General features: G+C 39.2%; 1 protein-coding gene across 5 annotated transcripts; it reads left to right on the forward strand.

Moving 5' to 3' along the window:
- Positions 1-10,040: 10,040 nt before the first annotated feature.
- On the forward strand, positions 10,041-103,748 carry GALNT1 (polypeptide N-acetylgalactosaminyltransferase 1). 5 transcript variants are annotated; one of them, XM_064660079.1, is made up of 13 exons: positions 10,041-10,173; positions 34,256-34,452; positions 52,835-53,064; positions 59,198-59,372; positions 74,260-74,426; positions 80,283-80,490; positions 81,965-82,135; positions 83,521-83,638; positions 91,297-91,477; positions 98,736-98,875; positions 99,736-99,834; positions 100,587-100,721; positions 102,103-103,748. In XM_064660079.1, the coding sequence occupies exons 3-13, from the start codon at positions 52,926-52,928 to the stop codon at positions 102,247-102,249; spliced, it is 1,680 nt and encodes a 559-aa protein (XP_064516149.1). In that variant the 5' UTR covers positions 10,041-10,173; positions 34,256-34,452; positions 52,835-52,925; the 3' UTR covers positions 102,250-103,748. The 5 variants fall into 5 exon arrangements, with proteins under 5 accessions (XP_064516149.1, XP_064516137.1, XP_064516155.1 ...); XM_064660067.1 differs by having other exon boundaries at positions 34,256-34,430; XM_064660074.1 differs by having other exon boundaries at positions 10,080-10,173; positions 34,261-34,430.
- Positions 103,749-144,179: the final 40,431 nt, after the last annotated feature.

A 144,179-nucleotide genomic window follows, 5' to 3' on the forward strand; every position in this document is an offset into this window, starting at 1 on the left:
TTCAGACAACAGACACCAGTTACTAATTTGCCACTGGGTGATGTTTAACAATCTGAGAGTAATGAAAGGAATTTTCAGGGAGAATAATTTACTGTGTTCTGGGCTATGCATGTGCTAAGGATGATGTCATACCCTGAAAGGATATCTATGCAGACCATAAATAGTCTTTCAGCTGCAGAGATTTAACACTTATTTTGCAAGATGAGAGTGTATTTTCAAATAAAATGCTTTTCTCTTTCTCTAAAGAAGGATATTTCAAACTATAAAACAAGTTTTATTGTTAAAACTGTGCTAAACAGTGATATGCTATAATGAAAAGTGAGATGCACGTAACAAAATAGAAGCATGAAATGAAGACCGGGAATGGAAGGGGAGGTGAGACCTTGAATCCTTTTGGTACTATGTCATTGACTTGCTTTGCAGCCTGAAGCAAGACCCCAGTTTGCCTCCCAAGAAGCAGGGACGGAGGTCACAGGATTGCAGCCTGCATTACAGGGTCACCTGTAGTTCAGTTAGGATTCAGTGTGGTGTCTCCTAGCCTTGGTGCAAGTGTAGCTGTCTGTCTAAAAAAAATGGGACTCAGACAGTTTCATCCCCAAAAGCTTTGAGAACCTCAGGTTAAAAATGTGGTGGATATACATGCTTGCTCACCTAAAACTTGCACTAGCCAGTGCCAGTGCTCCCAATATTTAATAAAACTCAGATCTTGTATAGATTCAGATGAATAGCAAAAAAGCAAGACTTTGATTAGATGCAAAAGTGCAATATTTTAAAAATTATAATATTGTGCTTACTCCTGACTGATGATTAGCCCCAGCATTAGTATAGGACAACTGGAATGCAGTTAATAACCCTGAGCAGGTACTATTTTACCTTCCATGGCCACAGCCCATGCTGCATCTTTCTGTTACTTCATTGGACTGACAAGTATGACAAAGGCTGTCATACTTTGAAATGGTTCAAAAAGGAAATAATATTCCTGCACTGTCTTTGACTTTCTTCCATTGTCTCTCTCCCATAGCAAGCTTCAAGATCCCACTGGGACTTGTGGTATTTGGCCATTGTATTAAGCACTTTATCTAAGCTCTCCTCTCTGGAAATACCTACTTACTAAACTGTACTCATGCACATCTGCTGCTCACTTATTATACTGGAATGCTCGTAGACTTTTCGCTTTTGCATTATGGGAAACCATCTCAGAAATGGCACTCCGGAGAGTTAAAACTTTTTCTGGAACAGACAGGAGGAAAAGAACGGTATGAAAATAGATTCATATAGAATTAAATAAATTAATGCTGCTCTGCTGGTTCTAGACTATATGCTGAATCTTTTTCTCATTTCTGAAGTGTTTAGGTCATTCCTTGCATGGTCTCCATGTTTGTTACATTTGAGGAAATGATCTTTCTGTACTGTCCATGTGTGCTAGGATTTCTGGTACATGATTATAACATATAATAGTATATAATTATTTAATATATAATTGCTGAAAATAACGTGGCTTGTGTTTAATTTAACATAATATTTGACTGGGGCTGGAAGAAGGAGAGGGAGGTTTCTGTGGCTTGTTTGTGTAATAGGGATGAAAACATAGTCTTTCCCCTGGATCCACAAGATTATTCTCGAGGTAGAACTATTTGCATTACGTAAAGGAAGAGTTAAAGAATGCAGGCAAGCCACAAGGTGGGAAGGAGAAGTAGATCAGGCAGACCTTCCTTATTGTGTCTGTGCCAAGCAGTGCTGCTATGGCTGTGGCAGCTGCTGTAGCTCTAGGCCTAAAACAGCAGCTGCCAAGTACTGCCTTGAGGTGCTGGATTTTTTTTTTCTCTAATCCCTCCATCCTGGGCTTGTGCTCAGCCATAGTGCACTCTGTTCCTATATAGGATTTAGGAAGTGGGTAGTAAGCATTAAAACAGCTCCAGGTGGAGGGATTTTCATCCACCTTGTCTAAAATCAGTGCAAGGAAGGAAGGAAGGCAGCGAATATACTAAGATCAAAGATCATTGGTACACAGCAAGACAGAAGGAATGCCCTTATCACTTAAGTGTATCCTGAGTCAAATATTTTATACTAGTATATACTTTGAGATTGTGGGGTAGAAGGATTTAATGATAAGAATGGAGCTGTAAAAATTTAGACATCTTCCTAATTCTTGAAAATTGTTTAAAAAAGAAGTCTGAGTGATGGATTATTCCTTGGTTTTACAGAAAAGTGTCTTTGTACTTTGGATAAATTATTTGAGCTCCACACACTTGTCCTCCACTGTTTCCAGAAATCAAACTCCTAGGGAAGGTACGTGAATTCCCATGGTCTGGGCAGACCATAAGAGAGAAACTGAATTAAGACACAGAGGTGATTCTTGCCTTTTGCTTTTGCCAGCAGCTTGCATGTCTACAAAGCTCACCTGCAGCAATCACATATTGTTGGTACATTTCAGTTAGATGTGTACTTAAGGAGAGAACTAGCTAAGAATCATCTTCAGCATTATTGCCCCTGCAGACTCCTGCAAGTTGTAAAAACAAGTGAACTGCAAATTACCTTTGTATTGAAAAGAGAAATGAAACCTAAGTTCATCTGGAAGCTGGGGAGGTGACACCATGTGTTTATAGTGGCCTGTGTAATCTTTTTCTGGGTACTCATTTTGAGAGGTGTCAGAGACAGGATGTGGAGTTAGACCTTTGGTCTGACCCAAACCATACACTGGTGCAGGTGTAGCTCATTTGCAATGTCATTTTGGTAAATGGTAAATATAATTAAATAATTTAGTTGCAGGGGGTGTTGATCATTTTAAAAACCTAACAGGACAAGCAGGGAATCTAGGTTAGGGGTGGAGTGCTTTGACTGAAAATAACGTGCAGGAATGCTACTCAATACACACTTTAGGAACATTTTCCTAATGGGAAAACCTACAAAATAAATCTTAAGGGCTTGTTCTACCTGAAAAGTGAGTGGTAAGTAGTGTATTTTTATCACATTAGTCCACTTCCTTCACCTGCTAGTAATTTCTTCTCATGCTTGTAAACAAAAAATAAAAGCCAAAAAAAAAGAAGAAATGTTCTTGCTTTCTTGTACTGCTTGTGCTTCACAAGCCATATATATAAGAAATAGTGTCTTCCTAACACACCTGTTTATTAAGTTTCAATCATTGCCTCCACTAGAAACCTACTGAAGGCAAATGGACTATCCAGTTGTCACTGAAGGCATGATTTAATGATGTAGTATCTCTACACTGATGAATTCACCCTTTTTAATGTGCTTAATCTATGGTGCGTGAAGCAGATGGTACCTCTGCTTTGCAGACCTGTCTGTGGAAAGCCCATTTCTTCTCCTTTTCTCTTCTGCACGTGATAAACAGAGCTTATTTATTAAAGAAGCCATCAAGGTACAAAGTTGAAGCCTCAGGAGCCACTTTTACAGTGCCTTTTCAGAAGGTACCTCCTCCTTCAAGCAGTTGTTTTCCAAGTGGCCTCCAGCACCCCCTACATAATTGCCTTGTTTCACATTTGGAAAAAAATAATATTGCTGGCCCGCTGTGTGAGCAGTGACGGTAAATAGTGAAGGATAGATGGAAGCAGTTGGGTGAGAAATCTGTGACAGGCTTTTGTGTGAAAACATTTAGTATCTGCTCTCACTTTAATCATTTATTATTTTTAAGTCAGTGACAAAAACATCCTGCTGAAATAGGAACACTGGGATCCCATCTGCGGGGAGAATGGGTGGTGTTAGACAGATCTTACTATCGTGTCGACGCGACAGTATATCAGGCAAAGATACTAGTTGCTAGTTTTACTGTTGTTTTTTAAGACTGCCCATGAAAAGTTCCTTTAGCTGGGCTTATGAACTTTCAAGTGGCTGATTAAAATTATATCTTGTCTTTGTTTATCCATATCATAAAGTTATTCCAGAAAAAATAAAATAGAGACTTCATCTTTTAGAAGTTTGCTATACCTTTATGTTGCCCTCAGGCCACTTCTATTTTTCTTCGGAGAAAGTGGATTCAGATTTCTTCCAGAATAGGACCACTTAGTAAAGGCTGGAGCTGTTTGTGATAAATCTTCAGCCCTTTCAGTCACATGTATATTTGAATGAAATGTAATAATTATTTTTCTTTTGTCTTTTAAACATCCACATTTTGTAACTGTGGATTAAGTATATTGAAACATATCATTGCTGTGGCAAAATTGTCCTAATAACACAGGACTCGCCTTTTTTCCTGTTACAGAACTTAGAAATAAGTATCAAAACAAGGTATGACATATGAATAGCAACAGGCTGTGTAAGAGTGAAGAATATGTTCCAGGTTTAATGTAGATGGAAATGGAAGCACTTTTATACCTGCCAAAACCTTTTAACAACATTTTGAAAACTAGTGTTTACATTCTTTGAAATGTTTATATCTAGAAGCAGCCTCCTACTTTGGCAAACTTGTTTTAAATCCTCTTGGACCTCTGACAACCAAACTGACAAATATACTGATATCCCCCGATGTTGTCTAAAAGCTTGTTTTCACAGAATCACAGAACCACAGAAGGGGTATGGTTGGAAGGGACCACAGTGGGGCATCTCATCCAACCTCCCTTCTCAAGCAGGGTCATCCTAGAGCAAGTCGCACAGGTTTGCATCCAAACGGTTCTCGAGTATCTCCAGTAGGGGAGACACCACAACCTCTCTGGGCCACCTGTTCAATAGGAGAGTTAGCAAAACTAAACATTTAAGGACTGTAATTTGAGAAACTATCCCCCAATGAGGAATTAACATTGTTATCCTCTGGTGGTTTCTTCCAGTAGGCCCAATAGAAAAAGTATAGTATCAATCAAGATGAATTTTAGGAATATTGAAAAAAAAAAATTTCAAGGGTCACCAACAGCATACTCTTTTACCAAATGCTTTGCTTAATGATTCACAGTCTCCTGCAACTCCTGACCATTCTGTGGTAGAATATTACAGCATAGATGTCAGTAGCACCGTGTGGCTGCTATTCAGCTTGCACGTGGTGCCAAATGATTTAACAGCTATTAGGCTGTCAAACCAACATGATATCTTTAGGACTAGGCTTACCCAGTCCAGTTTTGCCAGTCCAGTCTCACTGTTTTCGTGTCCTTAATTTTCTCCTCAGACACAGGATAGCATCCTAGTTCTGGTCCAATACAGGGGAAGAAGTGGTGTGAAGGAGACCTGTTCTCCCTCTAGTCCTTTCCAGCAAAACAGACAAGGGCTGAGTGCTTATGGGCTCGGGGAACATTCATGGGAAGTGAAAGTGCCTTGCACTCCTCACCTTGGGAGATGAGGTGGTGTCCTTACCCTCCCTCTGGGTATCAGCACAGATCCCAGCTGTCCCCTTCTCCTACCCTTACAAGTCAAGTGAGATCAGATCAGCTGGGACGTGAGATTGGGTTCATGAAAGACAGACACGTTCTTGTGGTGCTCTCTCTTTTTACCATTTGCCCCAAAGGGTGTTTTTGTTATTATCAAGAAAAAAATCTACTCAGTACAGCCACAGTTCTCTTGGAGCAAATCAATTATTTGCGTGAGGAGTACAGAGATTACCTGCTTCTGTTGTTTGGTTTTGAGCAAAGGAGCTTTTCCCATCTTTATTCACTGCATGTCATGGGAACAAATGGAGGACATAAAGCACTTCATTCTTGCCCAGGCTCAAGGGGAAAGAAAAAAAAAAAAGGAGGTTGCATTTAATAGACAGAAGTCTGAGACCCTGGAGTAGAAGCTGTGTATGACTGCCTCTCAGGTGACGCTCCAGTTCAGGAAAATTGGTGAAAGGACATCTGTTGGCAAATTGCTTTTTTGGGTTATTTAGAGCAGCAAGTTGAAAAACACAGGAGATGAGGATATGTGGGATCCCAACTGACCATAAGAAATCAAATTGCACTCTTTAAAAGAAAACTGATTACCAGACATATTAAGCTTTAATCTTATTTGCAGTTAGTAGCCCCAAAGAGAATGCTTTGTTGGAGACCTTCCAAGAACAGCTATTGCAGACAGCTTGTAAAGCAACGACGATGCGATGGAAATAATGCAAATACAGTTCAACATTTGCTATAATAAAGTTAGTTTATGACACCCTTTGTAACAACCTCAACAATAAATGCCAATTTCCTCATTGGCAATTAGCTCTGGTGAGACAAACACTTCCCCAAAGTTGACATGAAGACAGTATTTACATATTTCTTTCTTTTTACAAAACGGACTGTATCTGGCACATGTGTACTTTTTATTTCTAAGATTTCTAAGCATCATTTAAATACTGAATGAGTGCAAATGACCTCCACTAATGTACTGCTTCTGTGCACTCGATTCAAATGGGATGCTGCTTCAGATGCAGCAAGCTGCCAAACCCTGACACAGTGACCTGCTTCAGCTGGGGAACACTTTAATTCCAGTTCTGTGAGGATTCCTTGGCAAGGCTGCTCCTGGCTGTTGTCCTCATGACACTAAGCCATGCTGCTGACGTGAATTATGGTTAAACATATCTTACCTGTGGGATCTGGTCACTGATGCTTCTGTTTACCTTGCAGGTAGCCTGAACTTCATTTCCTCATCTGCCCAGAGCCTGGTAGCTGTGGCATTTGTGTTGGTCAACCTCAGTTCACCTCTCTGCAGCTGTAGGTGGGCTGCAGATGTAAGATGGAGACTTATGCAGGTAACTGTGCCCATTAATGCCTGGTACAGTACAAATTACACAGGAGGTTCTCCTCTACATTTGCCTTAAACCTGGTATTTTTGGGGGTTCTAGGAACATCAGAGGAGTGGCACAGCTTGGGCAAACATGTAACCAAAGAAAGAAAAATACTTTTTTTTTTTTTTTCTTTCTCCCCTCCAGGCAACTCTACAGTGTGTATGTTAGAGGAATTTGAGAGTCTTGTGAAATCAGAAGGCTACCATGGACTATAATTACAAACTATCACATGGATTTTTAAAATGTATTTATTTGTTTTCATGACTTGGAGACGTACATATTTTAAAAGATCCCTCCAATAGTAGTTTTACAAAGTTGACTTAGTAGTGTTGCACAATCCATAAACCAGAATCCCAGTACACTTCTCTTAATACAAATACCACAAACTTAGTCCTTATAGACTACATTTTTGAAAGTTGACTTACTCCAAAATTACATCTTTTTATTTACACGGTTTAGTAAATTCATACCACTTCTTAAAGTGTCTTTGGCTGTATCTAGACATCTCACATTGACTTTTTCTTTTCATGAAATTGATAATGTTTGTGCTAAGTGAATTTCCTGGACTTGGTTGCAGTGTAATAAAATAGATAATCAAGGTGTTATAAAGGCATTCCACCAGAGGGATTTGGGATATATCCTACAGCATCATCAGTCATAACAGAAAAAGTGTTAAGCTGCTTGTATACAACAAATCTCAAACTTTTTAGTGTAAATTGGAAATGCACATTTTTTTTTCCACAGGAAAGCCTGATACTTCTTGTATTATCTACCTGTGTATAAGCACAGACATATTCAGCCCCCAGCCTATAAATGCTAAATGAAGGCAGCTCTACAGCTTTTGTGTGCCTTATGTCTCACAGGGAAGTAACCTGTCATAGTACACGCTCCCTGATGAATGTATCAGCTGAGCAATACAGCAAAGCTCAAACATTTAAGTTGTTTAAGCACACAAGGTATCTCATTCAGCTCACTGAAGGTGAACATATGTGGGAGCCATGTGCTGGGCTAAGAATGCCTCCTTGTGCTACTGTTTATGCATTGGCTACCTTGGTATTTTCACAGGAATGTTTACTCTGTCACCTGACTACAACTTTAAGCATTTTTCAAAATGTTTTTTATTCAAACTATTTCTGTCAATATTAGTCAAATCCTCTTTTAGTCTAATCCTCAGGTCACCCTGGCTAGATGTCTCCTCAGGAATCCATCCTGCACTTTTGACTCTTCCTCAGTGAGGGGAGAACAGGCAGATGGAGTTCAAGTGCAACCACTGTGCTGCTGCCTGGCACTCTCCTGCTTAAAGAGGCTGGGCCTGAAACAGCTTCAAAATATAAATCAAAATATATGGAGAAAGAGGGTCCTGTATGCTACCTAGCAAACTAAGTACTCATCCTCAACAGATCTGGATATGAGGATTCTGGTTTTGTCTGAAGAAAAAGTATCGCAAGTGAATGGTTCGAAAACCTAAGAGCCTTTAAAAAGGCCTAGGTTACTTTTGAAGGAGGCAAGAGCAAATAGCACCTGCATATGTGGCAAACAGAATAAAAAACTCAGTCTCAGAGTTAGAAAAAATAAAAATACCATAGAACTAGTGGCGCTGTGTGGTGGGTAAAGGGCTATTACTAGTTAGCATCGGAACAAAAAGATCTTTAAAGAGAGAAATAAATGGAAGCAGCAGCAAAATTCGGCACAAAATTATGAGGCATCAGTCTGACACGTGTTTGGCACTCACCTAACTTTGTCTGCACATTTTTTTTCCTTTCCCTGTTTAAATTCTATTTTGAATATAGGGTTCCTGCCAAGGAGCTTGTTAAAAATGTTTATAATGAGCACAGCGTGGTTTTTGGGTTCTGTAAACAAATACCTCTTTAAAGTTGTACATCACTTCAGAGACTTAAGATTCACTCGTCAAGGAAACCCAGTGTTTTCTTCACTGAAACTTTGCTAGTTAGACTTTTCTAAAGAGGGCATACCAACTTTGATCTATAAGCTGTAAAAAGCTGAATTTAAGAGTAGGAAGATGATAAAACACTTTCTAGAATTCGAGTGTCAAAAATATTCTTGAGGGGGGTGTATGTGTTTTTGTGCGGTTTTGTGCGTGATAAGTAATTTTCTAGTTATATTGAATAATCTTAGTCCACAAACATGGTTCTAGGGCAGATGTCTTAACATTTTGATGCTGCCTTGCCCAGGGGCCACTGCTAAGAGGCTTGTTGCAGCCTAACGAGGCGCTGCAACATTCTTTCGGCCATGGGTCCCAACATCGCTGCAACATATTGTCAAATAGGGAGATTGTGGCGCACCACGTTGACGGTACCCCAGCTATGCCAAAGCTACCCGTGGCCCAGCAAGGAGCTGGGAGCTGCCGCTGACCCCCATCTCAAGGCGTAGGAAGGACAACTCAGTACCACGCGGTTCTTGCAAGTCCTCACAGCCCAGACCTACTTTCAAGGCGCACGTAGCCGCGGGTGCAGCAGGTGCCAGCACAGCAGGAATGACACAGGAAAACACCACACCTGCTCACCAGCTACAGACCCGAGACACCACGGGGAGCCGCAACCCCGGGCGGCGGCCACGCACCCACAGCCCACAGGGCCGTGCACGAAGCACCGCACACCCTGCTCAGTCAGGGGCCCCCGGGGCGACACGTGTTGGACCAGAACCGGCCCCAGCGAGCAGCGCTCCCCGCACGGCGACAGGCGGGACCGAGGGTACTGCCGCCCGCCGGCTTTGCTACACCAGGGCGGTGGGCGGCAGTCCCCGACCTCGCCAGGTACCGGCACCCCCGCGACAGCGACCCCCACCCCACCTCGGCGACCCCCGCACATCCGGGGCAGCGGCGGGGCGGAGCGGGGCCGAGCGGGGCGGTCACCGCCCCTTCCCTGGTCCCGCCTCCCCGCGCCGCCGCCGCCGCTGCCGCCGGTGATGGAGACGCGGCGCTGAGCGGGTCGGGCGGCAGCGGTGGTGCGCGGGAGAGCGGGCGGGGGCGCCGCCGTCGGCGGCAGCAGCGGGAGCGGCGGAGCGCGGGGCATGCGGGGCGGGCGCCGCCGGGGGGCTGCAGCTGCGGGCTCCGAGGCGCCGAGGGAGGCGGCGGCAGCGGCTCCTCCGCGGGGCTCCGTGTGACCGCGCCGCTGCGCCCGGAGCGCGGCTCCCGGCAGCCGCAGGAAGAGGGGGGCCGAGGCGGCGGCGGCGCGGCGCTGCTTCCCCGGCCGAGGGGCGAGGCGGCGAGCGGAGGCGCCGGCTCCCCGTGGCCGTAGCGGCCGCCGCCGGCAGCGCAGCGGCAGCGGCGGCCGCGCCTCAACTTGGTGCGAGGCAGCGGCCGCCGCGACGAGCGGGCGGAGCGCGGCTGGTCCCCGTCCCCGCCGCCGCCCGGAGGATTTACCCCGCTGGACTCTGTTCCTCGGGCGCCCGGTGACAGGCGGGGTCGGCGGAGCCCTTCGCCTCTCCCCGACGCCCGCCCTGCAGCGACGGAGAGGAGGGCCGAGGTGAGTGTGGGCTCCGGGCGCCTCGGGTTCCGCTTCCCCCCGCGCTGGGGCTCGGGGGAAGGGAAGCGCCAAGTTTAGGCAGCGCCGGGCTTCTTCCCTCTCGGTGAGTCCGCGGGGGAGCCGCCGCCTGGGCCGATCGCGCTTCCTCCGAGCGGAGTGGCCCCGCCGGTGCTGCCCCGGGGGCAGTCGCCGGGGAGGACGGGCACACACAGCCCGCGGCTGCCTTCCGGCGGCTCCCCGAGGTGCTCCATGGTCGGGGGAGCTGGGGACGTCCTGTTGCTGCGTCCAGGGGTCGGGAGCTGCTGTGTGTCAGCAGCCTCCGGCAGCGTGCCTCTGTGTGTGTGTGTATGTGTGTGTGTGTGTGTGTGTGTGTGTTTGTGCAGGGGGGGACTACCAGGGCAGCATCCCCGACTCTACCTCTGCACCGCTGTCATATCAAGTTCGTTCAGTTAATGTTTATTATGTAACGTGTGACTAATATTTTAGACTTTCTCTTATCTGCTGGAATCCGGATCAGCCTTATTTTATTTCCTTTTAATTCATAAAGCTGAAGAAGGTCGGGGAAGCTAAGACTCTCATTCCAAGTGGTTGCCTACAGGAACTTAGTTTTCATGTGACTTTACCCGTGTTAACAGAGGGTTACTACCTCCTCCCACTTCAAGAAAGCAGAAGTGTGTGTCATCTGCCTTCTCCACCTCCACTCCCCTTTTATTATTAAGTCCGGGCAAGTTTCTTTAGGTCCTACTTGGTTTCAGCAAACTCTAGAACCTGCTACTTTGTAAACTTACTGGGTGAGATACTGAAATAGAAACTGATTTTTGTGCAGCAGCTGCTCAGAGAAATAACTTTTATGGCGATGAACAGGAGTGAAACAGTCTCTTCTGTTTATATAAATGATGTTGGCACTACATGAACTGTAAATGAACATAACCAACAGCTGTGCAAACCAAAACTATGTAACTAACCATGTATTATTATACACTGCTGATCTCAACTTTGCTTCTTTGCAAAGGCATTCAAGATCATGCTACTCTGAACACTTGGAACACCACAGAAGTTGTTTTTCTTGTAAATACAAAGGATTGCTTATATTGGGAGAGCACTTTACTTTCTAGTGCCAGCTTCATCATTTTCTGTGACTTGGAATTTTGTCTCTGTCCTCCTGTGATGCTAGCCTGTTTTTTGAGTGGTATTACTAGCACTCTGAATTTGATTTTGCTGCATTTTATCAGCCATTCATGTGAAACATGAATGCACATCAGGGGCAAATATTGTCAAATAGGGAGATTGTGGCAGCATGGTCATCTTAAGAAAAATGATACAAATGGTACCTGGCAAGGACACCACACACAAGTCCTTGAGATCAAGGTGATAATGACAACACATGGACTATTACTGGATACTGTCTGTCTGTTCAGAACTGTAAGCTGCATGAATGAATATACCTTATTCCTCATATACCTTGTTCCTGTAGGAATAGGGCTATTCAAAGACACTAATTAAAGTCATGGAAATGCTTTAAAATTACCATGTGACAGTCATTGCATAGCCTAGTGGTGAGGTGGTACTGTTACACTTTTATACAAAGATTTATTCCTCCCCCCTCATCATCTCATATTGGATTTTTTCAAATAAGTTCAGGAATAAGCTATACAGAAAAAGAATGGAGGTAGTTTAGAATAAATTTCAATGCCAAATTGCTGCTTTAGTGAATAGTACCCTGCTGTCTTTGTTGCACGTGTCAATAAGCTATATGTTAGCTATAAACTTGTTAAATATTTTTCTTTTTTTCTGCCACAGAAAGAGCATAATATTTGGGCTGAGAAGAAAATGTAGCTCAAGGGACACTCATCCAAAAATAGGGTACTTCCAAATACTTAAATCCTTTCAATGCAATTGACATTATGTTTAGTTCAAGAGGCAAGAGATTATTGACAGATTTTGCCTTTTATATTTGTAGTGATTTTTTTAATTTTTATTTTAGGGTGCATAAGTGTCAGATTATCCACCTAGCAGAGAAGTTTGCTTCACAGGACCAAAATGGTATGGTCTTTGGCTCTGCAGTCTTACCCAGCCTGTGTCTTTAAGTGGCTTCTATGTGGAAGTGCAGGAAACACCTCTAGATGCAAGTTGACCTGTATTGGGAACTGTCAATACTTGTAAGGAAAAGGAATAACCTACAAATTTAAATAGAACTATTTGTTGTGTGTGTGTGTGTAAGATGCATTAAAATACCTTTTAGCAGTTATTGTGGTGCTTTTTAAAATGGTGCTGTTTCATACCTAATCAATCACTTTATCAAGAATTTTGAAGCTCTTTTATCTATCTTAAATTATAATCAAAATCTGGAAGTATGTAGTGCTGTCCTTCAGGCCAAGTTATAGTGCATGTTTTTCATTCCAGCGTTACTCTTCAGGATCTTGATTTTTAAAGTTTGTTTGGAAGGTAGTGTTTTTGGTGCCCCCCTCCTCCCTTGCATGGTCAGCATGGTGCTTTTAGTATTGCAATTGTGACACTGGGGTTTATCTGGAATTCATCTGGATGAATAGCTCATGACAGATAGAAGTGTTAAAGGAGGCAAATGTTGAATGTTTCTTTTATGGTATGGGTCTTGCACCAGAGCTTAATAAAACTAGGCTTGGATCCTTAAATGGGATGTTCCTCATCTCAGTCCATTTTTTTGTCTTCCTTTGAATATTGACAGATTGTTTATAATAAAGATGCACTAGAGATAACTTTGAATATTTCATTATGCATTGTATCAAAATAGCATACCTCTGAACTCTATACTTCCCCCTTTCACTGAGCAGCATCCTTATTTCTGAGGATTAAGTTATTTCCCTTCTGCTTACATTGTTTAGTCTTTTTGTAACTGTGGTTTTTCATATTTTGCTTTGTGAATCTTTGATTTCTAATTCTTCACCTAATCTTACACTACAGCAGCCTTTTTCAGGTAACAATAAAGAATGAAGCATTAGTTTTATTAGAAGATACCACAGTTTTGCTAATGCTTGCCACTGCTGCTTTTGAATCTTGATATTCTTAATTTTCTACTGCAATGTTCTCATGTTGAGCAGAGATCTTTCCTGAGTTCCACAGGGATGCTTGTAATCCTCTTGTTTATACTAGGCCTACTTAATTTGGTAGGTTGCTGACTATACTAATAATTATTTAAGTTGCAGTGACACTTCTTCTGCATTTATTAACATGGAATTTTGTCTGCCACTGTATTATCTGTACATCATGGTTGATTAGCTTCCAATTGATTACATTTTTGGTCTTATATACTTGACTAACCAATATAAGTATTAAGTTTTCTACTTTCTTTTTCAGCTCATTAGTTAATACCTTTAAATGTTGCTTACTTTATGGATCCTTGAAGCATCCTGTTGTTAACCTTTTGCCGTGTTGAAGTTTGATTATGTATTCATAGTCCAAGCTTCCTGTTTCTTAGGTAGGAATAAAATATTTAAAGCAAAATGTAACTGGAATCTGCAAAATATATCTGCAGTGTTGAAATCATGGCTTTTACTCAACTGTTAGCATCAGGTCTATTCTTGACAGAGGTATTCTAAATTTAGCATTCCAAAATAAAGTGTTTTAACTGTATGCTTGTCACAAAAGCGCTTTGACACCATCTTCCACTGACTCTGGCAAAGCATTTTTTCCCATTTATGGCCTTTCTAGCGAGCTTAATCCATTATGTGAAATCAACCCATTGTAAAAATCAATGGAATTGATATACTTTTAGCTAATGTATTAAAGAGCTGGCTAACTGCTCTATTATTCACTTTCTGATTGCTTAAATACGGTTTTGCACTATGAAATATGAAGGTTCTTAAGCGGCATTTACTTTCGGCTAAATTGGAATCTTGTGACTTTGAGCACTGCATAAATATCTCACGCATGTGCTGTTGTAGTAACTCCCAACTCATTGAGGCATTCTTACCATTGGGTTCACATAAAGGTCTTTTTATAATCCACGAGAGAGAATTAACTTGAATTCTGAAGACCTGGACTATTCACATTACTGGATAATGGTTTGTAGTTTCTTGTAGGAGATAAGATTTTGATTCCTTGTGTCTTTGTTTGAAGGGCCAATGGAACTGTGCAGTCAACGTTGAAAGATGTGTCTAGTCGATAACCTCAGTTGTCACTGAAAGCAAATGTGCTTGGAGACCTGGTTAGTTAAGAAAAGGTACCCTTGGCAAGATAGTCTCCCAAGATTGTCCCTTGATAGAATTTACCACCCTTGCTCTTGTGATCGAGTGTTTTATTTTCAATTATTAAAAAAAACCCACATAACTTTTTTTTTCCCTTCACTTCTTCTGCCTTTAAGTAGTAGGTAATTGTGGTATGGAACTTGATTTGGAAATAGCTTCAAAACTTTTTTTTTTGCCGAGGTATTTGGTTTTGGCACTAGAGTAGTCAGTTTTGTTTCTTTGGAATTAAAAAGTTATCCTCAACAATCAGAGCTTTGTAATGGTGCCTTTTCACTGGAATCTGTGTTTAATGACCACAGCAACTCTCATTGATAGTTTCAGCTCATGTGTTTTTCCTTTTTTATCAGATGTTTTCCAGCATTTAAAAGAAATATACAGGTAGGGATATTGAACAGTGGGTTGTGTTGCTATTCTGTGTAGTCTGATGGTCCTCAAGACATTTCTTTTTGTTTTCCTATGAGAAGTTACTGCTAGTGAAGAACAGTATAAAGCAGCAGCAATTTGCTGCTGTGGAAGTTCAACTCTGGGACCAGCTGATGTACAGCTGCTGTGAAATTCATTCCTAATTAAGGAGGGAAGTGTTTTCATAATTTTTTTTTCCTGGTGCCATGCCGGTATCAAGTTTCAGAAACTTATACTCTGTTAGAAAACTTATCCAAAAGATAAGCCAGTTCAGTGTTTTGTTGTCTAGCTGAAAGAGCATTAGCATCCTTTGTAGGCAGAATGTATGAACTGCTCTTTTATTCTATAATTCTCATATTGCTTTGTAAGACTTTGTCCTGTAAATTGTAAGCCAGTGTAATATCGTGAATGTTTTGGTAAGTCTACTTTGTTTTCAGTAGTACTAGTATTGGTTAAGCTGTACAAGTGTTAGAATCTCTAGGAATTATATTTTTGGTGGAATTTCTTACGGTAGGCAAACTCTTAGCATTTTTTGTAGAAATAGTATTTCTTTGAAATGGGATGCAGTACCATTTTCATGTTGAATACCAATATATCTTCGTATAAGGGAGTTCCTGTTGTGTAAATGAAGTCATACAACAAACTTTGTCATCCTGGTTAAGTGGAACAATTGAGTCAGGATGATATTCAACATCCAAGTTGCTTGTGAAAACTTGTTAAAGGCAAGCAAGAGGGTATGACATGTTCCTTGACTTTTTATTTTTATAGTGCATTAGAATAGACTCCAGAGTTTCAGCTGGTGCTTCCTGTCAGCAACAGGAATGATGATAATAACACAGTGCATAAATATCTCACAGTAAGTAGTTCTACAGGAGGCAGGAATACTAGCCTCATTTTGTAGGCTCAACATGACAACATTTATAGGTTGGACTTGATGATCTCAGAGGTCTTTTCCAACCTAGCTGATCCTGTGATTCTATGACAAAGGCCAACAGAACCTGAAGAACTTGAATCCCAATCTGTTTTCTTTTCCGTAGCCACAGGTCATTGTTATCTTACTTTTTTTCATACCTTTTAAGCTTGTGCTCTGTATACTAGCAATGCTTTAGTGCAAATTGTGGATGATAATTAGAATTATGCTGAAAATTAAAAGGAAATTGATAATGCCAGATTATTCTAGGGAGAGGGAAACAAATTTTGGGGTTTGGGGCTTTTTTTTTGTTGTTGTTGTTGTCATTTGCGAGGAACAAACCAGGGGATGTAAGGAACAAACCAGGGGATAGGAATACTGGTAACAGGTTGGAATCACTTGTCACTGTGTCGAGAGAGATTTGGGAGTGCTCATTACATATCTGAATTAAGTAGCTGACTGAAAAGCAGAATGAGAAATTGAAAAAATGACTATGGACGTCTTTAAAGAGAAAAAGATATTTAGTGCTGGTCTTAATCAGATGTCTCCACTACAGTGTTTTCAAATGAGTTTAACTACTGTGGCCAGGATGAGCAAGGACTAAGATCAAGCATAAAGATGTCTCTCACCTCAATTAAAAGTGGATAAAAAACAGATGTAATTTCATGTGATCAGTTCTTAACTTTGCTAGGTGATAAATTTTTTTAAAACAAAAAACCCAAACCAAATGTACATCTGAATCTTCAGATGGTCCAAATGCATATTAGTTGTAGGGGAAAAAATAGGACTGATCAGAGTTGTGTTTTCACTCGGTGACATTTATCAGTTTGATTACCATCATGAATAATTTAGCATTAAGAACAGCCCAGGCTCTTATGTGCATATCCTGTTCATTATGTTTCTGCATTAAATACATTCAAGAGAACATTCACTGATGGGGCATTTTTAAAGTATCTTTAAGGACTCATTTAAGTTAAAATTAAACTAATGGATTTATTTAATTTTCAGTTCATTATGTACTCAAGGTAATTGGGATTGATACACTTTTCAAACACAGAAGCTGAATCCTAATTCTAGATGCAAAAATCAGCTATAACTATTATTTCCAGACAATACTTCTGTAAGGAATTACTTCAGTTTCTGCTGATTAGAGTACTACCTTGAAGGTGCATTTGGTGAGTTTGCCATAAGGAAGTTAAGGATGCATTTTCACAGAACTTTTTTTTTTAAGACAAGTTTGTGGTTTTAAACTCTATTGTCTGTACTGTCATGTGAATGAAATAAATGTCTGCTGTCTTTATCTTTGAAAAATGGTTAAAGACAGCATACCAGAGCAGTCCTGTTTCAAAGAGATAACAGGTCTATTTAGAATAGCTAAGAAAACCCCTACCCCTGCTAGCAGTGTGTAACTTCGTTCATCCCTTTTCCAACATGCTCTTGCAATTTTTTCTTCAGTACTCTCTGTTCAGAAGTTTAAGAAATATAGGTACTTAAATTAGTAACAGTTTAGTAAACCTGTTTTGTTTTCAGTCTTCAAATTCTGGAGCTAGTGCGGACATGTACACACAGCACACAACAAATCCTAAGCTTCCTAAAGCGCACCAGAGGTACTATGATTTAAATACATTTATTTTAAATTTATATTTCAAGAAAAATAAAACTTGCCTCATAAGGCTCTCTGCCTGCAAGAATGGTTATAAAATTGAAGTATTTTTTTATGCTGACATTCCTAAATATTTGATTTTGTGGTTTATTTTTGTGAAATGAAAGTCTCAGAAGTGGCACGAAAAATACAAAGTTGTTCAGTAACTTTAGGGAGTAGAAAAGGACAGTACCACTTCCAGGAGCCTTAATATATGTCAAAAATTATACACTCTTTGTACCTTCTTACAATCTTTGAAAGGCATTCAGGTTCTTACCATGATCTGCTCCTTGCTCCAGTGCTGTTTGTGTATAGAAAGGGTTTGCTTGAGACTTAACTTTAATGTAATTATCTGTCCTCTTTAAAGAACAGCCTGGTAACCATTTGGAAATGTGGTCTGAGATAGCTGTGGGGAAAAAACTCCAAGCTACTCAGTACTCCCTTTGCTTCAACTTCTACTGTGGTTTATTTGGGTGCTGAAGTGAATAGGGAGAATAATGTGACAGGAAGGATGCCCAGGAATTTTTCATTCTTTGTAAAAGCTCAAGTTCCCTGCTAAAGCAGAACAGTGGGGCAGCTGCTGCTATGTTAGATGGCATACTCATCAGAAGTGTTTTAGTTTGGGGGTTTTTTTCAGCTTCAAATTCGTTTTAACGTATGGTATCACAGGTTTTATGAACATTGGACTAAAGTAGTTTCAAACTGTATAGATCAACATCATCTTTAAGGACAGCTTAGGCTGCACAGAAGTAAATGGTTGATAATCTAGCCTTCAAAATAACCAATGTACAGAGAGCTTAAAAGTATTGTTAGTATAGCTTTAGAAAAAATAGTGTTCATTATAGGTTTTTTGTGCTCTAAAATCCATGTTTGATGTTTGGCTGTGAATAAATTCATTGAATTGCTGGGAGCTGCATTAATATTTTATCAAGTCTAAAATAAGTTGTATGTTGGTAGTTAAAATACTACTTGGTTGTACAAAATGTTAAAGAATGAGAAAAAAATTGGTACCATAATTGTCCAATAACACTAACAGACTCATGCAGAAAATATTAAACAATTCATCAAGTCTTGTGAAAGTATAGTTGGAAGATAGATACCTAAATATAGTACATCAGAATCAGAGTTACTCTGACAAGAGCATCTGAAAAAAGTCTTAACTTGCATGCTTGCATATTCAAAAGGCATATTGTAGAGTTTTAATTTTTTTTCCTTTTTTTTGTATTACAAATTCAAGTGCTTTTTCATAATATTATTGACATAAATCTGCTATAGTGTCATCTCATCAAATGAAAAAGGGTATTTAAAAACATGAAGAATTCTAGGAGTCTAGTGAGAAACTAGATCTGGTTAAAATATTTTAATACAATGAGCAGATTGTGTATGCAGAATCAGCACAAAACTTTTTTTCTCTAGCAAAATATACTTGTCAGGCTCTATATCTAATTTTGCACTGCACTTCTAAATCATAAAATCTTTATATCTGCATTAGTTAATGTAAAAAAATTTAAGGTAACCAATTCCCCAAAAGAAACAAAGTAACCTTGTATATTGAATTTGTTAAATCTTTAAAAAACTAACCCTGTAAAACCCAGAAAACCAAGCCCCTTGTTTACTAGGCATTATTTTCATTCCTTCCTTCCTCATGTTTCTCTTTTAGTTGCTTTTGGATATTGCAGAGTTCTCAAATCATATATTTTTATTTTGTTCTTTCCATGCCCAGGAAAACTAATCACTTTTCTGCAAGCAGCTAATGCTTGAAATCTGCTGTGCGTAAGAAACCAGTTGACCCGATCTCAGCTGTGATCTGATTCACAGAAGTACAACAATATGTAATTTGCTTGCTTTGGATCATATCAAAGCTTTCTTATACAGTTTTAGACTATCGTGACTATTCATTTTTTCCCCCCAAAATTGTGCTTTCTCAAACACAGCAAGAACTTCTAAGAGCTGAAACAATAGTTCCTCTTTATTTCACGAGTGTTATGTATATTTGAAAGGCATCTAACAACTCCTTTTCTAACCACATTTTCCTTTTTGTTGAAAACTTCATAGAACATCTTGGCTTCTGCCCGAAAAACAATACCTTTCATTTTATTTTTTTTTATGGAATACCTCATGTTGCAGTAGAGTTCAATAGCAATGAGTTGCGGTCACTAATTTCCACTAGTCCAATAGTTTGGATCACTAGCACTTTTAAACAAAGAATCCACAATGGAATGGTTTTTAAGATGAACAGGCTTTCTTTATTATCACTTCTATGCAGAAGAGTTAAATAGCATGCAAGTCAGGCACTGATTTCCAAGGCAATTTCCAAGACCTTGCAATCTCCGTAGCTAAATTTTCAACTCCGCAACTGTAAAAATATTTGATACCAACTTTCTTGTAATAAAATCATCTTTTATTGCAGAGGCTAATGAAATTATGATTCACTACTGCTTCCATGTTGCAGGGGTGAGCAGTACAGTATATTTCTATGGAGCAAACCCAAGAAGAATTTCTCATTCTAAGAGACTACTTCTTTATCTATCACTTGTAAAATGTTTGCTAATTGTTAGTTTGAAACAGTTTGTATCAATTACTGTTGTAGCATACCAGCTTAAGTTTTCCATAATTTGTGATTTCTCCATTTCTGCCATTTGTTTGGGTGTAACATTAATTTTTATTCAGAAGGATGTGGTAATGATTCAAGAATGAGAGTGGAGAAATGTATATGAAAGAAATCAAAATAATAGAAATTTCTAATAATTTGGGTTCTTTGATACATAGTTTCACATGTCTTAGAGACCTGGCTTCTGAAAATGAAGCTCAATGTTTTTAGAACATCATCACTTTTAGTGTAGCTCAAGTATTTCCAAAAAAAAAAAAAAAGGAAGGAAATTACCTCAAAGTTAGCTCTCTGAGAATGTTCATTTTACTGTACTGGTCTTGGAGAGTATTCAGAACGATGTAAAGTTTTGTGTTTTTCTTTGCATGCCAGTTTTTCTTTGCATGCCAATTATTTGACATAATTTAATTTACTAGAGATATTTCAATGTATTTTGAATAACATAGAGTTTCTTTGTGTTTTAACAATGTATCAAACTGTTACATAAAAAGGTAAACTAGAATATGCCAGGGGAGAGAGACAAGACTTCTTTAAGAGAAAAGTAATGACTCATTTTTGAAGTAAGTTGAAATCTATTTATGGTCAGACATATTGAAGAGGAAATGATCACAATGGCCCAACTGACAAACACTAAGTTTAAAATTTCCATATCCAAGTCTTAGGTTTGGAGGAAAAGGAGATTAGTTTCGCTCTTTGGTGGTGTCTGGAACTGCTACTACTCTGACATCATGAAATTTGTAATGCACTAAGCAGTCGCTTTCAGACACAAGAAGGAGAAATTTAGACAGTCTTATGCAAACTTGTTGAAGAATTATTTTCCTTTTCCAAAAAGGATTTATTTCAGATGGAGGGGTAAAAATTATAAAGTATTTGTAAAATCTTGAGTGTTTATGGAGGAACATGACTGGAAAACTAGGGAAATTTTAAGACACTTCTATCTTAAAACTGTATATATGTCTGAAAATCTTTGTATCCACTGTAAATGAAGGTTTATGGAAGAAATACTGTTTTCTGTTTAGCTTCAAAAAGAATGTTTAAGATTTTTATTTTTTTTCCATGCATCCTTCAGGAGAGAGGAAAGTTAAAGACAAAACTTTAATACACAAAACGTGAATACACAGAACTTGAAAGCATTTGGCTTTGATTGCATTTGTATGGATCAAATGTCCAGTCTTCAAGTGATGGGAGGGGCATTTCCCTGGCTGTAGCAGCACTGGCTTGGGTTCTGTTCTCTGCCTGCAGTTTGTCTGTTTTCTAGTCGTATGTCAAATATGATGACGACATGCCCTGTGGTAGTCGTTCTTGTAAAAGCTAATAGTGTTTGTAGTTGAATGCTTGCCCCAGTCAGGCAACAGAAATTGCTTTGGCTGGAGAGGAAAAGTTGCCTTTTTGAGACAGTTTGATCTCCTGCTCCGTTTATCCTCATCCCTCCATCGTGCTTACCTTGTGCCACCCTTCTCCTCCAATTTTTAGACTGCTTGTAGTCATACTTAATGGGCAAAAATCCCTAAAATATTAAATTGGCACAGGTTTGGAGAAAATTGATCCTAAGGAAGAAAGGCAACTCAACATTTACCAATTCTTTTCTATCCTGCCAGTTCACCAGTGAGCCGAGCTTTTCACTGAGCAGATGGCATACCTAAACCTTGGAACAAACCCTAGCTTCTGATGCCTCTTGCTGATTTAGTAATTAAGAGACACAGGGAAGAGATCATAGTACTGCGTGGGGAATGGACATTTTAGGGGTGGAGGAATAAAGGAGAGCTCATAAGGGGCAGCAGCAGGGTGCTGGGGTTATGGCTGTCTGTGGGAGATCAACCCCAAAGTTCCGCTTTCCACAAGGAAGCATAACTTGTTTTAACAAGGGCTGTTTGCAGATAGACTGTAATTTATTTCTAAAGATCAACATTACACAGACATTTTTCTTCAGTGTGCTGCAGCTCCTACTGCAGTTGGTTCTTTTAAATTATATAAAGGTAGCCAGCTGCTGCTACAGAGTAGTTTTTTAGAAGAACGTAGTGGTAAAAGTTAATCCACTTTCCTTGCATTAATGAGTAGTTTGTCATGTAGTTCAGTATGATTTTACTGAATGTGTTATTTTCTTAATTTTTTATTTTTAATGAGAGTAGTTGAAAGCTGCTCATAAAAAATTAGCTTTTAAAGTGGCTATTTTGTAAGTATAACATCTCTTCTTCCTCTCTTGGAAAACCAAAGAGGAGAACAGGAGAGCAGACTACAGACAATTCATACATGTAAAGTATGAACAACTATGCTGTTCATACATGTAAAGTATGTAAGCTGATGTAATTAGGGAGAGTGATAACCTAGGTTATTTCCTTTCTGAATTGCATGAGGAAAAGGAATGAAAGAATTGCAATTTACTGCAACTTTCAAATTGAGTTGTTGGATACTTAATTATGACCTTGTATCTTCGGTGGATGTGTTCTACACGTTCTGGGTAGCATCACAGAAACTATTAGGAAAGACTTCTTACGTTGCAAATAATAGTATAAACATGATATTCTCTCACTTTTCTGAATGAATGCTACTAGATGATATGAGCTGATATGATTTTAAACTTGACTGTTGCTAAAGTTAAATGTTAATTTAAGAATGGACATGTAAGAATTTTAACATCATTGTCACCTACCCTGCCTCTGCTTTAAAAAATAAAACAAAATCTGATAATGAGACATTGCTTTGTTGAAAACTATTACAGAAGTAAATTGCCTCAAAGAGCAAATGTTTGAGTCTGAGGAAAATTGGGACTGGATGGCATAAGTGGTGTTACCAAGCATCTTTTAGTGAATAAAAGTAGTTGAGGGTGGGTCACAATTAGAGGCTTCGGTAGCATCTGAACAGGTTTTAAATAGGAACTCTTGTACACAATCCTTTTGATGAGATTATAGCTGTGATCTCCAGCCTTCCCTGGACAACTGCACTGATCAATGTGATGGAAGTAATGACATCCACCTTTTCAATTTTTTAATTTATTGAAGCTACAAACAGTATTGAAGAGTCTCCTGGTCAGTGCTTTGTCTAAAGGCGTTGGGGGGCTCAAAATGAAGGCAAACAGGAACTGGGCAACATAAAAGCTGTAGGAGAACAGAAGAATTGGCAAGAGAGAATAAAATGTAAAAATTTTGCCATATTTAAATGGCTAAATAGTATCTCCCTATTTCTTTTGTCAAATAGTGACAGTTGTGGAGGTGTAGCAAGCAGGTTAAAGTTTTGACTAGCATGATTTGCCTATCTAGCCAATCTCACAGATGATAAAATCAGTTTGACCTTCTTCCTTCCTGCCCCTCTTGACCCTGACAAGGGTAAAATTTACTCTTGACATAGGATTTAGTTTCCAGGAGAATACCAGTGAGATCTTTACAAGAAATAGTATGAGTTTATATACCCCACTAAAATGTAGAATAGACACACTATCTGCTTTCATTTACAGCGTAGGGCATACCACTATAGCCCTGAGATGTGTTGGAGTAGTTGTTTGGGAGGTAGATGTAGTTGATGTATTTGGATGTGATGTCCTTTGAACAAAAAGTTACGTGGTAGTCCAAACCATGGACCATATATAACAAGTTAGGTGTACATGTCCTGTAAATACTTGTGATTTTCTTTTTTGTACATATAGTGAAGATAGCTCTGAACTATAGTCTTTTATGAACCTTTTTTGCCCTATTCATTCTTGATGAGTAAGCAGAATGTTGTTGTTATGGTGTGGAAAACAAAATTGAATTTTCCATTCTGTATGTAATTTTTTCATGAATATGGAATGTTGATAAGGCTTTTGCTGAAAGGATCATATATAAGTCATCATATTTTTATTTAGAGTTTATGTAGAACTTACTTTCTGGAAGTGTGTAACACTTTTGGGTGCAAATCTAAGAGCAATACTGACAAATCAGTGGTTTGAGCATACTTGGTTTGTAGAACACTTCAGCTTGCAAAGCAAATAGCCATTCTCAGCATTTGGTACTCTTTTGAAGCTGATGAAGCACTTGAGCTGCTACTTATAAGTTGGTTCTACTTATTTTCTTTCAACGTAATTTGAAGCTAAATGTTCATATGTCATATCATAGAAATCCAGCTCAGGTATTTTGACAAATGGATCGTCTTCTCTTTTGGTGGGAGCCTCACAGGGAGGTATTTGCAAGCCCCAAGTTTTCAGTTGCTGAGGAAGGTCTTAGAAATGCTCTTTGAGCTGGTACTGCTTCTTTAGTTTGATGAATTGAATTTGAGTCTTTAAAAAACATACTACATTTCCTAACGTATACAAAAAAGTTAGTTGATACTTTCCACCTGAGGAAATGTTAAGAAGTTGTTTGCTAAGCATATGACTTTGTCAAACAGTTGAACTGGGAGCTGAATGAGTTGAGAGGCTTTGTTTTGGCCTGTCACGAGGTGTGCAAAAGTGTTGAAAGCTCCCTGCTTGCTTTTCTGGATGACAAGCATTTTGGATAAGTAGTTTAAGACAGTGTAGTACTTCCAAAGATTTTTCCCATCAGGAATAAAAGTAATTCAGTGTTGATTGAATAAAAGTAGTGAATTAATTTTTTTTATTCCTTCTAACTGTATTTTTAAAAGGTGCCTTCTTTCATTTTGATGCTTGCTGAGGTGTCCTCTAGTATAGTATACCTGCTATTAAATAAAATGTTCATATTTTGTTCTTCTGTAAGTCGTAGTTCTCTGTATCCTGACCTTCTTTTCAGTATAGCAAGTACCTAGCCTACTTGTTACATTATTTTGTCTTTAGTAATTTTGGTTTTAGGGGCTGATTAGAAACCAAAACATTCTGCATATTTTCATTTTGCTGCCTAGCTTTTGATGTACCCTAGGATGAGCTTCTATATGGAAGATTACTGTTTCATCCCATTTTGGAATATTCAAATGAGAATTATTCCTCAGTCCTGAATCAGTCAGGTGTTTTAGGGAAGTAAGGGTTCATACAACTGGTGTCTTTCCAGTTACTGAAAATGCTACATGGTCGAATTCATATCTGAATAACTGATAGAGATTTTCAGTAATGCAAGTTTCTCAGACCCTGAAGCATTCTGCCAGGTATCAGATTAATAATCCTTCCCACATGATGTTATGATGTAATTCACAATGTTTTCGGGCCAGCTGCTAAAGAGATGTTTAAATTCAGATGAAAAATTGATACAGAATAACTGAAAAAAACCCAAAGAATTGGAGAAAATAGAAGACATAATTACCACATAGTAGTGGTAATTATGTGATTTAGTGAGATTCAGTGTAAGAACAGTGGCAACTCTCAAAGTTTAGGAATTAAGTTGTTAGTTTAGTGAGCATGCCACTCTGCCACTGTTGCTGAAGTAAACAGTCTTTTCCTGGCCATTCTTTCCCTTCCTTAGGCATGTACTGTGAAATAGATGGCAAAATTTTCTGGAGTGCAGTATATATCTGTGCTGAATTAGCTCTAACCTGTACCCAAATGAGATGTCAGAAAGGAGCGTGGAGATAGATCCTTAGGGACTAGGGGACATTGCCATGCATTCCTTGAGCTGCAGTGCTGATTTTCAGTATTCTTGACTGTTTTTTTCCTCTTATTTTAGGCATGATGTATATGTAAACTGCATACCTTGTTTCCTGCATACCAAAGTATCTTCTGGGTTCATGCTTGTAGAAAGAAAGACACTGCAAACAGCTGGCTGACTCAGCAGTTAGTAAACCAAGTGAAACAGGATATTCCTAGGAAGAAACCTTAAGGTTTGCAGCATGAATTGGGAAACTGTATGCCAGATTGCTGCTTTGCCAAAGGCTGCATTAAAACAGCAGTGCTTTTTTAAGAAAAGCTAATTCATTGGCTTATTGTCGCAGTTTCCTCATCCTTGTTATTACAGTGTTAATAGCTCTCAGTATTCTGTTTCAACTACCTGTTACTGATTTTGCAGAAAGGGATAAGAAAGAAATTAGGATCCACATTACTAACTGAATCCATTGTTTTGGAAACTTGGTAACGTAACGTTTCCTGTGTTCCTTTGTGGTAAACAAAACTTCCTGAATTAAGGTCCATTATCTCACCTGAATCCAGAAGGAGTTTGTCTGCTTTATTCTACTTAGAAGAATGGAATTTTTTTTTTTTTGTTTAAAGTGATCTTCCTACTCTTGCAAGTGAGAAATGATAGTCATTTGTCAGCTCAGCCAAATTTCAGATACTGTTGCAAGTAGCAGAGCTTTGCCTGGAGGCAGATGCATGTATCCAAAACTAGAATTTCTGTGGGAGGGTTAGTATTTGTGTATGAAGACATATGTTCAGTCAAGCAGTTTGTTGGTTTGGGCACGTTTTCTCCTGGTGACACTGACAGACAGTCGTACTGAAATGCTTTAAATCTGGCAGAAGGCCGAAACCCATTCCCTCTTCATTTCCATTTATTTCCCTCACCACAAAATTTTGGTTTTAAATAGAACATTAATATTTTTAAAGGACTGAGTCCCCAGGCTAGACTTTTTTCCTACGGGAGGTTCTGTGTATTACTTCTGTGCCCTAGGCTAACTTCTTTCTAAAGATTTACTTTTATGTACTGTAAACTTAACTGCTCCCGTAGTTAAAGTCCTCCTAATAAACAGTGTGTTATTTTGGACTTTGGAGTTATGATATGCTTGCTCACTTTTTAAACAGCTGTGCCTTATATTTCCACTATTTACAGGGGGACTAATGTTGTAATGTGTGATAATATTGGACTTTGTAACAGCTTGTGGACAAGAATACAATTTTCTCATTTTCCTCTTTGGTTAACAAGTGCTAATTACATATTGCAGGAGACTACTTCCTTTTTGATTTGTGAGCGTTTTTTATGGTTTCATTTGGTTCCTAAGTCATTAAATATATAAACAGCCTTTTTTAGCTCTGTATACACCCACAAATGATTTGGTTTGGAACTCTAATATTTGTATTTCTTTTGCAATGAAGCTATAGAGCTGAATGGACAGTAATCTGTCTCTTATGCCAGAGTACTGGAAGAAATGATTTCTCAGTGTCTAAAGAGACATAATTGGATGTGAGGAGCAGTAGTTTTACCTAGGGGACTTTCTATCACTTTGCACTTTGTTTATTATCTTTGTGTGAAAATATTAATATCATTGAGGTCCTTTGTAAATATTGAGAAGCACTGAGTAAATTTGACATTTGCTTTTACAAATTTACCAGTTGATTTATTTCAAGTACTACCTCTTGTGAATGTCAGTTCTTAGGATCTTGCTTGGGTACCTCCCCCTCCCACTTTTTTACACTTTAAGTAATGTGCTGCTTAATACTCTAGCAGTGCCTGCTATAATACTCTCTGTGTATGTGTGAACTCAAAAAATCTAAGCCTCTTATTAGAAGTAGAACATTCTGTAGTTCCCTTTTTCTGCATATAGGAGGATTGCTGTAACTTTATTATCCCACAGTGGCTTGTTACCACTTGCAAACTGAGTTCTTGGCCCATGAAAGGCAGAGGTTGTAGTCTTTTAAGCAGCATTAAAGCAGCATATTTGAATGTTTGTAATTTCAAATCCCTCTGATCAAATCTGAGGTAATGGGAAATATTTGTAGGTATTTCACTGTCTGTAGTTCCATTAGTAATTATCAGTGGAAATGGAGAACCTGGGTATGGCAATAAATCATGTACATTTTTTTCCCTAAGCTCTGTTCTCCTGTGCCATCCACCTGTAAGCTTTCCTGCTTTCTGGAGTGTTTGCATCACATCAGAGAAAGGGATGTTACAGAATATTCATTTGAGTATTAGACCTGAGAGTACAGCAGACAGCTTTTCTGAAGCCTTCTGCTTGCTGTTGGAAGAAAGCATTGATCATAGGGCATGCAATTTTACAGAATGTAAAATTTATGAGGGCAGCTGTCATTGATTTTAATGTAATTATGTATTTAACTATTTTGTATTCATAATTTAATAGGATGTTTTTCTTCAGTGGGTCTGGAAACTTTTACTCTTTTCTGATGACTCAGGGAAGAGTAAAAAAGGTGAAACAGAAGGCACTATCTTTCTCAGTTGAAGGCATCCTGTTTGTTTGCCAGTGTTAGTGTTATGTACAATTTTTCTAGCAAAGAGCGGTATTCAGAAAACAGAAAATAAACAACATTTATAAAAACTAGATGAAGAAATCCACTTTGTGTACAAAGCTGTGCACATGCACATACCTATATAGGTAGCTGGGGTTGATGCTGGTTGTCATGCAGGAGGTGCTGATACTTCTGCCTAGTTGCTGCTGCTTGGTTTAAGGCTGTTGCCAATACTTGCATTTGTTGAGGAAGATGACTACATGAGCTGTTAGAGTAAGTGATAATTATCTGATTTCTCCTGAGCTTCATGTGATTTCTGGTAAAGAGTTGTCAGTGAGGTCCAAAGTCTGTGCTTTTTACACAAGAAATATGTTGTCTGTAATGTCAGGGATGTGCTGCTGGTCCCACCTCAGTTCACATGAGCAGGGGGCAAGAGAACAAGACTGAAATTACTGCAGTATAGGATAGGAAGGTGGAAGTTTTGAGAGCGAAGTACAGCTCAGTCTCTGTTTTCATAGCCTATTACAATAGAAATATTTCTGAAAAACTAAACTACCCACTCTTTGTAAACAAACAATGCAAACAAAAAACTTTGGCTGACACTAAATCTTGATTTTTTGACTTCTGCGTTCCTTCATAGTAAATGTTTTGTAAACTGAAGGAGCTGAGAAGTGTCTAATGCATTTTACACTGTGGCTCACATCCTCCATATGCACCCTTGCTGGTTGCTTTGCATACTTGTGAAACAATGAGGGTAGTGTTTCCTGGTGGCTGAAGAGAAGGTGCAGAGGGTGTCTGCCAGCTCACAGCAGTCAACACACAACTCTTTGTTGATAGTCCCACTGAAGGCAAGCGAGTCTGGATTGATGCTCCATGCTCCTACTTAAAGCTGATGTAAGTTAATGCTATCAAAATAAACTGCCGTTGCTGATTGCCTTACTAATGTTTTGCATCACAATAGTTTTAAGAATGGCAGTGGTGCTACTCATGATTTGCAAATAATTTGGTTTTATGTCTTTCTGGAGAGCAGTTGTGAGGTTATGAAAGATAGCTTTTTTCTTTTTTGTGTTGAGCAATTCACCGTGTAGGTACGGTTTGAATTATGAAAAAGCTGTTTCTTGCAGTCCAAAGAGATTTAGTAATGATGCTGAATATGCCAGTAGACACTTCACTGGTAAAAGCAGTAGACTGTCTTGTGTTTTTATTTTTTTCTCCTGCTTTCCAGCGGTGTAGTACTCTCAAGCAATGTGAAAATGAGCTTTGCAATGGTCTTGATTTGAGGGTGGGGGTTGGGGTGCATTTTACAGTTGATCTCTAAAAATCATGTTTACTTTAAAATACCTCTGTGGGTTCGGTCACTCTTGGTCCCTTTCATACACTTCTTGTGTTGCTTTGAGTCTGTGTCCCCAGGAGACAGGAGGCAGCGGGAGGCCTGTGAGAAGAAGGTGCTACTGTGTTGTTTGCATGGCTGTACTTGCCAGAATCATTGCTTGTTTGGTGAACAAGCTATTGGTCAAGGCCGAGAAAAGTAATGGCATACACTTTAGCTGTCAGTCTGATCAAAGTAAGTGTTAGCTCGTCAACTTTTTTCTGAGTTTTGGGAGATAGTATCATAGCAGTGTGTACTTTACACCTGTTAAACACATACCTGTCTTAATGGTTTTGCTGATTCTATTATAAAGGATATCTATGAATCTTTTTTTCCTGACAAATTGCATGCAGGGAAAAAAACTTTGGATTGTCTCCATTAAGAATTCAATTCATTTTTTTCCTCTTGCTATCTTTCTGTATAAGATAAAACCATGAAGACCTATGGAATAGAACTGTGGTGGTTTTGTGCTGGTTTTTTTTAAATCTTGTTGCTTACCTCAAGAACAACAGGTAGAAGATGTGGTTTTCTCAGTGTTATAAATCTGTTTTCTCTGGAGTTTAATGGCAGGCTACTAAATTTTTTTCTCCTTTTCATGTTTTGCTGTTCACTTTCTTGCGCTGATGTTTCTGACCCTGTCCAGGGTCATACCACTGTACTGATGTGGTAGAAAAATAAGTTGAAACAGTGGAGTTGGCTCCATACTTTATGGCAGCTGCATGGTTTTTTGTGTGTGTGTAGGAGTGTCAGTGAATAAACAGAAGTTGATTGAAAAAGCTGGAAAGATAATGTATGAATGAAAAATCATACAGTCAATCCATATTATATTTAGGAAGAGGTGAAAGTGGTAAGTGGGGTGTTACAATTAGGAAAAGATACTGTGCAGAGATAGCTCTGCATGATTGCTGCTGTTATTAAATGTGTCAGAAGAAAGTTCTCTGTATAATAGGAATGGAAATATTGAGGCTATTCAGTATAGACGCTTGAATATGAGACAATTATATTTTGCCCTTTAAAAATATTGTGACTGTGAATCTGGTCAGCATATTAGAATGACTGGCTAAAATTTGTTTAGGTTTAAATAAAAGCTCAGAATATTGGATTCTCCTGAAAAATTTCATTTTTATGTTTTAGCTGGGATAAAATTAATTTTCTTTTTAGTAGCTAGTACAGAGTTGTATTTTGGATTCAGTATGAGAATAATATTGATAACACACTGATGTTGTAGTTGTTGCTAAGTAGTGCTTACTCCAAGTCAAGGACTTTTTAGTGCCTCATGCTCTTGACAGTGAGGGGGTGCACAAAAAGCTGGGAGGGAGCATGGCCAGGACAGCTGACCTGAACTGGCAAAAGGGATATTGCATATCATAGAATGCCATGCCCCATATATAAACCAAGGGTGAGGAATCAGCCTGGAGTACAAATACAGGTTGGGTGGAGTATGGTTTTGTTGGTTGACGAGAAGCTCAATGTGAGCTGCAATGTGCACTTGCAGCCCAGAAAGCCAACCATGTCCTGGACTGCAGCAAAAGTAACAGCAGGTCCAGGGAGGTGATTCTCCCCTTCTACTCTCCTCTTGTGAGACCCCACCTGGCATGCTGCAAACAGCTCTGGAGCCCCCAGCATAAGAAGCATGTGCATCTGCTGCAGTGAGTCCAGAGGAGAACCACGAAGATGATCAGAGGGCTGGAACACCTCTCCTATGGAAGACAGGCTGGGACAGCTGGGGCTGTTCAGCCTGGAGAAGAGAAGGCTACCAGGGAGACCTTAGACCTTCCAGTACCTAAAGAGGGCCAGCAGGAGAGCTGGAGAGGGATTTTTTACAGGGGCATAGAGTGATAGGACAAGGGGCAGATACAGATTAGATGTAAGAAAGAAATTCTTTACTGAGTGGATGGTGAGGCACTGAAACAGGCTGCCCAGAGAAGTTGTGGATGCCCCTTCCTGGAAGTGTTTGAGGCCAGGTTGAGTGGGGCTTTGAGCAACCTGTTCTAGTGGAATGTGTCCCTGCCCATGGCAGGGGAATTAGAACGGACCTTATAGATCATCTAGTTCCAATCCCAAACCATTCAGTGATTCTGTGAAGATTAGAAATGCATCCTCAAGCCAGTGTAACATCCTCTGCAACAGGAAGCTTGTGGACTGGAGAAAGCCACATGTGATACTCTTACAGAGTAAGAGGAAACATGGCCCAGATAAAAAAAGCTATTTTAGGATGTGTGTAAAATCATTAGGTTAACAGTACCCAGAGGTTTTTTCAGTGGTTCACTTACAGCAAGGAAAGCATATTGCATGGGGTTTTGTGTAGTTGTTTCAGCTTACTGTTCTTCTTCATGAACTGGGTAATTAGCATATGGTTATGAAATCTGAAGACAAGATGTATTTGGGAATAAATGCAGTTACACAAAGCTGGGATGGCAATTCAGGAAAGTCTTAAATGTTGGAAAGATAGCCTAAAAGAATGGGAATGGGATGTGATTTACACGAATAAGTGAAATACTTTATGTTGAGGTCAAAATAAAATAAAATATGGAGAACAACTGTTTAGTTGTTCCTGCCATCCCATTCCTCACCACAGATTATAAAAGGAGAGTTAACAATGCAGAATTGTTCACAAAGAAGAGGTGTGTGTATGTATTGGTATGACTAAATAATATAATGTGGAGGATGTGAAGTTGAACCTTTTACTCCATTCTATATTGTGGAATTCAAGTACTTTTATCAGTTTTGGCCACTGTACTTCAAGAAAGATGTAGGCACAGTTGATTTGCCTCAGGATTGTAATGGTAATGACAGACGATTTAGAAAAGATGGTATGTGCAGAAGGAATGATTGAATTGGCATTTTTGTAACCCAAAGAAGAGATCAAGGGAGATCACAAGCTTTTAAGTGTGTGGAAGCTCACTACAAATAAGCAAACATCTACCATTGGTACGTGTGTCTTGCTTACTAATGGCAACATGGACCATTCGCTGTGTGTCCTGCTCTCACTGTTTGCTTTTTAGTTTTATGTTTTATGAGGGCTATTTCTATTCAGTGTCTGGACAGCACTGAACAAAGAGCCTACCATCTTAGGCTCCTTTGAAAAACTATATGAGTTAGCAAAATTACTAAATAAGCATCTTCATCTAACCTGATAAGATGTATAGATAGATATATCAGTTACAACTCTTGAGAAGATAGAAGAAAATTTGCTCCCAGATGCCAGCCACTTAGCCAGTAACAGACTAGTTTCCCCATCTGTAAAAATGAATCATGTTCTCTGCCTCTGTAAGGCACTTGAGCTTTACTGAAGAAAAGTAATACACAAAAAGCTAATTTAACATAAGCAACATTGACTTTTTTGGTGTGTGTATTGCAAGTTACAGTGCAATGTGAAGAGTCTAGTCAGATATATCATGGAAGCCTGTGTTTAACCTTCATGAAGGCACCAACAAATTTGCTGTGATGATGTCATGATCTCTTATACTAACATGTTCAGAAAGGAAACAAGCATGATTTATGTTAGGTGCCCTGCTGGGTATGTCTTGGATCATATTTTTCTGGCCTTTGAAACTACCCTATTTTTTTCAGATTTGGTAAAAACTGGTATAATTTCTGGGAGATCCTTAGCCAGTTCTTTTAAAAATTACACTGTAAGCCACCTCTACTTAGTATTCCTATTCTATCAGTATACTTTACCAGTATTTTGGTAATCTCTCCTCCAATGGAGATCAAAATTAGGAGTTGAGACATTTTCCCTTTCTACTTTGGTATGCAAATAAATGGAAAACTGCCAAGTACTATACTTACTTCACCTGCTTCAGTACTGGCATAATAATTTGTTTCAGAATAAGCAGTTGACAAACACCTTTTCTATCACTGCCAATCTTAGCTTTCCTTATTATGTACTTCCCCCATACTGTCATGTTGTCATAGTGTCAGCATCGTATTTTTTTTCTCCCTTGTACATAATTTTTCATCTGGACAGGTACATACAGCTAACAGTTTAAACAGGTAGAGCAATAAACTTGAATAACTAAGTAGGCTCATATATAATACGGCAAATACAAGATATAAACTCATTTAATATATGGCAAATATTACCTAAGTGCTGACAAATTACAATTGCATTAAAAATTGAACAAACCTCCTCTCTTGTCTGTTATGATATAATCTTTACTTTTCAGCTGCTTAGAATTTCCTTCAGACATTGCTGTATTAACTGCATAAAGGAAGGAATTCATTCAATATTGCTAAACAGATAAGGCTTGGAAAGGCTCAGGCATCATTTTTAAGATGTCACTTTTTTTTTAGAAATGAAAAAACATTACTTCTTAAGCATCGGATCTATGTTAGTATAATATCACGGGGTTTTTTTACAAAAGCTGTCATTATAAATGCTAATGTTTAGCTTGTGGGCGAGAGATGAAAGAATGTAAAACCCCCTACATCTATAAACTTGAATATGTATGGCAAAATTTAATCCAAAAGAATGATCGTCTGGAGAGCTGCTCATGTGAATGTGTGCTGTTGAGGAGGCTGTTTTCTAGCCTTATTGAGAACAATTCATAGTTTGTTGTGCTAAGTGTTCATGATTGGATAGAGGATGACATATATAGAACTCAAAAATAGATAACTGCTTATTTGGGAGGACAGGCAGTCCTCCCACTTAAATCATATCATCTGAAAGGCTAAAAAATGTTGATGACTTGTTCCACCTCTCCACTCTACCCTGCATATGTTGTTTTCCTCACAAGCTCAGTTCACTGCCTCTTTTTAGAAACAATCTTTGACTCCTTCTCCCTTGCACAGGAATCTGGATTTTGAAATCTTTAATGTGAAACATTCTTCCCCTTCCACCTCAAGCTTTACCAGAGCTGAGCTAGGAACTTACATGAATTTCTGTTTTTCTTCTAGGACAGCCTTAAGACCTTGTGGTTGGAAGACCTCTTTTGCTTCTATGTTTATGTCGGAATGTCCTAGGCCAGTCTGTTGCTCTATGGTTCCTGCCACAGGTGCTCTACAGCAATGGATCGGGATTTTGCCACCAGTGCTAGTGGACCATCCAGATGGCTGTAAACCTGCAGAGGAGGTTTGTAAAGAATGTATTGCAGGTATTTTTGATGCTTTGGTCAGATCTGTATGCTTTGTGCCTTAGAGCAAAGGGAGCACTTAATGACTGCATACGTACTACTGCTTTGTGATTGGATTATATTGGGTTTGTGTGGCAAGGTTTTGGTAGCAAGTTAGTTACAGAGGTGAATTCTGTGAGAAGCTGCTAAAACTAGCCCTGTGTCCAATGGAGGGACATCCCCAAGAGGGACCTGCCATCTCCAAGAGGGACCTGCCACTGGCCAAGGCTGAGCCTATCAGTTACAGTGGTAGCATCTCTGGGATATGTGTCTAAGAAGGGAGGGAAAAACACCCTGCAGCTGAAGAGAGGAGTGAGAATATGTGAGAGAAACAGCCCTGCAGACATCACTGTCAGTGAAGAAGGGGGAGGAGGTGCTTCGGACACAGAAGCAGAGATTCCCCTACAGCCTGTGGTGCAGAACAGGGTGTAGGGTAGGCTCTCCCCCTGCATGCTGCAGAGGCCCATGGTGGAGCAGATGTCCACCTGCAGCCCAGGGAGGACCCCATACTGCAGCAGGTAGATGTCCCAAGGAGGCTGTGACCCCATGGGAAGCCTACTCTGGAGCAGGCTCCTGTCAGAACCTGTGACCCCATGGAGAGACAGAAATGCAGGCTTGAACAGATTTGCTGGCAGAATTTGTGACCTCATAGGAAGCCCACACTGGAGCAGTCTGTTCCTGAAGGACTGTACCCCCCATGGAAGGGACCCATGCTTGAGCAGTTTGTGAAGAACTGCAGCCTGTGGGAAGGACTCATGTTGCAGAAATTTATGGAGGGCTGTTTCCCATGGGAATGGGGTGAAGTGTGAGAAATCCTTTCCTTGTGGAGGAAGAAGAGGCAGAGCCAGAGTGTGATGAACTGGCTGTAAACCCCATTCCCTGTCCACCTGAGCTATTGGAGGGAGGAGGAGGTAGAGAAAATAGGGAGTGAAGGTGAGCCTGAGAAGAAGAGAGAGGTGAGGGGAAGGTGTTTTTAAGATTTAGTTTTATTTCTCATTGTACCCTGATTTGATTGGTAATAAATGGAACCAATTTGCCCTCACTGAGTCTGTTTCACCTGTGATGGTACCTGGTGAGTGATCTCTCCCTGCCTTTATCTCAACCCAGGAGCCTTTTGTTATATTTTCTCTCCCCTGTCCAGCTGAGGAGGGGAGTGATACAGCACCTTTGGGCACCTGGCATTCAGCCTGGATCAATCCACCACATGCATATTCCGTACTGTACTGTTCCTTCAGGGTCCTGTTGGACCAGTTCAGTTGTCTGCAGCTATTAAACAATCCATAAGAATCCCTTTAGATCTTAGTGCACACCTAAAGTACAATATCCAAGTAGGTAAAGCACCCCATTTTTAGTTCTCCTAAATTTACCCTCTCAGTATATCTTGAAAAGAATGATCTAGGCCAACGAGCTAGGACTCAGGTCAACTTTCCATCCAGATGAACTAACAAAGCCTGAGTTTTATTTTCTCTCTTTCTACAGTAAACACAGTTCTCTGAAAGCATCCTTGTCAGATAAGAGATGATTTATTAAACTACCGCTGTGTAATCGCTGGCTGCCCAGTGAGGTGTTTAACAACCTAATCCTTCTGAAGTCTTCTCTCTGTGTGCATCTTCCACTTTTTTTAAGCTTGATTGATACAAGATGGAGAACCAAAGTTTAATGGGACAGACAGGCAAAGATGTAGTATGACAAGTCTGTTTCCTTTGGCAGAAAAGATTAACCAATGCAGTTGTATTTAGTGCATCAGCTGGTGTCCTGCACTTGGTATCATTGGTATTGACATTTTGTGCTTATTTTTCATCTTGATTTTTTTCTTTCCTGAAACCTGTTGGCAGTTTTCGTAGATTAGTTTCCACAGACTGAGATCTGAAGAACTCTTTGGGTCCAATTCTGAAGTTCAGGTTCAGCAGGGTAAAATGGGAAAAATCTGTTTCATGTTTGAGTGGGTCCTTTTCCAGTCAACTTCAAAAAATCTAACATGTACTCTTAAATTCAGTGCTTAAAAGGTATAGTTTGAACAAGCATCAGTTTAGCAGAGAGGGGAAAATATACTCCAAATTACTACGTAATACAGTTTATTAGTAGTAGAAGCTACTAAGAAAAAAAAAACTAGGGTAAAAAAAAATAGAACAAATTTTTTACTTCTGGATTTACTGCTCAAGCTGTAGCTTCAGTGATACTGCCCAGTCACCTCTTCTGTGGTTGTTGACTCTAATGGTGAGTTTAATGCGATAACAGATTTGAGCAGAAATAACTGCTGTTGAGGGGAATACCTGATTGGTCTGGATCTGCACTGAGAGACTGATGTGGCTGACCAGACACAATTGTTCTCGGTTATTTTGCAGTTGTGTCAGTTCTCTAGTTAAGTTTCTTCACTGATGTGTAGATATTTGTTGGCAAAGCGTAAGGCTAGCATGTTGGATTAGCAGCTACTTACACAGTAATAGTGTGTTGATGAATCCTTAACTGTGGTCTGATCATGTGGCCTAGCTTCTCAGACCTGTCTACTCTCTCTTCTTGTCAAGATTCTAGTATTTTCAGAGAAGTTGAAAATCTTTCAGAAAAGGTACTGAAAAGTAATTTTAAATGTTTTAGAGCACAGAATTTTAAAAGAGTCTTTAAAAAGAATCTGATCTCTGATCTGATTTAATTTAAATTTTTGAAGTGATTGTATTACACAAGTTCTGCGGTTTTCAATTAATGTGTAGCTAAAACTGCAAAACAGTTCTGTCATATTCCCTTTTTTAATGTTTTCTGACAGATTAACCTTTTTGTGGTGACCTGTTTCTCTCTTGGCTTCTAGTCAAGAATTAATTTTGAATTGCAAAAAAGCTTAAGTTGCTACAAGCTTTGTACCTTCAGAAGTCGTGTCAAATTAAATGCACTAGCTGTTTTTCACAAAGTGCCTGACAGTTTCTGCAAAACAATTGGTGAAGTAATAAGCACCTAAGTATTTGAAGAAACTTAAGTAATTTAGTGAAGCCTGATACATTCCTGCCATACCTAATGTTCTGCTGATTGTTTTCTCTATGTAACTATGCAAAAAATTGTTACCATCTCTTATAGGTAACTGGGGAAACAAGTGAACTCTTCCATGAAATAATTTTTCTGCCTCAAATTACATATCACACTCTTCGTATTTCTCTGGACTGATGCACAGCACAACAAATAACAAATTCTAAATTTTATTTACTTTTTTACCTTACTGATACATTTCCTATATCTTGATATGGCTGTTTTATTTAGATTTTTCAAGCTTTTTTCATACTAGGATGAAAACTTACAAGTTAGGCCAGATGGAAAACCTTTTTTGGAATCACTAGCTGAAGAGTATAGTCTTGAAATTTAACGTGAGTGAATCTGTTTTCTTCTGCAATATTAAGAAATAAAACCCAGCAACATTTGAAAAGCATTTCTTACAGAAGAATGAAAACGCAATACTTTCTTTTGAGAAGGACTTTGGTTTAATAATTTCTATGATCTAAGTGAAAACTAATATTTTGCGGTTTTACTGATTTTTGTTTTTCTAGCATTTTTTTTCAAAAACAAACTCAAAACATGGTAGATTTGTTCTTATTTTTAAGAAGTGAAAATTTTTGAAGCTGTTAACAAAAGATAATTGCTGTTTTCTGTAGAACTCATCTTTTCCACATTGCTGCTTTTGATAAAATGTGAAATTGAATGTCAATTTTTGTGTTTTTCAATGAAGTTGAAAGTTGGGAAAAGTACTCAGTGGTTTTGTTTAACCTTTGGAAAACCAAAAATGTACATCCAATCCTGCACAAATGCTGTGGTAACAATGACTTGATAAGGCTACCCAAGAGCTTATTTAAATTTATATCCTCCTTTCTGCAGACCTTTTTCTTTCTTGTTACATTTTGTCTCATTAATAATGGTATATTTTTTATATTGTTGTGTCCAGAGTGCTGAAGAAAGTTCATTCTGAAAAACTACAAACCCAAGATGTTTTGTCACACTGTTAAATTTAAATGTTCTTGGTCTCAATATTCATACTTTTTTTTTTTTTTTTTTTTTTTGTGATTCAGGAAACCAAGTTTAACTAGTGGATTTTTTTTAATTGTTTGGAAGTACTACTCCAGTGAATGTGGAGTTGCTTAAAATATTTGCTGTAGTATTACAGATGAGTCTAAGAGAAGCCATCAATGTAGCCAGCATTTAGTTTTTCTGGAAATACTGGCAAATGAAGTTCTGGTTTCTAAATTTTTATTTTCTTTTTTGAAGGCTATCTGATATATCTGGTTTGGGGCAGGGTGAAAGAGGACAAAGTGTAAAGTGTTTACAATGAAATTAATAGACTGGATTTCTGTAATTTTTAGTCTTTGTGGGTTTTTTTCCTATATAGTCTCAGTATTGTGCAATTAAACATGATTTAATTCTGCTGGCTGGCCTTATATTGTCTTTTGGTTTTGCTTGCCATTGAACTGCCAATTTTTCATAAACTACTTGGTTAGTCGTTTTGTTTTCCTTGTCTGCCAAGCCACTTTGTCACTTACTCTTTTTTGTAGGGACTGCTAATGTAAAATGGTTTCATTTATTTGTATTAGGACTGGCATATGTGGATCAAACTAAGTTCTCTCTCCTTCACTTAATGGAATATTGAAACTCTGCCAGTTAATACTTTATAGTGCTAGGCGTATGTCCATGGTCCATTAAAATTTCTGTGATCTGATTCATCATTTATAATTGTCTACTTTTGCACTTACAGGAAGGTATTTCATGGATAGGTGAATACTGTGTGCACCAGCTTTTTGAAACACATGGGCTGCTTTATATTTCTCAGATAGGTGGGTTCTTAACTTCTGCTTCTTTCTCCTTCTTTTGTTCTATGGTCTTGAGTCCACCAGCAACATAAGATCAGTTTTCCATCCTGTATCTACTTTACCTGTTATCTTCATTTTTGTTTGTATGGCAGGAAGCTAGGAGATGTACATGTAAGAGCAATGGGGAGGGAGAGTGCATCTGCTTGCATGGAACTGAATTGGTCATAGCTGCAGCCTGTCTGAGAGTTAAGGATGGTTTGCTTGTTTGAATAATAAAGGGGAAAATGCAGTGAACAGGAAAGGAAGAGTAGACCTCTGTGTTGAGAATGTCCCAAAATGTGAATCAAGCCTTTGTTCAAAATGGACAGTACCGATACCTCTGTAAAAATTCTCTTGAACTGTCAGGCATCATAGGTGCTTCAACATATAAACTCTAGCTCACCTGAAGTTGGAATTCTGCAGTTTAAGGTCTGTTCCTGTGGAAATACCAGTACCAGTGCTGAAGAACAAGGTGCCATAGGGAGAAAGAAAGTATCCAGGACGCTAGTGCTGAAGAAGAGCCATTGCTATATTGGTTTGTTTGCAAACTATTCTAGCAACTTCTCCCTTTCGGTTTCTTCTTTCTTTGTCCAGTCTTGCAAAATGATCCCAAGTTATAAAGGATTTACAGAACTCTGCTTTTATTATTCTGCCTTTTTTAGCTTTTTATCTGACAGTTCTTTTCTTCTTGTTTACCTATTCAAAGTAGAACCTAAAATATAGATATTGCTTACTTTAGAAAGAAAGACTTTACATGGACAAGTTTATGGGTCCTTGAAGAAAATCTTGTGGTTGTTCTTTTTATACCATCTGTACATTTGCATGGATGAGCAATTGAAACAGAGAACTTAGAATTATGATATTTCCCAAGCTTGTGCTGTCAGTGATCTCTGGGAAGACAGGATTAAGAAAAACTACATCTAAAACAAGTGAATCTAAAAAGGAAAGGGAAGGATGGATGTGAAGAATCTTATTCTTAGTGAAATACCGTGTGTGTTAATTAAGTACAAAACAGTTGTTAGCAGCAGAAGTTACCTGCTGAGCAGACAGCTTTATGATGTGAGAACTGACTTATGTGTGAATGTAGGCTTAAAAGCTGTATGGCTTTTCTGTATAAATGCTGCTTTTTGCTTTCTGGGTAGACTTTATATTTGCATATGGATGTAGCAAAGGAGCGCAAGTCTTTGTGAGAAACATTGCAAAAATATTATGAATGTATCACAAAATGGGATGATGCTAGCTTTCCTTTTTTTCTCCATATCTATCTATCAGTCTCTTCTTTCTAGAGAAAGAGCAACAGGCATATGTTCTGATTTTTTTTTTTTTTTGATGCTAGGTTTTTTTGGAAGGAGATCTGATGTTTTCTCTCTATTTCAAAAAGTGGTTAGCCCTGCAAAGCTGCTGAGTTACTTTTGATTAGAATTATGGTGTTTCCCCAGACATGGGATGGGAAGTAAAACTTGCCAACAAAACCTTTGAATTCTTTACCATTCTTCATTTTACTTGCAGTTAAATAACCCACTGTGGGTTAAATAATTGTCGCCCTTATTTTTTCAAATTATATTTCCTAATTCTTTAAGTCTTCACAATTAGTCACATGCATTATCCTGTCAGCAGTTTTTAACTCAATATCTGCCTGTATTTGTCAGCAAGTTCTGACTCTAGGCAGAATTAAGTCAGCTTCTCTAGGATAAGCACCCTATGGCCCCAGCATGTAACTTAAATTTTCCTTTACCTGTGTTTTTTTTTAAAGCTTTTCTTCTGAAACACAGTATTTTGAGTATTCTCCAAATATATTGAAGGCAGAGAACATGTGTTCTTCAAAGTTATTTGTATTTCTTCAAATTTCCCTTTGGATTTTTTAATTTATAGTAGAAAGTTTTCAGGATTTTAGGTTTCTACAGTTAATCACATAAGCATGATTCAATCTTTTGACTGCAGTTTACCCAATGTTTCCAGAAGTCTCCTTTGTAATAATTTTTTTCTAATTAACTGACTCTGCTTTACTTTAATTCAAATTCTTGCCCATTAGTGATTCATCCTTAATGCTGACTATTGGCCTGTGTAATTTTCTGCCATCTCTAAAAGTGTTTGAAGAATTAATGAACAATTTTATTCCACTCTAGCTTTTGGCTTTGATACATACCTAAAAAATAATCAGAAGCTTTATGGAGGTTGGTTATTTTAGAACATTTGAGACTTATCTTGAAAGATTTTACAATTTCTCACAACATACGAGGAAGTTGTCAAGAATGTCTTGTATAAAGATTTATTCACTTGATTGTTCAGAGTCTGCTTAGGTCTTGGTCTATGAAAACTGTGTAACTAGCTTAGCGATGATGAATTTTCCTGACCTTTAAGTAGTCAAAGATTTCTCCTTGAAATTTGTAAGTCTTTAATGCTGATACCAGAGTTTCTAGTTTTCTTCTCTTCTAGCTTCTACCTTAATAGCAGAATAGAGAGTAAATTTGAAACCCTTTTGTCTGTGTTCATCAGTGTTTTCAAGAAGAATTTGCTTATTCTCTCAAAATACTTCAAAAGCAAATGCTACCTGACATTTGTGAATGTCGACATGAGCAAACTGAAGAAAGTATCCTCTGCAGAAAATTCTGTTATTTGACATGTCTGTATGGAGAGTGACCTATTGATAAGGATAGTATTCATTTTAGTTTAGCCTTAGCTAGTAAATTCTGGGTCTGCAGTTGGACATTTTAATGTACAACTTTTAAAATATTTTGGAAGTCAATTTGATTTTTTGGACCATGCAGAAACATTATAAAGGAAGATGGAAGGTATGAGCACTGAGAATATGAAACAGCTTGCTATGGTTTTACTTCCACATGGTCTAATCTAGTGCATATGATTTCTTCAAGAAGATTGCTCACAATACTAAATTTAATTTTTTTCAGAAGGAATTTTAACTTTAAAAGAAGTCCTATGATCAGCTAACCTGTTCTACTTACAGCTCATCTGGCACCTGCCAAGGTATTTAAAATAGTCTACGGAATGTAAGACTTCTTGATTATTAGAAATTAGAATATGCCTTGTAAGGCCAAGTGATGCTGCTTTTGGCCAGAAGCCTTTGTGCTGTGTTACATCATGTCACAAGCCTGAGCATTTACGACATGTGGAGGTGTTTACAGCTTTTTCTTGCAGACAGCAAACAGTATACTAATAGCCTAATCTCTACTCCTGTGACACCATTCCACTGCAATATAAATTCTGGGTAGTTCAGCTTTTTATTTCTTAAAGGACCATTTAGATCTGATAGGGAAGCTAAAATTACTTAGTTTTAAACTGTTTCTTCTGAGTAATGGTGAATTTGAACTGTCTGTATCTCACATGACAAAATTGTTTTTCTTGAGGAAATGGAGGTCCTCACCTAGAACACCTGTGTTGATGTGACCTCGATTTTCCTCTAGAAGTCCTGTAGTGTTGGGGTTGAAAGACCAGCTAGCACAGCTCTTCAGGGATTTATTAAAGATTGGAGTCAGTTTATAGCTCTGGGATGCTGATCGGCAGGAGTGTTGCTGTGCTGAAAAAGCTAAGTGCTGGGTCACCATCTGTGAATCTTCAAAAAAGAAAAAAGCAAAAAAATTCCATCTCAGCCTTCTAGGCTGCTGTGAAGGGTAGCAGAAGGCTTTAATAGGTCTTACTGATGCATCTTCAGCCATTAATTATTGCACATCAAGGGTTTATGAGCTTGGTGTTTAGATCATCTCATTCTGCTGTTAATAACAAACGCTTTTCACTCATGAATTGCTCATTGTCTTCATGCTGCCTGTGATACTCTCTGATGAAAATACCACCTGTATTCTCTAGCTGGCTGTTACTCCTAGTTAAGCACACTCAGTAGCCCTCCCAGAGTGTGCATGTGAAGTAGGTATGGCTTTGAAGAGGGATGTTTGCTCTCTGTCAGCATCTGAGGTGTCAGTAGCCCAATTTAAGACTAAAGTTGTTTCAGGAAAAGAAATAACTGTCTATTGGCTTATAAATCTGCTTTTCTAAAAGTATTGCCTATTCTGCAGCTGTCAGGAGAGGCAATATCTGCCATTCGGTATGAGAAGGAAAAGATTTGAATAGCAGGGTTTTGAACTTCCCTGCCAGTACTGTAATACCCAATAACTTAATGCCTGTGCAAACACTTACTGCTCTTTGCTTCAAGGTTCTATATACTGTGTATTCATTTTGTTATGTATTGCAGTTAACTTGGACTAATGATGTACTCCAAATATTCGAAGCAGTACTGTAAAAAAGATGTATAGTTGTTTTTTGTTATAGGATTTGGAATATTAAGTAATGTATACTGATTGTTCACTGGACATAATAGAAGTATATTTTAAATTTTAGAGCAGTTGAGAGAGTGGAAATGTATGAAGGATCCCTGAAGGAGATGTCTATTTTTAGATAATTTTCATTCAACCTGGAAAGCAGACAGAGAAATAAAATTATTGCCTCAGACATTTGAAAGCTACTTTAAAGTTATAGAATACACATCCAGTGACTCTCAGCTGCTTATACAACAGCAGTATTCTTTGTACTTTTATTGTATTCTTAATTTCCAAATTTTAGCTATTCTCTTGAGCTCTTGGAATATTTACAGTGATATTCTGATAGGGAACAATTCATCTTCCTCCTGGATCAATTTATTCTTTTTCTTGTGTAGCAAAAATTGTTGTAAAAAGAATGTAAATCCAAAATCTATGGATTGAATTTGACTAAAATATTGTTCATCTGGTTCTTTGAAACCTAGCCCATTCTTCCTGCAAGCAAGATAGGGCTTTCTTCAAGTCAATCTAAAAACTATTGACTTTAAGTATGGCTGGGGAAAAACGTAATTTAAGTGATTTCAAAGGTTTTCATTTGAGGAGTTGTGGAAATAATCTTTTATTTCATTCTCAAAAATTATGTTTTGAGGGATTTTGGCACACCTACAAACTCATTTGAGAAACCATTATCACTGATTTGCCAAATGATATACTGTTTTCAGAAGTTCAATGATTATAGTAAAGATGTTTCTGAAAACTATGGGTACCAAAATACCAATGTATTTTAAATTAACTTCTTGCATTAACTGAAATAACTTGGTTTTAAAAGCCTGTTAACTCAGTTTAGAAATGTTATTTCCTTACTATGTATCTGTAGAAGTAATTAGAACTAATCTTAAAAGTTTAGAGTTTAAGTAAAGACTATTTAGGTAAGAAGGTCCCTTCCAACTTAAAATATTCTATGATTCTCCAATTCTAAATAGGGAGAATCAGAAGTTTAAGTACACAGTGACTTAGTTCCATACAGTTGTAAATAGTTGGAAAAAATTGTGGAAGGAGTGCATACCTGTTGTTCTCTTTTTGGTATTACTTTCCTGTGTGATGAGATAGATTTTAATCTCACGAGAGCTTCTGCTTTTATAAGCCTAAAATACGCTCTGTTTATTTGTAGGAAAGTGCGTATGAACCAATAGCTTCTGCCTTTGTGTATGGAGTTCATCCTTGGTTTTCAGCTGTAGTCAGCTGCTCCTATGTTTGTTCTTCCTTCATTCCAAGGCCTACAAGTTTTAGAAACATAATTGATATTTTTCTCAAATGTCAATTAAAAACTTGATTTATTAATTGAAAAATCTCTTCTGATTAATTAAAAATACAGTCTTCCTGCACAGAGCAAGAAGAATAGAAATTGATTTTACTGACCAACATTTCTCAGATTTTTCTAAGAATAAGATTTAATGAATTGTTTTCATACTGCTCAGACTAGTATGTTTTCTTTCATCACCTCTTCAGAACTTACTTGCTGAACTGTACTGAACTAAAACCTTTCAAAATCCATCAAACGAGCATAGCCTCATGAAAAATACTTCTTTTTTATTAACTTCCAAGCAGTAGAGTACTGGCATCCTTTAGCTCATGAGTGTTATTTTTGCCTGCTGAAATTTACTGGATGCATTTGTGTTTCTGTGAAGAAGATGCAGAATACACACATTTTCCACAGGTGATGGGTTGACCTTTTGGTTTGAATGGGGTTTTTTTACATTTGCTTTTATAGCACTGAAAGGTGGTTCTTTATTTATTGTCAAACTGACCTGTTTACTGATGATCTGATAGTAATGAGCCCTCTGCAAACAAGCACTGAAACCAACTGAACAGAGCATGGGCCAGTAAAAAAGAAAAAACAACACATCAGCACAGTAGCAAAAGTAGTTCTGAAACCTGATTGTAGTGTTGGCAATCGCTTCTGTTTTCAAATATGGGTGTAATCAACTGGATTGGTCCATTAATAGTTCAGAGATAGGGAGTTGTAGACATTGCTCATGACAATTTGCATTAGCTTCATTTTTTAGAATTTTGCTCAAAAATCCATACATATGCCTAATATGTTACCTTAGAGTATGCCAGTCTTTTCTCCCTCATTACTAAGTAGACTGAGAAGCTGAAAATTCAATTTCGTGTAGGCCATCAATCTTTCCTTAGATGCTGTTCGGTTAATCATTTTCCATTTGGTTTAAATTGATATTAATAGCTTAGACATAGCAAATGTTGTGTCAGGATTTTGATGAGCCCTTACTTTGTGCCAGCTTCTGTTTATTCATATCTGAAAGTCTAGAAAACAAACTTTACATCAGCTTTGTCTGGTTACGTGACACATCCAGTGTAGAATCCTGATTTAGCTGTATAACGGCAATGAAATCCTTTGTAAAGTCTGTTACAAAGTCATATTGAAGACTGATCACTAGTATAAACAAAGATGAAGTTGATCCAAAGATAAAAATGACTGAATAGTTATGTATCATACTGAAAAAAGGGTAGGCTTTCTTTCTTGTGCCAACTGTGTTTGTAAAAGAGGTCGTAAAGTGAAACAATGCTCTTTATATGAGCAGCAATTTTAAAGATGACCTTTTTCTATAGTGTCAAATGTATCACGGATTTTGTCACAGAGGAAAAAAAACGCACTTGACCTTCAGAAGTAACAAGACTTGAACGTACCCATTTTTCCTCTTTTCACTTTATTCTTGATAAATTACAGCTTTTGTTTTTACCCTTTCCAGGGTGTTTTTAATACTCCTTTTTCTTCCATGGCGTAAGAGTTTTGTCATCTACTATCCGGTATTTCAAAGGGATGAAAAATACTTGGTTTTGCAAAAAATTTTCAATTTTATTACATTACTCAGAAGGTAAATAGAATTGTTAAACCTATGTATTTGGGGATTATTTCTGTGGTTACTGGACTTGTTTATAAATTCAGTTGACTTTCTTTGCCATAAGACCACGCTGATGATTCATGTTAAAGTTGCTATCAGGCTCCAAAGGTTTCTTTCTGCAGAGCAGCTTTCTAACATGCTAATAGCCAGCTTCAGTACTGTGTCCAGTTCTGGGCCCCTCAGTTCAGGAAGGACACTGGTGTGCTGGAGAGCGTCCAAAGAAGGGCAACAAGGCTGGTGAAGGAACTGGAGCACAGGGCCTATGAGGAGTAGCTGAGGGAGCTTGGGTTGTTTAGCCTGGAGAAGAGGAGGCTCAGGGGAGACCTCATCACTCTCTACGACTACCTGAAAGGAGGTTGTAGCGAGGTGTGTGTCGGTCTCTTCTCCCAGGCAACCAGAGGTAGGACAAGAGGGCACAGTCTTAAACTCTTCCAGGGGAGGTCTAGGTTAGATGTTAGATGTTAGAAAGAAATTCTTTACAGAGAGAGTTCTTTACAGACATTGGAATGGGCTGCCCAGGGAGGTGGTGGTTTTTAAGAAGAGGCTGGATGTGGCACTTAGTGCCATGGCCTAGTTGACAGGATGGCATTGGGTCATGGGTTGGACTCAATGATCTCAGAGGTCTTTTCCAACCTGGTTGATTCTGTGATATGTGGATAATAATCATAGAATCACAGAATGGTTTGAGTTGGAAGGGAAGTCAAAGATCATCTAATTCCAATCCCCTTGCCACAGGCAGGGATGTCACCAGCTAGATCAGGTTGCTCAAGGCCCCATCCAGCTTGGGGGGGCTGGATACAGGACTTTGTACTTGCATTTATTGAACTTTTTGAGGTTTCAACCTGCCTGTTTTTCTAACTCTTGGACATCTCTTGAATCAGCCACCCTGGGCCATTCCTGCATACTTTTTAATGGTATTGTCTGCATGCTCCACCCCAGCTGGGTGTCACCAGCAACCTTATTGAGCATTCATTCAGTCCCATCTGCCAGATGCTCAGTAAAGACATTAAGCAGTATCAGCTCTAGTTTGGCCTCAGACAATTATCACTGGAGATTGTCTGTCAGCTGGACTTTGTACTGTTGGTCAGAACCCATAAAGCCTGGTGGGCTAGCTAGCTGTCCACTCTGCCAGTAGGCTACTTCTTCAGGTTAAATTTCATTAAATTCTGAAAAAATACTCTGGAAGACTGTCACAGTCCCTGTTGAAGTCAGTGTAAACAACATTCACTGCTGTTCCCCTCTTTACCAAAGCAGTTCTCTTCTTAAAGTAAACTTCCAAGTTGTTCAAGTATGGTATAGTTTTTGTGTTGTGGTGATTTGTTTGGAGTTGGGTTTGTTTTGTGTTGTTGTTTGGGTTTTTTGTGGGTTTGTACAATTTCTTCCATAATCTTTGCAGGGACTGGAGTCAGACTGACTAGCAGATGGTTCTCCAGATTCTCCTTCTCCTTCCTGATGATAGTTTTTTTTTTTCTAATCTTGAAGCAACTCGAGGTCACCATGACCTTTCAGAGATGATAGAGAATGACCTTGCAGTAAGATCAGCCTGCTCCTTCAGCAGCCTCAGATGCCGCCTATCTGGTACCATGGAATTGCACATGTCCAAGTGGCTTGTGAGATCCCTGACTCTGTCTGTACTGTGTGTGAAGTTTAACTCCCTCAGGCTCCCATGGACTCTGATCTAGGCGAAAAAGAAACTGAATATCTTGACCTTTTTTATGCTGAGCACTGGACCTGCATTATTCTCAGTCTTTTTTTTTTTTTTTTGCCAGTATCCTTAAGGTGCCTTTCTTGTTGCTGCTCTTGTTTCTTTTGAACTTATAGTCCAGGATTATCTGAAAACCTCTCCATGTGCTCAGGAAGTGTTTCTGTATTCCTCCAAAGTAGCTGTGCTGCCACTTTCTATGTGTTTTGCAGAAGTAGGGCAAGAGTTTTCCATGATGCTGCGTGCCTCACATCACGGTTCCTGGCCAGCAGCCGTCATTCCTCAAAGCAGGTCCTGTGGTCTTAGAAGCCTGCCTTTGAGACCACCCATGCAGCCAGGTGTTGACAGGTTGTGTGCACACTTGCCAGTATTTTGCCATCCCACTGGAGCAATTGAGGGAAGCAGTATCTGGATCCCATGCCTGCTACATTCTACTGTCACACCCTGAGCTCTGCTGTCCCTGCTCACATGCTCAGGTTCATGTGGCACTTGGCAGTGTCATTGATTCATATCTGAATGAATAGCCAAGGGGTGCTTGTCTAAAAGCTAAACTCAGGCAGATTCATCAGTCTTTCAACAGCATCCCAGGAAGTATAACTGTTCTTGAAAGGCTCATCCACAGGCTTTCCTTCTGTTGCCACAAGTCACTAATTTCCCGTATTTGTCTCTCACTCACTCCCCATCTTAGGAGTCTCCATCCACTTATCCACTGAGTGCAATGCCTAGCTGTCTCTTCTTTCTTACATCATGGGGCTCAGACTTGTGGCGCTGCAAGGTCTCTTTGAAGATGCATCTACCTACTGTTCATCATTGCTTACTTTGTCCCATAGACCCTTCCACTGAAGAAGCAACACCTCAGGCAAAGCATCCATCCCATGGGTGAGGCCACCACCACTGCTTCAGCACTAGGGAGAAGAACCAGGCATATAGCCCAAGCCCTGGATGGTGGAGTCCTCTTCCCAGACCTCTGGGTCAGATTTCTGGTATGCTAAGAACGCTTGCTTCATCTGAGTTTCTGGACCCCTCTGCTTCACTGCTGTGCTGTCTGAATTCTGCTGGTAAGCAGACAGGGGGATTGCTGTCATAAAATCAGTGGTAAAATAATCATGAGATGGAAAACTGCCCAAGAGAGTGAAAGGCTTCCTCTAAAGGTACAGGGAAGGGCCTTATCAATGGTAAACAGTATGTTGAATTTCTGCTTAACCATCTCTTCATGATTTCTCTGAATCCTCAAAGGATTCAAAGGGTTCACAAAGTGTCTCTTTGATATTTCACTGAACTGTCAAAGGAGATTTCTTGTGTTAGAGGCAGATATACCAGCCTATGCATTCTAAAACACTTGATATTTTTAGTATTTTTAAGGACAGAAAGTCTAGATTATTATTATGATTTTCCTGGTGTCTTGCTAATTTGAGAATCCCTAAGCACTGTGTTCCTGTGTGTTTTACACTTTCTTTTATAGCCTAATATCTCACAAGTCTGAACTTCAAGAAGTCTGAGATTATAAGAATTGATACAGTTTTCTTTCAAAACATGTGATGTTTAGTTAACATTTATGCTCTTTAAGTACAAGTAGGATGATGGTATGACTTGATTCTTTACCAAGTCATTTCTACAGTGTCCTGTAAAAGAAAACTATTGTATGGAGAGTTTAAGTGCAGTCATACTATGTCAGAGAGATCTTGTCAGTATACAGTATTGGTTTCTGCTAGTGGTTGATACACATATCTAGGGAAGAGAATAGGGGAAATTGTAAGGATACTTCCTCACTGTACTCTCCTAGCATGCAGTGACTTGAGGTTCACAGTCAGGGACTGCCTGAAGTAGTGGTGAGCACTTGGTATTTAATAGCTGATGAATAGACTTGTAGCACTGGCAGTGTATTGTGACAGGCAGTTCCCCTGTGTGACTACACATTGTAGGGAATACATTCCTTTTTGTTTTTTAACCTCTTGCTGCTAAATTCACTTGATTTCTGCCAATACAAGATGGAAGAGTAAAAGGCAACAGTTGATCTCAATTTACCATCTCCATACAGCTTTTGATTTTACAGACCCGCCACTTGATTTAGGTTACATCTTTTCAGCCGGGAAAAATGCTACTTTCATCTTATAATGAAGCTGTTCTTTGTTGAATTCATCCTTTTGCACTTCTCACTTGTTCCTTCTAATCCTTCTATATCTTTTTTGAAATTACAAGACTGGATGTTCACACAGCACTCAAGATGAGAAAGCAGATACTATTTAATGGCATAGGGTTGTTTTGGTTTCTGCTTTCTACTTAGTAGTCTGTAACAAATTATTTTTCTTTTACTGCTGCCACTGGTTTTATAGAACTTTATAGTGCAGCTCCCAAGATCCAGAATTCAGCTCTATCCTCGTGTCTATTTAAAAAAAAATAAAAAGACACCAAAAAACCCAACCAAAAAACCCAAACAAACAAGCCCTAGGATTTTTTCTTAACATACCTCACTTAATGTTTTGTTGTGGTAATTTCATCCATTTTATCCTCAAATTGTTAATTACAGATACTTTTGCAGTTCTTAATTTCATACAGCCATCCCTGTACACTGAAACTATATAGCTGCAAACTGGGATCCCAAACAAAATTCATTCTTGGCATTTGATGTTCCCTTACACAGGAAGCAGAGGGATATATACCCTTCTAGCACTGTACAACTGAAAGGCTTCTATGTTGCTATGCCATCCAAACCTGTGCCAATTCATTGTATAGGGATGCATGGATGTGTCTGCTGCCAGTAAGAAGAAATAAGCTGTATTTAGAAGAGGGTTGTCATCTTATTTTGCCTTCAGAAGGCCAAGGGGAAGTAGGGGTCAAATTATGACAATGAAATGCTAAAGGAAGGGCTGTCTTAAATAATACAGGCTTTTTTGTGAGGTTTTTTGCTTAGTCATGGCTGATGTGGTTTAACCCCAGCTGGCAAACAAGCCCCTCACAGCCACTCACTCACTGTCTCCCCACCCTGGTAGGAAGGGGGAAAGAATTGGAAGAATAAAAATGAGAAAATTCATGGATTGAGATAAAGCAAAAGCTACACAAACAAGAAATATAGAACAAGGAATCCATTCATTACCTCCCATAGATAGGCAGGTGTTCAGGCATTCCCAGAGCTCCATCACGTGTATCAATGGCTAGGGAAGACAAATGCCATCATTCCAAACATCCTCCACTTCTTTTTTTCTTCACCCTGCTTTGTATGCTGAGTGTGATTCCCTATGGTATGAAATATCGCTTGGACCAGTCAGGGTTAGCTGTCCCAGCTGTGGCCTCTACCACCTCCTTGTGCATCCCCAGCCTCCTCGCTGATGGGGTTGGGTGAGAGGCAGAAAGGCCTCGACTCTATGTAAGAGCTGCTCAGCGGTGACAAAAACATCCCTGTGTTATCAATGCTGTTTCCAGCACTAAGCCAAAACATGACCCCAACTAGCTGCTGTGAGGAAAATTAACTCTATCCCAGCCAAAACCAACACAATGGCTTGTGATTAAAGTTCTCCTTTTCAATAAATTCTTCAGTTTACACTGAAAGCATGTACGGAAAACTGTGTGCATGTACCTTTTAAAATTCTAGTGTGCCTTTTGAAGAGTCTTACTTTCCCTTTATTTTATAAGTTAAGAGTATCTGCAATTCTAATTTTAACTGGTAAGCTGTCCCCACTGGGAAACATTTCGGGAGCACCTTGAATTGAAATATGTCTGCAATGGCAGGAAACCTGTTAGTGTAAAAAAAAAAATAAAGTTAAAAACCTCTATATTTTAGTGTAAGTCACCAGGCTCAAAGCTGTTCTTGATTCTGCACTACCAGTCGTGGAAATAGGCAGTCTTTGTAACAAAGTTCGTTTGTAATTTGAGTAGGGCAAAAGAGAATTTCAAAGGTTGGCATTCTAAAATTCTAATGTATACATGTTGAAAAATGTATAAAGGTTTGCTCTATAATCAAGTGTTGAGCTATTAAAGTCCCTGTAAGTGTCAGAATTACTAGTTGATACCTTTAGCTTTGAATACCTAGTAAGTGATCATGGTGGCTTATGGGTACTTTGTTAACCTTCCCTACTGTTTAACTTTGCCAAAGGGGATGTTTATTTTTGGTTTGCTGAAAGCAAAGCATTTGTCTTTGTGACAAATGTGTAATGTGCCATTAGACCCTATGTAAAACACAGGCATTTGTAGGCTAGTATTCTTAGTATGAGCCCAGAAAGTCAATGTGTACTGCATGGGAGGAGCATGAGAAATATTAGCCATGGACTTCACACAGTACACATTGATACCTTGCTTCCTAGGATGTTCCTGTTTTTCATTCATTTAGATTGTTCCAATTTCCAGAGGATCCAGAGAGTTCCAATTTCATTTGCTGTGCCTACCTTCTTCTTCAGTGGCACAGGAGAGGACTCTTTTGATCACTCATTTTAACATTTCAGATAATGAATGTTGACATAGTAAAGGACTGGAGTCATGCTGCTTTAATTGACCCTGTTCCCTTAATCTCACTGGAATGCATAGAGCATTCGTTTTCTTACATACAGCATTTGGTGATTAAGTTGCTACCTTTAAAATGAAGTTAAAATTTCTGCTTTTAGCATCTATTCTCAGGTAAATTTGGTGACTTTCTTTTTCTTTTTTGTTTTTTTCCAGATATAGAACGTGGTCTCTCAAACTGGATTAAAACAACCTGTTGATATTTTTATTTATAATTTTTTATTTTTTGTATTTGACTTAAAGTGCCATGAAAAAATTTGCATATTGCAAGGTGGTCCTTGCCACCTCTTTGGTTTGGGTCCTTCTGGACATGTTTCTATTGCTGTACTTCAGTGAATGCAACAAATGTGATGAGAAAAAAGAACGAGGCCTGCCTGCTGGAGATGGTAAGTTTTCTGCCTGAGTGTTCTTTAAATTATGGTCGTTTAAAATTGCACTCTTTTTAAACATTTGGGATTGTTTTTCAGCAACAATATAGCATTGCGTCAGCATTTAGGTGTTGTAGAATGTTCCATGTTTCTTTGAATGACTAGGGAATAACCACATTGCCTGAAATGTAGGATGCAGACTTAAATGCTTAAGATGTAGCATTTTAAGCTCTAATGTAAATGAAAAAAATAATAAAACTATGCAACAAGAAGTTCAAGAATGTAAGCTATGTTAATATAATCTAAAGTATATTTTAAATTTACACCGGTGAGGAAGCAAAGGCACTTTTATCTTCACTAGACTTGGTAGTAAAACAAACTAAACCAACAACCAAGCTTACCTGGCTGCCTGCCCCTGCAAAAAAGACCTCAACCAACCAACCAAACCAAAAACACCCCCTGCCCCCAACCCCACCTAAGCAAAAGTTTGGACAGTGACTATAGCAACAAGGGACAATGAATATTGTAATGAAAATAAGTTTATGAAAATAAATATGATTAACTTGGTTGGAGAAGTGACAAATGAGCACATGCTTATGTATGCAGCTTTTTTTTAAGTGACACCTGTATTATTACATGCTAAAGGTCTTTAGATAAGCTTTCAGTTTTGTTATTGCCATCTTCGTTTCCGAGTACCAGTTAGATGAGCTGAGTGTGGGGGTTTTCGGGTTGATTTTTTTTTTTTTTTTGAAAGCACTACTTTTTATGTTGCCGACTTTGTTTTAAGGAGGTCAACATAGTTGATCACATGGAAGAAAGGATTGGTGCGGGGAGATTTCTCATCCCTGAAATGTCTCAGCATATGCATTTAGAACTGCAGGCGGCTGCTGCCTCCAGTTCATTTGTGAAACATTTAATTTTGTAGTGTGGTGTCTCTCCCACCTGAAAGGCTGTGTCTGTGTTTCACTGCTGATATAAGAAACTTACGCAGTGATACTAGTTATTAAGTCTAATCAGCCAATTGTACTCAAGATTAATGCTTTCCATCACAAAAAACTTTTTCAACTGTTAACATCTGGTATGGACAACCTTGTCCTTCCTGGGAAATTTTCTGAAGTATTTTAAGAATAATGTTGCTCTGTTGCAGAATAACACTGAAGAGATATTTAGGAAATGTCAGATTTGGTTTAGTTGAGATTTTTCCCCATGATGAAAACAGGCTAATACAGAGAACAACAATGTGTAAGAATGCAGAATTTCTGTGTGCAGTGTCTCTGAACTGTTTTTTCCACAACTGCATGCAAACATTTTAAAGAGGTTCTAATTCACCTGAATTTTTGCAGAAGGAACTTAAATTTTCAGTTGCTTGCATTTAATCTTTTGGGTTTCTTTTTCAATAAGCACACAGGAGAGTGATGAGAAAATTAATTAGGCTTATGTAGAAAGTATATCTTTTATAGAAACTCAGTCTTCTTTTGTTCTCTTTTTATTTTTTATTTTTTTTTTCAGAAGTTGGGAAATTTTTCTGATGGTAAGATGACTGATATATTGTTGTATAGGAATGTATCCACTTTTTGGATTCCCATAAAGATTTTACCCCATGCTAAGAAGAGAATTTATGGCAGGCTTCTTTAGTGCTGTTGATTTTACTTTTTTTTCCTGTTGACAAACAACAATTAAAGTCAATATTTATCAAACTTAGTTTGGTATTTTGATGATGTTGAAATTTTAGGTGACTTTATGTATAAAGTCAGTGGGGGGAACTTTCAGGTGAGGGAAAGTCTGCAGTTTTGACAGATTAGTATTATGATGTTCCCTATGCAACACTAGCTTTACTTAGGTGAGTGCAGTCTTCATTCTGACCTTTCACTAATCTGTGTGTGTTAAAATCCTTGATAGCTTTTTAATATCTTATAGTTGACTGGTAAACAAACAAAAAAAACCAAACAAAAAACCACACAAACCAAGCAAACAAAATCTTGTGTATAGTTTTGTATGTTTTTTGGGGTTCTTTTAAACAGCTGATTTGTAATAAGGTATGTGCAGAAATAGGTCTGCTAGAAACCATGGTTGTAGTTGACCCTGTGACTTCCTTTTAACCAAGTTGCATGCTTGATCATAAATATTTTTACTTGTTCCAGTAGTTTACCAGCTTGGAATCTGTAGTAGATTGATTCCTGCTCAGAATGTGTAGAATCTTCAGATAACATTGAGGATATTTTTTCTGTGAAGCTTTTATCAAAATCTGATTTTTCACTTCACTTTCTTCACTCCTATTAATTTCCATAATTGAATTAGTTTTCTTGATTCAGCATAAATTATATAAGAGTTCTGAACTTAATAGCCTCTTGTCCTTGTCACTCTGGTATATAACTTCACTTTGCAATTCATGGAAGAATTCCATAGCATTTAATGAATCTACTTGGCATACAAGTAAGCTTTTCTGAAGAGTTTTTGTTTATTTTAGGTTGTGCTTGTCTAGTTGGAAAAATTAGTCTTTAGCTATTTCAGCAGGGGCACAGGATTTTGGGGATAATTTTGGATAGTTTGGGCTTTCATGAAGTTAGGATGTTTTCCATAGGAAGTGAATCCTTCTTTACCCCTACTTAAAAGTCTCTTAAAGGTATGATTGCAAATCAACTTCCAGCTTTGGCACTTGATATGGTTTCTAAATAAACTTTCAAACTCATCCTTTTTCCCTTTTTTTTCCTGAAGGTGCATTCCCCTTGTTTAATTATTAGAAGCGCAGGATGGTGGGGAATCTTTCAGATTTAGGATTGGTATTGCAAGAGTCTTGTAGTCTCAGCTCCTTGCTATTTATGCTCTTTTCTTGGGCAATGACAAAATATGGCCAGTCATTTGTCAAGTACCAATCAAGTCTTATGTTTTGAATTTTGAGCTCTGGTAAAGATAGAATCTCTAAATTGTGTCTTGGTTCTGAGAAATCTCACCTGCATGAAAAAAATCCTAAGAAAAGTGAGCAATTTCAAGATATAAAACACAGGTTGAATTTTTGAAAATGCAAACTGTACATCATAAATCAGTTTCATTTTGTTAAGGCTGAGATGTGTGCAAGAGACAGAACTTCTCTGAACTTTTACCTGTCCAAACAGCTTTCTTGTAATTATGGTGATGCCTCCAAAGGTGACGATTTAGGCCTGGTCAGTTTACATTGTTGTAGCCGCTAAAGACATCTCACCAGAAAAATCTACCCCTTTTTCCTGGCTTTAGGTGGTCTTAGATTTTGAAGTATCTGGCTTTCATCAGGCATACTGCCTGGTAAAAAGAAATTCATAGTCCACAGACATAAGCAGTTCCTTATTTTTTAATGAAGATCTGGAAGAGATCAAGCCCCCTTTGAAACCAATGGTTTATCGATAAAATTAAGAGATGTCCCGGAAAACATTACTAGATTTCCCATTGGATTGGGTGATGATTAATGACTTAATTCATTTAGTTCTGAAACTTGTAGCTGTAAATTAAATTTCTGTTTTTTAGAAGTATGTTATCAGTACATGCCTACAGTCCTTCAAAGGAAATATTTTTTTTTGTATTTAGCTGACAAAAGAGCACTGTGGTTTGAACGCTTAACAATGTGTATTAGTCATTTTGGGAGAACATTGTTGGTTTGTGTTTATGTAAAAACTACGTGCTTTTGTGGGAAAACAGAAAACCATAAAAAAGGCATGGTTCTCAGAAACTTCAGATGGTTAACTTTTCTTGGAAAGTCATCACCCTGTCTGTGCACCAAGTTTGACTGTCTTTGCATTTAATGAGTTGCACAAAACATCTGGATCTGGTTTGTCGTTGCTGAATTTTTCTGCAAAAGAACGGAGTACATTACTGAGGTAAAATGTGCAATGAAGTAATGCGTATTTACTAATGAAATTTAAAAATTGAACTTATGAATTTGTGGAATTTGTACACCAGGATCCAAGTCACTGGTGTGCTAAACTCTCATCTAACAGCAAGGTCTGCAAATGTAAGAGATGAGTTTTCAGTTAATTTAGATACTCAATTTTACTGGTTTAGTAAACGTTAAGGAACAACTGGAAGTGTAAATGAAACAGGAAATGATTTTTTCTTCTAAATAGGTAATTTGGTAGGATAAGACATTCACTCTTCAGAGTTCTGAAAAACGTGGTGAATATACCTATATTCTGATTGTTTTGGTTTAATTGTTTTAAGTATGTGGAACACTCATTGTCTAATCATTTTATGTCTAAGTGAATTATATACTAATTGCTACACAGTTAATAAAAATTATTATGATAATAATACCAAGCTGACTATAAAAAAATTGAACTCAAATAATTACCTTTTTGTATACCATAATTTTATGTTAATTACACCCAGAAAGGCACAAATTCTAATTTAAAAGGTTGTGCAATTGCAAATCAGAAAGTTTTGATGCAGGTTCAACCATACCTTCTTAAGAGGCAACGATGCAAAGCAAGCTGTTTGTTCAGTTTAGCCCATGGCCAAAACAAACATCTAGGCCAATCTGTTCAGGATCTGCTTGAACATACTTATTCTATCAATTTTCAGTGTATGAGTGGCTGGCTTACAACTTCTAGAATTTTATAGCTCAACTGGCAGTCGTGGGGAGTTTGGTAAAAAGAAAGCACCCTTACGGTGGGAGGATTTTTTCTGCTAAATGTTACTGTGTGAATGCAACTAGTAAAATTTCTTCAGGTACTCGAAAATGAAAATTTCTCAAGGAGCACGTTGTGCTTGTTACTGATTAGCACTAAATGCAGGCTAGCAAAAAGTCTTATTTGTTAGTAATATATATTTTATGCCTCAGTGTTTCATCAAGGATGGAAGGCTTGGGCTTTTTTTTTTTTAAATTTTACTTTTATGCGTTGTGTGGCTATTTGCTCTTTAATCACACTTTGCTATCCTAAGGTGCAAATTAAAGGTAATTTGAACCTAGGCTTATTTCTAAAGGAATTTGGTGCCTTTATTTTAAAATACTTCCTATTCCTCTGTTTAGATCTTAAATTACTATTTTTTTAAAATTAATATTTTTGCTGAATTTTTAAAGGGGTAATATACCTCAAATTCACTATTTTGGCATTTCTTTTCGGAAGAAAAGTGAATGGTACTTGTAAAGAGAAGTGTAACTTTTTAAAAGACATTTGTTTTCCACTTACTTTGTTTAAACCCCCAAATAATTCAAGAGTCTGGATTCCTTTTTTCCTCCCTCTCTCCCTCTTCAATTTTATCAGATAGTTGACATTTAAGATTTTGTTTCTTTAAAGATGTATAGTGTTACTGGTTTGAGTACTAACATTAAACTCCAAATGTAATTTTGTTGACTAAAAATAATGTTAGTGCAAACAGGAGAAATTATTTCTAAACTGTAAATGCCAGTGTCATTCTGTCAAAATAAAAATGTGGAAATAAATGTAAAGCTACACTTTTACTTTAATAGAACCTTTACTGGTCTGGAACATCAGACATTTATCACAGAATCACAGGATATTTGCAGTTGGAAGGGACCCGCAAGGATCACTGAAGTCCAATTCCTGACCCTGCACAGGAAAGCCCCAAGAACCACACCATGTGCCTCAGAGCACTGTCTAAACAGTTCTTGAACTGTGTCAGGCTCGTTGCTGTGACCACTTCCGTGGGGAGCCTGTTCCAGTGCCCAAACACCCTTTGAGTGAAGAACCTTTTACTAATATCCAGCCTAAACCTCCTCTGATGCAACTTCAGGCCATTCCCTTGGATTCTGTCACTGGTCACCAGAGAGAAGAGATCAGTGCCTGCCACCTCCACTTCACTTCTTGAGAAAGTTGAAGAGTACTGTGTGATCTCCCCTCATTTATATCCCAGATTTTTCTTGCACACACAGACTTTCCTGGAAAAGTTGGATTTTCCTTTACAGAAACTTTAGTAAAGTCAATTATGATGTAATGATGAATAGAAATAAATCGGTATTGGGGTTTTTTTACATGAATTGTAGTGTCTAAGAATAGCACTTAACTATTTCTGTTAAACTCCCAAATGTGAAGATTTGTTTTCACTTTCAAAACTGGTGGGGTTTAGGACTATCTTAAATATGAATGCTCCTACAGTGAAAAATAATGTATAAACAAACAAAAACAAGCCTAAAAGTAGTTAGTAATGTTTTATTTATTATTAGTTCCAGAACCCATACAAAAACCACATGAAGGACCTGGAGAGATGGGGAAGCCTGTGGTCATTCCTAAAGAGGAGCAAGAAAAAATGAAAGAAATGTTTAAAATAAATCAATTTAATTTAATGGCAAGTGAAATGATTGCACTCAACAGATCTTTACCTGATGTCAGGTTAGAAGGGTAAGTACTTTATGTTGTATCAATAAGGTACTTTTGTTTAAATGAAGACTGTGCAAAGAGTAATCCAAAACAACAGTTCAGTTCTGTAAGATATAACTTTCAAGCAAACAGTTGGATAATACGCTATATATAAGATACTTACTGGTAAAATAAGATGGAACAGCAGAAAACCAGTTTTCTTCAGTGTTATTTAATTTTGAATCTGATTACAAGTATGAAGCCCGTTCAGGGAATAGAAATTAATTTGGTCGAAGGAAAACAAAGTTAGTTAAGACTTGACATTTCAGGAAAAAATTACTTATTTGAAAAATTCATGCACTGCTTCTAAGGAGGCAGTCTAAAATTCTGCATTATATAAAATAGAAAAGATTGGATGATGAGGAAAATCCTTTACAATGTTGTTACCTAATGAAATGTGCTAAGCTTCATTTAGATTGCATTATAATGTTTTCTAATATCCATCTGGTTTGGTTTTGATCTTGCTTCTGAAATATTGATCCTTTCAGAGCTGTTTGAGTCATAAGTAATTAAAAGGAAAATTGTAGCCTTGTTTTAAAGAAAACTGAGCTTCCATTACTCTCCTGGGACTCCTCTGACAGAGTAGTTGAGGACTCCCCCTTCCCCAGCCTCTCTTGTTTATGAACGGGACATTCAAGTTGAATATAGCTCATGAAACAAAATTTTCCCAATTATCTGCATTCTCATGCAAGAATCAGATGCTATAGAAACCCTATTTCTTTAGAAGCTCTGCTTTGCTTCTGTATACTCAAGGCCTAGCTTCTGGATGAATTTGTTTTCATCTCCTACCTCAGAAGATTAATATTAAGAGAATGAGATGAAGCTCTCTGTGCTTTTCTTTTTTGATGAGTGTTAAAGAGCTGGTTTGTAGGTACCTTCATCTGTTGTGATGAAAGTGATTTTATGTAGTGTGTGAGTTCCTGGTAGTGCTGGTGTTCTTAATAATTGAGGCATATTTTTCACAATACGATTTCACAATCTTGAATTAGTGTAACTTTTCAATCAATTTTCAGATATATTTTTAGTCAGATTTTTTGGTCACTGCTTGTCTGTTACTCACTGTAGTGGAAGAACGCAAATCATGAACTTGCAGGTTTTCTTTCCAATCTGACAGATGTTGTTTGGTGGGGAGAGGTATATCCTTCTCTCTTGTGTTATTGCTCTGGTCATTGTTGTAACTTGGCAGTGGGATCTCTTGGATTTGTGCAAATTCATATGTAATGTCTGCCCCCTTTTTCACAATCTATAGGGTAAGAAATTGCCTCCCTGTTAAGTGGTGACTTCCACTGGCAAAGAACTTATAGTTAGGATTCTCAACTTGCTTAGCTGCAAGGAAAATCATCTGCTTCATTGGAGAATTTTGTCAAAGCTGAGATACTAATATGGGATGATTTCTGCATGTTTTTCTGGAAGAGCATAATGGAAGGAATTAACAAAAGTTTGGGGAAGCAATAGTTACAATTTTTGGTTATTTGGATGGTAAATAGAAGTAAAGTCTTCATTATGACCCTGAAGTATGAAGAAATTAAATATCATCTTTTTTCAGCATTCATATTTGAAAACTTGCATGTATATATTCTACCATTTTCATAATGTAAGTGAAAAGATAAGAAAAGAAATTTGTGGATCTAAAAAGTTGACATAATCAACTTCAAAATTAAGCTTTGTGAGGTCTAGACTTTGAATTAGCCAAAAATGGAAAGAGAAATTGTTACAAACTGTTAAAAAAATATTGCCTAAGCATCACTCAAGCTTGCAGAAAAATGAAATTACAATTCTATAATGAAGTTTAGCTGTAGGAAATTTTTATGTTTCACACTTGGTTATGCTCTAGAATTATTGTGTTTTGCAGTAAGACATGCATTGTAAGTTTTGTAATGTTGCATTTGCTTCTCTTTTCCATTTGTCTGGATACAATACTGTCACTGTACTCTGTGTGTGAAAGCGGAATCTTAGAATAAAATTTTGGTTAAAGTCTCAGGGCACAGTTGGATTTTCTGTTCTTGTAAATTCCTACCAAATTTTTTAACATTTACTTTCTGTGTGCATTTTTAGTAGAATTTGAGAGAAAAATTATTCCCAAAAATCTCCTTTGTCTTTTTTCAACATGTACTTTATAAGGTCATTCTAATTAAGAAGCTGGGGAGTGTGTTAGCATTTCCCCAGCAAATTTGAGAACAATACTGTCTTTACAATGAAAGGATATCTTAATCTGTATGGATGGATTAGTATTACTTTTCAAAAACGCTGTAACCATTTTCAGAATTGTTAAAACTATAAATATCCTCTGGTGTTATGTGTATGTCTTATGAAACTATCTGATTAGTCAAAATACTCAAAAGTCAGAAATGCTTTGTGCTGCATTAGTGGAATTACTTCTATTTTAACTTGTTCTGTGTCCCTGGCTATATGTAAATAGTTTTTGGAGAAGGAGAATGGGTAGTTTTTAATCATTCCTTACCACATTTATGTGCCTACGGAACAGCTGCCAGTAGCACTTTCAATCAAGATTTTGAAAAAGCAGGATATGTTCAAAGGCACACTTAGCTGTTCAACCATGTAATTATTTTCTTCACAGGTTTTGTGGGTTGCTTCCTTTAATGTGGTGTAGAGGGAAGATGTGATTATTTCAAGTCCTCTAATTCTCCAGCATGTCAGTTTTTCTGAAGTACAGAAGCCTGTAAAAGTTTTGCCTTACAGTTAATCATGGGAAAGCTGGTGGTATTAAGAGTGCCAGGACCAATTTGCCGCATGTATTTAATGGGGATGGCACGACCTGTCAGCTGGAGAGCAACTTCTGAAGTAGTCTACATTATCCTTTAATTAATTTCTAGTTCTGCCGAGCCCCCTGCCATCTGTGTGAAGACAAGGTCATTGGTGTACGTGCTTGGTCCTAGAGTTCTCATAGGTTAATCTCTACAGATGACCCACTCTGGGCATTCTGTTTATGTTTTGGCCAAGAAATTTTGTTCCCTTACTAGAAGAATAAAAAGATGAGCTGTTTTAATAACTTCTAGGCACTTCTTCAGCTGAGGGAACTCCTCAGTACAGGGCAGGTATGGACATTGACACCTCTGTTCTGCTGAGCTGTGCCCTAGTGGTATTAACAGGTTTATATTTATTTTTATTATTTGGCACAAAAATACTGATGCACATAAATGCCTTTAAAATCATTGACATGTGCCTGAATTGCTAGTCACTTTGTATCTGAAACCAGAAACATTGTTCTACTTATTCTTCTCATTATCCCAGCTGAATGTGTTTTGCTCAACAGAAAAAGCCAAACCAGAAGTAATTTTTTTTAGCCTGGATATTTCCCTGAATCTGGACTCTGGGGCATGTTACTGTAACAAACTAATATGACAGACAGGGCTACAACCTCTGGAGGAAAGTTGTTGCTGGGGAATAAGCAGCTGGGCATACCAGATTGGTTTTAAATTGTTAATAGAATAATTCTTGTAAGCATGTCTTATTCTAGTCCATGAATCAGTCATCAAAGTGAGAGTTGATTCACAGTTGCCAGGAAAATATGCAGCTGTGGGTTTGACATGACAGCAGAGACTAGTGTTCCTAATCATCCATCTTTTAGAGTCTTGCCTTGATTTTGCTGAAGATGAGGGAGGCAATGAATAAAATAGGTGTCAATGACTAAAGTTCATGTTCAGCTGTGCCTGTGTGTCTTAGACTGGTATTCAGGCTGGAAAGTAGGGTGGTTGAAAGCATGAAATTTGCACACGTCGTATGACTTGGTTTGGCTCTCAATACTTGTTGAAGGTGACTTTAGAAGGTGGTTTGCAAAATGAAGAATGAGTATAGTGTTCTAAGGCTGAGCTTTCCAGCCTGAATTCATTACAGAATAATTTGTGTAATATCTAAAACGTTTAAGTTGACATTTGTGTTCCTGTTGTGAGAGTTTAAACCAAATTCTGAGGTTTTTACATGTGAAAATGTGAGGGTTTAAATCAAATTCTGAGGTTTTTACATGTGCAAAGATCTTCTTAAAACACTTTTCTTTTTCAGGCACAAGCAATCAAGGCTGGAAACAGTGGAGACATAGCTGGAACAGGATGATGTTGTTCATGTAAGCTCTGGTCCCCACTGGAGCTTATGATGCAGCGCTAGGAGGGTGTCATATTTTGCAGGTTGAAATTTCTTGGAAGGGGGATGGGCTTCCCTAAGCAGACCTGAAGCAAGGAGAAGTATCTACCCTCCTTGCTGACACCTCAGCAACCCTTTCTCTAAGGCTGCAGGTTCTATAAAATTTGGCATAAAAGATCTTCCTTGCCGTTTTTCCTTAGTTGGTATAATTTTGCCGGAATCAGACATCTTATTATACCTCAGTTAGTTCTACATAAAGTTTGGGATCTTTTAACTGACCTTTTCTCAAACTGTCTGTATTCAGGAAGGTAGGTGTGGTCGTGTTTTGAGTGGTATAAGTCATGTTAGGGTATAATCAGAGTTTTTAGCCAGATGGCCCTACATATTTGAGTGAACTGGGTCTAAATCCATACAAACTGTGACTTCAGCCACTTAATGGAAAAAACAAAGTGCAGATCTCTGAGACCTTCAAGTGTAACTGGTACGTTAATGTTGTCAGTTTGTTATTATTGAAGGCTTTTTTTCTGAATCAAACTACCTTGCTCAGTTCCTGCTGCCAAGCTTACTTTCACAACCAGGAGGAAGTAGGCAGTTTTCTGGGTTAAAAGCCATGCTTCTGAGTTACATGTATGTTGTGGAGTTTATAGCAATTGTGCTGGGCTTCTCTCTGATTAAGTCTAGTAGAATAGTAATTCTAACTAATTCTGTCATCTCTTTGATTAGAAAGAAGAGAATTTAGATTTAGGCACTGTTAATTGGATGATACAATATGATGCTTTTCTGTTATGTGACCACAATCAGGTTTTCATATCTGTGCTTTAAAAATGTAATGTTGATTTTAAGTATGAAATATGCACGTGAGAGTACACGGGAATTTGGATTTCTCAAAACAAATTTATTTGCTGTATACATTAGGATACTACAGTTGAATCATAATATAACATGTTCATAAAATTAACACAATCCCTGTGTGAAGAAAATATTTTGAGTAGATCTATTCATAGTAAAACTAGTAAAGGCACACAGGCAAGACTGTGCTTTTGGAACTCAAATGTGACATTTCACGGATTTTTTAAAATAACAACTCTCGAGGTATTTGCTTCTATATGAGGCTTATGGAGGTGTGCTCGCTTTGCTTTTAGTTATTTTAATTCAGGAGAATAGCTAAGGGAGTAGTTTTATACTACATATAATCTGGTACAAATGTGGACTGCAGACAAAACAAGTTTCTCACTGCTTCTGTTGATAGTTATCTAATGATTGTGTGGCCTTGACATTCACTGACACCAAAAAGGGAAAAAAAGTATATTTTGTTGATTCAGCAAACTGAAGCAACACACACAGCAGCTGTATGACTACCAGATCTGGTGCAAAGAAGGGGATGGGACAAAACTGCAGTAGTGAAACATGGGTTTGTTGCTTTTGGCAGCAGCCCACAGTCACACCAGATTAGGTGCAATATGGTGGAAAAAAAGCTTTCCTACAGAACCTGTGTATTAAAACCCCATAAGGCCATGGGGATTTAAAAACCCCATAAATTGTGATATGCTTTTTGAACTTTTGGTATTCATTTAGCTCAGGTAATAGTGATGTAAAGATAATTAAAAAAGGGCAAAGTTGTCAACGTAGGTGGTGGAAGACTTTAGGAGTTCATTTAACATTTTGATACATGCTAGAAATCCAGGCTCTTAATTAATGTGTCATCTATAAAGAAAATCTGCTGACCTGATCGCCAGGAATGTAACTTTCAGCAATGTCATGGAAGTCTGAAAGCATGTGAGGTATTAAAGACTTTACTGTCCTTTCAAGCAGGAATGTTTCTTTCATCTGGCTTTTGTGGTGCATATAGCTTGTTACTGGCCCCCTGTAGAATCAACGTTTGGAATTGTTCTTGGTCACGTTGATTTAGTGAATTAGCTGGAAGAAATTGCCTGTAACTCTTTTTCCTGGAGAAAGCTTAGAGGGGGAAAAAAGTCACTCTAAAAATCAACTTGCTTCCTGTAAACTGTTTTTTCTTTCTTTTTTTCTTTTTTTTTTTTTAATGCTGCATACACACACATGTATATGTGCACAAACACTTGGCAATCTCATTCTTAGTTACAATCTTCTTAGTTATGCTGCACCATATCCTGAACTTTATTCAAATTGATGGGTCAGGTATGGAAAATATTTTGTCTAGAGATCTTAAGGTTCAGTTTCAGTCTCTGAGGACAGAACTGGTTTTGCTTCTGTCAAGAGATGCTTTCCTGTGATCACTTTCAGGATAAGGAAATAGTCAATTCCAGTTATTATTATTTTTGTGAAGTTCTGCTTGAATTCTGTAACCACAATGGTTTTAAGAACCATTTTGGATTTTGTTTTCAGGGTTTAAAGAAGATTTCTACTTGATTCATGAGATAATGCGACCTTTCTTATATCCAAATCTTTGAGATCAGAAGAAAAGAAAGTTTCATACTCTTGATGTCAGGTAAATTATGTAATACTATTGAAGGCAGAAATGAGGCAGGCTGCACTGAAATGTTTAAATAAGAATAAGGGATTTGCCTGCATTCAAGGCACCTGTTCAGAAAGATTAATTGGAGTTGTGATATGAATTGTAGAAATGAAGACCTCTTTCTAAACTGAATTATTCTTATTTGACTGGAAGAAGAAGCTTCAGGGTAGTGTGAAGTTTTGTTGCAACCTTATCTGCAGTGCTTTCTCTTTGTGTTGCTGCAAGTTAAAGCTGTGGTTGTATGCGAAGTCTGTAGTGAAACGTGGTTTGACCTGTAACAACAGCCAGTGATTCCATCTTTCTCAGAAGTACTATTTTTAATCCTTTTAGCTGTTTTGCTTCTGTATGAAAATCAGATCTTTATCCAACTTGATTGTCTTCAATTTGGGAGCTGGGAGCATTCTTAAAATTTACATAGGAAGCAGATTTATTAACACCCTTGTTTAAATGATATTAGGAGGCTGCTGCTTATATCCAGGAAAGACTAAGTTAGCGTTTACCAGAAACACACCCCTTGACTTGAGTCCTGGTGATTTGTGCTGTAGTGTTTTGACACTTTTTCTGCCACCCTACTACAGGGCGTTCTCCTCTGATGGAAATGTAGGTCAGTCTCAGCAGCTTCAGGGTGACTCTCAGAGTCTTATTTCAAAACTGGTTTCACCCATGATTTAAGTGGAGAGGAGGTTTTTTGTTGGGCATAGCTGTGCCTCAGCTTTGTTACATTAACTTTATTGCAGGCTATAACTTCAGGCATATGAACAGGTAAGCAATGAAATACTGACATTTTATGGCACTGCAGTGATATTCATCAGATATCAGTAATTAAACCTGAGGTTTCATGAGAGGAGTTCAGATTTTCTGGTTTTGTTTTCTATCAATCAGGAATTAACTTTAATAACCTCAAAGGACAATAAATGTGTATTTTCAAGTCAAAGGATGCTTACTTTCCAGAGACTCTCAATATATTTTAATACTGAAGTGTACACTGCTTGTACTGCCTCTGTAATATTAAATAGATTTATTACAGGGGCTGTGCTGTGTAGTATTTCCTCAAAACTTCAGCTCTAACCTGATTTTCAGGAAGACTTGGATTATTCCTATGTGTCATTGTCAAATTTAAGTTTTAAGATGCACTTTATTTATAACTGCAGTTTTTATTTATAGCTGTGGTTTGTAGTATTCAGGATAAAAGATTGTACTAAATTTGTAAGATAACTAAAGATGCTCCCCTTCCTGCCTCAATCTGTTGCTAGTACAGCTTTCAAAAACGCATTGGCACTGTGTTGTCATGATCCGTGTACGAGCACCAATCCGAGCCCCACTGGAATTTCCTGAGCTACTTAGTGCACAGGAGACACTTTTACTTTCGTCACATCTCTGTCCTTTATCAGAGCTCTCTGGGCTGCATGCATTGGGCTAGAAAACAAGGATTGCATACATGTTTTACTGCTGTTAATGTTTTTGTGCCACTGTAAATTATTGCTCATGACTTGTTTCTTCGAAAGGCTGGTGGAATCTGGGAATAAAATTGATATCAGTTATAGCAAATCATGGCTCAGGTAGTGTCTGAGTCTATTAATTTTCATGATTAGTTAGGCACGAGTGGCCTTGTTGCGAAAAACCCATATTAAAAAAAAAATGTTCCTATGTTAACGTGTTCTGATTTCTCCTCTGTGGAGAATAACATGTTGGCAGTATCAGAAGGAATAGAGATTTGTCCTGTAGTATTTAGAAATTCAGCATTTATTTCTAATGCAGGATATAATTACGACCTCATCTTTCTAGAAAATGACCTACAATTTATTTCATGTTCTGTCTCAGTGAATGAGATTTTCCTCATTGTGTTCACTGCATAAACATTATGGTAGCATATAACTGATTTCCTACAAGACCTCTACGCTGTTTGTAGGTTTGTTTGGGGTGTGACTTTTTTAGCTGATGAAACAAAAGTATTCAAGAGTTATGTGAATATTAAATCCTGGGGTTTTTTTTACTTTCAGAAATAATTTAGCATGACTGAAGGGTGTGCAAACAGATCATTGCTAAGAATGTAAATATTTGTCTTTAAGGTTTGACAATATTAAACACGTAGCACTCAATCTTGGGTTTTCGGGATAGTTTCTAAGTAAATTGATCTGTGAATACAATTTCATAATAGTGATAAAATGCCAAGTGATATTCTGTAATAAGATGGCTGCATTTTTTTAAGGTAACATTTGTGGCATTTGTCAAAGAACCAACAGTAAAGAAAGAGGTGGCATGAGGATAGTGAAGGGTGATGTTCCGAGTTCCTGGCATGTCTGCATCTTGTGTGTGCCGATGGCTGGAGTGGGTAAGCTTTATTGACCTCCACGTTGGTCACTGAGCAGAGCAGATAGGTATTAGAAGAATTTCACCACCTGATGGGTTCAACTGAAGGATCTTGTGTGATCACCTAGATTTCTTCTGTCCCTCCAGTGGTGAAGTATGTCTTTTTTCTCATTCCTTCACTGGCATGAGGGAAGAGAGGCTTCCAGTTCTGCCAGATGTGGAGGAGGATTGAGTGTGTATGGTTGTCATCTTGTAGAAAGTGCAAAATGAAAAGTTGTCTTCCTTCTGTGCAAGATAGTGCTGAAGTAGCAATTAAACTCTGAGATTTAATGACTTAATTTTATTTGGACAGAATTGCCTTACTTGTTGTCTCTTCTGGTTATTTTTGTAATGTCTCCTGTGGACTATTTGTACTCTGGGCTGAAAGAGAAAGTAGGAAAGCAGTTTATTCAGAGGCTCTTCAGGTGCATTTGAAGTAGCATCAGATAGTTTTCAAGTGGCTATACCTAATCCACTGAATAAAATTCTCTGAGATTTTTTTTTTTCTGAACGTCATCATGTAAAGCATGCAGAGCTTATATGTAAGACTCAACTAACACCTTCACAAAGAGTCACAATAATGGAGAAGCATAACGGAACTCACAGTTGTTTTTAGCCTTTCATTTTAAAAACTTTTGTAATGGGTTTAAAATTTTGAAATCTGGCTACAGGGTGTTAGGGACAACATGTATTTGTTTTGCTGTCACTTCTCCTTTAGCAGTGTTATACCGATATATGTTAGGATCTGTCTACCTTTTTTGCTTTTAGTCCATTAAACTTGACTTCAATTTATGAAGGATTCCGACCTTTTACACTGCCATGTGGTCTTGGGGAGATATGGACATAGGAATAACTATGTAGTTATAATGAACTGGGCCAAGCTATTCTCATAGAATCATATAATGGTTTGGGTTGGAAGGGACCTTAAAGATCTTCTAGTTCCAACCCCCCTACCACGGGCAGGGACACCTTCCACTAGACCAGGTTGCTCAAAACCCCATCCAGTCTGGCCTTGAACACTTCCAGTGAGGGCATATCCACAACTTCTCTGGACAACCTGTTCCACTGCCTTACCACCCTCACTGTAAAGAATTTCTTCCTAATATCCAATCTAAGCCTACTCTCTCAATTTAAAGCTGTTCTCCCTTGTTCTATCACTGCAGCTGTTCTCCCTTGTTCTATCACTGCAGCACTTTGTAAAAAGTCCCTCTCCAGCTTTCTTGTACCCCCTTTAGGTACTGGGAGTTGCTATAAGATCTTTCCAGACCCTTCTCTTCTCCAGACTGAACAATCCCAGCTCTCTCTGACTTTCTTCGTAGGAGAAGTGCTCCAGCCTTCTGATCATATTAGTGGCCCTCCTCTGGACTCTCTCTAACAAGAGCATGTCCTTCTTACGTTGGAGGCCCCAGAGCAGAATGCAGTACTCAATATTCTAAATATATGATGCAAAATTGTAAAGCGATGAAATTCTGTGAAGAATGTATAGGAGCACCTTACAGAGGTCAGAGAGGGTCATGTCTTTATAGTCCTGTGTCTTCTTCATAAAACAACTTTGAGAAGTCTAGCTTCTACACTTAATTATTTTTTCTCAGATCTAATTTTGGTGGAACATTAAAAATCTTTGACAATTTAAATTTTATGTCCTATATAATTTTCCACTTTATTTCTGCTGTGGTTTGACCCCAGCCAGCAGCTAAGCCTCATGCAGCCACTTGCTCACTCCCCCCGCAGTGGGTTGGGGAGAGAATTGGAAGGGTAAAAGTGAAAATTTGTATATTGAGATAGACAGTTTAATCAGGAAAGCAAAAGCCACGCACACGAGCGAAGCAAAACAAGGAATTCATTCAGTGCTTCCTGTGGGCAGGCAGGTGTTCAGCCATCCCCAGGAAAGCAGGGCTCTATCACATGTCACAATGACTTTGGAAGGTAAATGCCATCACTCTGAATATCTCCCTGCTTTCCTTCTTCTCCCCCCATCTTTATATACTGAGTATGACGGCATATGGTATGGGATGTCCTTCGGGTCATCTGGGGTCACCTGTCCCAGCTGTGTCCCTTCCTAGCTTCTTGTGCACCCTCAGCCTCCTGGCTGGTGGGGTAAGGTGAGTAACAGAAAAGTTCTTGACTCTGTGTAAGCACTGCTAAGCAGGGATGGAAACATCCCTGAATTATCGATGTTGTTTTCATCACAAATTCAAAACATGGCCCCTTATTATCTACTGTGGAGAAATTGACTCTACTCCAGCCAAAACCAGCACAATTTCCTAATTACATGAAAGCAAGAAATCAAATATTAGGGAATAATATAAGGCTAATGCAGCTTGAAAAGGGGGATTTCAGTGCATGAGATAGAGACTTGCTATGAAATTAAGAACATAATTGTTTTGAGCATGGTAATGTGTACATCAAGAAATGTAGACTAATTAGGATTTTTGTCTTGATCGTATTTTAACAATCTGGTCTATTCTTTTTCTGTGTCTTTAGGTAATAGGACAGTAAGTCTCTGCTTGTATTTAAAATGCCTGACATTTTGGGGGAGTTTCCACAATCTAAATAATAAATGGAGTCACATTAGCTGAGAGTTTTCATGGTGAATGCTGTAGATTAAGGAAAGGATGATGCATTCCATGTGGAGTAGATATTCTCATCTGCTGTTTGGAGTCTTCATTAAATTACCAGAGATGGTATGCCTTCCTAATATTATGCACTCAATTTTAAAACTGTTTGAGGCGTGATTCAACAGAAGGAACGTAATATATTAGTAGGTCATTAAAATTCAAATTGCCCTTAATTCATAGCCTATGTGTCATACCCCTCGTGGTTATATTCTGCTTCTAACGTTGCATAACTGTTGGTTGAAGCTAATGCTTTATTTTAAATTCTATAGTACTCCCTTTCTGGGGTAATTTGTTTACAAATGAAAGACAAAAGGGATTCTTAATTTAAATGTTTGTTAATAAGAATAAAACATGAGGTTTACATAGAATGCTAATGTCTAATCACAGGCATCAAGTGTTCTATTTTATTTGTCTTATGTTCTGCAGCGATATATTCCGGAGCGGAAGGAGTTATCAGTGCTTTCAAAATTAAAAACAAGAGGTTTTATTTGTGTGTATTCACAACAATTTGTACAAATATAGCTAAAAGGTATATGCAGAGAGACAAGTAAAAGGAGTATTAAAATCCAGATCTCATACTCTTAATTCTTTCATTTATCCTGCCTGCATCAATGAATCTTTCCAGAATAATTTCATACCAAACACTTTATTAAGAAGAGCATTCGAAAATGTCAAGCCAGTTTTGTTGTGAAACATCCTTGTGTTATGCACGGCAGCCTTTTACATCTTGGTAAACAAGTGTCATGGTTTAAACCCAGCCAGCACCCAAGTACCACACCGTGGTCACTCTTAGATTCTTACCCCAGAAAGCATTGATCTCTGGGGGTGAGAATGGGCAAGGAGGATGTTCAGCTTCTATAGGAAGGGCAGTAGGAATGCCTTGCAGGGGGCCAGGGTTGTCCCCAAAAAATTTTGGAAGCCTTCCTCTTGGTGCTAAAAAGTTCCCCTTCAAAGACAGATCTCAAGTGTTGTACTATATGTATACTTCAGAAAGTGTAATGGTGTATAAATGTTGTGGTCCCTGATCATGTGGCTGACATTTTTAACAGTTCATTAATTTGAGCTCAGTGAAATAAAATCTGTAAAACCATGATAAAAGGCAAGGCTGGAGATGAGAGATTTTATACTTCAGTAGTGGATCCTGTGGCTACCCCAGCATGATATTCCTGGTGAATGACACATTGTTACTGCTTTTTATAGAGAACTGCTAACAGGCTTCTCTTGACTTTTTTACAACTATTCTTCCAAAAAGAAGAGGAGCAATTGGTGGATTTGTATTACTATTGTAGCTGGAGGTCTACAATCAGACACACTTATTTTCTGGTCTAGGGAGCAGTGCAGTAGAAGGAATAAACCATCTTGGTTTTAAAATAGCAAAATAGACTGAACAAGTGGCAAACATGGGGATAAAATTATTTGGCTTGTGATCGAATTTTTCATCTGAAATTGATAGCATTTTTTTGAAAAGCTATTCTATTTTTCAAGGGATACCAGAGAAATAACTTCTTCAGTTGGCATGCTTTGCAATTTTTTTTTATACGCAAAATAAATTGGGATAACACAGAGATATATGCAGATTTTCATAAAGATTTTATAATGTTCAGTTCAGTGTGATAAATAATTAAATGTGGCCATAGTTGTATAATAAGTAAGTATAATATTGAAGACAGATAGTGCCTGATCCTACTGCTTCAATTCTTAGAAATGAAAAATGATTCCACAGAAGCTCTTGCAGATATTCTTTGTTTGTACCCGGGCTTACTGATCTCTTCTGAGATATCTGTGCACACTGGGCTTTTGTCACCACCTCAGAGCTGAAATGCCAATGTGCTGTGAGAGCTGCTCTCTCTGAGAAGAGCTCTGGCTAGCCAAGTTATCCAGCAAATAAAATATTCATGTTGGGAGCCTAGTTCTGGCTGACATTCACTGGTTGGCATGGTATTGGATGCTGACACCACGATCCTGTATCAGCAGGCTGATCCTTCAGTATTGTTTTTGTATGTTTAGGGTAGAGGATATGCACCGTGTACTGCTCAAGCGCTGGGACTGTGCTTGATGTTAGGATGATAGTCATGAATACTTGTTAATGTATTTTAGTAGCATTTGGATCAGGTTACATTACAGTGACCTGACTAAAAAATTTGAGATCTAATAAAAGCTTTTTTGTTGGAATGCAGCTCCACTGAATATATTTCTTTTTCTGCTTCAATGTTTTTCCTTGTGTTTGAGATATGCATATATATCTCTTTAGCTTTGATTCTTAAAAGATTTAGTACTATCAAATTTTATGTAAGTAATTGTGTGTATTTTGAATGTGCAGGAGGAACAGATCTGTGCAGGGAACACTTAAATTTGTGTGGTTATCTTTTTAGAACAATTGCCTTTTTTCAGAACTGTGATCAGTATTTTGTGTACAGTATATTGATTTTTGTAGAAGATACTGAAAATATCTCTTGTTTTTAAAAAATATCATTGCAGAATGTAAAAATGTTGGCTGAATGTGGAATTACTTGGAGTGTATGTCATAGATTGTATCAATGCCTTGTATATACTGTTAGCAGAGCTAGACCTATGGTCTTCCATGCTAACTTTGGCATGTGAGCATAATTCTCTTTTAATCTGATGAATCTTTATAGCACTTAAACATTTATACAATGAAGTGGGAAAACTCTGCTTTTTATGTAATATAATCACATTAAATTATGAAATGTACTTAACTCACTGGTACTGTAGGTAGTATGTGTTTAGTCTCAGCTTTTTCCAAACATCAGCTGTATCCAGAATTCTTTACCTCTTTTAGTTATTTAGTTTTGTTCATTATATACCTTTATTACATTTACTTCCTAGTTTAAATTTGCCATTTTTTATCTTGTGTCTCTCTCTCCATTCCCCTTCTGTCCCAGTTACAGTTACTAGAGTTTCCCCTTTGCCCTCTGAGGAAATGCAGGTCTAAAGGAGGGGCTTGGATTAGTGTATCTGAACATACTACACAAAACGGGTAGCAGAAATAAATCATCTGTTACCATACTCTGTTAGTAGTATGGATTTCTGTTTGATTTCTAGAATTGGTTATTGAATTTTATGTTCTTCTTTCGGAGTGGTAGGTTGGAATACATAGATGTACGCATGGAAGTCATGGTGGTTGATAGGTAAAGATATGAATCTGTGCACTGTTTGCTCCTTTGCCATACTTTGCATACAGTTGATGCATAGAGGAATGCTAATATTGATACTCAGAGATAAACCTCAGACTTGCAGCTCTAACTGAAGGCTTGACCTTCACAAATGCGTGCTTTATTTTTATTTATAGGTGTAAAACGAAGGTGTATGCAGACAACCTTCCCACAACAAGCGTTGTCATTGTTTTTCACAATGAAGCTTGGAGCACACTTCTACGAACTGTTCACAGTGTGATAAACCGGTCACCACGACACATGCTGGAAGAAATCGTCCTTGTCGATGATGCCAGTGAAAGAGGTAAAGATGATGTTGGTTCTTTAGCTTGCTACTCTTTTTATTTCAAAAATTGACGCTGACTTTATATAGGCTTAGCCCTCCTCAGCAAAACACATTTGCTGGGGCAGGGGAAGGCAAAGGGAGCAACACCTATTTTGAAATACAGATGGATCATTCTGCACTGAAAACCAGTGTAAGTTTATCTGTCTGTTTACTTTTCTGTTGACAGTGTAGAGCTTGTGTTTGCTAGCGGGTTTATCCTATTATAGCTTTCATGTTTTGCGTTTAGAATTTTAGCACATTTATAAAGCTTGAGGGCATTTAATAGTAGAATCACCTGGTGAATAATAGCAAAGGGAACTGTTTGTTACACATATCTGAATTTACTATCACTACCACCATTAGGCTTGGCATTCAGAGGAATTAATTTTGATTATTCAGTTCATGGGAAGTGAAAATTGAGTTTCTATGCTGTTAGAGGTTCCATTTCTTAATAATAGTGCTCCAGATGAAAGCTTCATGCTACAGAATGGAACTTGCCATGTGTAATAGGGAAAACTTGAGCTGATTTTTTTTCTTAAAATGTAATATTATTTAGATTTTACTCTTCATAGTATTTTTAAATTACAGTATATTAGAAATAAAAATAATATTCTAGACAACACTAAAAATTTCATTTTGTTTGATATTTGGCTTGTTCTTTGCTTAATCTTTCTTGGTGTTATGGGTTATAAAGTATAACTTGGATTTTTTTTCTTGTTTTGTAAATGGACATGAGAGGGTATTACAGTTTTTTTCATCTAAAACATTTCTGTATTTTTATATTGAATCACCCCTTTTTCTGTATTTCTATTTTGAAAGTTTTCTACTAGGACTAATGGCTAGTAGGACACTAGTGAAAAGTCTTGATAGTCACCAATTGTGGGTTATTATCTGTATCAGAAGGAATTCCCATCTTTTAGATATGAAAGTGGTTTGCACTCAGCATGCTGACACTTTCGCCTGATGGTTCTGATTCCAGTGATACAAAATTCATATTTTGCTGCTTATGGTAATTGCAACTTCACAGTAAGATGTCTGTCTGTTGTCCAAAGAGCAAGATATGCCCGAGATCTGCATGCATGAAGAGAGACACTGGATTTCAGATCATATGGTCTAAGCAGCACAATGGTACATGGATTACAGTGGCTAACAGGAGGTTTTAGGATAGATAGTTAGGAACCATTAGAATGAATAACAGAAGGTTTTCTAGCTGAATAGCATTAGAAGTGGATTTCTGCACTTCATCTCTAACCTGATAGAAGGTATAATGATTTACTTCTTCAGGTTACGTGTGTGTATGATGCCTTGCATGTTAACTGACCTGTTCCATACTATGTGGATCTAGAGTAAAGCCACTTGTGGAGCAGCTGAGTGGACTAAAGAAAGATCATATCAGCTCACTCTGATCAGCCTCTGACCAGTCTGTTTTCCTAAGGAAGCACAGCTCATGCACTCAGGTTGTGTTTGCGCTTGACTGTATTCCTTTCCTCTCTTGGGCACTCTCACATGCTTTTGCTTTTCCTTTTTTACTGATACTGACTTTAACTGCTTCAACCCATTTCAGTGTAATTTGGAAGAAAAGACAGATGCCTTAAATACAATTACATTCAGGCAGCAGAAGAGAAATGCCCATGCAAAGTGCAGGGCTGCCACGTAAATATGTTCAGGATTAGATGAGACGTGTGATCAACTTCTGCTTTTAGAAAGGCACAGCATCACATTTTTTGTGGTTTTTTTTTTTTTTTTACTTGTGGGTAATTTATAATTAACCCCCCGATTTTGTTGTAGTTTTTCAACCTTTATGTAAAAATTCCATATTTCATTTATCAAAACAGTCCTTGGCACTACTTAAAATCAGTGTTAATTATTATTTGTGACAGGTCAGCTTTCTGTATGACCTAGAAATAAAGACCAAGCTAATTTAGAGTAATGAATAATATTACTTATGTTTTGCCTCTTCAATTTCTGTTTTAGAAAAAAATCAATTTTAGCATAGCAATAGACATCCTCACTATGAATCATAAAATTATAGTCCATTTGAAAAAGCATGTGGCTTTGTCTAGATAAATTTTCTGTTTCTGGGTTAGGTAATAAAAACAAAGAAACTTAGTTCCAGGCTGAAAGATAGAGTATTTCATAGGTTTTGGTGGTTATTGAACCTGTTCCAATACTTCATTTTGAAGCCTGTGATCTTCATTTCAGATCACTTAGGCATCTTTTATTTGTCATTATTTTCAACAATTACTGGAAAGGGGGGTTTTTTTGTTTTGTTTTCCAAAAACTTGTTATGGTTCTGTCAAGCATGCTTTTAGATTAAACGAAACAGACGGGTATGATGCCTGAAAATCTGAAGGGTTTACATATGCTACTTAAGCATTCTGTTTGTGTTGAATTAAAACAGCGTACTTTTCCAGAAAAAGACAGTGTTCAGCCTGAGTGTGTATATTGAATTCTAGCATCAGAGTAATTTTAATTGGAATAAAGTAAGCATTCAGTCTGCCTGAAGCACACTTTGTACCTGTTAGTGTCATGCTCTTAGAAGAATGAATTTGCATAATATCACACATTTATTTACACTGAAAAGCTTTGGAGAAACAAGACATATCTGTATCATTGTTCTCTAGTTACTGATCAGGATTGCAACTTTAGTTTTTAAATATTGATCTTTGGTAACTATTTAAAAAAAGTTGACAGGAGAAATCAGGATTAGCCAGTACTTAAAACTAGGTCAACGCTGAATAGCCAAATGTGGTAGGCAGATTGCATTAGGATAGACTACATCCACAGAAGTTAGTGATACAGATACAGATCAAAGCAACGTAACCAAAGCTAAATTCCTGCCAATAACATCTTATAAAAATATTTGCTTTTCTTAAAAAACTGTGTTGGCAAGCTTGTATGTGATAAATCTGGTTTTTATTGTAGTTTAATAAAAAAAGTTTGAAACTAAATTTTTCATTTATTTTCATATCAAGGTGACTCGGTAATAGAATTGGCAAGGTATTTTTCAACTAACACACTTACTTGACTTGAACTGAATATATTTGCTTTTTTGACATTCTTTCTGCTACTGCTCTTTAAACTATCCGTAGTCCTAGGTAAAATTATGCACCCTTTTGATAGAGAAAAAGGTTGAAAAGAATATCTACCACAAAGAGTTACAGTTATACCTCTGAAAATACATGAATTATTATTGTTTCCACGTAGAAGTATCATGTGTATGTTTATATGTGTGGGTTTTTTAATATTATCAAACCTCACTCTGTTGGAAGTGTATGAAGCAATGCTAAAAAATACTCACTCGTCATCCTGGGTCACTCATAGGCAACTGCCTATGTAATCCATAGAACTTCTCATTTCAGTGTTTAATATAGAATTTAGTAGAAATTAATATAGAATTTAGTATAAATAAAACCATTACAATAAGCCTGCATAGAAAATAATTCTACAGCTTGATCCTGATGTTTCTTTTCTTCTAGGCCAAAATGTATTACATACACTAAAAGACTAGTCAAATACTTACTTTTTTCTTTAAGAGGAAAAAGGGTCTTACCGTACAAGAAACTGTTACTGTTTTCTGGATGTATGATTAATCCAAAAAGCTAGACTTCTACTACTGGAAGAAAAGGGAGAAATTTGTGAGGGATGTTTATGCTTTTAGAGAGGGTGTTCTGGAGGGAAAATAGCTGTTTAGATTTGAGCATTTAACCTTAATTGCTGGTAGCAGAGGAACTTCAGAAATCTTGATGCCTGAGTTTTATTTATCATGCTTTTGTAGGGATGAGACATCAAGCTCTATCTTTTTGCTTATTTTGCTGAAATTATAGTAATATTTTAAGGGCATGGTTACTGAAGGTCTGTCACGTTGCTTTGTTTCTGGGAATAGTCCCTTCTGAAGTTTTGAACAAAGTGGTAGTTCATATGGACATGGTTAAACGTGGGAGACGGGCTGTTCTTAACCTTATTTCCTCCACCGCAAAAACACTGCACACATCTGTGATTGTTTCTGAGAGCAGAGAAAGTTGAAAAGTACTTGATAAATAGAAATTTTAAACACTTTACAGGGAAGATGAAGGTAGGACTTAAGATTTTTGTATGCAATATTGACTATGACTTTCTGTAATGTAAATTTGTGTTGTATAGTAGTTCTTGACTGGCTGCCGTTGTATTATTGAAATCTTTCTCTCTTCCTCCTTTCAGAATTTTACCGTTATGTTAATGTAACTACATTCAAGAAGCATTGTCACAGCCCAAATTCATTCATTCAGCTTTGACGTGGTTAGAACTACTTTAAAGGCTTATCAGTACTACACCTGAAATCTGCAGAGAAACATGTTGATTTGTGTGACTTGCTCATCATATGGTTAGCATAGAGAGAAATGCTGCACACTCTCTTTGTGTATATCATGGAAGCCCTATACAACATTACCATGACACTAGTTCTTTTAAGTTAGTGGCTTTGGAAAGCTACAATGTAAAGAGATGCTACAGTCTCAGTCAGCTAAATGATCTCTGTGCTCAACCCCATAAGCCCTGCAAAATGTTCAGACATGTACACTTGGTTTGTACTAATAAACATTTTTACATTTGAGTCTCTGTTAATATGCAAAATAAGATCTAACTTGCTTTGAGTTTCTCTGGAAACAAATATTTAAGATGTATCAACTTCTTATGCACTTTTAGCACAGTTCAGCTTTCAAGATGTGTCAGAACTTATTTCTGTGGGTTTTAGTGACAGTCCAACAATGCACAGAAAAAAAATTAGGAGGCAATTGGGACTCATTCATCCGGAGCAGTGGTAAGGAGTGGTAATCACCCTCAGGTCAGCCCTGCCTCTTGAGATTTACAAAACAGCCACTAAGAGTTCATACCGTGCTTTTTTCCCCTCCTCCAGTGTCACACTTATTCTTGTATGAGGTACTTAAAAATGCCTTATGCTTTGCACTGTTGTAGTACAACTCCTGTGTGCTTTGAGTGTATAACCTAATATATTCCGTAGCTGTTGTATAAGACAACTTTGCCTTTTATACAGATTTGAAATCTGCAAAGTATTGCAGAAGCCTGTTTCTGTGACTGTCAATTGCATTCTCCCTCAACTGTTTATTCTTCCTTTGACGTTCATCATAGCACAATAGGTCTTTGCAATGCAAGTAATTTTGAGTCTCTAGGCGTATGGCAGTCAGTTATGACTGTTCTATTCTGAATAATTTGTTCCTCAGATAAATTGAGATTTGTTGGTGTTACAGATATTGATTTATGTATAGCTGATTCTAGGAGCATTTTTTAGATGTTATAGTGATAATTTCGTAGAAAAAATGTGAGCCAGAAAACCCTAGAGAAAGCATAGTTCAAAAATTATTTTGATCATGCTTTAAACTCCTGATAAAGAAATTATCTGTAAGTTACATTACTGTAACTTAGGAAGCAATTAATTATGTTCAGCTAGTCAAATCATTTCTGTATTTTCTTGGTAGAGAAACGTTATGTCCAAGAGCACTTACGCATGTGTTTTTGAATATGAGTCACATCTTTTCCATTGTAAAAACTTGCCTATCCCATCTGGATTTTTCATAAGCATTCTACCTTCTCTTCATTGTTGTGTTTTACATAATGAAGAAATAAAGAGGAGAAAGAACTTTCTGTGCTATCAAGTGAAGCACTTGGAAGTGTGGAAGGGCATATTGGGAAGTGTAGAATAAGCAGCAGAGGAAACTAGCTGAGAAAGCAAGAAAACAGTAGAAAAGAAATGAGGAAATGTCTCTTAATTCAAGTCTCTTTGTGATAAAAAAAAATTACATAACCAACAGTTTTCATGGTTTCGATCATTCTTTGCAGACTTCTTGAAAAGACCTCTGGAGAGTTATGTGAAAAAATTAAAAGTACCTGTTCATGTGATTCGAATGGAACAGCGTTCTGGATTGATTAGAGCAAGATTAAAGGGGGCTGCTGCTTCTAAAGGCCAGGTCATCACCTTCTTAGATGCTCATTGTGAATGTACAGTAGGCTGGCTTGAACCTCTGCTGGCAAGGATCAAAGCTGACAGGTAATTATCTATCTATTCACCCACGTTGGGTCTTTTTGGTTGTTAAGAAATCTTCCAAGTATTACAAAATAGTCTACAAGCAGTCTACTTTCTGAAGGGTTGAATAAATTCTCATTGTTGTAAGGATAAAAGGCTAATACAGGTAAACTTCTTTAAAAGTAAAACTCTGTTTCAAGTGAAGTCTATATTGGAATGCATGGAATAATGTGTTAAATAGCAGGAATCCTGAGCATGAATGGAGTTGAGAAACCAAGGGAATTTGAGGTCAGTCTGCAGCCTGGCCCATTCTTTCATGAATTTGGGTAGATATTTTTGAAGAAGAAATGGAGCCCTGATCTCATTTAACACCAACAGTGTGAGCAAGAACTGTCAGGTTTACTGTTTTCAGGTTCTCGTTGCAATTTCTTTGTTTCATAATGGTTTTGATTGTGGAAATATGTGCTGTGTCTTGGTCTTCTGGGCTGTATTTTTTACAGATAGAATAATTACTGAAATCATGTTCATCTACTCCCATGATTGTGTGATAGAAATTGTATTGAGGGGAACAGTGAGAGAATGGTCTGCTTTATAAAACAATTTTATATCCGAGCAGTAGCTGTAGTTGCACACTAGTCTGTTAGAAGACAGCATATTAAATAGAATAGCTATTAAGTATGGTGTTCAGATCTCTATTTAGTCCCTATGGTTATAGGTAAAAATCACTTAAAATTTGATGTTACAAAATATAGTGTTACATGATGGATAAGCTACAAGTAATGAAGAATTTTTGTTCAGCACTGTGCTAAGACAAAGTACTAAACTTTAAATTATCATTAATACACTTTCTGTGAGACTAAAATATATATATGTTGTTACAATTTGGGCAAATGCCTCAAACTTAAGTCCTTTAAATTCAGTTGCAACCAACCCCAGAATTTTTTTACAGAGCTTCCCATGAGAGACCACTTTCTGTCAACTTTGATGCAGTAGTTATACTTTGTTAGCAATGACTATCATTTCTTAGTCCTGCGGGTGCATAAGAATACTTCCCCAGAGTTAATGTCCAAGTTTTAATTTCAAAACATGCAAGTTACTGTGACCACGCAACTAGAAACAAGAACCTCTTGTTTTCTGCCCAATCTCTATGGAGCAATGAGAAAGCTGGGATCAATAATTCCATCTGAAGAGGAATGAATATTTATTGCTGATAATGACGCAAATACAATTAAAAAAAGATCTGGCATTGCCAAAATTGTATCAGAAAAACACATTTTCCTGTATATGAATTAACTCTAATTAGCAAGACAGAATGTGAGAATGTTTCCTGGTAATAATTTATTGAGTACTGTTGCTAAGAGATGGCAAATGAAAATTTAAACCATATGTGTTAAAAACAATATTTAATAAAAAAACCGAAAACGAAACCAACAACAAAACAACAAACCATCTTTTTTGACACTTTAATTAATAGGATGTGGTTTTTCCCTTTTCCTAGGAGGACAGTAGTGTGTCCCATCATTGATGTAATCAGTGATGACACCTTCGAATATATGGCAGGTTCTGACATGACCTATGGTGGGTTCAACTGGAAGTTGAATTTTCGTTGGTATCCTGTTCCTCAGAGAGAGATGGATCGACGGAAAGGGGATCGAACCCTTCCTGTTAGGTAACAAGAAATTATTCTGTTGGTTAAGATTTTCATATCCTTTCTAGATTAAACTTGTAACTAAGTACTTGAGGTTATTGTACTTAGTTAAGCATTGTAGCATCTTTTTTTGTCTGGTTGAAGGAACAATATAAAAGTTTTTACATGGATTGATTGTCGCTAGTTTTTGGTAGCAATAAAAGAAGCAATCAACTTGTCACTTTGAAAGTATTTCTAAGTTGCATGTTAATTACTGCAGAATTACTAGCTTTTAGCTAGTTTTTATAATGATGCACAGGTTTTAACAAAGCTTATTTTTATTTTTTAATTGAACCTTTTATTCCAACAAAGTAAATAGTATTTTGAAAAGATACATTAATTTTTGGCATGTGTGTGTTTATATTTGTGTATATGCATTCATTTATACTTCCATGTCATGTAGGTTTATGACAAAGGTAAAGAGAAAGATAACCTGTGTGTAATGTGTACCTTTTAACAGTTGCAAACATACATTTTTCTACCCTTGCTGTTTTGTAAAGTGGGCCATATTTACTTCCCATAAAGCTGAAGATATGGCCTTTACTGGTTTGTTTGTCTTTAAATCAAGAAATTGAGAGGTCTTCTCAGGATATGGCTAGTTGTACTACTCCCCTCCCCCAGTTTCCTTTTTAGGAGGGGGAAAAGACATATAAATTTTTAGTTAGATTGTGACCTAGCTTGTATATTATGTATCTTTCAGAAAAAAACAAAAACGTTACAGGAGAATAGCTAGTAATATAAAATCATTTAGGCTAAAAGTGTAAATAATTGAACTACAAAGTTATGTCATCAGCCTAATATATAATTTACTTACTGTGTATTTGTTGTCTAAAAAAGATGAAATTTGAGAGATGGTTCTAAAGCTCTGAGAAACTACTAGCACTGTTTTATTTTTTTTCTACCGGTAACAAATTTGAAAGGAAAATCTGGATGTAGCCCTGACGGTACAATTTTCTTGTATGAAGCAGTAATAGTGAAAGCAAGCAGGCCACTTCATAGTCTCCCATAACTTTTTCAAGCACAGTAGCCAGAATTATGATTTTCCTGTGTGAAACTGGTTTCCTTTGTGTGTTACCAGCAGTGGAGGCAGAAGTCTTTTTCAGGAATGACAGCAGCTTTCTAGGGGCTGTTTCTCTATCCGGACTCCAGTCTGAAGTGGGAATATAAGGACAACTGTCACTAGTTCCATCTCTGGAAAATTTTGAGCTAGCAAGTACCTCAATGATAACTGAGTTTGAATGGAAGCTTACAGAGAAGTAATGTTAGGAACTCAGTAAATAAACATGTATTTTGTAAGTGTAAATGTGAAATGTATTTAAGTATATGTTTTCATAGTGATTGGTGCACTTTTTTTTTCCCTCCCCTAGGACACCTACAATGGCAGGAGGTCTTTTTTCAATAGACAGAGATTACTTTCAGGAAATTGGAACATATGATGCTGGAATGGATATTTGGGGTGGAGAAAACTTAGAAATTTCCTTCAGGGTAGGTAAAACTCTGCAGTGTTTTGTTACTCAGGACAGTGCATGTTGAGTTCTGTAAAATACAGATCTGCTGCCTGCATCAGTGTCCTCTTCTGCTGCAGTTAGCACTTCCCTTCCCTCCAGTGGAGATAAGCAAAGATTTTATCTGTCAGTGAAAAATGCATGGTAGAGCTTTGTGATTAAAACACTGAGATGATCATTCTGAAGAATAAATGTGTGTGTGTGTTAAAAGGAGTTCAGTTAGAAAAGCTAGGGGGGGAGCTTCAGTTAATGGTGATTCATCAGTGCAGTTTAGTGTGTCAATGAAATGTGAGCGCCTCTGTTACAAACCTGCTCTTCTTGCTCCTTAATGACTTAATGATTGCATGTGTTCTTGTAATGTGGACCTAATCACTGTTGTTTTCATTTTTGTTCCTGCCATATAGCACCATTTCCCTTTCACTTTACTTATCAGCTCAGAGTATATAGGGAGAAACTTCTGAAGTACTTCAGCTTTCTGAATCTGCCATTTTTCAAGGTCCAAAATGTGCTGGTTTAGAGTTAACCAGCAGGGGAAATGAACTCAACTCAAAGGAGAGATTATAAGTCAGAATAACAATTTACTAAAATAATACAGTAAGTACAATCATACAAACAAACAATTGGTTTTAACCCACAAAACCCAAATGTATAACCCAGTACCCTGGGGCATGAACAAAGTGGTGTTCCTTGGGCCCCGCTTGAGTCCAAAGTAAAGGGAGAGGGGAAGAACCTGCTGGTGGGAGAGCGGTTGCAATCTGGTCAAAAGTGGTGATTGCAGTGAGATGCTGGGGAAAAAAAAAGCTGTTGCAGTCCAGTTGAGGGTGGTCTAAGTCTGGTTGAGAGCGATGAGCTGCAGTCTTTCTCTGGATCCCACAGAGTGGTTGAAAAATGTTCCAAAACTCCAAGATTATATATCCTCCAGTTCAGGCAGGAATGCTCAGTGCTTCCCTCAGGGCGGGGAGTTCCACAAAAGGTGTGAGGACAAGAGCATCCTCCTATCTCACAGGCCTCTTAACACCTAGTTTGTAGCCTGAGGAGTCAGGCTCTATGGGCAGAGGGTGCGAATAGTCTATTGACAACAATAGTCTAGTTTCTGGGAAATGGCATGGAAGGCTATAGAATACACAGTTTTGGGTTACACCCACCATGATGAACTGGTCTTCAGCTGTCCTAACTAGGACATTATCCACCCCTTATTCTATGCCATCCATGTCATGCCCAGATTAACCCCCTTTAAAAACTATATCCCTTTAAAACTATATACATATATATATATATATATACAATGAAACATTACAGACCATTCTCACTCAAAATTAGGTCCCCTTGTGGTACACAACGTGTCTCCCCATCTTTTTGCATTACCCACAAGGTGGAACCAGGTCCTTGAGCAAAAACAATCCCTCGGATGGGTTTGCCTTTGCTTGAGGTGGGACTAATCCAAACAGTCTTCCCTAACATTCCTCTCATATGTACCACGGGGACTTTATCTCCATCTACAGTACGCAAAAGTTCTGATTGGGCAGGGCCAGCTCGATTGATGGAGCCTCGGGTGTTGACCAACCAGGTGGCCTTTGCTAAATGCAGCTCCCAGTGTTTGAGAGTCTCCCCACACAGTGCCTTCAGGGTGGTTTTCAGCAGTCCGTTGCACCGCTCAACTTTTCCAGCAGCTGGTGCATGGTAGGGGATATGATACACCCACTCAATGCCGTGCTCTTTGGCCCAGGTGTTTACGAGGCCATTCTTGAAATGGGTCCCATTATCAGACTCAATTCTCTCCGGGGTGCCGTGTCGCCACAGGACTTGTTTTTCAAGGCCCAGGATGGTATTCCGGGCAGTGGCATGAGGCACGGGGTATGTCTCCAACCATCCAGTACTTCCTTCTACCATGGTCAGTACGTAGTGCTTGCCTTGGCGGGTTTTGGGGAGCGTGATGTAGTCAACTTGCCAGGCTTCCCCATACCTGTACTTCGACCACCGTCCACCATACCACAGAGGCTTCACCCGCTTGGCCTGCTTGATGGCAGCACACGTCTCACAGTCATGGATGACCTGTGAGACAATGTCCTTGGTTAAGTCCACCCCTCGGTCACGAGCCCATCTGTATGTTGCATCTCTCCCCTGGTGACCGGAGGCGTCATGGGCCCATCGAGCCAGAAATAATTCTCCTTTGTGCTGCCAATCCAGATCTACCTGAGACACTTTAATCCTGGCAGCTCGGTCTGCCTGCTCGTTGTTACGATGCTCCTCATTAGCCCGTTTCTTGCCTACATGAGCGTCTACGTGACGGACCTTCACGCTCAGCTTCTCTACCCGGCCAGCGATGTCCTGCCACATCTCCGCTGCCCAGATGGGTTTCCCTTGGCGTTGCCAGTTGGCCTTTTTCCATCGCTCCAGCCATCCCCACAGAGCATTGGCCACCATCCATGAGTCAGTGTAGAGATAGAGTCTTGGCCACTTCTCTCGTTCAGCTATATCCAAAGCCAACTGAACGGCTTTAAGCTCTGCAAACTGACTTGACCCACCTTGTCCTTCGGTCGCTTCTGCAACTCGCCGTGTGGGACTCCATACAGCTGCCTTCCATTTTCGGTTTGTCCCTACAATGCGGCAGGAGCCATCCGTGAAGAGCACATATCGCCTTTCCTCTGCTGGTAGCTTGTCATATGGTGGGGCCTCCTCAGCCCGTGTCACCTTCTCCTCCTCTTCTTCAGAGGATAGTCCGAAACTCTCACCTTCGGGCCAATTGGTGATAATTTCCAGAATCCCAGGGCGATTAGGATTTCCTATCCGGGTTCGCTGCGTGATCAGAGCTATCCACTTACTCCACGTAGCATCGGTAGCATGATGTGTGGAAGGAACTCTTCCCTTGAACATCCAGCCCAGCACTGGTAGTCGGGGTGCCAGGAGGAGCTGCGCTTCGGTGCCGATTACTTCTGAGGCAGCTCGAACTCCTTCATAGGCAGCCAGGATCTCTTTTTCAGTTGGTGTATAGCTGGCTTCAGATCCTTTGTATCCCCGACTCCAGAATCCCAGCGGTCGTCCTCGGGTCTCCCCAGGCACTTTCTGCCAGAGGCTCCAGGAAGGGCCATTCTCCCCGGCTGCGGTGTAGAGCACGTTCTTCACGTCCTGTCCTGTCCTTACTGGCCCAAGGGCTACCGCATGGGCAATCTCCTGTTTAATTTGTTCAAAGGCTTGTTGTTGTTCGGGCCCCCACTGGAAATCATTTTTCTTCCGTGTCACAAGGTAGAGAGGGCTTACAATCTGACTATACTCGGGGATATGCATCCTCCAAAAGCCCACAGCGCCTAGGAAAGCCTGTGTTTCCTTCTTGCTGGTTGGTGGGGACATGGCTGCTATTTTGTTAATCACCTCCATTGGAATTAGACGGCGTCCATCTTGCCACTTCACTCCTAGGAACTGAATTTCCTGAGCAGGTCCCTTGACCTTACTCCGTTTAATGGCAAAACCGGCTCTTAGGAGAATCTGGATTATTTTCTCTCCTTTCTCGAAGACTTCGCCCGCTGTGTTCCCCCATACAATGATGTCGTCAATGTACTGTAGGTGCTCTGGAGCCTCACCCTTTTCCAGTGCGGTCTGGATCAGTCCATGGCAAATGCTGGGACTGTGTTTCCACCCCTGAGGCAGTCGATTCCAGGTGTACTGCACACCTCTCCAAGTGAAAGCAAATTGTGGCCTGCACTCCGCTGCCAAAGGAATGGAGAAAAAGGCATTGGCAATGTCAATGGTGGCATACCACTTGGCTTCCTTGGACTCCAGCTCATACTGGAGCTCCAGCATGTCCGGCACAGCAGCACTCAGGGGTGGTGTGACTTCATTGAGTCCACGGTAATCCACCGTCAGCCTCCACTCTCCGCTGGACTTACGCACTGGCCATATAGGGCTATTAAAGGGTGAGCGAGTCTTGCTGACCACCCCCTGGGTCTCCAGTTCACGGATCATCTTATGTATAGGGGTCACAGAGTCTCGGTCGGTGCGGTATTGCCGACGGTGCACTGTTGCTGTGGCTATCGGTACCAATTGTTCTTCAACCTTCAGCAGTCCGACAGCAGAGGGGTCCTCTGAGAGACCAGGCAAGGTGTTCAACTGTCTAATTTCCTCCGTCTCCACAGCAGCTATGCCGAAAGCCCAACGAAGTCCTTTTGGGTCTTTGAAATACCCACTCCTCAGGTAATCTATGCCAAGGATGCACGGGGCCTCTGGGCCAGTCACGATGGGGTGTCTGTGCCATTCCTTCCCAGTCAGGCTCACTTCAGCTTCCAGTACAGTCAGCTGTTGGGATCCCCCTGTCACCCCCAGAAATGGAGATGGATTCTGCCCCTATGTATCTTGATGGCATCAAAGTACATTGTGCGCCGGTGTCCACTAAGGCCTTATATCTTCGTGGCTCTGATGTGCCAGGCCACCGAATCCACACAGTCCAATAGACTCGATTGTCCCTCTCCTCTACCTGGCTAGAGGCAGGGCACCCCTAGTCCTGGTCATGGTACTCATTGTGCTCTTCTTGTGGGTATGACCTGGAGGTCCCTTCAAGAGGATCAGACGTATCATCATTCCTGTATCGTCTGGAGTCTTGCCCACGAGAGACTGGAGCAACGTTTACCCTTGAAGAGTTCTTTATGGTATTTGTTCCTCTTTTCAGTTCACGTACCCGGGCTGCTAAGGAAGGGGTGGGTTTCCCATCCCACTTCCTCATATCTTCTCCGTGCTCACGGAGGTAAAACCATAGATCGCCACGTGGAGTGTACCTTCTCTCCTTAGCTGGGGGACGCTGGCTCCTAATAGCAGAGACTCTTGTTTGTCCTGGCGAGATATGGAAAATCCCTTCCTTAATTTCTTCTCTTAGCTTCTGGTGTCCCTCTTCAATTTTCTCTTCCAGGCTTCGGACGTGTTCAGCCAGTTTGGTTTCCACAGATGAGACGTGGGCTCGTAATGGGGCGGTGACAGTGTCTTCATAAATCCTGAGTTTACTGACCAATGCTCCCACCTTGTCCTCTCCCTCCCTCCATTGCAGCGTTGCTAAGTAGCGGGAATACATTTCTGGCCCAAGTCGTGCAAACTTTAACCACATCTGGGAGGTACACTGTACACCATCTGGACTCTTAGGGAATCTTTCATCCTCTGAAAAGATTATCTCCAGTACAGCTAACTCCCTTAAGCACCGGATACCTTGTTCCATCGTGTTCCACTGTCCTTGCTGTACGTGGAGGTCCTCCTTGCAAAGGTATCTCTCCCTCACACTGGACAACAGTCGCCGCCAGAGGCTGAGAGTTTCCTGCCTCCTTCCAATCCCCTGATCAATGACTACATCTCGAGACAGGGATCCCAGCTGTCTGGCTTCACTCCCATCTAGGATTGTATCGTTAGCTGCGGCATCCCAGATTCGGAGCAGCCAGGTCAGAATGGACTCGTTTGCCTGTCGTGTGAACTCTCTCCGGAGCTCACGTAGCTCACCCAGGGATAGGGACCGAGTGATTATTTCTGGCTCTGTCTCCTCCGGTGGATGTGAAGGTCCTGCCTCTTCATCATCATTTGCTATACGGACTGATTTAGTCTTTGATTTCCTTTTCTGGACAGGGGCGACTGCTATTGGTTCTGGTGGTTCTTCTGGCTCCTCGATGGTTTGTGTGGACACGGTGACAGTTGATCCATTTCTTTCTCCCTCTGACTCAGCTGTGGTTTGGGTGGACGTGGTGCCTGTGGATTTGGTCCTTCTCTCCTCCCCCTGACAGTGCTGTACCATGTCAAGCAGTGCCCGGTAGGCAGTGGCCAGGGCCCAGCAGGTTGCTGTGAGCTGGCCATCTCTGGAGCTGCCAGAGCATTTTCCCTTCACCAGTCTTATCATGCTAACAGGATCCTGCAGTTGTTCAGGGGTGAATTTCCAGATCATTGGAGGAGAAAACTTCTCCAAATACTGGCTGATGTCCTCCCACTTCCCGTGCCACTCAGCATTATCTGCTCCCAGGGCAGGTGTCCAAACAACCTCCCTAGAAGGCCCTGTTCTGACCCTAAACATGGTGTACACAGTACAGAGCAGACAGAGCAACACTAACAATAACATTATGCTGTCCTTAACATCAAAAGGGAACTCAATATTTTCAAAAACTGTTGTAGCAGGTCTGAAGGGGAAGAAGGAGGTGAGAAGCTGGAAACAACCATCCCCCCCTGTTCCCCCAAAAGGCTGGGTACGATTTTTAATGAGGCCCCAGAGGTAGCAACCCAAACCAGGACAGGCAAACAGGACTGAATACACATTTACAATGAAACTCATTGCTTCTGATGTTAGAATGACATAAACATAATATACTAATAGAGCAATTTGGATCCCTCTCCCTGGTCTTAAAGAGAGCATCAAAACAGGCAAATAATACCCCATCTGTGGAAATATGAACAGGCTCAAATACAACATCCATGTGAATGCATCAAACAACATGGTGATCAGGGAGTTTCTATATCCAAATAGACAAATGCTTAAAAATGAAATTGTGATTCTGACTTCTCTCTCTCTGCCCCACGTTGGGCGCCAATAATGTGCTGGTTTAGAGTTAACCAGCAGGGGAAATGAACTCAACTCAAAGGAGAGATTATAAGTCAGAATAACAATTTACTAAAATAATACAGTAAGTACAATCATACAAACAAACAATTGGTTTTAACCCACAAAACCCAAATGTATAACCCAGTACCCTGGGGCATGAACAAAGTGGTGTTCCTTGGGCCCCGCTTGAGTCCAAAGTAAAGGGAGAGGGGAAGAACCTGCTGGTGGGAGAGCGGTTGCAATCTGGTCAAAAGTGGTGATTGCAGTGAGATGCTGGGGAAAAAAAAAGCTGTTGCAGTCCAGTTGAGGGTGGTCTAAGTCTGGTTGAGAGCGATGAGCTGCAGTCTTTCTCTGGATCCCACAGAGTGGTTGAAAAATGTTCCAAAACTCCAAGATTATATATCCTCCAGTTCAGGCAGGAATGCTCAGTGCTTCCCTCAGGGCGGGGAGTTCCACAAAAGGTGTGAGGACAAGAGCATCCTCCTATCTCACAGGCCTCTTAACACCTAGTTTGTAGCCTGAGGAGTCAGGCTCTATGGGCAGAGGGTGCGAATAGTCTATTGACAACAATAGTCTAGTTTCTGGGAAATGGCATGGAAGGCTATAGAATACACAGTTTTGGGTTACACCCACCATGATGAACTGGTCTTCAGCTGTCCTAACTAGGACACAAAACAAAACTGAAAATATTTTCAGAAACTTTCCATGAGAAGTGTATGCGTTCTTTTGCATGGAGATTCTATTTTGTAATGTACTTTTTTGGACACCTGTTAGTTCCTGTGATTCATATGAGCCTTTTCCTTCCTTTGCGGTCAGCTCGCCCAGTTCTCTAAAGTAACCTCTTGCTGATGTGTCATTGCTGTGAGGGCTGAAATACTTACTTATGCTGCCTTGCTTAGGCTTGTGTGTATCTTTAGCTGTTGAGCGGGAAAAAATGTGCAGTTCTCTTCCATGAAGTATGTATTTGTTCTAGACCACAACTAATGTTGTTTTCCCAACTTGAACAGAAGCACGTGCTTAATATTTTTAAACTTTTTTTTTGACAGTTTGTAACTATGGAATAATTGTTCTATCACTTCCAGATCTGGCAGTGTGGTGGCACTTTGGAAATTGTGACTTGTTCACATGTTGGGCATGTATTCAGAAAAGCAACACCGTACACTTTTCCAGGAGGTACAGGGCAGATAATCAACAAAAATAACAGGCGCCTTGCAGAAGTCTGGATGGATGAATTCAAAAACTTTTTTTATATCATTTCCCCAGGTAAGCAGGTCTTTGGTTATGAGAAATACTTATTAAGAATTAAAATGTTACTACTGGGAAATAACATGAGCTATTTATATAAAAATGTTATTACTTTGAAGTTCTTAAGACAGAACTCACATAAGATGTACAAAAAGGAAGATCTTAATTAAAAAATAGTTTTGTTAGGCAGAGATGTGCCCTGAAGGTTTGGTTTGTTTGGTTGAGTTTATTGTCGTTTTTTTCTTTTTTTTTAAACATCATGATTTATGAATGAGCTTCCTGTGCAATAGAATTAAAGTTCAGTGGAGCGTCGAAAAGCTCAACTGTAGTGCTGAAAACTAGCCATCCAAATACATATCATAATAGGTTGAAATTTTGCCTCTGGCTTCTGTGTTATAGACATTCCAGGTTGAATAGATCAGATGTGATTTAAGTGAAACCCATTACCAGGAGTGGCAAAAGTTAACATCTTCTGTCCTGGTAGAATTTGCACTTCACTATCAAGAGGATAGGGACAAGTAGCCAATATGCTTGATGATATTTATTATGTTTCTTAAAGTCGATTTTAACAAAACTAGAGGATATAAAATATGAGAGCAAATTTCCTATGAACTTGAAACTTTCTGAAAAAAATATCAGGAAAAGAAAGAAAGCCTATGAAATATTGAATTATTACTTTCTACTACAGGATATTTTTGTCGTTGTATAAAACGACAAACAAACTTTGGATGGCAACAGACAACCTTTCTAAATACTTACGACATCAGAGATATTTGACTTTAAATACTAAGTGGTAGTTCTGTATGCCACATCTGCTTTTCCAAAGAGATTTCTTTAAAGCCAGTATTTCCTTGTGAGTTGTGTATTAAACTTGCATTAGTATTGAAATTTGAAAGCTGTAATACAGTGTATTATGAGTCTGAGGAGTGTCAAATTTGAGATTATGGGTTTTAAGAATGCTTGTTAGAGCAACTGACTGTGGATTTAGGGTGAGTTTTTGTCTTAAAAGAATGCATTACTCAAATGAGACTGTGTAAGATTTATAATTAAAAATATCTTGCTACTACTCAAAGCTTTTGAGGTGAAATCGCAAGGTAACATCTTATGGTTACTGCTCTGTTTAGTAATTAATACAGCATTATGAATTCAAACATGACCTGTATAGTTATTCAGGAAAGTTGTATGTGAATAGGTGCCATCATTTTTGTTTAAGATTGCTTTATGTATCCATGTCAAACTAGATTTTAAAATGTACAAAATAGCTGGAACAACTAACTCCAAAAAAAACCTAATTCTTAAAAAAATGTAAATTAGTGATAAGCCATGACACGGCTCTGTTACTTTATATATAATCTCTATAGTCCTTCCATTTCATGTGGTAAGCATAATCTACAAGGAGTTATACTGTTTTAATTTTATAGGATTGATTTTTTTGATAGGACTTCCATAACTTTGCAGTATTGTAGAATATGCATGCATTGTCTAAAGACAGTAGAAATTCTGAAATGGTGGAAGTAACTTAAGCCATTATCTGTAACTGCACTGTATATTTTCTTTCCTTTCAAGAGATACATGCCTGCATAGTTCGTATGCTAGCAGCCTAAATGATTGTTGGATAGGGATGTCTTCTTGCCAGGCTTCTCTTAGAGCATCTGCACCTGCTGACTGTCACACGATCTCATTTGTGTACCCATATCTGTATTGACAGTGCACTGAAAGTTAATGCTAGAATTTCCAAGTGTTTCAAGAATAGGATCATATAGTATCTGAATAAGATGGGTTATTCTGAAAGTGGTTTGTTGCCTGGGGCTGTGAGGAGAATGGTTAGTACTGTGGGTCATTCTTTAGCTATGATGAATACCTATTGTTCAGAGAATGAACACACAAATGTACTCAGTGCCACTCGTGCCTCTCACCCCCCAAATCCATGTAAGTTGCGAGAGCCAGTATATATAAACTAACAAGAATTACTATTTTAGGAAGTTCACAAACACCTTATTCTTGTTATTCTGTTATCTCCAATCTGAGCTGGGTGTTGCAGACCCTAATTTTACCCATTGACAACAAATAGCATCAGTAAAAGTTTCAGTAAGTCTCTGTGGCCATTAGTTGTTTAGGAAGTCAGTGAATCTCTGCTACCTTACCTCATTTAGCCATACTCTGCTTTTCCAGATATCCTTCTAACATAGAACTTTAGATGTAAAGTTCTTGCAGAATGCTGGCTTAGTAATCCTCAGGCAGAGTACTGCGTGCAGCCTGTGAAACTGTTTGCTAGTACGACGTGTGCTTTCAATATTACTGTGACAGCGTCACATGTTCTTGCAAGGACCAAAGTGAGGATTCTTAAGCTGATGCTGGTTTGCAAGCCTGGGTGCAGATGAGCAACAAAAACAGGCAATCCTCTGAACACCCAGGTTTTTTCTCATTAGTTGATGTGGGTGAGAAAATTGGATTTTGAATGAGATAATATACTGACAAGCATCATTGAGCCTAGCTAACAAGACACTTGTTTCTTCCTTTATATACTTTCTCTTCTGTTCTCCTAAGATAGTGAATCACAGAGGGATTCATCCAGGAAAGCAAACCTAAGATTCTCAAGTAGCTTTCCCATTTCATGTAATCTGTGTTGTCTGGAATAAAAAGGCTTGCTGCTTGAATGATAGGAACTCAAGAGACTTTTTACTATTGATGTAATGTAGTTAAATGCAAAGCTGCCCTCTTGAAAAGTAAGCCAGTAATCCTTTTCTTCATTTATAAGTATAGCCTCGTAGAAACTGATACTTGTCTGTTTTAAGCTTGCATGCATTTTAGAAGCCATCTCTCTGCTTAGGAGTGTCTAGGTACAGCTGGAGGTTGGGCAGGCACGTGTTGCTGCAGCTGTGCTCAGCCAAAATCAAGCCTGTCTCATTGCACCAACAGCTATTCTCCCTGGCAGTAATTGCTCTAGCTTCAGTCCTTTCTCATTAGCCGATAGTTTTACTTGCAATCATGTGTTACAGCAGGACCCTGTTTCCCAGACTATTTCCTCTTTGGCTTCCAGAAAACAAATCCAGCATGTGCAGGTGAATAGTCTGATTCATAGCTCCAGTCATTCTGTTCTGTGGACTCTGCCACTTCTTTATTTCTAGTGCTGGTCTTTCATCACTTTCTCCAGGCTAAAATATTAGGACTGGGTTGTCCAAGGTGAGGATTCACGAGATGGTGATGTCAATCTCACGGCTTGCTGCGGGGAGAGTGCCTTGCTTTCCACGGCAGGTGTCCTGGTTTGGCAGGCACTAGGGCTTCTCCTCCCATCATTTTCTGATCGTTCGTCTGCATCAACTGATTCTACGACTTGCTGAACTTGCTAGGATTATTTGTTCTGTGGGCTGGCTCCCCATGGGTTAAGTTAGCATGAGTGTCATCATAGAGGATACTGTGGGAATCTGAAGCTGAGCAAGGGAAAGCTACCCCTTTCTGCAGCAGCAGCTGCAAGGCATTAGGCTGGCTTGCCCCAGCTACCTACCCTTAACCTTCTCCTAGCTAATTAATGATAAAAACTGACAGCTGTAGAATTTGTCGATATCCCTAATCTAAAGGTGAAGCATGGATACTTTCAGACTCTGTGATTTTGCCATGCTACATGTGAGTCTGGGTTCCAACCCCTACATACACCCCCTATTCCTTGTCCAGTGTTCATCCTTGTCATTCAGCAGCCTCTTGAATCCCAGCTAGTGAGCTGAAGACATCCCCAAAAGCAGCTCCAGTGATCTTGGGTAGAGCCTTGTGTAGCTTTTATGGAAATTAATTTTATTGTTGACCAAAAGTTTCCCCATAAGCCATCTTCTGTTGCCCAGGGGCTAAGTGGGCATACAGAAGGCCTGAAAAGACAGCATTATGGAATTACCTGAACAAGAGTCATCTATACAGAGACATAGGTGTGTTATCATGAAAACTGGATCAGCAGGCCTCATATCTAATCACTGTGTGCACTAGTCTCTAGCCAACCACAGTAAGCCATGGTTCAGTATGTACAGACTGAAATGGATAACATTATTTATGGTTGATAGGGAGGACAGAGAAGGAACTGAGTCCACATCTTGCAGTGTAACTAAGCCCATTTTCAAAGTCCATACCGAGTGATTCCATGTGGTTTTGTATTCAGCTACTATTCCCTATCAGCATTAATTGAGAATGCAAAGAATGTAGCTATTCAAATTGGATTTAAATTATTATTGCTTATCAAGTTTCATAATATTAAATAAAAACAAGTTATATGATTTTTATCAGAAGACTAGATTTAGATGAAACAGTTTCCATACTGTGCTTTTTAAAATGATTGAGCAATTTATAATCATGATGAAAACATCATGCATTGTTGGTTTTTTTCGAAAGCAGTTTAGCATAAATATATTGCCACACATTGAACTTGGGCAAGCAAATCTTCAGCTGTTGAAATTTTGAGGATGGCAGAATTGTTGCAACACAGCTGATGGGAAGCTTAAATGTAAGGTGCCAAAGACAATTAAACAAGTATTTCTCTCATAGACATCATTACATGTGTGGATTTTTTTTGTGAGGAAAGACCATTTTAAATTAATTAATGCCTCATCCCTGGAAGTGTTCAAGGTCAGGTGGAATGGGGCTCTGAGCAGCCCAGTTCAGTGCAAGGTGTCCCTACCCACTGCAGAGGGGTTGGAATGAGATGGTCTGTAAGATCCGTTCCAACACAAACCACTCTGTGATTCAATGATTTTTCCTAATTTTTTTTTAAATGAACCGAAGATTTGAAAGAACAAGTGGGCATGGACTGTCTTCCTCATGATGCACATACCTTTAGAGACTGGCATAATTTTCTCCTGGGAGGAAGATTTGAGCTAGTTCATGCTTTGTCTTTTGTTTTCGTTTTGTTGTTTTTTTTTTTGACAAGCCTTTGAAAAAAAAGTTCAAAACCACTAGAAGGTCATATGTCACTGGTGTGTGTGTGTGTATATATATGTATATATATATATCAGTTTTACTGATCTGTGGAGGAATAATGTACTTAATTTTTGGTACGCCTTATGCTTTGCTGTAGCTTTCCTTGTTTTCTTCCATTCTTTTTTTCCCCCCCAAAAAAATTCCTCATAAGTAACTGCCACTGCACTGGGTAGAAATACTCAAGCTAGTTTTGAGTAACATAGAGAATATACCAGAAATCTTGGAAAGTGAGTAATTCAACCTTATTAGAGGACACTCCTAAGGCAAATATGCCTGTTCTGCTCTTCAGTCTGTCTGCTAACCTGATGCTAATTGTAGTCTGTATGACAATGTATGGTTTGCTGCAGACCTGACTTCAGAGAGGATTTTTTAAACATCTTTCAGAATAAAAATGGTTTAATGGAATACATTGCAGCAGAGAAAAGAATCAGCTGGCACTTTCTATGTGGTGACATTTAAAACTACTTTAAGAAACAGCATGCTTGTACGCTATTAAGTCTCACTTTACATTTAATTATTTATGGTTGTGACTGTAACTGTTATTTCTCTTCAGTGATGTGATAAAGCCTTAACAGTGATGTTTTCCGGAGGTCAGTGTAGCAAACTGAATAAGTTTTGTGTCTAAGGTTGTGAGGATGGCATGGTAACTGTTTCATCCATCAGCTGCTTTTTCATCACTGAAAAATGAGGAAGCCCATACTTGGCTGTGGTTTGAATCTTTCTGTTCTTACTTATATCATCTTTTGAGAGAGTGTTGCTTTTGATGTAGAGCAAATATTTACTTTCGTGAAGATAGGACAGCTTTCTGTGGTGTTTTTTTTTTTTTCAAATTTGTCTTGTGTAATTTGGTTTAGGGATTTCTTATGTGACTTGAATGCCTGGACAGAAATTTTCTGAAATTCTATAAAAACAGGATTTCCTTTGCATTCATTCCTTTACCAGTGTAGTTTTCCAGCATCTTTAATAAAAAGTCTTTAACAACAACAACAACAACAACAACAAAAAAAAAAGCCTGGACCCCTGGCCAGCATTTTTTTCTTTCTGGAATATTGAAATTACTAATGTTTTTATTGATAGTTACAGACATGTAGCTGAAGTTATCCAATTATCTGTCTCAATTGAGTAGAAAGACACCATCTGCTGGCAAGTTGATTTAATACACAGCATATCAGCTTAGAAATGTCTCAAACTATGTTTCCGAAGGTCAACAGTTTAAGAGGTAACTCACAGTCCTCTAAAGTGGAGGGATTTCTGAAAAATGTATGCACCTGGAGGTCTGTATTGTGGTGACCAGTTGAGCCATATTTGTGGTTTGTTAGGGGAATTTAAATTGCTAGGGCTTGGTTTTGTTCTTTTTTTGGTTTGGGTTTTTGTTTGGTTTGGTTTTTTTTGGTTGTGTGTTGCATTTGACTTGTGAGATATGGAGTGTGGTGTGGAAAATAGGAAAAGGACCTGATGCTTGAAAACTAAAAATTATCCCACTCTAATTATTGGAATATTAATTACAATAGTGCTTAATTCTGGTGAAGCAAAAATATCTACTGTTCATGAGCACCTTCCTCAACCCATCTGCAGATGGGACTTGCACTTTCAGAAGGAATTAAAGCAACTATTAAGGAGTGGGGAGATACAGGAAGAAGGAGCACTGTGATAAATGAGGAGCAAAGGAATAAAAAGGCAAGCAAAATACCACAAGAAAATGATAACAGTCATAATGGTGAACATACTTCCTGCAAATGCTGCGGTTATATTGTGCAAATACTGAATTATTAAAGGTTTAAGTTCCCTGTATGAAGGCTGCTTTCTGCCTGCTTCTTTGTGCAGTTAGATAGATGATGAAGGGTCCAGCAGGTAGTATCTGGCTTACAGAAATAAATTAAAATTAAATTCTCCATGCTCCACAGAAAGAGACTTCTGTGCTAAGCTGCGTAGATATGCACCCCAGTTACTATTGGGGGTAGAATGGCAGAAGTGACTATAAAGGTTTCAGCCTTTCTCCTCTGTTAACTTAGTTAGCAACTGCATTCAAATTGTTCCACAAGCCACAGGTAAGAAATTGTCATGTACAGCCCAAATGTACTGATTCTGTCTTTTGTATAATTAGGTGGAAAAAGAAGTCACAGGTCTTGATGGTTATGTCCTCTCTGAGTGTAAACAGCATAATGCTATATTAAACAAAAACTTACTTGTATAGAGGTGGTTTTTAAAAGATAGTCTTTCCTGGAAGTAGTATATTATACTGATGTTTTTTTGTTTTAAGTGGTATTATATAAAATTTATTAGCAGCCATTGAATAAAACTTTCTTTGTTTCTACAGGAGTTACTAAAGTTGATTATGGAGACATATCGTCACGACTTGGACTAAGACGCAAACTCCAGTGCAAGCCTTTCTCCTGGTACCTGGAGAATGTTTATCCTGATTCCCAAATTCCACGCCATTACTTTTCTCTGGGAGAGGTAAGATTTTATCCTTCATATTTATCTTCCCTATATAAAGTACATTGGACAGTAAGTTGTTTGTATTTTAAACTGAGTAGTCCAAGCAAGTTATCACCAGCAAAGTTCAAGTATCTTGCACCTGTGTTCTGTCACCTGTAAAATGATAAATCTGGCCTATCAGTGGGGCAGATAACTGAACTTCCGTATACAGTACTGTAATTTGAATGTTTTCCTTTTTTATACCACAGTACAAAATGTCATGTAGAAAGGCTTCAGAAATATTCCTTCAGAATGATGTCTCAGCCTTGCTGGGCATTTCTGTTTTTTTCTTTAGCATTTTAAAGTGACTATAAAGGTAGTACAAATTTTGTTGTCCTAAATAAGTAGGCACCTACCTTCCCCTACAAGTCATGTTGAGCTCAATATTGAGCCTGTTTTAGGGTGATTTTGTACTGTTTGGTTTAAAACACTTTTAGCAAAATAGAGCAGGTGTTCATGCTGCTGTATGACTATCAGAAGACTTGATATTCATACCTGCTTACTATAGAGTAATACAGGGATTAATACTTCTGAAAGTTTTGGGCTGGAAACTCAATTGTGTCCATTCCATTGTAGTTGAATCTTTGAGCAAAAAGTGTTCCCAATATGGAATCCCCCAAAGAAAGCAAAGAAACAAACACGGTTCTGTAACCTGGTAGCTTGAACATTTACTTGGGACTTCAAGTCTTGGACAGTGGTGTCTCATTGTAGTGTGGTTCCTTTATTTCACATAACCTCTGGTGTGTGGCGGAGAGAACTGGTGTCATTGTGGTTTGATGTGGACCTAGTTCTTTTCTAAAAATAGCAACCTTTGATGATGTGCTCTTTTTCACTCATAGATAAGAAACGTGGAGACAAATCAATGTCTGGATAACATGGCAAGAAAAGAAAATGAGAAAGTTGGAATCTTTAACTGCCATGGAATGGGTGGCAATCAGGTGACAGTTTTAAAAAATAGTTATTTTAATGTATTGAATTATTTGGAACATCAGTTCTCATTGGGACAGTTATTCAGTATTTTCAGCCCTTATCTTCAAAATACACTAATTTTAAAGTTTAGGAAACCCTCATGAAAGAAGACGCCTGTAAGAGGAAATGCATGAGATTTGGTGGTGGTTTGTACTTGTAGGTTCTTGAGGCCTGATTGCAGTACGTTCCAGAACAACTTTAAAGTCAAAAACAAAATGAGGAGAGGAGGAAACTACTGTATGCTAGACTTCACCTCCTATGGGTTTTCTGGAACTGCCTTCTGGTTAGACCTTCTGACTGGTATAGTTACTTTAAAAAGAAACATGCCTGTGCCTGAAATGGTGTTTTAATATATATATTTTTCTGGCTGTCAGTTGTGGGATTTGTTTTACATCTATTTTTTTGTTCTGCTTTGTTAATGATTCTTGATGAATTGTTTTCCAATGTACAAAGATTACCTGTGTTTGGGGATTCTCCTATTCCCACACAGGAATAAGTCTGCAATTTAAACAATATGTCTATTTTGACTGAAGAGCTTGTTCACATGGTGTTTGTATTTGTTCCCTACAATCTTTCTATACATGCTGAAGGGAACAGAATAGAAAAGAAAAAAATAGTGGGTATTAATGAAATAATACACAAATGTTCCCCCTTTCCCTTGCTCTAGGAATCTTTTGGTTGAAGGGTTTTTTTTAATTCCTCTCATTCTTTTTCTGTCTAGGTTTTCTCATATACTGCCAATAAAGAAATTCGAACAGATGATTTGTGTTTAGATGTATCCAAACTTAATGGCCCAGTAACGATGCTCAAGTGCCACCACCTAAAAGGAAATCAGCTTTGGGAGTATGATCCAGTGGTAAGTCTTCTAATGACTTGTGACAGAAAAATGAGACAATTGGGCTTTTACACAAGCCTACAGAGCAACATAATCCAGTGTGGGACCACTATTTGACAGTCGAAACAGGAAACAAAGTCAGGATTTTGTTCCCTCTGTTATTAATTCACCATGTAGTCATTTAATAGGCATGTGCATTGATTTAATTACCTGATGAGTTTTGAGGGAGCTTTTAGAAGAATATTTTGAATGTACATTTGGATCCTCTGCAGAAATGTAGTCTTTTTATTGTAGTGTTGCATCTTTAAACACCTAATGGCAATAGTCTCTCTTGCAATTATTGCCACAGACTTCCCCTGTGTTGATCCTCAGCCATAAATTTGATTGTATGTGTTTTTCGCTTTATTCTGTCAATAGAAAATCTAGGAATAATCTTCATAACTTTACTGAAAGTTGGCTAATAAAGCACAAAAATAAGTTAGCGATTACTTAAAAAGTATGCCCACCTGGTTGAGTGATTTTTTTTTTTTTCTTTTTGACTCTGTTCAACTCCCTTCTTCGTTCTTCATTGGCTGTATGAGTGCAGGAGATTGATGTGCTGAGGGTTTTGACTGTTTGTTGGACATTTTTTCCCTTGTGCGCATAAGGCCAGCCCGTTCTGCCACTTTTCAGTCAGTCCAGTGTTCTGGTTGTGCTGCTGAATGAGAGAAGAAATACTGATAGTGCTGCCTGTTGGTGCAATAGACAAGTTGATGCACTGATAAGTATCTGTAGTACAGTGGCAGTAAATGCAACCACCAAAGATCTCTTCTCCATGACGATAGTACTGAGGTAAACGGACTGCTCTATCGAAGATTGCATAAGTAAGATTAGTAGGTATTAAAAAAGATATATTTATGTGAATTTCCACACACTTTTTATGAAATAACATACTTTTTTAAAAGAGCATAATGCTAAAAGAGCATGGAAGTGAAGTCAATTTTGTGTCCCCAACTAATTAAGAAAAAAATGTACTTGTGAATACATATTCAGTGTGTTTGTTCTGATCTTATAAAAGCTATTATTATAACTAATAATTGAAGTTGTGTATCTTACCAAACTTTAATTTCTAACTCTTTGAGGATCCCTAGCTGTATAGTCCTATTTAAAGAATGGTGGATGTTGCTTGATTTAAAAGTTCAGAATGTTTTGTTTTTTCATGAAGCAATGTTTTTAGTATCTACAATGTCAAATAGCATATTTGAGTGTTCTTTATGATTGGGATCTGGAACCAGTAACCATGGGGTCTTGTCTAGTTCCTGCTTGCCTGTGGAAGAGTTTTGATGGCAACTAGTAATTTTTTTATTACCTTATGCCTAGTGATTTTTTTTTAAAGCAAATTTCTTTTTATTTTTTCTTCAAGAAATTAACCCTGTTGCATGTGAACAGTAACCAGTGCCTGGACAAAGCCACTGAAGAGGACAGCCAGGTACCCAGCATCAGAGACTGCACCGGCAGCCGCTCCCAGCAGTGGCTGCTCCGCAATGTCACCCTTCCAGAAATATTCTGAGAGGTTCTAAAGAAAAGCAAAGATTGACTGGGCTACCTCGGCTGATACTTTGGCTACACTGTTAAGTAGCAACAGAAGAAACTTCTGCTCGGCAGAATCTGCAGTTCGTCAGCTGTTAGAACTCCTGCAGCTTCTCAGTATCTGTGAACCAGCCTTCCTGTATAAGGATGTGAAACTACCACACATACTAGTGAAACTGTGCCCACTGATGTTTACAAGATCGAAAGAGTTTCTTCCAGCAAATAATTTAGAGACCGTTTGGACAGTGGAAGCATAATCAATGAAATAGTCTCTTTGAAGAGCTCCATATCATTTTAGTTTGCTTGCACATCAGTAACCTCTGCTGAAAGTGCTGTTGTAACGAAGAAAGTTTCAAGAATTATTTTTTCCTGGTTAGCAGCGGTAACCAGACTACTAAATATAGATCCACAAATAAGTGAAAGAGAGAGCTGGAAATCAGATTCAGTAACATGAAATAAGAATTCTGTGGTTTAAAAACAAAAAGTAAACAGGGTTTAATGAAACTAAATCAGAACTATGAAAAGTACAATTTGTTATAGTGAAGTATCAAATTTATATGTAGATTTTATACCTCAGTGGGGGAAAATAACCAAGTCAAAAGGCAATTGTTTCTCTTTTACAATTGTGTGATAGTCCATAAATATTTTTTTTCTGGTGAGTCTGAAATTATTTTGGGCGCAAACAAAATGAGCATAAGAATAAACTTAGCTCTTGAATGTCAGATCAACTTTTTTTTTTTTTAATTTTAATTTCTTGGCTGTTGGAATTGTATCTTTTTATTACTGTCTGAAAACTGGAGGTTAACATGCTGTCTAACTTTTTTTTTCCAGACCTGCCATTTCAGTTTATACTTGGGTCAGTCAGCTTATGGACTTTCATGGCCAAACAAAAGATTTAAGTACATTTAGAAATTAAGTTAACTTGATGGAGTAAGCTTAGCGCCCAGGACTCATACTACTGTACTACAGTTTTGTTTTCATAGCAATAAATCTTTTGTTCCTTGTTTGATTTCAGTCATCAGAAAGCCAGAAGAAAAGATACATGATTTGGGTAGCAGAAGATTGGCAAAACTGCAGGTTTTCTGGAATCCTTTTTCACTTCATATTCAGATGTGCTTCATTGTCAAGTGCATATTTAGATTAGACTCTGAATTGTAATGTTGATCTGCTGCTTTTTTCTAATAAAACCTAAAGAAAAATAGCAAAATTGGCATAGTTTTTAAAGTTAACATATCCAAAAGCAATATGACTATGTCATTACATTGGTCTGCATTTTTTAACTGAATTGCTTTGTTTTGTTAAAAAAAAAACCTGTGTGGGCTGATCTTGAAAATGAGCCACTGACCGCTCAGAGTATACATTGAATTTTCTTTTGGAAAGAAAAATGAGATTTGCTTAATGGAGAGGATATTTTTATGATAAATGTCACTGTTTGGCCAACTGTCCTGTAAAGCAAATTAAACCTAGACTCATGCAAAAGTTGTGTGGAATTATATTTGGCTGTTGTGGCCATTTTAGATTTACTATTCCTGGTTGCTGTAGTCAGTGTTATCTCCATTATTTCTGCAGCAGTACACAAGAATTTTCATACACAAAGCAGGGGAAATGTTAACAAATTATAATATTACGTTGTTACTTTAAAAATACATGAGATGATATGGGATTAATATCAGATAGAGCATCCAAATATCTAACTAACAAATATCTTTCATTGATTCCTCTGTTTGGAAATCTTATGAGATCAAAGGGGATTTATGAAAGTAATTTATCAAAAATATATTGAAGTGTGCCAAGATGACTTTAAAAAAAAAAAAAAGGAATGAAAATGTCTGTCTTAAAGGTTATGTGAGAAGACTTATTCCTTTATTATGATCAGTGAAGAGAACAGGGTGGGTGACAGTGTAATTGATGCATTTTCTTGCTCCTCAGATACTTTGTGGTCCCTCCTGCTTTTATACTGTTTCTGAAGTACATGTGTTTGATAGTGTATATTAGCCACCAAAATACTGTTTTCAGTTTTCTGCTGTGTACCGGTGAATGATGACTTGGGTCATGTTTTGGATTTAATTTTTTTTTTTTTTTAGTTTATCTTAGCAAACTAGTACTTTTTAGGGTGCGTGTGTGTGTGATGGTGCCTTAAAAGTGGGGTATCTGTTACTTCAGAAACAACTTCCCAAACACAAAACACTTCCCTTTAAAAACATTGCCAGCAAAGATGTTGTAGGTCGGAGCTGGGTAAGCTTTCATGAAATGAAAAGCAGGAGCATCAGAAATGCAGTGCAAAAGTCCTATAAGTTTTCAAAATTTCTTAATTTAGTGCTTCAGATTTCATAGGCATAGGCCACATCACTGAACACACAAAAAGAACATATTTTCACTTTATATTTCCAACTCTTATGATTGCTGTTGTGATATCCTATTAACAATACTGAAGTGCCGTGGCTTGCAAGGTTACTAAACTTGTACGTAGGCTTCAGCGTTACTATGATTTTACCTTTCTTAGTTCGACAAGTCATTTTATATGTTGGTCACATAAAACTGCAGTAAAAATAATCGCACAACTTAAAATGCACATATCAAGTTGTCAGCTTCAGAAAGCTGAAGCAGCAATGTGATTTCCAGCCTATATGTTACCAGTTCTTTCCTGCTGAATATGGGGGGGGAGAAGCAGCAGACCAAAGAGTGGCTGCAGCCCCAACGTGTTTGGCTCAAAACCCTGTAGCTCAGCCAGTCCCTTGGTGGGTAACTGGTGCTGGTTGAGGGGCAGTGGGCTGTGCCTAGCTTGTCCATGTCTCCACGGCACATGCTCAGCAGTTGAGCTGTGTTGGTGGACAAAACAGGGTTTCTACAAAGACTCCCTGTCCCTGTAGCAATGTGCATTTCAAATAATCTGTCATATTAAGGACTTTTCAAACATGGCCACAGAACAGCTTCCCACACCTGGTTATCTTATATCTTCTCTTGCCACAAATGTGGCTATCACCAGAGCTGCCTGCTGAAAGTGAGCTTCCTTAGGACTCTGTTTAGCTGTAATCTCCCAGGAGTGCTCCTCCACATAAAGGCATAGCACTTCTATATACCAACTTTGAATAGGAATACTAGTTGACTCTATCAGTTATAGACACTCTTAATTCCTTTCCAGCTAATTTGTCTTCTTGTACTGAAGTTTTTAGCTGGAATTTTTAGAACCTCTGTAGGTATTTTTATTTAACCTGTTCTGGAAAAAAAAACAACTTTGTTTTTGCCTTACTGTGTAACACACCTTTGTTATGTGACATATCAATAAGTTCTAACAGAAATCCCACTCTGTCCTGCAGTGCTTCAGAACTTATAGCTGTTCAGATCAGATGTAGGAGGGGGAAAAAAAAAAAGACCACTGTTGTCTTATTTGACATTGACAGCAAATACGTGCAGAGTAAATGGGAAAAGAACCCAGTAGTTGCATTTTGAAGACAATTGGTAAACTCTCTTTTTGACCTTTTGTCTGTCCTGTGCTCAGTATATTTAGCATAAATTTCCTATGCATGCTGTAAAGGCAGTGTTCTGTTCTCCTTTGCTTCTCATTTGGCTTTGTGAAGACATTTATTGAGAAACACCAGTGCCTTTTAAATGAGTTAAAGTATATTACATATTATGGTACAAACTTCAGATAACTACACTGTACCAGGTCTGATTAGGTCATCTTCAGTCTGTTCAGATACTGAAAGCCGCAAAACAGTTATCTGTGTGTACATACAACTATGTTATTGTCTCAGTCAGTTTATTTTATCAGTATTAAATTAAGTTGTATTTTAGTAGCTTTATTTTTATAGTAGTTTTATATCAAGGGGCTTAGCGGTCTCTTCATTTTGTTACAGCAATGGTCCTCATCAGAGATATGCACTGTAAGAAAAAGAGAGAATCTCTGTTACAAGTTAGCAGCAAAACTAAGATAATCTTTCTAATTCTTGCTCTATTTTTTCAAGTAATGTAAAGCATTCAGAGAGATGGGCAAAATCCTGGCAGATTTATTCTGTTGTACTTCCCCTTCAAGGTAAGTAAGGAGATGCAAATGTGCTTCAGAAGATTGATCGAGAAATAGTAACTCAGAGTTTTCCTTCACTGTATTAACTATTCCTCCATGCTTTTAAATGAAGAAACATGGGAAAGCATAAGTGTTACAGAGCAGATTTTGATAGCTTTAGGACCCTTGCATCTTATCTGAAATAAGTTATAAATAGTAGAGATTTAGGGTAAGACAGGAATATGCAAAGTTAAAAACTTGCACAGTGTCAGAGTGCTGTTTGCTCCCAGGTCAGTAAGAACATTTCTTACAGTCACCTTAAAGCAAATAGTTCTCACATTTGCATCTTACTCTACACACTAATAATTGAGAATTGTTGGGTTAAGCGTAATTGTGATATGTGACAGTTGTACACATTGCGTACAGTCCTTTTCCTGTAGAAAGATTTTAATGCAGAAAACAAAATTGACCCATAACGAATAGATTATTTAAAGACCAGAAATTATGACATTTAAAAGAAAACTAATTTACTCCATTGTTCACTTGTTTTCCTTTTGAATCTTGGAGAATGTTTTTGTAGCATTCTGCTTGCATTTCATGCAGTGTCAACTGATCCTTACCATTTAGCTATGTGATGCTACTCCATAACAGAGTCAAACTCTGAGATGAAAACAAACTGCTGTTTTTCACAATAAACCAAGTAATTGTCACAGCACTGGTTCACGGCATAGATAGTAACCTGCCTCTGAAACAGTCTTTATGGGTTTCCTTGCCTCTGAAGCAACTAGTAAGACACACAGAAGAACTTTCTTTCATTCAGTTTTAAATGCATCTTCTTTCTTTCTTTCAGTAGATGAATGTCATTAGGAGTTCTCTTATAACCTTGATGTTGTTCATGCTTTGTATTCATCAGAAAATCTTTTTGGCCTCACCTCTTGTTAAGTCCTGTCTCATTTTTATCACCTTTCTTTGAGTCTTTTTTGTTTTATTTTCAAATATTGGATTATGGTGTTTATGATAGTGATGAGGTCATCTATATTGCCATTAGAGATGTGCATTATTTCTGTGTTATCCATTATGCATTCTAATAGTGCATTAAGTAAATGTTTTCAGGAACATTTAGCTTATAATACAGGACTGTAGAAGTGACTCTGTTCTATTTTGCATTGTCGAATTTGTAGATTTTTGCTTTCTTTGAATGTATGCTGTTTAATGACCTAGCTTTGGTTGTTTTGCTGTCTTAAATAACTTGGTACTTCTTTCTCAGCACTTAATGATACTGGTTCAGTCACAAGTTTTGGACATTCCCACTTCTGCTTTTCTCTTGGGTTTGAACACACCTCTGCAGGTCATCTGGTCCAAACCTTGTAAAAGCAGGGCTGACTTCAAAGTTAGATCAAGTTGCTCAGGGCCTTCTCCAGTGGGCTTCTCAGTATCTTGAAGGATACAAACTTCTGGCCAACCTGTTTGTGTCTGACACCTCTCACGGTGAAGAGTGCCTCACTTTCCCCCCCTTTATCTAATCAGAATTTCTTGTCCTGCAACTTGTCTGAGCCTTTCACTGTGCATTTCAAAGTCAATCATAAGTCTTTACTTGGTAGATGCTGTCTGCTATGTCATTTCCCTGTTTCTGGGAATATAACCAGTTGGCCATGTACAGTTTATATACTGCAAGTGAACTGCTAATAAGGTTCTGAACTGCTAAGGAGGTTAAACCAGTGTTTTAAGAGACTTCACCACTGCTTCCTCTAAATTCTAGAAATATGCCTTTCCTACAAAATTAACTTCGGCAAAGAGAGGCACCTATCCTGTGAAGTGGTCCAAGAAAAGCTGTTGGGTCTATGTCCAGCCCACAGGAAGTGGGAAAGAAGCCCAGCCTTTATTGCTGTGGCAACTTCAGTATTGGAAATATTCAGACCAAAGAATTTGAGAATAAGTTTTGTAGTTGCCTTGGCTGCACGATGAGTAGATATGGATTCTTTCAGAGCAGAAACCTTATTTCAAGTTCAGTGAAAACAGGAAGAATTTTCTAGCTGCTGTTTTCTATCCTGGTTTTGATGTACATGAGTTCATTAAGTAGGGTATCCGAGTCTCTAATGGATCCTTTTGGTCTGAAAATGTTTTCAGGTAGCTAACCAGATTAGCCAAATGTCAGCTTCAGATCTATGCCAGATAGATAGACACAGCTCAAGTGACCAATTCTGTTGGGAAGTGTTCTAGGATCCCGGGTTATAACAGCTGTCACTATAGATGATCACTGTAATATGGTAAGTGATGGCTTGTTGCATGCCAATGACCCTTTGCTTGCACTTTCCCCTGTACTCTTGAGTCAGGGAAGTGCTGGGAGTGAAAAGTGTCATTTGCATTACCCCAGAGTAAAGAACCTCTCCACATGTGAAATGATGAAAGAAATGTATGCTTGAGGCAGTGAAATCAAGTTGCACATATAATTCCATTTAGATGTGGCTGTACTTATATGGTGAATGAACTGGAAACAAATCTCAACCCCCCAAATCCTCTCTCACATTCCCAGATGCTGAAAACCATAGAAACCAGCTCTGCATTATCCATACTTAAGGCTTGTTTGAATGTAGAAGCTGACAGAATTACCCTTTGTAGTCAAAGCCAATCATTATTCTAATTTGGCCTGGGTGTTTTGTGGTCTTGAATGTAAATTACTAAAAGAAAAAGCAGAGAATTATTCAATTATAAATTGTGCATGTGTACATATTTACGTGAAGTAGTTTAGACAAAGTGCATTAAACCACTTCAATTAGAACTGAAGCTCAACCCTGCAACAGGCTGTTTTACTCCTGTGTTATCTGTTATAGGCATGTTTAGCCCTGCCTGTCATGTTTGGTACATATATTGGTCACTGCCATCTCAACCCTACTCGGTTGGGTCCCAGGTGCGATGAAACGCTGTATTGTTCTTGTTCCTTTTCAAGGCTCTGGACTGCCAGGAGGCATTGTGTGCTCTTTCCACTTTGTGTTGTGCCTTTGCCTTGGAAAGTGCATTTATACCCTATGCAACAGTGCTGAAATACGTCTCAATGGAAATTGTATCTTCTGAGTTGTGGCTTTGGTAGAAACCAGACCCATAAGGTCTGTTTTTTTCTGGCTACAGACTTGCCAGAGGCTGGGTCTCCTGGATATGTCAAGATCAGTTGCCTAAGATATGCTTTGTTTCTCTGACACTTCAGTCCAATTGGATCAATGATAATCCAGCCTTATGAATGCTTCAGAGGCCATTTGAGTATAATCCATTTACTCTGTTAGTTCCCGCAGTCGGATTTATAACAAATGTTGGAGTGATCTTAAATAATAACTGGCATCGTTAAAAGAAATTGTTTTCTTCAGCTTCCCAAAAATCTCACCCCCAACAGTTTGTCAGCAAAGAAGGGTTTTTTTTGCCTTTTTCAGGCCAGTTGAAGAGATGACTCTTCAACTATGCTCAGGCATTGGCATTTTAGAGCTAGTGGCTCACCCCAGTTCAGCCACCTGCCCGTGAGCACCTCTCTGCCTCTGCCAGCATGGTGCTATCACTGTGCAACATGGACATCATGAACAGGTCATATTATTGTGAATGGTAAACAGGCAATGCCTTTTGCATGGTGTTTCATCAGTGTCTGATGGTTTGTTACATGCAGCTGATAACATAACCACTTGGTATAATATCCACAACACAATGGAATTTTGTGTTTTAGTGTAGCAGCAGTTGACCACTGCTATATTGCTGTATTGAGCCTCAGATTTTCTTCTGACTCATTTACTATATGCTCTGAATATTCTATTTCAAGTCCCCCTATCTCATGTAGGAAATACCAGAGGAATGTGTAATGGACTTTCTTCCAGACATGGGGCTATTCGAGTCTGCCCATTAACTGTGTATTTGACTTGGACATCAACAAGACACATTAATTGTTCTCATCCTGTCAAGGATGTGTGGGAAATTAAAAAATATGTCCATTAGATGTGATTCTGGCTGTAGGTCTGGAAAGACTGATGTACAATTTTCTTTCATTTTTCAAAGAGATGACAGAACTAGAGTCATAGTAGTGATGGTAATGTGGAAATAATGTGGTTTGGTGGGGACTGTGATAGCGGGAATACCTTTATCACTCTCTCAAAGCTGTTCAGTGATGCTGTCTGTTCTCCCAGACCTATTGATGGAGAAATGTGGAGCACTGTGCAAAAGAGGTCTATGCTTGATCTCAGGCACGAGTGTGAGATAGCTCCTTTAGGAGCATCTCTGCTGCCTTGCAGTAGCAAAAAGGTTTACACAGCATATACCTATGTATGTTTTTTAGTGTGTTGTTCTTGCAATCCTTAATATTGCTGATTAGAGCAGTAGGAACTGGAGGAGACTGATTTTTCCTTCAGTTTTGTGGACATCATTAATGTAAGGGGTTTTGGTTTTGTTTTGTGGGTTTGGCTTTTTTTGTATGTTGTCCTTCGCTGTGTTCACATTCCATGGCGTTACTGATGCATAAGGAAGTTAGTTGAATCCTATGCATCCCCTGACGGAACTTGTCTGAATGTGTCTGTAAGAAGGACAAATTCTGCCAGAAGCACAGAGAATATAATAGCAGTTGTGGATAGCGACTCCCCTGCCCTGCACCAACCTTTACACAAGCTTTTTTTGAGATACGGTAGTTCAGCATAAATTTCTTCCTGTAGTAATCTGAGATCCACTCTAATTGTTACATAAAGCTACCTGTTCTTTTTTCATTAAACCATGCACCTCAAAAGCTGTGCTTCGTAGTATTACCATAGACAACTTTGCATATAGTTAATGGTATGAGGTTGTTTAGACAAGTCTGCCTAATGTCGTCTGTACTATTAGCTGACAAAGCCAGGGGAACAGTCACCTTGGTGTATACACTGTGTCTTCCTCCTCTATGGCAGAGTTCTTCACTGCAGTTTTATTATTACTGGGGTTATACCGAGTTCTTACTGCCACTTCTCAAGTAGATGATGTGAGGACCTAGGGCTAAATTAGCATCAATAAGGCGTATGTGAGAAGCAACCCTCAGACAAGTAGTTATCGATGTGTTGGGCACTTCATGTTAACTCTATAGGTGACTCCATACAGCTTTCTTTTGATAATAGAGCAGTTTAAAACCCACAACTGTAATTAATCCATATGTGTGTGCTCATTTTACTTCCTCCTTTCCCATTCCATAAGAGTCTTTACAATTTATGCATAAGAAGGAACTTAGATGGTGCCAAGAACAACTGCACCCGAAATATGAGGAGTAGAAGTATCCCACCACGGATGCTAGAAATAAGGAATTGTGGTAGACATACAACCAAGATGCAAATGTTCAAGCAGACTGCAACTTGAAGAAATCCAGTTAGAGGTAATCTCCCTGTACGCAAACTTTTGTATGATTTTTTAAAACTGATGAAGTGAGCTTTGACTTCTGACTGTCTTGATTATTCAGAGCATGAAGCTTATTGAAAGCTAAGCTGTTGCAAAAGGCTAATGAAGTGATTTTTCCTGTATCCTGTGGATGTAGCTTGATGACTGTAAAGTTCAGCTCAATTTTTTTAGGATGTGCCTGGACTAGGAATGTTAACTAGCTAAAATAGATTTAATACAGCTGTATATAATCACGGAGAGAAGAAATAGAAGCTCATATTCTACCTGATAGTGTTTGGATTAAAAGGCAATGGGATAAATGTGACTTGGAACAGATTTGTTCCTTGCTGGCACAGGAAAAAAATAAAAAAGGGGGAAATAAAAAAAAAATAAAAAAAAATAAAAAAACCCAAACAAATAAACAAACAAACAAAAAAAACCCACCCACACACCAGCCCTGCTAGTCACCATACTATGTTTTAATTTTTTGCAGTTACAGGGATGATAAAAAAATCTCGATGAACAATTGAATATGTTGCTTTTTTTGATTTCCTCAAATATTAATTTCTAATGCTTCTCTACTTACTGAAATCAGAATTTTTTCTCATGTGAAGTCTAAGTTAGTGTATCTTCTTAGCCAGTTTTTGCTGTCTCTGCAACCACTCTAAATGAGAAATACTTTGGGTCAGCAGAGGGGCAAGTTATGCTTTCCCAGAAGCCGTTTTGTTGGTTCAACTAGTTTACAATAGATACATATAGCTGAGTCTTAGGAAAAAAAACAAATTATTTTTCTTTTAAGTTAGAAGAGCCAAATATTGTATCTGATCACTAATGGAAAAGGAGGTATCTTCACAAGTTTGAGCTAAACTTAAACCATTATTTTACAATCCTTTCTCTGAAAAAAGTGACTGAGCTCAAGCTCATATGCTTCTTAACTAACTAATGCCTGTCTCTGTGAGGAACTTCCCAGCCAGTGAGAAAGGCCAGCTCTGCGTGTTGCTACTGCAGATGCTCAGGGAACTTTTGCTTTGGGCTGCAGCTGCAGAGCACAGCCCAGGAACCTGGTCTCCTCAGTTTTGTGGAAGGCACAGAGACAAGTTATAGAGAGACAAGAGCAGAGGTCTGTTAAAACATGATGACAACTGGAGATGAACATGAAACATTGTGAACTGAAGAGGCATCATGCTGAAGATTTGCTCATCATAAATCCTTGTCACTTGCATGGCATCACTTATGTCTGCTTCACAGGAGGGATTTGTGGACATCCTGAAAGAGGTGGGTGTGCTGAGACTGGGGAAGTGTCTTTCTAATTGTCAAAGCAGCACCAGACCCAGGACTGGAATTTTGGTAACAGAGACTTTCACCGAAGCACAGGAGTGATGGTTGTGTCAGAATGGCCACTGTAGTTGCTTCATGCCCTTTTCAATTTTCGTTCGCAAAAGGGATAGCCCACAACAGCCATCCTCCTCATTGGAAAGATTGTGCTTGTCTTTTTCTCCCTTTTTTTCATGTGTAGAATAGGGTTATTTTTAAAGAGAAGGAAGCTTTGCTTAACAGTCAAAGGATAAACAGTGGTTAGATTCCCTTTTTGTGGAAAAGGGAGGGTGCAGGTATGGTGAAGCAGAGAATCTTTAAGATAATGTGTTTAGACTTAAATGTCTCCTGCAAATTGTACAGAAAGCCCTACTAGTCAGGATTCTGCAGCTGTCAGCTTGAGTATCTAGTTCACGGGAAGCAGAAAAATAATACATAAAGTAATGTTTTAAAGAAATAAAAAACCCCAACACTTCTGTGGCTGAGTATTTTGAAAGCTTTATCCTTAAGGAATAATACAGAACACATCATTTTGCAAAGAACTGGCAGAGTATTTTGATGATGACAGCTAAAAGAGCTCATTTTTTCCTTTTTGGGGGCCTGTTCCCCTTTTCTTGACATTGTAATGTGTCTTCACTTTTCTTTTTCCTTTTCCCCTTGTCTTGAAGGCCAAAAATGTAACTCTGTGCTTACATCAGAGGTGTAATCCTAGGGCAGAGCAGGAGGCAAGCAGGTGTGGTGTCTTGCTGTTCTTGCGTTGATCTGTGCTTTCCTCGGTTGTAATTATTCTTGCAATTCTGCCTCCCTCTATTTCACTGTTACAGGCAGTCACTTCATGTGGCTTTTTCCTCACCAAATCAGAGCAACCACTCATCTTTCTCTTTCTGAACTCAAACCAGGGACCAAAGACACCATCAAATTTCAAAACCTTCTCTTCACAGAGTGTATCCCACTGACATGTCCTCTCTGCTTTCCTTCTCTTCACAGAGTGTATCCCACTGACATGTCCTCTCTGCTTTCCCTCCCTGTTGCAAAAATATCATATGTTTAGAGTCAGAGCCCCTCTGAGAGGGGAGCTCCATATGCGTGGTTTCATTTAACTGCCTCTCTGACTGAATCACTGTGGCAGACACAGTTAAAGCATGGCCAGCACTGGCCCTGGGCTGCTGTGGCTGCTACTGGCCACCAGGCTCCTGCTGTCCTTGCCACCATTCTTAAGTGATGGGCTTTGCCACGGATCACTTGACTGCATGAATGGAATCTGTTGCACCTAGCCATAAGTTGTAACACTTTTCAAAGTGGCAGCTTAAAGCTGTGGCAGAGACAAAATTGATTGATGCCAGAATTGGTTCCAGATGGTTTATAAACTGCCTGTGAGCATTTTGATTTTTGACAAGGTTTTAAAAGTGTAAAAACAAAACAGAAAAAAGGTGCTGCTTTGGTTTGGTGCTAGAAGGGTATTAGGGATCTTGCCAGTGGCTGTCAGCCATCAGCGTAGTTTTTGTCCAGCTAGTAGTACCTATGACAAGCTAACTTAAAATCAGGGAACATGAAGCAGCCAAAATGACATCTGTTTAGATAACAATCTCCTCATTTCTGAGTTGAATTTTAAGTTTCTCCAAAGATGTGCAGCCTTTTATTTTCCTCTAAATAATGAAAACCTTTCAGAAAATTTCTGGACACTGCAAGCAAAATCTTTTGTGTAGCAGCAAGGGATCAAGTCTTAGAGAAAACCATTAAACAATTGTTTTAGACAGATTTGAAGTGTTTGTATTGGACTACTTTTTGGCACCCCCTTTATTTTTTCTTAAAACCAGGAGCATCAGTTACTATGAATACAACTGTGCAAGGCCACAGGCAGCTGTAAAATCATATGAAAGAAATTAAAACCTCTTTCCTGTGCCTAATAATGCTGTAAGTTCTGTGATCTGAAATTTTAGGAACTTGTAGTGTTAGCAGAAATAACCAGCTGTCCTGTCAAACTTTGTCATAGCTGGCTTAAAATGCATGAATTACCCCTGTACAAAGTATTCCACTCTGGGGCCTGTCCAAAAGGCTGAGGAATACAAAGAATAAGAAAGCAAATCTTTCATGCTTGTATCAAACAGCTTTCCAGGTGTGACTGAAACTATTTGCAGCTGCACATATAAACCCAACCTGCTATTGGCACCACATTTTGATTCAGTACATAATGGTTAAAATTTTCAAGACAGTTATGCGTGATTTTTATTTAGTTTGTAGATTTGGATTTGACAGACAGCAAGTGCCCTAATTTAAGAAGCAAAGGTGGCTTCAGTTATTAATTTGCACTGCTGATAAATGATCTCTCCTGTGCGTGACTGGCTAAGTAAATTGAAAGTACCTGTCTTAGTGCTTTTCTTTTTTCTTGTTTGTTTTTTTTCTTTTTTTTTTTTTTTCAGATGAGGAAACTACAACTTTCCTGTGATTTAAAAAAACTAATCTGCTTTTTTGTTTTCAGCTTAGCTACATAGGGCTTAACTTCAGTCCTGAAGGTCAGTGTGTGTACAGGTATTGTGCTTTAACCCTCAGCCTTGTTTGCTTTAAAACTAAATAAGACATTTACAGAATCTTCTTGTATTTCCACCTTGGGTTTTAGGATGAAAATAATGGTGGTTCCAGGGAATTTTCCTTTCTGTGCTTATAGCTTACTGTACTTCAAGAAAGGACCTAGAACTGAATTGAACTTTCATATCACTCAGCTGAGGAAAGCAAGTAAATTTTCATTTTTTTCCAATAAACTGAGAATGCTAAAAAGAGAGAGGAGAGAATTTGAATAAAATAGCATGGTCTGCTTTTAACTTGGAAATAACAGTGCTGCTCTGAACCTGTAAGTGAAGGCTAAAGAAAACCCTCAGAAGAGGACATTGGTTTTCTACTGTGACATAGCTCCTTTCCTGATGCATGACTCTACCAAAGTTTCTCTGGGCTACAAATGTCATCCTCTGGCAACTGCACCATGTGCCAAAGAGTTAAGGTGGAGAAACTGCTTCAGACCACGAGTCTGACTTTTTTTAAACTTAGATCAGACATTTACGGAAAGTTCCTGAGCTGAGTTTGGATGACACCAGAGTTCAAAAGAGAAAAGTGAGGGGGAAGGTGCTGAGCGTGTGGCGGTGCATCAGACTCCAGCGCAGATTTTTAGTCTTCATGCTTCCACTTCCTTGACAGGGGATGTGTGAATTTAATGTGCTAGCTATGGTTTAAGTAGGTTGTTTAAAATAATTACATTTCAGAGGCCATTACTCAGTATTTTTTACTCTCGTTCATGTCATGTAATAGTCATCATCTGTTTGAAATTAAGGTTTCATGTGGAAATAATCCAGAGTGCAATGGCTGTGTTCTTATTTGGATATATTTCTGTTATTTCTTATACATTTAGTTGTGACTAAAAAGAAAAAGAGGGAGATTACAGTAGTATTTGGGGTATTTCAGTCTCAGGAGTCTCTCATAGCATAGCTAACTTCCTCCTGAAAGCCTGACCACCTGCTACCAAATAAACTTACTTTGTTGTTCCTCTGTTTAAGTAGCACTTTCAGTAGACTTTTCGTTCATGTATTTGCATTGTGCTGATACCAGCAGTTTGCTTCTTGTGAGCCTCCTGAGCTCTGTCAGGCAACATTTCCATCAGACTGTGGATGGTTTTGCATGAGGGGTTTGGCAGAGTAGTATGTCAGTGTTGTGTCCTAATAGGCAGGATGTGTTAGCTGGCCCTTTTCTCCCTCCTTGCCCTATCTTCTGTCTTTTCTTATAAGGAAGAAAACATTGCACAACACAAAGGTAAAGCGTAAGCGAAATAATTGTCTCGTGGCTTTGAAGGAGGGGTGCGTAGGCTGCTTAGTATTGTGGCCCTCACAACACATCCATCTCTTCCCAGCTAAACCCAACTTCACAGACTGCTGCAGTAGGAGCTCCTAATCTTGCACCTGGTTTTACTATTGGTGTTCACATAAGTTGCAAGTTGCTTCACGTGGCTGCCTGGGCTTGCAACTGAAACATCCTTATCTGTTTATTGTAACACTCCCGAGGCACTTGTTTAATCATCTTGGGTTGTTGCCTGGGGCCTTTTTGGGGAGCAGGAGTTCGGTCCTCATCCTCTCTTGGCACCCTTCTGCCCTGAAACTGAGGGTTGCTGTTATCTCTCAATGCACATTCCTCTGAGTGGCAAGCTGGTGAGATGACTGCTGTCCTAAGTCCCTGGTGTCCCCAGCAGATGTAGGTTTGTGTTGCAGAAAGTGGAGGTGGCACTTAGAACCAAATATTGTAGAGCTTTCTGTGAAGATTTATCTACCTCTTATATATCCATAAAAAGCTATCCCTTCTGATACCAGCTTTCAGCATCACAATCATCCGCTTTTTGACACAAAAACACTTTGTTTACCAGAAACCTGTGTTATATTGTAGATCCACTTTAAATTTAGATTTGTGCTAAACATGCTTTAGCCTAACATCCATTGTCAGTTGCTACTTCATAATTTAATCAGTTCCTGTGTTACGAAACTTGCTTTGGTTTGTGTTTGGCTTTTTCCTGAGGTGTCAGTCATCGTTGTTTATACTTCCTGATATTTTTAACCAAATCAAGCATTCACTCTAGAAGGAAAATATTTGGAGGGTGAAGCTTTGTAAGATGTAATTTTGTAGTTGTCCTAACCAGGTCTTCAGGTTTTATATATTTAAACACCTGAGTTTTTGCTTCCGTGCTGAAGCAATGAGTGATTATTCCCATCCTTTATCTAGTAAAGATAAAATACTTTTCCTAAGCACTGCTACAAATATTTTCTTCTTCATTAATATTGATGGTGGTTCAATCAGCACCATCAAGTTTCCTTTCTCCTTTTACAGGACAGGCTCTTCACAATAAACCCTGAACTCCCTGACAAAATTTCAGTGCCTAGAAGTTCTTTTTCCATTTAATACTGTTTCTGGCAACTGACTTGTAACTGTGTAATGGTGTCCAATTGAAAGTTAATAATCTCATTTGCTTTTCAGAGTGCTTTGCAGCAGGCTGTGGACAGATTGTCAGTTCCCCTTAGTTAGCAATGCTTGAGGTGATCATTTATGTCCACTGTGTGTTTGCCAAAAAATGTGTCAATCCATTGCATGCTTTTTTTTTTCCCTCCCTCTATGTATTAATATCGTCTTGACCTGTGGAGCTTAGCACAGTTTGCTTAACGGGTTTAAAGCTCAGCATGGCTTCCTGCTGCAGGATTTTGGAGGCAGACAGTCCTGACTGCAGCATCAGAGTCTGAGCTTCAGGTTGTGTGCAATCTACAGAAATTGAATTGATTTATCCAGGGATAAGTACAGGTCTCCTCGTAGTCTCCCTAGGGCTGCTGCTTTGGGCTCCCACTGCAATTTGGGAGTCTTCCACTGCAGATATCTTTTCCAGCCCTAACAGCGTCAGGGAGACTGGTCAAAATCATTCCTGGATCAATCACAAGCTCAAAACTGTGTTGTACTGCTCGTCTCATCCTGGACCCTTCCTATTACTTTCCTCTGCCTGATGCATCTGGCAGCTGCTAATTGTACCATGTACATCACTTTGCCAAATGACCAAGGTCCTCTTGTTTATCATTAGCAAGTTTTCACTTTATTGGGATTAAATACCACTTAAATATTTACATTCCAGAGGGTCTCTATGTACTCAATACCATAACATTCAATTCTTTCTTCCAGGTGTGGTAAACCCAAACTATTCTTTCCATCAGTTCTTCTTGGGATCTGATGTTTGAGAACTGCATGGGGCAGAAGGTGCTTGAATATGTGCCATCAGTGCCTGGTGAGCTGGTCCCAGGGCACTCAAGTAACTGGAAATGCTTTTGTGCTTGATGGACCCTTTTGCTCACATCAGGCCTTTAGCAGCCAAACCACCTGCTTGTGGACTCACACCCCCCTTCTGACCACTGTACATGCATGGATTCAGCTGCTAATTTTTGAAAGGAATATGATGGAAACTGTATTTATTTTCCAAGTTCTAAACCCATTTTCGTATGCAATAAAGCGTAACAAGTAGATACAGTGGAAAATAGCTGGAGAACCCTTTTTTAGTATAAGCATCTGTATGAATATTAAATATGCCTATATGCACATATAAAAATAATTAAAATATATTAATGTGTGTCTATATGGTATCTTTGGTGAGGTATTTTACAGAGGGATTAGGGTCATGAGGACCATGTTTTACAGTTAGAGAAAGACAACTGAATCACTGTCCATATTTATTGATGGAAATTTTATGCTGGTAAGTAAAGTTACTTTGAGGGTGTAGATAAATGCCCTACAAAATGAAATATATCTAAATAGGCAAACTGCTGTGTATTGATGCGTTTAGGTACAGTCTTTGTTAGTCCACTTGTTCCTCTGATTTATTAGGCACCTTCATGTTAAGTTGCTGTTCCATGCACATGCACACAAGCAGGCTGAGCATAATCTCTTTGTCATTTACTTTGCTAATTTGCTGTTCATCAATGCTCTGTGTGTAGCTGATTCATCTGTAGAGTTTAGCAGTGGCATTTTATGCGTTTTAGCAAAGTGAGGTGCATTGTTTTGAAGAGCCAGCTGTCTGCTGGCCTAGCTATGACCTGTACTGTGTGTTGCAGGGTCCAGCTGGGCAGCAAGGCAGCAGCCAGGCCAGGGAGAAAACAGCTCTCTGCTTGGGAGCTGGGATGCTTTTCCTGTCAACTTCTGTCTTACAGCACCTGAAACTTGCCCACCACGGACCTTTATCTCTGGGAGTGTATTTATCCACCAAGCTTGATAGGATATTTTTGTCTGGCCAGGTAGATCTAAGTTTTTACAAGAAGATAATGGATTAATAAATTTTGGGTTATGGTACCTGAGAAATCGAAGGCAGGAACTTAATTTCTCAAAGTTTGGGTTAGGACAGTGAAATATCAGCGAGGAGCTCCAAAAGATCAACACTGTTTGGAGAGGAAGGCTGTGTCTGTATTTTACATAGAGACACTGAGGGGAAAAAAAGCTGAAGGAGATTGTTGGGTTCTCTGGGGTCTAGCAACAAGAAAGAATTCTATAGGTGAACAGTCTTATTTGCAGCATTAAAGCCTTATTTGTGTTCCCTGAGCTTCATTTCAGGTTGTACACAACTTTCAGTAAAGGAATTGCCTTACCATGGGATAAATATGGTCTTATGGCAATCTCTCTAGGTAGTCCCTGTCAATAAAGAGTCCAAAACACCTCCTTGCTTTGATACTCTTCTCTCTGCCCTTGCTGTCCTTCTCCACACTGTGGTGTTTGCAGTTGCTAACATGCGACTGATTTGTTGGTGGGATATAAGAAGCCAAGAAGTGGGAGCACCCTGGGAAGAAGGCAGAGTCAGCAGGCCTTGCAGTTTGCTTGTCTTGGACCTCATAACACATTTTGTTTTCTCTGTTTCCGTGGCACAAATGCCAAGTCAGGAGTGGTGTTAAAACTTTCTCAGAATCATAAATGGTCCTTAAAAATCAGAAAAGCAAAATTCTGGATTTTGATTTGATATTTTGTTTTGATATTAGTTTCTCAGTGTTTGTTCTCTTTTTGTACGTTTTTAAGTTCAGATGTTTACTGGTTTGAACTGAAATCACACCTTTTCTTTGCTGCCTTTCATGACTGGTTACATCAGTATCACAACCTCAGAAGTCACACTGCCCACTGAGGTAAGCACTAGACCTGGATGGCCTTTTCCTCCTTATTGTACCCTGAAGGCCTGGAGCTGCAGTTTCTTCTGGTTACATGCCAGAGGCAAGTGCACTTGTCATACATCACATTGCTTTTTTGGGGGGGTTGTTGCCAGGGCTCAGCAAAAAGACTTCCAGCTGAAGGAACAGTTGTTGAAAGCTACTGGGGGCAAAATTAAGATGAGAAAATCACTTGGTGTCTTCAATACTGTGTGATTGCAGGAATGTGCAAAGAGGAAGAATCTTTAATTAAAAGCTTTCAGACCTTGTAATGAAATGAGGTGTCTAATCCTAGAGGTAGAGCTTCTTTTAACTAAATAAGGCATACTGGCCTCACATGAAGAGAAAATCAGTTGAAAATCGGCTCTGGTTTCACATTGAATGAAAGTGTCCAGAGATGGAAGGGGTTTGAATATAACAACACTCAAAGTTACCAGTAGTTTTTTGAAAGTGCAGTCATATTATTAAAGCACAGTTTGGGTTATATTGCCTCCATCAAGGCAAAGTCCAGGCGTAGGAGTATATGCTTGTCAATACATGTCAGCAGGTGAAGCAGGTGGTTGTCTCAAATGCACATTATGTGCTTTGTGCAGACTTGGATAGATGGATGGATGGATGTGCCCATCACTGTGCATTTCTGTGTAGCTAATGTGCAGCCCCCACTTTTTCTTTCCTTTCCTCCTCACTAAACAACCTCCATGAAACTTATTTTTGTTATTTGAATGTTAGCAACAGTAAGTTATAGGTGAAAAAAAAAGTTATTTCTTTGTCCACTTTTCTTTTTGTCCTGCTTTATCAGGCCTTAATCTGCAATTTGCAAATTCTTCATGCTGGCCTGGTTCCTTCATTTGACTGGAAATGCCTGTTGCTATAGGCTGCCTAGTATTTGGGCAAGTTCTTCAGAGGGGAAAGGGTATAAAAAGGGAAAGGAAGTTTAACAAACTGGGAAAAATTGCCTGTAGGAATAGGAAAAAAGGCAGACATATAAGGAGCAGGTATAGTGCCATACTTTGAGTTCAGTTTTGTTTAAACAGGCTACATTTTAAGTTCACATCTTCTGAACCAGTAATGTGCAGCACACTTATCCACATATCACATGGGTATCCTCTACAGTCAATATTGCACTCATGTTTATTTGTTAAAAGTGACAGTTGTCATACACAAATTGGATTAGTGCATACTGGCTATTTTTTTTTCATTTGAAGTAGTTCATAACTTGGTTTGGAAGGACCACATTTCTCCAGAAGTTTTGGGTGGTGGCAGAGCACAGAAGATCACAGAGAAGCAGAGACACACCGTGCATCTTTCATGTCTGTATTCTACTGATTAGCTGTTTTTAAAACCAAACCAGTAAAGTTCTGAGGTTAGGAGCAGTGTCAACTTGTGTATGTACAAGTCCTTTACTTCCTGCCTTCACCTATTAGTGGATCAGAGGAACAGCCTTTCTATTTCTCCATTTGTGCTCCCATCTTGTAAGTGGTGTCTAATGGGAAGGCTCTATTTGTGGAAATACAGTTATCAAAAAGAGAGACTGGGAGTTCATGTGGACAGAATTGCATTAAGAGAATGTCTAACACCTAAATGCCCTGGTGTGGTGTGCTTGTGAGAGAGAAAGTATAAAGTTGGCTCAATTTCATGTAGCAGAAGGAGATTTGCTCCAGAGCTGACCTTCCGTGTCACATCCAAGTCCATGAAGGCATGTGAAATCTCTTCTCTGATCAAGAAGGGAGCAGAGGTTAGAAGCAAGCAACAGACATGACCTCATATTTTTGTAGATGAAGTGGAGAGGAATAACCAAATATCTGGGAGGAGCTGATATTACAACACATGCTTCTAAAAGCAGTTGTTAAACAGAGCTACACTGTTTAAGGAAGTAAAAAGATGAAAATGCTCTTGGCTTGTGGATGGAAAATGCCTGTTACCACAGATTTAACTCTCTTTTTTAATTTAGCATTTCACACACTTCCACTCCTACCCCTCACTCCCAACAAAATCCGTGGATCAAAGGAGTAGAAAGTTGCGGATCAGCCTCCCTGCTCCTGAGGCTTTGAAACAGCGATTGGGCTTTCTGGATGTTGTAATACCCAACCACATCAAAAAGCTGTGATGATATGAACAGATTCTTTCTATCTAGCTTTCAAGGTAAGTATTTACCAGGGTTTATCTAGGATGGCATTGGGCAGCAGCCTGTTTTGACCTGTTCCTTCATTCATCTCCTAAGAAATTCCTCATAAAGTATCTTGGCTGCTGAGTAAAGGGGGAGTTTGTGTAATGTGAACCTTAGAGAGGAATTATGATATTGCTCCCTCACAAATGCATCATTGTGGTAAGGAGGCGAAGTGGGGTTTAGCTAATCATTGACATTAATCTATGCAAAAAAAGAAAGTTATTGTTGCAATGAAGCAAACAGCTTGGGTTTGTTTGGGGTTTTTGATTTTTGTTTTATTTCCAAAAGTCATGAGTTCATGTGGAGTAAAAGGTGTCTGTGTATCTTGGCAAAAGGTTATTGCTTCTGAAACTAACTGTCAATACACTTTTACCTGTGCCTAGTACCTGCGATTACTGTTTCAGATAGCCGAGGAGGACTAACAGTTGCCATCTCTGACTCTCTAAACTGATGCTGATCTGTAGGAATCTAAACAGACCTGATGGAACAAGATATTAACTGGGACACACCACGCACAGGGGTGATCACCTGTGTTGCAATGAGTAGCAGGTTTTGTAAGTGGATTATGCGTATAATTTTAGCTCTGATTCTTGAGATGTAATGCTCATGTGCTTTCCTGCAAGCCTTCTCTCAGATTTCCTTACTGACACGGGTTGGTAGTAAATTGTAGGTTGGCACACATAAATTAGACCTAGGAAATTTCTGCAACCCTCACAGTCTCTGGGATAGCAAAACCAAAGCAAATACTTTCCAGTTCACCTACCTGAATTAGAGAAACCTGAGTTGCCTACCAAGTGTCTGAGACAGACACCTTAATGAGCAGTGTAATGTAGCATGGTCCTTAGGTATGGGGTTACCAAGGAGCTCCTGGGGGTTTTACCTGCAGTGTTCTCTCACTGCCAGACATCCCTTTTGCCATGAATAGTCTGGGACTCCTGTCTCATCTGTAGTTACAAGGGTCATTTCCCTTGTGTGTTCTCTTTTATGTTATCAGCTGATACAGGGCATGATTTAAGCTCTTTACTGTGACTAGTATTACCCTTCCAACCAAGAACTGGCATAGGAAAGACCATTGTAAATAGCCCCATCCTTCAGTCTTGCCCATTCTCTGTTACAGGCTCAGCTCAAACTAGATGAATAAGTTACCATGTGGTTTTGGCATTTTGCTGGAAGAGCTGAATATGAAGGGATTTTTATTGTAGTCTGGATTTCCTACTGTTTAAAAATACGTGATACAAAGGCAGGGAGCTTAGGAGATAATTTGCAGATACTTATAAGTGGGAATACTGCTCTTGAGAGTGTCCCTATCTGCTCTCCCAAAGAGTTCTCTAAATCAAGAAAATGAAAAGCTCAGATAAACCTTGATGCAGCCCAATTAATTGAATCCCAGTTTGTTGGCTCTTTCCCAAATGGTGTGTTTTGTCTGTCTCTATTCTAAAATTTGAAGGTCAAGGATGTCTTTAGGATTTTGACAGAAATACGTGTGACTCTACAGTATTCAGTTACAATGAAGTGCATTGGGGAGTGTTAACAACATATTTCCTGTATTTTGGTAAGCAGTATGTCGTAATGTTTGCATTCAGAGTTTGCTCAAGATCTGATGAAGTCCACTCTGTGCCATGTGTGATGGAACTAGATTATCCAGCCTGACAGTGAGCCTCCTTACCAAGCAGATTTTAATCCATCACAGCCTTTAGCTGCAGGGTTACCAACAAGTCCCATTCATGATATGCAGAAGCTTCTGCTGGTTCTGTGGTATAGATTGCAAAGATGATTGCAAAATTCACATAGATTTTAGTGGCAACAGGAGGGGCTGTTCAAGGAGATTATGCAAGCCCTGCCATTTGTGTTGGTCCATGCTCTTCATAGTTCTCCAGCATCCACAAACACCATCGTAAAAATTATACAGAACACAGCTTTGTGCAGTCCTTTCAGAAATCATTTATGTATTGTCTATGAATTTGTTTAATTACCTTTTTAGCTGGCTAGTACTACCAATATCCACAATCTCATGCAGTAGCAAGTCACAGAAGTTCACTACTTTCTGTTTAAGGAATTATTTTCTTTCAGCTTTTTTAAACTGGTTTCCTAGAGTGTTCTCTAGTTCCTGCAGTATGGGATTTGGCGAACAACTGTTTGGCACTCAGAATGGCCATCAGCTTTGATATTATGTCATGATATTGATTTGCACTGTGTGATACCCTCCAGCTCTGCCTTTTACAAATTGAAGAGTCCCAGTGTGTTACAATTTCTCCTTATTGGGCATCTGCACTGTCCTCTTAATCACTTAAGTTACCATTCTCTGTATTTTCTTTATATTTGCTATGTCCTTCTAGAGCTGCAGAGACTGAAGCCACACACCATTTTCAGGATGTAGGCCATCAACTTCATATATGGTGGTAAAATGTTTCCTTCTGTCTTGTTCTCATTACCCTTCCTGATGACACCCAACTTGTGTTGTTTTCCTTCTTTCTGATCTGCTATATGCTGTTAGAAACTGCTGAGAGCTGTCAATGATCACTCTAAATTCTCCTTTCTTACTTGTAACTGCCTTTTCCAAGCTTCACACCGTGTGGGCACAGGTAGGCTATTTTTCTCTAGGTGTATTTCCTTGCTTACCTTGACACCAACTCTCACTTGCCATCTTTCTGCCTGCTCAGCTCTCTTGAGGTGTGGAGTTCAGAATGGCATTTAGACCAGAGTCTGTGAACAGGAGAAACTGCTGATGAAGTGTGCAGATAAAGGAATTACAAAATGTTAGTACTGAGTGTTGACAAACATGCCAAGTGTGTCTTTGTATCAGCTGTGCTTGAGAAACAAGTGGCCTGTAAAGGACCCCAGCCCTGGTGGCTGGGTACCACACCTGGCTTGTCACAGAGGTCAAGCATTAGACAGGAGAGCAGGGATCCAAAGCCAAGGTGTACAAGATGTCCCAGGTCACATCTAGCTGTCAGCCATAAGATTAATTGGCTTCATAATGTCCCTTCAGGAAATTAAAATGATTTTTTAAATTATTGACCTAAATGCATTTGCAGTAAATCTGCAAATCTACCTGCTTCTTAAGCTTGGTCTGTTCAGGCTGCACCATTAATTTCAAAGCTAGCAGTAAACTAATGAGGTAAATTATCCAGTCGGTCTCATGTGATGTCAGGGACCACCCTGACACAGTAGCCAGCTTTTTTACTTTCCCTGGTAGCTGTACAGTAGCAGAGCTGGAAAGTCTAGCTTGTGTATCTCAGTATTGCACACAGTCTGCAATATGATGCTGTGTATATTAATGTGTCTTCAGAAAGCTGGTTGCAATTGTGATAAATCAAACAAAATCTAATTATGCAAATATGTTAGAAAACATATACTGTTTAAAGAAAAATGTTTGGTTGATACTGTGGATCAATATTGGAAGATTTGGGAGATGTATATGCTGTCTCCATGTATGCATTCTTATGCCAGGTGCTATGATGTGCTAGTGTATGAAGTTCCCTTTAAATTGTGTCTTAATAAGGAGAAGGTGATTGGGCAAGACATGTGATACGTAAAGAAGAATCAAATTTTTGTTTGCAGTTGCTGTAATGCTGAGAATCACAGAAGTGGCTGTGGCTAGAAGAACATACAGACATCAGACTGAGATTTTCTTTGCCAAAACTTAAAATCAGTATCATGGCACATAAAGAGCACATTTCTTTCAAGGCATGTTGAAATCCCTAATTGTAAACTCCCTTTCTAAATGAAGCTTTAGTGGGTATTTCAGGAACTACAGGGTAGTGAGTCTGACTCTCAGCAGCAACAAGATTTTAGAGCTGATAGGACAGAATAAGAGCACTGGGCAGGTAGATACAAACAAGGCCTGTGGGAAGCAGTCAGCAGGGCTTTGGTAAAGGGAAACCTACCAGTGTATCCTTCTGGGTCCATCACCTCCAAGTGGTGGTGTCACTAAATATATGGATAAGGAGAGCCTGGGAGGGGGTTGTACATGGATTTTCAAACCACACCAGAGGTTAGTAAAAAAACTAAGTTGCTGTGGCACTGGAGGAAAGACTTGTTTAATTTTTTATTTTTTTTAATAGGCAGATATTTGATTAGAAGATGAGATTCTCTCCATTCAAATTTCAGAGGCTTTCAAAATAAAATAGAGCCTGGTCCAAGCCCACAATGAACATTCACATTTTAGCTGTCCTGTGAGACAAAATACTTAATGAACATTGTGTGGAACAGGCTTCTGGGTGAATAACCACTGTGTTCAACGTCACCAATGATGAGAGTGTGGCCTGCTCATTCCAGGACTTAAAAGGACATGTGTAGTCAGAAGGAAATTAATGGCCCAGAGACATGCAGAAGCCAAGTACATAAAATGAATGAGTTTGGGTTGTTGGCCCATCACAACTGATGCTGATCATGCCACCCAGCCCACCTGTGAAACAGAGGGATGAGACACTGCAACTGAGCTATCAGTTAAAAAGAAGGTGTAAGGAGAATACAATTTCCTTTCTTTTATTTCTTATTCTGCTATATCCTAAAAGAGACCCCTGCCCGACCATTATTCAGACTCTAATTCCTCCAAGTAGCATTATTAAAAGTGTTTCTGAGGTTGGAAAAGGTGTGTATGAAACTTCAGCCCTGAGGAAAGATGCTACTTGCAAGCGAAAATTACTTTTTGCATTGGGAATGTTTATTCAGCCTAATGGTATTCACTGATCTCATGAAACAAAGCAGGAGAAAAAGAGCAAAACTGAGTGAATCTAAAGCAAAGTTTGCCTACAGGGGATTTTTCCCTCCTTTTATTCAGAGTTGAATTTGATCCATTTTCTTTTATTTGCTGTAGAATAACAATGGTCCTCTGCTCCTCCAACAGTAAACATTGCAGCCTGTGAACATCAGGGTTCAGCAAGCAAACTTTCAAAAATCCCTTTACAGGGTAAATGTCAAGCTGTTGTTCAATTAATTATTTTTAAAAGTGAATTCACATGCAGCAGTGACCTTTAGCTGTGCTGCACACACACCGCTGCTTTTCATGATCTCATTTGGTGTTTCATGTCATGGCCTAATATGAGGAACTGGTGGTCTGAACAGCAGCAGAAGAGGTGCCTGCAATGCTGGGGTGGGGGGGAGAGATGCTTCCTTCACCCTGCTAGTTTGGCAGGGTGGGGAAGGGGAATCAGCAAAAGCCTCAAAATTCAGAGAGGGAATCTGCTCTCCCTCACCATCTGAAACCTGCTGGGGCCACCTTGGCCTTGGTCAGAGTCACTTGGAACTGGGGAGGGAATAAAACTGGCATCCCACCTGGCATCTTGCCCCACCTGCAGAGGTGGTGTCCTCTGTCAGCAGCAAATGAGACACAGCTGGGGCTTGTACACTGAAAGAGACAAAAAACTTGGGTTTAGAGTCCTGTAAACGAGACTGGGATCTCTTGACCTCTCCATCTGGCAAGGTTTGTTGCCTCACCTGGGGTCGCTTCAACATTCAAATGAGAAAATAACAATTCCTCTTCACAGGTGGACTGGCAACAGCTTTCTTGATATCAGGCATTTGCATCCCAAGGGAGCAAGCAACCAGCTGGGGAGTGCTTCGGTTTTGTGATGTTTCTCACAAAAGTGGAAATTTGCCAGTCCTGAGAAAACACACTCAGAAGCAGTAAGAATATTCACCTGGAAAAAAAATCTGATGGACTGAAGTTAATGTAAAGTACCATTTGGGGTCTAAAGTAATTCCAGAGATGTTTAGGGCTCTTGCTTGCTCTGCAAGAAAATAAATAATCATCCTCACCTTGCACTACAGCTGCTATCCTGAACTTAGAAGCTTAAAGAAAACCATGCTTCATTGGAAGGAGAAAAATAATATTTTTTTAAACATCTGATTTTTTTTTTTTAACAGGTGATGACATTAAAAACATTTTGATAGACGCGTGGAAGACCGCCAACCAGCATGAGAAAGAGAGATAATGATGGCAGGAACCTGGAGTGTCCTGGTGCACTGGGTGGGAAATGGTGGAGCTCTACTACAGGTACTGCTTTGCACTGGCTGGAGACACAGCACATTATTGTTTTGTTCAAATCCATTTGAGTTTTACCTAACTCAGATCCTTACTTGGCTGTTCGAATTTCCAGCTGCTACCAGATTTGTGTTTTTGTTTTCTTTTGCTACCATACAGAGACTTCTTTTTTTGTCTAGGTACCATATTTTAGCAAATAGCATTTAATGCTATGGAAACCCTTACCTTCTGTTTTCTGGAGCATTATTATGTTTTCTAAGAAAAACTCAAATGTGAGGGTTTATATAAAAAAATTTCTTCTCCACTTGTCTTCTCCACTTTCCTTTCTGTCATTCCTGTGCTCTATATTGTTTATTTTATGGACACAGATCCTAGTACTTACTACTTACTTGCAAGCAAAAAACAGAGGAAGCACATCCAGATACGTATATGCCCTTTGATCATATTTAGCCCTAGTGCTCAACTGTTCCTTGCTTGTGGCATGTATACCCTGATATTGCTTAATCCGCTTAAGCCCTCACCTGCCAAAATAGTACAAATACTAAAAAATGTAATTACTCTATTTCTTGCCATTTGCACTGAAGAGAAAAAGGAAAACTAAATGCTAGTGGAAAAAACAAAATGTACAGAAGGAGATTAGTTGGCTAAAGTCTTCCAGTTGACAATGATGATGATGATAAGACAGTGTATGTATGCTTACATATGTTCCAGATACAGTAAACCTATTTGTGATTTTGAAAGGATCCTCAGTATAGAATCATTCAATGTTCACTTGTAATTTATTTCTTTTTAATACCAGGGTAACTTGTTTCTAATTCAGACTTGTTATTATGCTTAAGGACATGCTAAAAAGGCATTTTTTTCATTTATATTAGACTTTTGCCTAAATTCGTGTGTAATGACTCAGGACTCGAGTGTGCCCTCCTCTGAAGAGGAGACCTATAATTTTGGCTCCCAATTTAGGTTCTCTTCACTAAAACAACTGCTGGTTTTCTGGCAAGTGAATAGCATGGAGATAGCTGAGGGCAGCTGAGAAGTGCATGGGAGTTAAGGACCTCAAAGCAGGTGCCCATGAGAAAACTTCAACCTTGTGTGCGCAGTCATTTCTGACCTACTGCGCTTGATGACAGCATCCATTCCTTTACTGCTTTTGTGGTCATGCAACATCATCAAGGGTCAAAGTAACTGTTTTACCAGCTATTAAGGATGATGGTGGAGGAGGTTCATGACCAATACTTCCTTTGAATATTATTTAATTGAAGAGCAGAGAAGATCCTTGCAGTAAGAGATACTTAATATGCAAAGCATCAGTGCTAGGGTCCATTTCCTTCCATTAGCCTTCCTGGAAGCACTTTCCATGACTGATGTGACCCTTTTATACAGAGTGGGGTCATGCAGTTTGTAACCCAGATGTAGCAGCACCTGGTTTCTGAAGCGCTGCCACAGCAGCTGCTGCCAGCATGATGCATGGGGGCTGAATGGCAAGGCTGAAGGAATGGGGGGCCCATCCCCCCAGAGGTCTGGCAAGAACAGGGGAAAAAAATAGTTCATAAATATCAAGAAGCCAACTGGCTTATGGAAAATACCCAGTTTATATCCATCTTTTTGGAAACAGGGCCCATTTCCTAGAAGCTGATACCAAGAGAAAGCCTAAACGCTTCTGAGCCTCAAAGGTAAGATCTGGCTTCCCCCTCATCCCTGGAGATGTGTTTCTCTGGGTGTCTGGCTGATGAAGTATACTAGCAAGAAAAAACAAACTCCTGTTGTCTGCTGCAAGTTTAACCAAGAGATCAGTATATCAGTACATGTGAAACCTTGGTTTTCTCTGGTCTCAATGTGACAGATCCTACATTGCCCTCAGAAGAGCATGCTGACCCTGAGCTGGAGCCCCAGTGCATCTTTTCCTGGTGGTTTGGTACTGCAGAACCTCAAACACATAATAAAATGTATCCTTAGCCTGAGTTTTCTCCTGAATTGGACTGGTCTTTGGTCTCCCTTCAGAAATGTCATTAAGATAATTCATTTAAATGCAATTAGAAAATTCACCCTTTTTTGCACATTGAAGCTAACAGGAAAGCATGGCTCGACTATTGATACATAGGCTTGAAAGGCAAAAGTCTTGTGTCTGGGTGCTACAGGTGCAATATTGGAGTGCTGCTGCTGTTCATTGAAGTCTTTCAGTCAGTGCCAGTGATAGCACTTTTCTTCTGGTCAGAACACATTTTTAAAATTAAAGTTCAGCCTTATTAGTTTGTTGTTGCGGTTGTGCTTATGCATAAAGACTAAATACTCATGTGGATATGGAAAATAAGAGCCTCTGGACAGACCAAAGCTAGTTGTAGAGCAAAAACTGAATGTCTAATACAGTGATTTCCTTGCTCTGTGATGTTTTTCTTAAAAACCATCCTCAGCAAAGAGGGTCTGAAAATGTCCGCTCAGTGCGGAAGAAGGGAATGATACAGGTCTAGGTTAACTATGCAGACTTGGAGAAGACAGAAAAGAAGCCAGACATGACATCATGATAAACTGAATGTAACAAGGTTTTACAGTGGTATTAATATTAGATGATAATGTCCAAGTGCAGCTGGTAATTAGACAGGACAGCTGCCAAGGGCAGTCATTAGTTACGTTGATCTACTCACTTGAAAACCAGAAAAAAAGGTATTGCAGATGTTTCTCTGTCACTTTTGTTTTGGCTGTAATGGACACGGTAGCTCATTGCAGGTAAAAAGTTCACCTCTGCATAACAGGCTTGGATTGTTTGAGTTGCCACAGGATGTTCTTATTTCTTACTTCTTATGTTTGGCCCAGGACTGTAAATCACAAATACCAGGCTGTGTAATTCTGACTTTTATTACGTTAATGTATTTTAAGAGCAGGAAATCTATAGACTCTTGGCTCAGTGGAGCAGAAGCAGAGCATGGTGGGTACTCTGTGGTCAGGAATGTTCTCAGAAATATGCCTCTTGCTGCAAAGGTGACCTTAAGACAACCTTTGTTCATCTTTTGGGCTGAGGAAGGAAGGACATCTCAACCTCTTGGCACAGATGTGAGCTCCGGTGTGGGTTATGAGTAGAGGAGAAAGTTGTTCCCTATGCATAGGGAAAGAAGGGAAGTGTGAATAAAAACTTGTGTTAAACTCAGTGCTGAGACCAGCTTGTGGATGCATAACTCAGTTTACTCAGGGTCATTGCAATGCTCATCATTGCATAGCATTAACAGCATAGCCAAGACAGCAGTTGAAGGCTCCTGACTCCCCAGGAATCCCTTTTCTACTGAGCCCTGGTAGCAATTTAAGCTATACCTGCAATCTCTTCAGGAAAAAAACGAAGCACCAAAGTGTAGGTGTTGGTAGACTGACTTAGTGAATTGTTTCCTCAGTGGCTTTCTAGGCATTAAGTCATCTTAAACAAACCTCATGTGTTTCAGGAAGCTCCCCTCCAGCTCCTTTGATTGTCCATGGTGTCACGACACGCAAAATTGATCTGCATGTGCAGCAGAAAAATCCTTCAGAGTTGTGGCTGGCTGACTACCACCTGAATCTGTGTTCAGCTGGTGTAGCTGTGGGTGAATTCACTAATGATCATGATCAAGGCTCCTCCATAAGCCTGTCATTTTCCACTCTGCTTTTGCACAGCTATTTTAATTTGGGGAGAGGGAGGTGAGAGAAACCAGATTGCTAAGCATTTGGTCTGCAGAGCCAGGACTGCACTAACCATTTAGGATGGCCTCTGGGCTAACAGACTTTATACTGCTGTGCCTGGGGAAAAAAACATCTTCCCCTGTGAATAGTCTAACCTGAGAGAGGCCTGTCAGTGGCGTTCAATGGGCTGTGTTATATCTAAGAATTTCCTGGTGAGTACAAATATTTGCAGGACAGATATTCAAAGAGCATCCATCTTCTCAAAGGCATAAAAAAATGGTTTGCTCCTTTTTTTTTTTTTTTATTGCTTCAGAATATCCTACCCTGAATGTACTGCTCTCCTTCAACTGCAAAGTGTGCTGGAGAGTCTTGAACACAACAGTCATGTTACAGCTCTTGATCCTGCTGGTTTTTAAGTGCCCTGCCTGATCAGGAATGCCTCAGGTAAGTAGTACTGAGCTGCTGGGGCACTTATACCCCTGGGATACCTTTTAACTTTTCTTTTAGCTATCATATGCCAGGAAAATTACACTAAACCAGGTCATAATAGAAAAGTTTTGAAATGGAAGTTGAGATAAGAGAGATGTGCTTCACTAGAAGTGAAAGTGGAGAGGGAGTGATGCGAGAGGGAGATTTGAACTGCATCTCCAGGTTCAGCCTCTGAAGAGGAGAGGTAGTGGAAGCTAATGCAGTGAAATGAGCTGTAACAAAGCCACACCAGGAATTTTTCAGCTGTTCACAAGAGTTTTAGAAGAACTGTAATTGGGAAATGATGTGAATATCAAACAAAATGTCACTTGACTGAAAGCCTTGAAAAGAGAGGGAAATAAAAGAAAATGAAGAAAAAACCCTGCATTACATGTCACCCTCTTAGACAAACCCTGAAAGAGTTCCCTGCTCCCCACTCAGACCTTTTCGTACAGTATTGTGTGATGTTGTGTATTTTCCTTGTGGAGTGCTTCTCCTTGAAAGAAATTAAAATGATGGGAAAGCTGGTGTGTCACATTAAACAACATTACATATTTTTCTATTGGAGATGGAAAAAAAGGAAGAAATACCACGCTGAGTTCCAAGAAAATAACTACTGAGGAAATGAGTGCAGCCAGCAGCTCAGATCCCACCCCTGGAAAATAGCAACCATGCCGGCATGGGGAAACACGCTCTGTATCCTGGAAGGACTCATAAGCAGGCTTGAATTTTTTTCTGTGTACTGTTTGCTGGTGACCTGCAGACCTGATTGCCCACATCTCTGATGTTTCCAACTGTCCATAATGATTTTCCAGTTCTAATGTTTGGGATTTTTTCTAAAATTTGAAATATGTGTGAAAGTATCAGGATTGTTGGCCACCATTTCTGCTCTTGTTTACTAATATCCAGTTTCTTTCACTCTAAATCCCCTGTCTACCATTCTTTTCTGGAAATAAGTCATCCTGAAAGCACATTGTCCCTCTCTTCTGCCTCATCATCATCCTTTGCAGACAGATAGCACCACTAGTTTGGGTCCTTGGGCTGCATGATAATCTTCTTGGCAACTGCAGAAGTATTGTCCTTTGGACAACCTGCAGGCTTCCTCTCTTTTTATTTTAGCATAAACCTTCATCTGGAAACACCAAGAAACCACCAGCTGCATGCAGAAAGAGAAGGACCTTGGGGGCCATTGAGCCCACTCTATGCCTGGTGAGGGGAGGAGGACTGTGAAAAAATTTGCTTTGAGGTTTACCCAAGTGAAAAAATCCTTCTTTCTCATGAAAGGGGAAGCTGACAGCACCATGGAGGAACTACCCATCAAGAAGACAAGAAGAGCGCTCTGATTTCAATTAGACAGAATTTCTCAGTGGCCTCACTGTGCTTCTCCTCATCTCAGATCTGCTGCAACCAGGAACTTTAAAAAGAGGTTAATGTGGGTTTTGTGCGGTTTGGTTGCTGGGGCTATATGGAGTAAAAGGTGACTCAAGACACTGCAGTAAGTACTAATATCTATTAGCAATAGATATTATATTTTTAGTAACATTGTTATACATCTGTCATAATGTTCAGGTGATTCAATAGGGAATTCTTCAGGCGAACATTCTTAAAGGCCTGATGAAAAAAATATGCTGATTTCTATCCATAAATTGTAGTGATTTTGATGGAAATTTCCCAGCTTGTTTTTTTAAAATAATGCTTCATGTACAGTAAGCATAAGAAAAATCCTGCCTTGGAGCATCACAGGAAAACAAGAAAACACTAACCGTTCTTGCATTTCCCCCTCACCTTCGTGTCTTCACTATAGAGCTGGGAGACACTTGCCAGCTTAAAAGGGAGAAAAAATTAAATTCACTCTTTTGCTTTCAATTTTAGAGAAAAAGGTCCTATAGTAAGATTTTAAGATGTCTGGCCAATATTCCCTAATTTTGTCTTTGAATGTGCATTTGATTTTTTTGTTCGTTTGTTTGTTTGGTGGATTTTTGGATTTTTTTTTTTTTTGGTGCTATTTCTAATCAGGGAACCATCAGCTCTAAAGGCATCCCCTCACCAAGGCATGTTGGGGAAAAGTTACCATAAAATTCGTGTGCAAGCATAGGACCACAGGCATGTGAGACTCTGCTCTCAGCTGCTGGTGTTAATTTATGCAGCAGCCAATGTGATTCTGTAGCCTCGAGGAAAGCTGGTACAGAGCACTTTGCTTGGTTGAGCCCGGGCAGTAGTTCCCAGCTGCCATGTAACAGGGTGGCTGGGCAGGGGTACCTGAGCCCCCATCACATGTCCTTCAAGCACAGAGGCAGGTTGGAGAGATTATGGGAGGTAATTTGTGCTGTCATCACCGTGGGCACTTTACTCTCAAAGAGCCATAATTTATTCAGGGAAGCTGGTACTGCAATAAGAAAGCAATAGACCAGTTAGCACTAATAGCCAGATTCACGCAACCTCTTAGCAGAAGATTCTGGCATTTGCATATTTCTCCCAGCTCTCTTTTCTATTCAGAAGGAAACACAAAGTAACGTAGATGATTTGTGGCCTATTCTTATTCCTTCTACAGAGAATAAGTGTTGCTTTCGAGTTTGAGCAGGAGCAGGTCTCGTCTCTCCTCCATATCTGAGCAGGCCTTGTATTTCCTTCAGCTGCACAGCTCTCCATTGTTTGTCTCCCCCCCCCTTAAAAAGCTCACAGAGGCAGAACCCCAGGTGTACTTGTGCTTTTATCTTTGGTCTCTATTATAAACGGGTCTAATAGCTAACATTTGTTTGGATGAGACCTTATTAATCAAAGACTGCCTGCTCTAATAAAGTTCTAATGGTATTTTAAAGTTCTTCTTCTGAGGGCTAAGCTTTGTCTGTGAATCATTAACCAAAGTTTTCCCCAGGCTCTCCAGTGTATTGCCAAGCACTACCCCTTCCCCTTGCAGGAATGGCTGCTTTTTGGTGGATCTGAGGTGCAAAGGACAAAATCAAACTAAAACTGTCAGCTCTGTGTTGAAGTTAAATAACAGTGCTGCTGCTATTCTGTATTCAGTAGCATTCCCCAAAATAATTTCCTGGGACAGGGTTTGGCAGACTTTACTTTCCGACTCATACAAATATGAACTGTTCTTGCTGCTTTGGAGTAACTGAATGGAGGAGAACTTGTATGCTGTGGTGTGCTTTTGATTTCCTTTTTACTTTATCCCTGCATTTTTTTTCCCATAAAACCCCCCATTATAAAACACTATGAATTCACTTGAAAAGCACTGTGGGGTTTTTTTTCCCTGTTATGCTATACAAAGTTATACCGTCAAATATTACCCTTCAGTGGGACTTTTTTTTTTAACTGGCTGCATAGCAATGCAATTGAGGGCTTGGCAAATGCTAGCAAGTAAGTCCTGATGTCACTGTAATGTACAGAAAAGCTTGTATCAGGATAAAGCAGTTTTCAACTAGGTTTAACTGCAATGCAAAGTAAGAAAGAAAAATTGGTGTATGACCGAACAGTTCCTGATGGTTTTGTTCTTGCTGCATCATATCTGCTGGGGGCAGAAACTATTCAGTCTTCACTGCTACTGTAATGGCTCCCTCTAGCAATACATTATATGTTATTACAAATTGAAAAGCAGCATTTGCACTTGTGAATTGAAGCTTCACACAGCCCTGGTAATAAATTCAACTACTTTGTATTCTTGTTGAAACACCCGATGTGGTGGTGGGGGAGCCCAGGGCATTGGATTTCACTTGCAGAGGAGGGAGAGAAGTCTGTTTCTGGGGAAAGCAGGGAAGGCAGTCTGGGCTCTGGGGGTGGTGGGGAGCAGCAAGGGGCCAATGGCGAATGCAGCAGGCTGCTGGGTGCCTTCATTCATTTGGTGTCTTGGGGAAGGAAACCTGCAAATAGGGAGTGGAGGTGTATCTTTTAGTAGTTTGTTCCCTATCTTTGGCAGTGAAGCCTTCGGAAGGAAAGAATTGTGTCTGTAGTTGTGTTATGGTGATTCCTCCTGCCCTCTGCTCTTTTTGGTAATCTGAAAATCTGCCTCTTTCCAGTACTGGTGCAGTTGGACACCACTCTGCGTTTTACCGGGCACCTTGCTGTAGGAGACAAAGACCTGCTTATAAATGTCCATAGAAAGACACCGAAAATAGCTGGAAGCATCCCAGGGCAAACAGATGAAGTGAATGTGGAGACACAGGGGAAATATTATAAGAGGATTGACAGTATTTATCCAAGGTATGAAAAGAACCATTATTCCCAAACAAAGAGGTAACCTGAGGAAGCTGCGGCTGGCAAGGAGGAGCAAATCGAAAGGGTTCTCTTTTTATTTATGTCACGCCAAAATGTGCCTGGGACTTTGTGACCGAATAGAAGGTAGGGCCCTGAGGCGAACAGCTAACAGCTTAAGGCTAAACCAAACAGTGCGTGTTTGCAGGTAGCAGTCTGCAGGTTAGGGAAAGGAGAGAGGAGATTAGAGAGGAGATAATCTGCATTCTCCAAGGGATAAGCACAAAGGCTAGCCAGATCAGATAGTTCAGCTATGGCAGTAAATCCCTCTGCCAGCTATCTGGATTAATGTGAGCGTTTTTGGGATGGAGCAGCCTTTGCTGCTGGAGCAATCTGACCCTTGAGCACCCCTGCTTACATTGTGCTTGGGAGGTGAGGCAGCCCTGCGTGCTTCACTCAGCTTCCTGATGAGAAAATACTGTAGACTCTGACCCTGAGGGAGCCTGAAGCAGTGCAGAAAACTTTAAGGTCTCAGCCCTGAGTCTCTGGTCTAGAAATGCTTCCTATCACCTCATTTTTGGAAGAACATTTGCACTAAACACAAGTTTAAGAAAGCTGGAGAGGGACTTTTTACAAGGGCATGTAGTGATAGGACGGGGGGAAATGTCTTTAAGATGAAACAGGGTGAGGTTAGGTTAGATATTAGGAAAAAATCCTTTACTGTGAGGCTGGTGAGACACTGGAACAGGTTGCCCAAAGAAGCTGTGGGTGCCTCATCTCTAGAAGTGTTCAAGGCTAAGTCGGATGGAGCTTTGAACCACCTGGTCTATTGGGTATCTCTGCCATATTGGAACTAGATGATCTTTAAGGTCCCTTTCTAACCCAAACCATTCGTGATTCATGTTAACTCCATTTCACCTTGTTTACTGAGGAGTACAAAACAATGGTGCTAAAGTTGCAAAATCAATGAATTTGCAAACATATCAGCAGTTTTTAAGCCAGGCTCTTTGCTTGGGTTGTATCCCTATTTCTACCTATTAGTTTTTCCCTGTATTTTTTTAAATTATTTTTGAGTGCAATGTTTGATCCGAGACCAATCTTCTTGTGGTTTTAGCTAAGGTCCAAAGTCATCCGTGAAGTTGGGTCATTCAGGCAGATCACTCAGGTAGAATGTTGTCTATGTTCAGCTGACTTGATGTAATGATACAACCACTAAACTGTAATGCACATTCAATATCCTAGAGAGATTCTTATGCTGCTGCAGTTAAATCAATAAACTTGGTAAGTTAGGCTGTTACAGATATTTTTAATTGCAGTCCCTACAGATAGCCTCACAGCTCCGATGTCTAATCAGAACTATTCAGATTTTTCTTTGCGAATAAGGTTCTGAGTAATCAATAGCTCAGTGTATGTGTGTGTGCACAAATACTCATTTAGTAATTCTGGCCTGTGAACGCATTTATTAACCTGACCGCCTGATGTTACCCCAGCCTCCCTCCTCTCTTCACAGACAGGAAAAAGGAATGCATTCATTGATCACATTGCTTTAATTTATTTTTCTAGTTCTAATCTCTGCACGAGATAAGAGTGCTGAGAATTGCCAAATTGCATGCTTTGGGGAATTGAAAAGGCCATTTCCTCTCTATTTCCTACATTAGATGATAATGCGAGATCCATCGTAGCATTTTTCCTCTTCCCACAAAGCATCAGTTAATGGATACAGCTTTTAGTGTCACTATTTTGTGCTAGTATGTACCGTCATTTATTCACAGAGAAATTAAATAAATATTTAATACTGGTGGAACACAATTGAACTTGGAGTAAACAAACAGAATTAATTACCTACCAGCCCATCTCTTTGCGAAAAGTTGGTCCCAATTTAATAAAAGTAGACTTTCTTTTTGATGTCGTCATTTTGATTGTCATTTTGAGGTTGAAGGTTTATTTAATTACAGTGGTTTTAATTGTGTCTCCTGTGAGTTATGGCTGTATTCCTTCCCCCACATCCCTCAGTCCAACACTGCCTCTCAATGACAGATTGCTTGATGTGCCTGTTGCTTACTTCTGAGAGTAGGAAAACCCATGCAGCAAAACTGCCCTTCAGCTGGTGTTGAAGGCGGTCTTTGTTATCAATCCTACAAGAAGTGTTGGTTTAACAGTTGCTGGCTTTCACATAAAGCAGGTTCTGCTTTTATTTCAGCAGTGGGAAAGGGAGACAACACTGCCAGCGCTGCAGGTGCAGAGCTGTAGGTGAATGTGGATCTAGTAACAAGCTTCTGTGCTGGAGTGTGGCATGATGCCCTCTCCAGGAACAGTGGCACTGCTAGGACAGCCTAAGACTTACACTGCAGAGGATAAATTACAGGAAAGGAGATAAGGTGAAAGAGAGAAAAAGAAATGTGAGCAAAGAAAAGGAGATGAAGAGATGGAAATGTGCAGGCAGACAGAGGAAGAAGCAACAGCAAAGGCAGCAAGTAGGGAAGGAGGAGTAACCCTCCATGACCTTGATCCTCACAACAGCATGGAGTACCTTGGGGCCCCAGCCTTGGCATCCACTTGGCTCCAGACATCTGCAGTGATGTCTTAAGGCCAAGTGATTAGGGGCCTTAAGCCCCTAATGTTTTTTTATTTTTCTAATATTGGTAAGCCTTATAAGTTTTATAAGTAGATTTTAAAAGCAGCAACCCTCCCTCCCTTGTCCCTCCCTTGTCCCTTTCCCTCCAGCACCCTTGTTTACACATTCCTTAACCCTCTTACCCCATTCTATGCTCCCTATATCACCCCTACCCCCGAATACAGCAGAAATGTTTAGTCTTTTGTCAAGGCAAGGCCTAGATTGTTGACAGAACAGCATATCAGGGCCTAAACCACAGAACACGGTCAAAAACTGGGTGACTATGTACCCTTTGTGCTCTGATGAAGATGAAGATGGGATGAAAAGAGGGTCCCGAAAGCCCCCAGACCCATTTCTCAGGGGGTGGACCCAGGACGGTCCAGAATAAAGGCCACAGGGTGGACACATCTGGGATTGGATGGATGGTATTATAAAATGTAACATCTCAGGCATGGCCCGCACGCACGTCTTGTAACATCTTTGCCTTGGCATAATAAACCCTTTCTTATCTCACCCCTAATTAACTGCTCTGGGAGATTTTTTCAGCACCTAACTCCCACGGCAACAGCAGATGAAGGTGGAGAGGCAGCATTGTACTATGTCCTTTCTGGAGGGGGTAGTGTGACATGCATTTCACCATGGGCAGCATTTTGGTGTGGCTACAGAGCTTACCCCTTCTAGGCTGCCCACACCATGTAACAGCTCCAAACTGTCCATGAGGGCACCCATGTTGTGCCTCAGCTTACTCCTGCTAAAACCTTTTCCTGACTTAGACATGACTAGGCACTGCTACTCACCTTCCCTTAGGCTGGGGGTTTCCTAAGGCCCAAGGGGTTTTAATCTGGGTCTGAGGAGCCTTTCATTAGGGTGGGTCAATCTGGAGAGTTAATGGGAGGTCCTGCTTAACCTTACACCCCAGAGAAGAGACTTTCTGTGCTGAACTGGTGAGCAAAAAGGTGAGGAAGCTGAAATAGCCCAGAGGACCTTTTGCCTTATCCCCCGGGTCATGAACTGCACAGGGCTCAAACAAGGTGTGAACTTTTATTTCTGAGTGACTTCAGTGCTCAGATAAGAGCACTTGGATGCAAAGAGGTGCTACGCTACTGCAGTCTGGGGGATTTATTTGTCAACAGTCTGTGTCCTGGGTATTTCTCATCAACTCTAAAGTCACATCAGCAGATCTAAAATTATTTTGGGGTTTGGGTTTTTTTCTAAGCAGGAGTAAAGAAAAAAAAAATAAAGCAGAAATAGTGTCTCCCTTTCTCCCTTGTTGGGTTCAGTCCAGGTGCACAATTTTGAACGTACTGATGTGTATGGTATGTGACATGCTCTTGTATCCTCAGAACGGCTGCATGCAGTGGGGAAACACATCTTCCTCCCAAAAGCCGGCAGAAAAGAAGGGGGAAAGAGGAGAGGGGAGGGGAGTGTTGCAAGCACCATTTACATGTCTGGGAGATGAGCTCATCCTCTTCTGTGCAAATGGGAATTGAAAGGATTCATTAAAAAAAAAATAATTCAGTTAAGGTTTTCCGAAAGGTAAAGAAAGCACTGCTTTCTCCTGGTAATGGGCTTAGAGGAGGAGGAAGCTGCATTGCTAATGTGCTGCAAGTGTAAATGCTGTTTCTTTCTTTAAAGCAAAACCTACCAAATTCCCATACTGCTGAGTTTCTAGCCTCCTGGCCCAGTTGTGTGACTTCTGGCCAGCAATTTCCACTGCAAGCTCTAATGATAGATACCTCCTACATTTGGGAACAAGCACCACCCACCACAACATAGACACTTACCTAAGGAAGGAAATCATTTACTATGAAGTAGCCCCTCTATTTCCCTTTCATTGCAGCAACTCTATGTTGGACAGATGGCCAGATCCCTGCATCATGTCAGGGAAGTTATGCTTATTTGCCTGTGCACCAAACTTTATTACAGCACTTCCAGACACATTTATTTTAAGTTAACTTTGACTACTCTGGTGCTGCACAGAATAAGAACATCTTCACAGCAGCACCTTCTGCTCACTCTCTGTGCCTTGAAAAAACCTTCCTGCTGCTCCTCAAGCAGTTTTTGCTTGATGTTTTACTCCCATCTAGTGCTTTTTACTAAAACTGCTGGTGCTCTGCTTCTGCCACAGTACTAGTCTGAGCTGAGCAAACATCACCTTATTTCTAATCCAGGCATCCACCAAATTTTTTTCCATCTGGCTATGAAATCCCAGGTGCAGGAAGGAGGGAAATTTCTGCAGACTTTTGCTTCTGTAAAAGTCTTTCATGTCTTTCATGGACAAGACACTTCTTTCATAACTGTTTTCTTGTCAAAGGAAACTTGGCACTTATGCTTGTTTGAAAGGGGTTTCTTTAAATACGTTCTTGTTGCTATTGATGGGAATGGGCAGGCTGCTATATGAAATACAGCTCTTTTTCTGATATCTAGCAGTGCCTGCTCAGGATGTGTAACACTTGATTAAAAGCTAATGACTAAGTCATTTGTGAGGTAACCGGGTGAAATTCATGTTGTCACTTGATCCATATCACTTGCAAAGTCCAAGACAAGCTCTTCCAAGCATTAACACTGGTAAGCCATGAGGGCCATGCAGCCCAAAATGGGGGTCAAGGGTCTCAGTGTTTTGAGAGCTCTGCCACAGTGTTACCGGCATCTGAAACTCCAGATGGAAATACAATGAGTTTTCTCCCACTGTTCTGAGGGAAGTTCTGACATGACTCAGACCTGAAAGATGGCAGCATACTCCTGGGACAGCTGATGTAGTGTGAGGAAGCATTCAAAAGCTGAGGTGGACCTGCAGATCCACTCAACCCTGACAGATGTGCCTGCATCGTTATGTGCAGTGGGAGAGCCCCAAGATGAAAGGGTTGCTGGGCCCAGGGGAAGCTAGTCTGTCTGTGTACGTGTCCAGTGTGACATTTATATAAATAAAAAGCCCTACAGTCCTCCAGGGAGTAGCTGTTGACCAATGATGGGTTGTCCTCCTCAGGACTGTGCTGGAGGCAGGTTTTCCTGTGTGGTAGGACACTGTGCCAACAATGGTAGCACAGTGATGCCTCCCTCGGGACATGCAGGAGGGAGGTGAGTATCTGGGACAGCGAGGCACTGGAATGGTCCCAGTGGTGTGTCATTGGAGATTAATCCCCCTTTCTTCCCCTTCTGTCCTACATGGGTGGGAAAGGGGGAGGCTCAGCATGGGGGGGTCTGGCTTGACTCATCCTTTAGACACCAGTCTCCTGCCCCCCCAGTCAGTCAGGAGGACTTTACACCTAACTGGGCAAGCTCAAAAGCAAGTCAGTGACCTGAGGTGATGGTTCACTGCCTTCCTCATTTTGCAGAGCCCATGCATTTTGCACAGGAGGTGCAGGCTTTTGTTCAAACCTGCTGCCTTTTCACACCTTTCACAGCCCCTCTCAGAAGTAACCTCTGCAGGCTTCCGCACCTGGTTGTTAGGTTGACAGTGGGTGCCCACAGCACGTGCCCATGTGGATGAGCCCTCCGTAGCAGTGGTCCATTGCCAGTTGCTGTGGATTTCAAAGCAAGGGCGCTCTTGCTCTGGGCATGGTAAAGGATGTCACTGAGGAGGACTCATCAAGTGAGACCATGCCCTATGGATTTACAATCACAGAATCATTCAGTTTGGAAAAGACCTCTAAGATCATTGAGTCCAGCCATTAACCCAGCATAACCATGTTCAACAGTAAAACGTATTCCCAAGTGCCACATCCACATGCCTTTCAAATACTTCCAGGAATGATGATTCCATCACTTCCCTGGGCAGCCTATTCCAATTTACAATAAAACTTGGCCTCCTGAATTTGTCAGTGACCAAGGAACCAATATTTCTGAAAATTTGATCCCGTGACATTCCTTCTCCTATCCTGTTGCATTGCTGCCAGGATGTGGGGTTTGGGTTTTGGAGGTTTGGTTGGTTGGTTGGTTGGGTTTTGTTTTTTTTTTTTTTACTATTGACTTTATGACCCTTTATGCCTCTTTATTATCGAAATTCTGACCCAGCCATTGATTTAACTAATTGATATGATGAATATTTTAGGAGCGTGATGAGAAAGTGCGGGGAATCTATGCTTGTGATTGAATATTTACAGGTGCAATACAGACTTCAAGCCAGCTTTGACTGTTTGACAGCCCATGCCTAACTGAGGAAATAAGAGCTCAGGTAAGATGACTGACTTTCCATAAAATTCAATGGCAGTCATTAGTTTGCTTTTAACTTATGAATTTTCTATGAGTGGCACAATGACCCAGAATGGTACAATAGCGTAAATGTGAAATTCTGGTGCATGGACTTTGGAAGTTTGCAAAGCAGGCGAATAGGCTATTTGATCCTTACTGTAACTGAGGTTTGCTCTTGATACAATGGTTGGCACATTAATTAAAAGAACATCAGAGGAGGTGGTCATGTGGTGGAAAAACTGGCAATAAAGCCAGACACCCTTCTGGGTGGAGGGT

The sequence above is a fragment of the Pseudopipra pipra genome, chromosome 1 (genome assembly GCF_036250125.1).
Source record: "Pseudopipra pipra isolate bDixPip1 chromosome 1, bDixPip1.hap1, whole genome shotgun sequence".
Taxonomy (NCBI): Eukaryota; Metazoa; Chordata; class Aves; order Passeriformes; family Pipridae; genus Pseudopipra; species Pseudopipra pipra.

Excerpts from the sequence above, each read along its gene's own strand:
- GALNT1 (XM_064660079.1), top strand. The coding sequence starts at position 52,926 with ATGAAAAAATTTGCATATTGCAAGGTGGTCCTTGCCACCTCTTTGGTT. Across the intron at positions 74,427-80,282 it reads CGATGATGCCAGTGAAAGAG|ACTTCTTGAAAAGACCTCTG; the intron begins GTAAAGATGATG and ends CATTCTTTGCAG. Across the intron at positions 91,478-98,735 it reads TTTTTATATCATTTCCCCAG|GAGTTACTAAAGTTGATTAT; the intron begins GTAAGCAGGTCT and ends TTGTTTCTACAG.